This window comes from Ambystoma mexicanum, chromosome 6p (assembly GCF_040938575.1).
Source record: "Ambystoma mexicanum isolate Mex_15411 chromosome 6p, UKY_AmexF1_1, whole genome shotgun sequence".
Classification (NCBI taxonomy): Eukaryota; Metazoa; Chordata; class Amphibia; order Caudata; family Ambystomatidae; genus Ambystoma; species Ambystoma mexicanum.
In genome coordinates, this window is record NC_090935.1 from 1,298,936,437 (window position 1) to 1,299,080,615 (window position 144,179).

The window sequence follows — 144,179 nt, forward strand, 5'->3', positions numbered from 1 at the left end:
CAAAAATATTTTGGCGAATTTCAGGGGGCCAGGATGCGGATTAATGCCCTTTTCAGGCTTCAAATATTTTTGCGACATTCAGAGCTCTCTGACACTGTTTTCAGGTCACCAACATTTTCTGGACTTTATGGGGTCTAGGATGTAAACCCCTTTTTTGGTCCTCCAAAGTTATATCAAGATTATTGCAGAAATAAGATGCATTTTAAGGCGTTTTTGGGGCTGCCAACATTTTCTGAACTTTCAGGGGTGTAGGATGCATTTTTCGGGCCAAAAATGTTTTTGGGAATTTCAGGGGTTTAGGATGTGGGTTAATGCCCTTTTCAGGCTGCAAATGTTTTTGGGACATTCAGAGCTCTCTGACACAGTTTATGGCCTACCAACATTTTCTGGACTTTAGGGGGTCTAGGATGCCTGTAAACCCCTTTTTTGGTCCTCCAAAGTTATCAAGATTTTTACAGGAATAAGATGCATTTTAAGGCCTTTTTTGGGCTGCCAACATGTTCTGAACTTCAAGGATGTAGGATGCATTTTTCGGGCCAAAAATATTTTGGGGAATTTCAGGGGGCTAGGATGTGGGTTAATGCCCTTTTCAGGCTGCAAATATTTTTGGGACATTCAGAGCTCTCTGACACTGTTTTCGGGTCACCAACATTTTCTGGACTTTCAGGGGTCTAGGATGCCTGTAAACCCCTTTTTTGGGCCTCCAAAGTCTTCTACATTTTTGCAGGCCTAATATGTATTTTAAGGCCTGTTTTGTGCTGCCAACATTTTCTGAACTTCAGGGATGTAGGATGCATTTTTTGGGCCAAAAATATTTTGGGGTATTTCAGGGGGCCAGGATGCGGATTAATGCCCTTTTCAGGCTGCAAATATTTTTGCGACATTCAGAGCTCTCTGACACTGTTTTCAGGTCACCAACATTTTCTGGACTTTATGGGGTCTAGGATGTAAACCACTTTTTTGGGCCTCCAAAGTTATCAAGATTTTTGCAGGAATAAGATGCATTTTAAGGCCTTTTTGGGGCTGCCAACATTTTCTGAACTTTAAGGGGTGTAGGATTAATTTTTCGGGCCAAAAATGTTTTTGGGAATTTCAGGGGTTTAGGATGTGGGTTAATGCCCTTTTCAGGCTGCAAATGTTTTTGGGACATTCAGAGCTCTCTGACACAGTTTTTGGCCTACCAACATTTTCTGGACTTTAGGGGGTCTAGGATGCCTGTAAACCCCTTTTTTGGGCCTCCAAAGTTTTCTACATTTTTGGAAGCCTAATATGTATTTTAAGGCCTTTTTTGTGCTGCCAACATTTTCTGAATTTTCAGGGGTGTAGGATGAATTTTTTGTGGCCAAAATATTTTGGGAAATTTCAGGGGTCTAGCATGCGGGTTAATGCCCTTTTCGGATTGCAAATGTTTTTGGGACATTCAGAGCTCTCTCACACAGTTTTTGGGCCGCTAACATTTTCTGGACTTTAGGGGGTCTAGGATGCCTGTAACCCCCTTTTTTGGGCCTCCAAAGTCTTCTACTTTTTTGCAAGCCTAATATGTATTTTAAGGCTTGTTTTGTGCTGCCAACATTTTCTGAACTTCAAGGATGTAGGATGCATTTTTTGGGCCAAAAATATTTTGGCGGATTTCAGGGGGCCAGGATGCGGATTAATGCCCTTTTCAGGCTTCAAATATTTTTGCGACATTCAGAGCTCTCTGACACTGTTTTCAGGTCACCAACATTTTCTGGACTTTATGGGGTCTAGGATGTAAACCCCTTTTTTGGTCCTCCAAAGTTATATCAAGATTATTGCAGAAATAAGATGCATTTTAAGGCGTTTTTGGGGCTGCCAACATTTTCTGAACTTTCAGGGGTGTAGGATGCATTTTTCGGGCCAAAAATGTTTTTGGGAATTTCAGGGGTTTAGGATGTGGGTTAATGCCCTTTTCAGGCTGCAAATGTTTTTGGGACATTCAGAGCTCTCTGACACAGTTTTTGGCCTACCAACATTTTCTGGACTTTAGGGGGTCTAGGATGCCTGTAAACCCCTTTTTTGGTCCTCCGAAGTTATCAAGATTTTTACAGGAATAAGATGCATTTTAAGGCCTTTTTTGGGCTGCCAACATGTTCTGAACTTCAAGGATGTAGGATGCATTTTTCGGGCCAAAAATATTTTGGGGAATTTCAGGGGGCTAGGATGTGGGTTAATGCCCTTTTCAGGCTGCAAATATTTTTGGGACATTCAGAGCTCTCTGACACTGTTTTCGGGTCACCAACATTTTCTGGACTTTCAGGGGTCTAGGATGTCTGTAAACCCCTTTTTTGGGCCTCCAAAGTTATCAAGATTATTGCAGAAATAAGATGCATTTTAAGGCCTTTTTGGGGCTGCCAACATTTTCTGAACTTTCAGGGGTGTAGGATGCATTTTTCGGGCCAAAAATGTTTTTGGGAATTTCAGGGGTTTAGGATGTGGGTTAATGCCCTTTTCAGGCTGCAAACGTTTTTGGGACATTCAGAGCTCTCTGACACAGTTTTTGGCCTACCAACATTTTCTGGACTTTAGGGGGTCTAGGATTCCTGTAAACCCCTTTTTTGGGCCTCCAAAGTTTTCTACATTTTTGGAGGCCTAATATGTATTTTAAGGCCTTTTTTGTGCTGCCAATATTTTCTGAATTTTCAGGAGTGTAGGATGAATTTTTCGTGGCCAAAATATTTTGGGAAATTTCAGGGGTCTAGCATGCGGGTTAATGCCCTTTTCAGACTGCAAATGTTTTTGGGACATTCAGAGCTCTCGACACAGTTTTTGGGCCACCAACATTTTCTGGACTTTAGGGGGTCTAGGATGCCTGTAAACCCCTTTTTTGGGCCTCCAAAGTCTTCTACATTTTTGCAGGCCTAATATGTATTTTAAGGCCTGTTTTGTGCTGCCAACATTTTCTGAACTTCAGGGATGTAGGATGCATTTTTTGGGCCAAAAATATTTTGGGGAATTTCAGGGGGCCAGGATGCGGATTAATGCCCTTTTCAGGCTGCAAATATTTTTGCGACATTCAGAGCTCTCTGACACTGTTTTCAGGTCACCAACATTTTCTGGACTTTATGGGGTCTAGGATGCCTGTAAACCCCTTTTTTGGGCCTCCAAAGTCTTCTACATTTTTGCAGGCCTAATATGTATTTTAAGGCCTGTTTTGTGCTGCCAACATTTTCTGAACTTCAGGGATGTAGGATGCATTTTTTGGGCCAAAAATATTTTGGGGTATTTCAGGGGGCCAGGATGCGGATTAATGCCCTTTTCAGGCTGCAAATATTTTTGCGACATTCAGAGCTCTCTGACACTGTTTTCAGGTCACCAACATTTTCTGGACTTTATGGGGTCTAGGATGTAAACCACTTTTTTGGGCCTCCAAAGTTATCAAGATTTTTGCAGGAATAAGATGCATTTTAAGGCCTTTTTGGGGCTGCCAACATTTTCTGAACTTTAAGGGGTGTAGGATTCATTTTTCGGGCCAAAAATGTTTTTGGGAATTTCAGGGGTTTAGGATGTGGGTTAATGCCCTTTTCAGGCTGCAAATGTTTTTGGGACATTCAGAGCTCTCTGACACAGTTTTTGGCCTACCAACATTTTCTGGACTTTAGGGGGTCTAGGATGCCTGTAAACCCCTTTTTTGGGCCTCCAAAGTTTTCTACATTTTTGGAGGCCTAATATGTATTTTAAGGCCTTTTTTGTGCTGCCAACATTTTCTGAATTTTCAGGGGTGTAGGATGAATTTTTTGTGGCCAAAATATTTTGGGAAATTTCAGGGGTCTAGCATGCGGGTTAATGCCCTTTTCAGATTGCAAATGTTTTTGGGACATTCAGAGCTCTCTCACACAGTTTTTGGGCCGCTAACATTTTCTGGACTTTAGGGGGTCTAGGATGCCTGTAACCCCCTTTTTTGGGCCTCCAAAGTCTTCTACTTTTTTGCAAGCCTAATATGTATTTTAAGGCTTGTTTTGTGCTGCCAACATTTTCTGAACTTCAAGGATGTAGGATGCATTTTTTGGGCCAAAAATATTTTGGCGGATTTCAGGGGGCCAGGATGCGGATTAATGCCCTTTTCAGGCTTCAAATATTTTTGCGACATTCAGAGCTCTCTGACACTGTTTTCAGGTCACCAACATTTTCTGGACTTTATGGGGTCTAGGATGTAAACCCCTTTTTTGGTCCTCCAAAGTTATATCAAGATTATTGCAGAAATAAGATGCATTTTAAGGCGTTTTTGGGGCTGCCAACATTTTCTGAACTTTCAGGGGTGTAGGATGCATTTTTCGGGCCAAAAATGTTTTTGGGAATTTCAGGGGTTTAGGATGTGGGTTAATGCCCTTTTCAGGCTGCAAATGTTTTTGGGACATTCAGAGCTCTCTGACACAGTTTTTGGCCTACCAACATTTTCTGGACTTTAGGGGGTCTAGGATGCCTGTAAACCCCTTTTTTGGTCCTCCGAAGTTATCAAGATTTTTACAGGAATAAGATGCATTTTAAGGCCTTTTTTGGGCTGCCAACATGTTCTGAACTTCAAGGATGTAGGATGCATTTTTCGGGCCAAAAATATTTTGGGGAATTTCAGGGGGCTAGGATGTGGGTTAATGCCCTTTTCAGGCTGCAAATATTTTTGGGACATTCAGAGCTCTCTGACACTGTTTTCGGGTCACCAACATTTTCTGGACTTTCAGGGGTCTAGGATGTCTGTAAACCCCTTTTTTGGGCCTCCAAAGTTATCAAGATTATTGCAGAAATAAGATGCATTTTAAGGCCTTTTTGGGGCTGCCAACATTTTCTGAACTTTCAGGGGTGTAGGATGCATTTTTCGGGCCAAAAATGTTTTTGGGAATTTCAGGGGTTTAGGATGTGGGTTAATGCCCTTTTCAGGCTGCAAACGTTTTTGGGACATTCAGAGCTCTCTGACACAGTTTTTGGCCTACCAACATTTTCTGGACTTTAGGGGGTCTAGGATTCCTGTAAACCCCTTTTTTGGGCCTCCAAACTTTTCTACATTTTTGCAGGCCTAATATATATTTTAAGGCCTTTTTTGTGCTGCCAATATTTTCTGAATTTTCAGGAGTGTAGGATGAATTTTTCGTGGCCAAAATATTTTGGGAAATTTCAGGGGTCTAGCATGCGGGTTAATGCCCTTTTCAGACTGCAAATGTTTTTGGGACATTCAGAGCTCTCGACACAGTTTTTGGGCCACCAACATTTTCTGGACTTTAGGGGGTCTAGGATGCCTGTAAACCCCTTTTTTGGGCCTCCAAAGTCTTCTACATTTTTGCAGGCCTAATATGTATTTTAAGGCCTGTTTTGTGCTGCCAACATTTTCTGAACTTCAGGGATGTAGGATGCATTTTTTGGGCCAAAAATATTTTGGGGAATTTCAGGGGGCCAGGATGCGGATTAATGCCCTTTTCAGGCTGCAAATATTTTTGCGACATTCAGAGCTCTCTGACACTGTTTTCAGGTCACCAACATTTTCTGGACTTTATGGGGTCTAGGATGTAAACCCCTTTTTTGGGCCTCCAAAGTTATCAAGATTTTTGCAGGAATAAGATGCATTTTAAGGCCTTTTTGGGGCTGCCAACATTTTCTGAACTTTAAGGGGTGTAGGATTCATTTTTCGGGCCAAAAATGTTTTTGGGAATTTCAGGGGTTTAGGATGTGGGTTAATGCCATTTTCAGGCTGCAAATGTTTTTGGGACAGTCAGAGCTCTCTGACACAGTTTTTGGCCTACCAACATTTTCTGGACTTTAGGGGGTCTAGGATGCCTGTAAACCCCTTTTTTGGGCCTCCAAAGTTTTCTACATTTTTGGAGGCCTAATATGTATTTTAAGGCCTTTTTTGTGCTGCCAACATTTTCTGAATTTTCAGGGGTGTAGGATGAATTTTTTGTGGCCAAAATATTTTGGGGAATTTCAGGGGTCTAGCATGCGGGTTAATGCCCTTTTCAGACTGCAAATGTTTTTGGGACACTCAGAGCTCTCTCAAACAGTTTTTGGGCCGCCAACATTTTCTGGACTTTAGGGGTCTAGGATGCCTGTAAACCCCTTTTTTGGGCCTCCAAAGTTTTCTACATTTTTGCATGCCTAATATGTATTTTAAGGCCTGTTTTGTGCTGCCAACATTTTCTGAACTTCGGGGATGTAGGATGCATTTTTTGGCCCAAAAATATTTTGGGGAATTTGAGGGGGCCAGGATGCGGATTAATGCCCTTTTCAGGCTGCAAACATTTTTGGGACATTCAGAGCTCTCTGACACTGTTTTCGAGTCACCAACATTTTCTGTACTTTATGGGGTCTAGGATGTAAACCCCTTTTTTGGGCCTCCAAAGTTATCAAGATTTTTGCAGGAATAAGATGCATGTTAAGGCCTTTTTGGGGCTGCCAACATTTTCTGAACTTTCAGGGGTGTAGGATGCATTTTTCGGGCCAAAAATGTTTTTGTGAATTTCAGGGGTTTAGGATGTGGGTTAATGCCCTTTTCAGGCTGCAAACGTTTTTGGGACATTCAGAGCTCTCTGACACAGTTTTTGGCCTACCAACATTTTCTGGACTTTAGGGGGTCTAGGATGCCTGTAAACCCCTTTTTTGGGCCTCCAAAGTTTTAAACATTTTTGGAGGCCTAATATGTATTTTAAGGACTTTTTTGTGCTGCCAATATTTTCTGAATTTTCAGGGGTGTAGGATGAATTTTTCATGGCCAAAATATTTTGGGGAATTTCAGGGGGCCAGGATGCAGATTAATGCCCTTTTCAGGCTGCAAATATTTTTGGGACATTCAGAGCTCTCTGACACTGTTTTCAGGTCACCAACATTTTCTGGACTTTATGGGGTCTAGGATGTAAACCCCTTTTTTGGGCCTCCAAAGTTATCAAGATTTTTGCAGGAATAAGATGCATTTTAAGGCCTTTTTGGGGCTGCCAACATTTTCTGAACTTTCAGGGGTGTAGGATGCATTTTTCTGGCCAAAAATGTTTTTGGGAATTTCAGGGGTTTAGGATGTGGGTTAATGCCCTTTTCAGGCTGCAAACGTTTTTGGGACATTCAGAGCTCTCTGACAGTTTTTGGCCTACCAACATTTTCTGGACTTTAGGGGGTCTAGGATGCCTGTAAACCCCTTTTTTGGACCTCCAAAGTTTTCTACATTTTTGGAGGCCTAATATGTATTTTAAGGCCTTTTTTGTGCTGCCAATATTTTCTGAATTTTCAGGGGTGTAGGATGAATTTTTCGTGGCCAAAATATTTTGGGAAATTTCAGGGGTCTAGCATGCGGGTTAATGCCCTTTTCAGACTGCAAATGTTTTTGGGACATTCAGAGCTCTCGACACAGTTTTTGGGCCACCCACATTTTCTGGACTTTAGGGGGTCTAGGATGCCTGTAAACCCCTTTTTTGGGCCTCCAAAGTCTTCTACATTTTTGCAGGCCTAATATGTATTTTAAGGCCTGTTTTGTGCTGCCAACATTTTCTGAACTTCAGGGATGTAGGATGCATTTTTTGGGCCAAAAATATTTTGGGGAATTTCAGGGGGCCAGGATGCGGATTAATGCCCTTTTCAGGCTGCAAATATTTTTGCGACATTCAGAGCTCTCTGACACTGTTTTCAGGTCACCAACATTTTCTGGACTTTATGGGGTCTAGGATGTAAACCCCTTTTTTGGGCCTCCAAAGTTATCAAGATTTTTGCAGGAATAAGATGCATTTTAAGGCCTTTTTGGGGCTGCCAACATTTTCTGAACTTTAAGGGGTGTAGGATTCATTTTTCGGGCCAACAATGTTTTTGGGAATTTCAGGGGTTTAGGATGTGGGTTAATGCCCTTTTCAGGCTGCAAATGTTTTTGGGACATTCAGAGCTCTCTGACACAGTTTTTGGCCTACCAACATTTTCTGGACTCTAGGGGGTCTAGGATGCCTGTAAACCCCTTTTTTGGGCCTCCAAAGTTTTCTACATTTTTGGAGGCCTAATATGTATTTTAAGGCCTTTTTTGTGCTGCCAACATTTTCTGAATTTTCAGGGGTGTAGGATGAATTTTTTGTGGCCAAAATATTTTGGGGAATTTCAGGGGTCTAGCATGCGGGTTAATGCCCTTTTCAGACTGCAAATGTTTTTGGGACACTCAGAGCTCCCTCACACAGTTTTTGGGCCGCCAACATTTTCTGGACTTTAGGGGTCTAGGATGCCTGTAAACCCCTTTTTTGGGCCTCCAAAGTTTTCTTCATTTTTGCATGCCTAATATGTACTTTAAGGCCTGTTTTGTGCTGCCAACATTTTCTGAACTTCGGGGATGTAGGATGCATTTTTTGGGCCAAAAATATTTTGGGGAATTTGAGGGGGCCAGGATGCGGATTAATGCCCTTTTCAGGCTGCAAACATTTTTGGGACGTTCAGAGCTCTCTGACACTGTTTTCGAGTCACCAACATTTTCTGTACTTTATGGGGTCTAGGATGTAAACCCCTTTTTTGGGCCTCCAAAGTTATCAAGATTTTTGCAGGAATAAGATGCATGTTAAGGCCTTTTTGGGGCTGCCAACATTTTCTGAACTTTCAGGGGTGTAGGATGCATTTTTCGGGCCAAAAATGTTTTTGTGAATTTCAGGGGTTTAGGATGTGGGTTAATGCCCTTTTCAGGCTGCAAACGTTTTTGGGACATTCAGAGCTCTCTGACACAGTTTTTGGCCTACCAACATTTTCTGGACTTTAGGGGGTCTAGGATGCCTGTAAACCCCTTTTTTGGGCCTCCAAAGTTTTAAACATTTTTGGAGGCCTAATATGTATTTTAAGGCCTTTTTTGTGCTGCCAATATTTTCTGAATTTTCAGGGGTGTAGGATGAATTTTTCATGGCCAAAATATTTTGGGGAATTTCAGGGGGCCAGGATGCAGATTAATGCCCTTTTCAGGCTGCAAATATTTTTGGGACATTCAGAGCTCTCTGACACTGTTTTCAGGTCACCAACATTTTCTGGACTTTATGGGGTCTAGGATGTAAACCCCTTTTTTGGGCCTCCAAAGTTATCAAGATTTTTGCAGGAATAAGATGCATTTTAAGGCCTTTTTGGGGCTGCCAACATTTTCTGAACTTTCAGGGGTGTAGGATGCATTTTTCTGGCCAAAAATGTTTTTGGGAATTTCAGGGGTTTAGGATGTGGGTTAATGCCCTTTTCAGGCTGCAAACGTTTTTGGGACATTCAGAGCTCTCTGACAGTTTTTGGCCTACCAACATTTTCTGGACTTTAGGGGGTCTAGGATGCCTGTAAACCCCTTTTTTGGGCCTCCAAAGTCTTCTACATTTTTGCAGGCCTAATATGTATTTTAAGGCCTGTTTTGTGCTGCCAACATTTTCTGAACTTCAGGGATGTAGGATGCATTTTTTGGGCCAAAAATATTTTGGGGAATTTCAGGGGGCCAGGATGCGGATTAATGCCCTTTTCAGGCTGCAAATATTTTTGCGACATTCAGAGCTCTCTGACACTGTTTTCAGGTCACCAACATTTTCTGGACTTTATGGGGTCTAGGATGTAAACCCCTTTTTTGGGCCTCCAAAGTTATCAAGATTTTTACAGGAATAAGATGCATTTTAAGGCCTTTTTTGGGCTGCCAACATGTTCTGAACTTCAAGGATGTAGGATGCATTTTTCGGGCCAAAAATATTTTGGGGAATTTCAGGGGGCCAGGATGCGGATTAATGCCCTTTTCAGGCTGCAAATGTTTTTGGGACATTCAGAGCTCTCTGACACTGTTTTCGGGTCACCAACATTTTCTGGACTTTCAGGGGTCTAGGATGCCTGTAAACCCCTTTTTTGGGCCTCCAAAGTTTTCTACATTTTTGGAGGCCTAATATGTATTTTAAGGCCTTTTTTGTGCTGCCAATATTTTCTGAATTTTCAGGGGTGTAGGATGAATTTTTCGTGGCCAAAATATTTTGGGAAATTTCAGGGGTCTAGCATGCGGGTTAATGCCCTTTTCAGACTGCAAATGTTTTTGGGACATTCAGAGCTCTCTGACACAGTTTTTGGGCCACCAACATTTTCTGGACTTTAGGGGGTCTAGGATGCCTGTAAACCCCTTTTTGGGCCTCCAAAGTCTTCTACATTTTTGCAGGCCTAAGATATATTTCAAGGCCTGTTTTGTGCTGCCAACATTTTCTGAACTTCAGGGATGTAGGATGCATTTTTTGGGCCAAAAATATTTTGGGGAGTTTCAGGGGGCCAGGATGTGGATTAATGCCCTTTTCAGGCTGCAAATATTTTTGGGACATTCAGAGCTCTCTGACACTGTTTTCAGGTCACCAACATTTTCTGGACTTTATGGGGTCTAGGATGTAAACCCCTTTTTGGGCCTCCAAAGTTATCAAGATTTTTGCAGGAATAAGATGCATTTTAAGGCCTTTTTGGGGCTGCCAACATTTTCTGAACTTTAAGGGGTGTAGGATTCATTTTTCGGGCCAAAATTTTTTTGGGAATTTCAGGGGTTTAGGATGTGGGTTAATGCCCTTTTCAGGCTGCAAATGTTTTTGGGACATTCAGAGCTCTCTGACACAGTTTTTGGCCTACCAACATTTTCTGGACTTTAGGGGGTCTAGGAGGCCTGTAAACCCCTTTTTTGGGCCTCCAAAGTTTTCTACATTTTTGGAGGCCTAATATGTATTTTAAGGCCTTTTTTTGTGTTGCCAACATTTTCTGAATTTTCAGGGGTGTAGGATGAATTTTTCATGGCCAAAATATTTTGGGGAATTTCAGGGGTCTAGCATGTGGGTTAATGCCCTTTTCAGACTGCAAATGTTTTGGGACATTCAGAGCTCTCTGACACAGTTTTTGGCCTACCAACATTTTCTGGACTTTAGGGGGTCTAGGATGCCTGTAAACCCCTTTTTTGGGCCTCCAAAGTTTTCTACATTTTTGGAGGCCTAATATGTATTTTAAGGCCTTTTTTGTGCTGCCAATATTTTCTGAATTTTCAGGGGTGTAGGATGAATTTTTCGTGGCCAAAACATTTTGGGAAATTTCAGGGGTCTAGCATGCGGGTTAATGCCCTTTTCAGACTGCGAATGTTTTTGGGACATTCAGAGCTCTCTGACAAAGTTTATGGGCCACCAACATTTTCTGGACTTTATGGGGTCTAGGATGCCTGCAAACCCCTTTTTTGGGCCTCCAAAGTCTTCTACATTTTTGCAGGCCTAATATGTATTTTAAGGCCTGTTTTGTGCTGCCAACATTTTCTGAACTTCAGGGATGTAGGATGCATTTTTTGGGCCAAACATATTTTAGGGAATTTCAGGGGGCCAGGATGCGGATTAATGCCCTTTTCAGGCTGCAAATATTTTGGGGACATTCAGAGCTCTCTGACACTGTTTTCAGGGCACCAACATTTTCTGGACTTTATGGGGTCTAGGATGCATTTTTCGGGCCAAAAATGTTTTTGGGATTTTAAGGGGTCTAGGATGTGGGTTAATGCCCTTTTAAGGCTGCAAATGTTTTTGGGAAATTCAGAGCTCTCTGACACCGTTTTTGGGCACCAACATTTTCTGGACTTTAAGGGGTCTACGATGCCTGTAAACCCCTTAGTTGGGCCTCTAAAGTTTACTACATTTTTGTAGGCCTAAGAGGCATTTAAGGCCTTTTTTGGGCTGTCAAAATGTTCTGAACTTTCAGGGGTGTAGGATGCATTTTTCATGACCAAAATATTTTGGGGGAATTTCAGGGGTCTAGCATGCGGATTAATGCCCTTTTCAGACTGCAAATATTTTTGGGACATTCAGAGCTCTCTGATACAGTTATGGGCCACCAACATTTTCTGGACTTTAGGGGTCTAGGATGCCTGTAAACACCTTTTTTGGGCCTCCAAAGTTTTCTAAATTTTCACAGGCCTAATATCTATTTTAAGGCCTTTTTTGTGCTGCCAACATTTTCTGAACTTTCAGGGATGTAGGATGCATTTTTCAAACCAAAAGTTTTTGGGGAATTTAGGGGGTCTAGGATGCGGGTTAATGCCTTTTTCAGGCTGCAAATGTTTTTGGGACATTCAGAGCTCTCTGACACAGTTTTTGGGCCACCAACATTTTCTGGACTTAGGGGGTCTAGGATGCCTGTAAACCCCTTTTTTGGGCCTCCAAACTTTTCTACATTTTTGCAGGCCTAATATGTATTTTAAGGCCTGTTTTGTGCTGCCAACATTTTCTGAACTTCAGGGATGTAGGATGCATTTTTCAAACCAAAAGTTTTTGGGGAATTTAGGGGGTCTAGGATGCGGGTTAATGGCTTTTTCAGGCTGCAAATGTTTTTGGGACATTCAGAGCTCTCTGACACTGTTTTCAGGTCACCAACATTTTCTGGACTTTATGGGGTCTAGGATGTAAACCCCTTTTTGGGCCTCCAAAGTTATCAAGATTTTTGCAGGAATAAGATGCATTTTAAGGCCTTTTTGGGGCTGCCAACATTTTCTGAACTTTAAGGGGTGTAGGATTCATTTTTCGGGCCAAAAATTTTTTGGGAATTTCAGGGGTTTAGGATGTGGGTTAATGCCCTTTTCAGGCTGCAAATGTTTTTGGGACATTCAGAGCTCTCTGACACAGTTTTTGGCCTACCAACATTTTCTGGACTTTAGGGGGTCTAGGAGGCCTGTAAACCCCTTTTTTGGGCCTCCAAAGTTTTCTACATTTTTGGAGGCCTAATATGTATTTTAAGGCCTTTTTTTGTGTTGCCAACATTTTCTGAATTTTCAGGGGTGTAGGATGAATTTTTCATGGCCAAAATATTTTGGGGAATTTCAGGGGTCTAGCATGCGGGTTAATGCCCTTTTCAGACTGCGAATGTTTTTGGGACATTCAGAGCTCTCTGACAAAGTTTATGGGCCACCAACATTTTCTGGACTTTATGGGGTCTAGGATGCCTGCAAACCCCTTTTTTGGGCCTCCAAAGTCTTCTACATTTTTGCAGGCCTAATATGTATTTTAAGGCCTGTTTTGTGCTGCCAACATTTTCTGAACTTCAGGGATGTAGGATGCATTTTTTGGGCCAAACATATTTTAGGGAATTTCAGGGGGCCAGGATGCGGATTAATGCCCTTTTCAGGCTGCACATATTTTGGGGACATTCAGAGCTCTCTGACACTGTTTTCAGGGCACCAACATTTTCTGGACTTTATGGGGTCTAGGATGCATTTTTCGGGCCAAAAATGTTTTTGGGATTTTAAGGGGTCTAGGATGTGGGTTAATGCCCTTTTAAGGCTGCAAATGTTTTTGGGAAATTCAGAGCTCTCTGACACCGTTTTTGGGCACCAACATTTTCTGGACTTTAAGGGGTCTACGATGCCTGTAAACCCCTTAGTTGGGCCTCTAAAGTTTACTACATTTTTGTAGGCCTAAGAGGCATTTAAGGCCTTTTTTGGGCTGTCAAAATGTTCTGAACTTTCAGGGGTGTAGGATGCATTTTTCATGACCAAAATATTTTGGGGGAATTTCAGGGGTCTAGCATGCGGATTAATGCCCTTTTCAGACTGCAAATATTTTTGGGACATTCAGAGCTCTCTGATACAGTTATGGGCCACCAACATTTTCTGGACTTTAGGGGTCTAGGATGCCTGTAAACACCTTTTTTGGGCCTCCAAAGTTTTCTAAATTTTTACAGGCCTAATATCTATTTTAAGGCCTTTTTTGTGCTGCCAACATTTTCTGAACTTTCAGGGATGTAGGATGCATTTTTCAAACCAAAAGTTTTTGGGGAATTTAGGGGGTCTAGGATGCGGGTTAATGCCTTTTTCAGGCTGCAAATGTTTTTGGGACATTCAGAGCTCTCTGACACAGTTTTTGGGCCACCAACATTTTCTGGACTTAGGGGGTCTAGGATGCCTGTAAACCCCTTTTTTGGGCCTCCAAACTTTTCTACATTTTTGCAGGCCTAATATGTATTTTAAGGCCTGTTTTGTGCTGCCAACATTTTCTGAACTTCAGGGATGTAGGATGCATTTTTCAAACCAAAAGTTTTTGGGGAATTTAGGGGGTCTAGGATGCGGGTTAATGCCTTTTTCAGGCTGCAAATGTTTTTGGGACATTCAGAGCTCTCTGACACAGTTTTTGGGCCACCAACATTTTCTGGACTTAGGGGGTCTAGGATGCCTGTAAACCCCTTTTTTGGGCCTCCAAACTTTTCTACATTTTTGCAGGCCTAATATGTATTTTAAGGCCTGTTTTGTGCTGCCAACATTTTCTGAACTTCAGGGATGTAGGATGCATTTTTCATGACCAAAATATTTTGGGGGATTTCAGGGGTCTAGCATGCGGGTTAATGCCCTTTTCAGACTGCAAATGTTTTTGGGACATTCAGAGCTCTCTGACACAGTTTTTGGGCCACCAAAATTTTATGGACTTTCAGGGGTCTCGGATGCCTAAAAACCCCTTTTTTGGGCCTCCAAAGTTATCAATATTTTTGCAGAAATAAGATGCATTTTAAGGCATTTTTTTGGGCTGCCAACATGCTCTGAACTTCAAGGATGTAGGATGCATTTTTTGGGCCAAAAATATTTTGGGGAATTTCAGGAGGCTAGGATGTGGGTTAATGCCCTTTTCAGGCTGCAAATGTTTTTGGGACATTCAGAGCTCTCTGACACTGTTTTCGGTACACCAACATTTTCTGGCCTTTCAGGGGTCTCGGATGCCTAAAAACCCCTTTTTTGGGCCTCCAAAGTTATCAATATTTTTGCAGAAATAAGATGCATTTTATGGCCTTTTTTTGGGCTTCCAACATTTGCTGAACTTTCAGGGGTGTAGGATGCATTTTTCGGGTCATAAATGTTTTTAGTAATTTCATGGGTCTAGGATGCGGGTTAATGCCCTTTTCAGACTGCAAATGTTTTTGGGAAATTCAGAGCTCTCTGATACAGTTTGTGGGCCACCAACATTTTCTGGACTTTAGGGGGTCTAGGATGCCTGCAAACCCCTTTTTTGGGCCTCCAAAGTTTTAAAGATTATTGCAAGAATAAGATGCATTTTAAGGCATTTTTTGGGCTGCCAACATATTCTGAACTTTAAGGGGTGTAGGATGCATTTTTCGGGCCATAAATGTTTTTAGGAATTTCAGGGGTCTAGGATGCGGGTTAATGCCCTTTTCAGGCTGCAAACATTTTTGGGACATTCAGTGCTCTCTGACACAGTTTTTGGGCCACCAACATTTTCTGGACTTTAGGGGGTCTAGGATGCCTGTAAACCCCTTTTTTGGGCCTCCAAAGTTTTCAACATTTTTGCAGGCCTAAGAGGCATTTAAGGCCTTTTTTGGGCTGCCAACATTTTTTGAACTTTCAGGGATGTATAATGCATTTTTCAGGCCAAAAATGTTTTTGGGAATTTAAGGGGTCTAGGATGCGGGTTAATGCCCTTTTCTTGCTGCAAATGTTTTTGGGACATTCAGAGCTCTCTGACACTGTTTTCGGGTCACCAACATTTTCGGACTTTCAGGGGTCTAGGATGCCTGTAAACCCCTTTTTTGGGCCTCCAAAGTTTTCTACATGTTTGCAGGCCTAATATGTATTTTAAGGCCTGTTTTGTGCTGCCAACATTTTCTGAACTTCAGGGATGTAGGATGCATTTTTCGGGCCAAAAATATTTTGGGGAATTTCAGGGGGCTAGGATGCCGGTTAATGCCCTTTTCAGGCTGCAAATGTTTTTGGGACATTCAGAGCTCTCTGACACTGTTTTCGGGTCACCAACATTTTCTGGACTTTCAGGGGTCTAGGATGCCTGTAAACCCCTTTTTTGGGCCTCCAAAGTTATCAAGATTTTTGCAGGAATAAGATGCGTTTTAAGGCCTTTTTTTGGGCTGCCAACATTTTCTGAACTTTCAGGGGTGTAGGAGGCATTTTTTCGGGCCAAAAATGTTTTCAGGAATTTCAGGGGTTTAGGATGTGGGTTAATGCCCTTTTCAGGCTGCAAATGTTTTTCGGACATTCAGAGCTCTCTGACACCGTTTTTGGGCACCAACATTTTCTGGACTTTAGGGGGTCTACGATGCCTGTAAACCCCTTTTTTGGGCCTCCAAAGTCTTCTACATTTTTGCAGCACCAATATGGATTTTGAGGCCTGTTTTGTGCTGCCAACATTTTCTGAACTTCAGGGATGTAGGATGCATTTTTCATGACCAAAATATTTTGGGGGAATTTCAGGGGTCTAGCATGCGGGTTAATGCCCTTTTCAGACTGCAAATGTTTTGGGACATTCAGAGCTCTCTGACACAGTTTTTGGGCCACCAACATTTTCTGGACTTTAGGGGGTCTAGGATGCCTGTAAACCCCTTTTTTGGGCCTCCAAACTTTTCTACATTTTTGCAGCCCTAATATGGATTTTGAGGCCTGTTTTGTGCTGCCAAAATTTTCTGAACTTCAGGGATGTAGGATGCATTTTTCATGACCAAAATATTTTCGGGGAATTTCAGGGGTCTAGCATGCGGGTTAATGCCCTTTTCAGACTGCAAATGTTTTGAGACATTCAGAGCTCTCTGACACAGTTTTTGGGCCACCAACATTTTCTGGACTTTAGGGGGTCTAGGATGCCTGTAAACCCCTTTTTTGGGCCTCCAAAGTTATCAAGATTTTTACAGGAATAAGATGCATTTTAAGGCCTTTTTTGGGCTGCCAACATGTTCTGAACTTCAAGGATGTAGGATGCATTTTTCGGGCCAAAAATATTTTGGGGAATTTCAGGGGGCTAGGATGTGGGTTAATGCCCTTTTCAGGCTGCAAATATTTTTGGGACATTCAGAGCTCTCTGACACTGTTTTCGGGTCACCAACATTTTCTGGACTTTCAGGGGTCTAGGATGTCTGTAAACCCCTTTTTTGGGCCTCCAAAGTTATCAAGATTATTGCAGAAATAAGATGCATTTTAAGGCCTTTTTGGGGCTGCCAACATTTTCTGAACTTTCAGGGGTGTAGGATGCATTTTTCGGGCCAAAAATGTTTTTGGGAATTTCAGGGGTTTAGGATGTGGGTTAATGCCCTTTTCAGGCTGCAAACGTTTTTGGGACATTCAGAGCTCTCTGACACAGTTTTTGGCCTACCAACATTTTCTGGACTTTAGGGGGTCTAGGATTCCTGTAAACCCCTTTTTTGGGCCTCCAAACTTTTCTACATTTTTGCAGGCCTAATATATATTTTAAGGCCTTTTTTGTGCTGCCAATATTTTCTGAATTTTCAGGGGTGTAGGATGAATTTTTCGTCGCCAAAATATTTTGGGAAATTTCAGGGGTCTAGCATGCGGGTTAATGCCCTTTTCAGACTGCAAATGTTTTTGGGACATTCAGAGCTCTCGACACAGTTTTTGGGCCACCAACATTTTCTGGACTTTAGGGGGTCTAGGATGCCTGTAAACCCCTTTTTTGGGCCTCCAAAGTCTTCTACATTTTTGCAGGCCTAATATGTATTTTAAGGCCTGTTTTGTGCTGCCAACATTTTCTGAACTTCAGGGATGTAGGATGCATTTTCTGGGCCAAAAATATTTTGGGGAATTTCAGGGGGCCAGGATGCGGATTAATGCCCTTTTCAGGCTGCAAATATTTTTGCGACATTCAGAGCTCTCTGACACTGTTTTCAGGTCACCAACATTTTCTGGACTTTATGGGGTCTAGGATGTAAACCCCTTTTTTGGGCCTCCAAAGTTATCAAGATTTTTGCAGGAATAAGATGCATTTTAAGGCCTTTTTGGGGCTGCCAACATTTTCTGAACTTTAAGGGGTGTAGGATTCATTTTTCGGGCCAAAAATGTTTTTGGGAATTTCAGGGGTTTAGGATGTGGGTTAATGCCCTTTTCAGGCTGCAAATGTTTTTGGGACATTCAGAGCTCTCTGACACAGTTTTTGGCCTACCAACATTTTCTGGACTTTAGGGGGTCTAGGATGCCTGTAAACCCCTTTTTTGGGCCTCCAAAATTTTCTACATTTTTGGAGGCCTAATATGTATTTTAAGGCCTTTTTTGTGCTGCCAACATTTTCTGAATTTTCAGGGTTCTAGGATGAATTTTTTGTGGCCAAAATATTTTGGGAAATTTCAGGGGTCTAGCATGCGGGTTAATGCCCTTTTCAGATTGCAAATGTTTTTGGGACATTCAGAGCTCTCTGACACAGTTTTTGGCCACCAACATTTTCTGGACTTTAGGGGGTCCAGGATGCCTGTAAACCCCTTTTTTGGGCCTCCAAAGTCTTCTACATTTTTGCAGGACTAATATGTATTTTAAGGCCTGTTTTGTGCTGCCAACATTTTCTGAACTTCAGGGATGTAGGATGCATTTTTTGGGCCAAAAATATTTTGGGGAATTTCAGGGGGCCAGGATGCGGATTAATGCCCTTTTCAGGCTGCAAATATTTTTGCGACATTCAGAGCTCTCTGACACTGTTTTCAGGTCACCAACATTTTCTGGACTTTATGGGGTCTAGGATGTAAACCCCTTTTTTGGGCCTCCAAAGTTATCAAGATTTTTGCAGGAATAAGATGCATTTTAAGGCCTTTTTGGGGTTGCCAACATTTTCTAAACTTTAAGGGGTGTAGGATTCAATTTTCGGCCCAAAAATGTTTTTGGGAATTTCAGGGGTTTAGGATGTGGGTTAATGCCCTTTTCAGGCTGCAAATGTTTTTGGGACATTCAGAGCTCTCTGACACAGTTTTTGGCCTACCAACATTTTCTGGACTTTAGGGGGTCTAGGATGTCTGTAAACCCCTTTTTTGGGCCTCCAAAGTTTTCTACATTTTTGGAGGCCTAATATGTATTTTAAGGCCTTTTTTGTGCTGCCAACATTTTCTGAATTTTCAGGGGTGTAGGATGAATTTTTTGTGGCCAAAATATTTTGGGAAATTTCAGGGGTCTAGCATGCGGGCTAATGCCCTTTTCAGATTGCAAATGTTTTTGGGACATTCAGAGCTCTCTGACACAGTTTTTGGCCACCAACATTTTCTTGACTTTAGGGGGTCTAGGATGCCTGTAAACCCTTTTTGGGCCTCCAAAGTCTTCTACATTTTTGCAGGCCTAATATATATTTTAAGGCCTGTTTTGTGCTGCCAACATTTTCTGAACTTCAGGGATGTAGGATGCATTTTTTGGGCCAAAAATATTTTGGGGAATTTCAGGGGGCCAGGATGCGGATTAATGCCCTTTTCAGGCTGCAAACGTTTTTGGGACATTCAGAGCTCTCTGACACAGTTTTTGGCCTACCAACATTTTCTGGACTTTAGGGGGTCTAGGATGCCTGTAAACCCCTTTTTTGGGCCTCCAAAGTTTTCTACATTTTTGGAGGCCTAATATGTATTTTAAGGCCTTTTTTGTGCTGCCAATATTTTCTGAATTTTCATGGGTGTAGGATGAATTTTTCGTGGCCAAAATATTTTGGGAAATTTCAGGGGTCTAGCATGCGGGTTAATGCCCTTTTCAGACTGCAAATGTTTTTGGGACATACAGAGCTCTCGACACAGTTTTTGGGCCACCAACATTTTCTGAACTTTAGGGGGTCTAGGATGCCTGTAAACCCCTTTTTTGGGCCTCCAAAGTCTTCTACATTTTTGCAGGCCTAATATGTATTTTAAGGCCTGTTTTGTGCTGCCAACATTTTCTGAACTTCAGGGATGTAGGATGCATTTTTTGGGCCAAAAATATTTTGGGGAATTTCAGGGGGCCAGGATGCGGATTAATGCCCTTTTCAGGCTGCAAATATTTTTGCGACATTCAGAGCTCTCTGACACTGTTTTCAGGTCACCAACATTTTCTGGACTTTATGGGGTCTAGGATGTAAACCCCTTTTTTGGGCCTCCAAAGTTATCAAGATTTTTGCAGGAATAAGATGCATTTTAAGGCCTTTTTGGGGCTGCCAACATTTTCTGAACTTTCAGGGGTGTAGGATGCATTTTTCGGGCCAAAAATGTTTTTGGGAATTTCAGGGGTTTAGGATGTGGGTTAATGCCCTTTTAAGGCTGCAAACGTTTTTGGGACATTCAGAGCTCTCTGACACAGTTTTTGGCCTACCAACATTTTCTGGACTTTAGGGGGTCTAGGATGCCTGTAAACCCCTTTTTTGGGCCTCCAAAGTTTTCTACATTTTTGGAGGCCTAATATGTATTTTAAGGCCTTTTTTGTGCTGCCAATATTTTCTGAATTTTCAGGGGTGTAGGATGAATTTTTCGTGGCCAAAATATTTTGGGAAATTTCAGGGGTCTAGCATGCGGGTTAATGCCCTTTTCAGACTGCAAATGTTTTTGGGACATTCAGAGCTCTCTGACAGTTTTTGGGCCACCAACATTTTCTGGACTTTAGGGGGTCTAGGATGCCTGTAAACCCCTTTTTTGGGCCTCCAAAGTCTTCTACATTTTTGCAGGCCTAATATGTATTTTAAGGCCTTTTTTGTGCTGCCAACATTTTCTGAATTTTCAGGGGTGTAGGATGAATTTTTTGTGGCCAAAATATTTTGGGAAATTTCAGGGGTCTAGCATGCGGGTTAATGCCCTTTTCAGATTGCAAATGTTTTTGGGACATTCAGAGCTCTCTCACACAGTTTTTGGGCCGCTAACATTTTCTGGACTTTAGGGGGTCTAGGATGCCTGTAACCCCCTTTTTTGGGCCTCCAAAGTCTTCTACATTTTTGCAAGCCTAATATGTATTTTAAGGCTTGTTTTGTGCTGCCAACATTTTCTGAACTTCAGGGATGTAGGATGCATTTTTTGGGCCAAAAATATTTTGGGGAATTTCAGGGGGCCAGATTGCGGATTAATGCCCTTTTCAGGCTGTAAATATTTTTGCGACATTCAGAGCTCTGCCAACATTTTCTGAACTTCAGGGATGTAGGATGCATTTTTTGGGCCAAAAATATTTTGGCGAATTTCAGGGGGCCAGGATGCGGATTAATGCCCTTTTCAGGCTTCAAATATTTTTGCGACATTCAGAGCTCTCTGACACTGTTTTCAGGTCACCAACATTTTCTGGACTTTATGGGGTCTAGGATGTAAACCCCTTTTTTGGTCCTCCAAAGTTATATCAAGATTATTGCAGAAATAAGATGCATTTTAAGGCGTTTTTGGGGCTGCCAACATTTTCTGAACTTTCAGGGGTGTAGGATGCATTTTTCGGGCCAAAAATGTTTTTGGGAATTTCAGGGGTTTAGGATGTGGGTTAATGCCCTTTTCAGGCTGCAAATGTTTTTGGGACATTCAGAGCTCTCTGACACAGTTTTTGGCCTACCAACATTTTCTGGACTTTAGGGGGTCTAGGATGCCTGTAAACCCCTTTTTTGGTCCTCCAAAGTTATCAAGATTTTTACAGGAATAAGATGCATTTTAAGGCCTTTTTTGGGCTGCCAACATGTTCTGAACTTCAAGGATGTAGGATGCATTTTTCGGGCCAAAAATATTTTGGGGAATTTCAGGGGGCTAGGATGTGGGTTAATGCCCTTTTCAGGCTGCAAATATTTTTGGGACATTCAGAGCTCTCTGACACTGTTTTCGGGTCACCAACATTTTCTGGACTTTCAGGGGTCTAGGATGCCTGTAAACCCCTTTTTTGGGCCTCCAAAGTCTTCTACATTTTTGCAGGCCTAATATGTATTTTAAGGCCTGTTTTGTGCTGCCAACATTTTCTGAACTTCAGGGATGTAGGATGCATTTTTTGGGCCAAAAATATTTTGGGGTATTTCAGGGGGCCAGGATGCGGATTAATGCCCTTTTCAGGCTGCAAATATTTTTGCGACATTCAGAGCTCTCTGACACTGTTTTCAGGTCACCAACATTTTCTGGACTTTATGGGGTCTAGGATGTAAACCACTTTTTTGGGCCTCCAAAGTTATCAAGATTTTTGCAGGAATAAGATGCATTTTAAGGCCTTTTTGGGGCTGCCAACATTTTCTGAACTTTAAGGGGTGTAGGATTCATTTTTCGGGCCAAAAATGTTTTTGGGAATTTCAGGGGTTTAGGATGTGGGTTAATGCCCTTTTCAGGCTGCAAATGTTTTTGGGACATTCAGAGCTCTCTGACACAGTTTTTGGCCTACCAACATTTTCTGGACTTTAGGGGGTCTAGGATGCCTGTAAACCCCTTTTTTGGGCCTCCAAAGTTTTCTACATTTTTGGAGGCCTAATATGTATTTTAAGGCCTTTTTTGTGCTGCCAACATTTTCTGAATTTTCAGGGGTGTAGGATGAATTTTTTGTGGCCAAAATATTTTGGGAAATTTCAGGGGTCTAGCATGCGGGTTAATGCCCTTTTCAGATTGCAAATGTTTTTGGGACATTCAGAGCTCTCTCACACAGTTTTTGGGCCGCTAACATTTTCTGGACTTTAGGGGGTCTAGGATGCCTGTAACCCCCTTTTTTGGGCCTCCAAAGTCTTCTACTTTTTTGCAAGCCTAATATGTATTTTAAGGCTTGTTTTGTGCTGCCAACATTTTCTGAACTTCAAGGATGTAGGATGCATTTTTTGGGCCAAAAATATTTTGGCGGATTTCAGGGGGCCAGGATGCGGATTAATGCCCTTTTCAGGCTTCAAATATTTTTGCGACATTCAGAGCTCTCTGACACTGTTTTCAGGTCACCAACATTTTCTGGACTTTATGGGGTCTAGGATGTAAACCCCTTTTTTGGTCCTCCAAAGTTATATCAAGATTATTGCAGAAATAAGATGCATTTTAAGGCGTTTTTGGGGCTGCCAACATTTTCTGAACTTTCAGGGGTGTAGGATGCATTTTTCGGGCCAAAAATGTTTTTGGGAATTTCAGGGGTTTAGGATGTGGGTTAATGCCCTTTTCAGGCTGCAAATGTTTTTGGGACATTCAGAGCTCTCTGACACAGTTTTTGGCCTACCAACATTTTCTGGTCTTTAGGGGGTCTAGGATGCCTGTAAACCCCTTTTTTGGTCCTCCGAAGTTATCAAGATTTTTACAGGAATAAGATGCATTTTAAGGCCTTTTTTGGGCTGCCAACATGTTCTGAACTTCAAGGATGTAGGATGCATTTTTCGGGCCAAAAGTATTTTGGGGAATTTCAGGGGGCTAGGATGTGGGTTAATGCCCTTTTCAGGCTGCAAATATTTTTGGGACATTCAGAGCTCTCTGACACTGTTTTCGGGTCACCAACATTTTCTGGACTTTCAGGGGTCTAGGATGTCTGTAAACCCCTTTTTTGGGCCTCCAAAGTTATCAAGATTATTGCAGAAATAAGATGCATTTTAAGGCCTTTTTGGGGCTGCCAACATTTTCTGAACTTTCAGGGGTGTAGGATGCATTTTTCGGGCCAAAAATGTTTTTGGGAATTTCAGGGGTTTAGGATGTGGGTTAATGCCCTTTTCAGGCTGCAAACGTTTTTGGGACATTCAGAGCTCTCTGACACAGTTTTTGGGCCACCAACATTTTCTGGACTTTAGGGGGTCTAGGATGCCTGTAACCCCCTTTTTGGGCCTCCAAAGTCTTCTACATTTTTGGAGGCCTAATATGTATTTTAAGGCCTTTTTTGTGCTGCCAACATTTTCTGAATTTTCAGGGGTGTAGGATGAATTTTTCGTGGCCAAAATATTTTGGGGAATTTCAGGGGTCTAGCATGCAGGTTAATGCCCTTTTCAGACTGCAAATGTTTTTTGGACATTCAGAGCTCTCTCACACAGTTTTTGGGCCGCTAACATTTTCTGGACTTTAGGGGGTCTAGGATGCCTGTAAACCCCTTTTTTGGGCCTCCAAAGTCTTCTACATTTTTGCAGGCCTAATATGTATTTTAAGGCCTGTTTTGTGCTGCCAACATGTTCTGAACTTCAGGGATGTAGGATGCATTTTTTGGGCCAAAAATATTTTGGGGAATTTCAGGGGGCCAGGATGCGGATTAATGCCCTTTTCAGGCTGCAAATATTTTTGCGACATTCAGAGCTCTCTGACACTGTTTTCAGGTCACCAACATTTTCTGGACTTTATGGGGTCTAGGATGTAAACCCCTTTTTTGGGCCTCCAAAGTTATCAAGATTTTTACAGGAATAAGATGCATTTTAAGGCCTTTTTTGGGCTGCCAACATGTTCTGAACTTCAAGGATGTAGGATGCATTTTTCGGGCCAAAAATATTTTGGGGAATTTCAGGGGGCTAGGATGTGGGTTAATGCCCTTTTCAGGCTGCAAATGTTTTTGGGACATTCAGAGCTCTCTGACACTGTTTTCGGGTAACCAACATTTTCTGGACTTTCAGGGGTCTAGGATGTCTGTAAACCCCTTTTTTGGGCCTCCAAAGTTATCAAGATTATTGCAGAAATAAGATGCATTTTAAGGCCTTTTTGGGGCTGCCAACATTTTCTGAACTTTCAGGGGTGTAGGATGCATTTTTCGGGCCAAAAATGTTTTTGGGAATTTCAGGGGTTTAGGATGTGGGTTAATGCCCTTTTAAGGCTGCAAACGTTTTTGGGACATTCAGAGCTCTCTGACACAGTTTTTGGCCTACCAACATTTTCTGGACTTTAGGGGGTCTAGGATGCCTGTAAACCCCTTTTTTGGGCCTCCAAAGTTTTCTACATTTTTGGAGGCCTAATATGTATTTTAAGGCCTTTTTTGTGCTGCCAATATTTTCTGAATTTTCAGGGGTGTAGGATGAATTTTTCGTGGCCAAAATATTTTGGGAAATTTCAGGGGTCTAGCATGCGGGTTAATGCCCTTTTCAGACTGCAAATGTTTTTGGGACATTCAGAGCTCTCTGACAGTTTTTGGGCCACCAACATTTTCTGGACTTTAGGGGGTCTAGGATGCCTGTAAACCCCTTTTTTGGGCCTCCAAAGTCTTCTACATTTTTGCAGGCCTAATATGTATTTTAAGGCCTGTTTTGTGCTGCCAACATTTTCTGAACTTCAGGGATGTAGGATGCATTTTCTGGGCCAAAAATATTTTGGGGAATTTCAGGGGGCCAGGATGCGGATTAATGCCCTTTTCAGGCTGCAAATATTTTTGCGACATTCAGAGCTCTCTGACACTGTTTTCAGGTCACCAACATTTTCTGGACTTTATGGGGTCTAGGATGTAAACCCCTTTTTTGGGCCTCCAAAGTTATCAAGATTTTTGCAGGAATAAGATGCATTTTAAGGCCTTTTTGGGGCTGCCAACATTTTCTGAACTTTAAGGGGTGTAGGATTCATTTTTCGGGCCAAAAATGTTTTTGGGAATTTCAGGGGTTTAGGATGTGGGTTAATGCCCTTTTCAGGCTGCAAATGTTTTTGGGACATTCAGAGCTCTCTGACACAGTTTTTGGCCTACCAACATTTTCTGGACTTTAGGGGGTCTAGGATGCCTGTAAACCCCTTTTTTGGGCCTCCAAAATTTTCTACATTTTTGGAGGCCTAATATGTATTTTAAGGCCTTTTTTGTGCTGCCAACATTTTCTGAATTTTCAGGGTTCTAGGATGAATTTTTTGTGGCCAAAATATTTTGGGAAATTTCAGGGGTCTAGCATGCGGGTTAATGCCCTTTTCAGATTGCAAATGTTTTTGGGACATTCAGAGCTCTCTGACACAGTTTTTGGCCACCAACATTTTCTGGACTTTAGGGGGTCCAGGATGCCTGTAAACCCCTTTTTTGGGCCTCCAAAGTCTTCTACATTTTTGCAGGACTAATATGTATTTTAAGGCCTGTTTTGTGCTGCCAACATTTTCTGAACTTCAGGGATGTAGGATGCATTTTTTGGGCCAAAAATATTTTGGGGAATTTCAGGGGGCCAGGATGCGGATTAATGCCCTTTTCAGGCTGCAAATATTTTTGCGACATTCAGAGCTCTCTGACACTGTTTTCAGGTCACCAACATTTTCTGGACTTTATGGGGTCTAGGATGTAAACCCCTTTTTTGGGCCTCCAAAGTTATCAAGATTTTTGCAGGAATAAGATGCATTTTAAGGCCTTTTTGGGGTTGCCAACATTTTCTAAACTTTAAGGGGTGTAGGATTCAATTTTCGGCCCAAAAATGTTTTTGGGAATTTCAGGGGTTTAGGATGTGGGTTAATGCCCTTTTCAGGCTGCAAATGTTTTTGGGACATTCAGAGCTCTCTGACACAGTTTTTGGCCTACCAACATTTTCTGGACTTTAGGGGGTCTAGGATGTCTGTAAACCCCTTTTTTGGGCCTCCAAAGTTTTCTACATTTTTGGAGGCCTAATATGTATTTTAAGGCCTTTTTTGTGCTGCCAACATTTTCTGAATTTTCAGGGGTGTAGGATGAATTTTTTGTGGCCAAAATATTTTGGGAAATTTCAGGGGTCTAGCATGCGGGCTAATGCCCTTTTCAGATTGCAAATGTTTTTGGGACATTCAGAGCTCTCTGACACAGTTTTTGGCCACCAACATTTTCTTGACTTTAGGGGGTCTAGGATGCCTGTAAACCCTTTTTGGGCCTCCAAAGTCTTCTACATTTTTGCAGGCCTAATATATATTTTAAGGCCTGTTTTGTGCTGCCAACATTTTCTGAACTTCAGGGATGTAGGATGCATTTTTTGGGCCAAAAATATTTTGGGGAATTTCAGGGGGCCAGGATGCGGATTAATGCCCTTTTCAGGCTGCAAACGTTTTTGGGACATTCAGAGCTCTCTGACACAGTTTTTGGCCTACCAACATTTTCTGGACTTTAGGGGGTCTAGGATGCCTGTAAACCCCTTTTTTGGGCCTCCAAAGTTTTCTACATTTTTGGAGGCCTAATATGTATTTTAAGGCCTTTTTTGTGCTGCCAATATTTTCTGAATTTTCATGGGTGTAGGATGAATTTTTCGTGGCCAAAATATTTTGGGAAATTTCAGGGGTCTAGCATGCGGGTTAATGCCCTTTTCAGACTGCAAATGTTTTTGGGACATACAGAGCTCTCGACACAGTTTTTGGGCCACCAACATTTTCTGAACTTTAGGGGGTCTAGGATGCCTGTAAACCCCTTTTTTGGGCCTCCAAAGTCTTCTACATTTTTGCAGGCCTAATATGTATTTTAAGGCCTGTTTTGTGCTGCCAACATTTTCTGAACTTCAGGGATGTAGGATGCATTTTTTGGGCCAAAAATATTTTGGGGAATTTCAGGGGGCCAGGATGCGGATTAATGCCCTTTTCAGGCTGCAAATATTTTTGCGACATTCAGAGCTCTCTGACACTGTTTTCAGGTCACCAACATTTTCTGGACTTTATGGGGTCTAGGATGTAAACCCCTTTTTTGGGCCTCCAAAGTTATCAAGATTTTTGCAGGAATAAGATGCATTTTAAGGCCTTTTTGGGGCTGCCAACATTTTCTGAACTTTCAGGGGTGTAGGATGCATTTTTCGGGCCAAAAATGTTTTTGGGAATTTCAGGGGTTTAGGATGTGGGTTAATGCCCTTTTAAGGCTGCAAACGTTTTTGGGACATTCAGAGCTCTCTGACACAGTTTTTGGCCTACCAACATTTTCTGGACTTTAGGGGGTCTAGGATGCCTGTAAACCCCTTTTTTGGGCCTCCAAAGTTTTCTACATTTTTGGAGGCCTAATATGTATTTTAAGGCCTTTTTTGTGCTGCCAATATTTTCTGAATTTTCAGGGGTGTAGGATGAATTTTTCGTGGCCAAAATATTTTGGGAAATTTCAGGGGTCTAGCATGCGGGTTAATGCCCTTTTCAGACTGCAAATGTTTTTGGGACATTCAGAGCTCTCTGACAGTTTTTGGGCCACCAACATTTTCTGGACTTTAGGGGGTCTAGGATGCCTGTAAACCCCTTTTTTGGGCCTCCAAAGTCTTCTACATTTTTGCAGGCCTAATATGTATTTTAAGGCCTTTTTTGTGCTGCCAACATTTTCTGAATTTTCAGGGGTGTAGGATGAATTTTTTGTGGCCAAAATATTTTGGGAAATTTCAGGGGTCTAGCATGCGGGTTAATGCCCTTTTCAGATTGCAAATGTTTTTGGGACATTCAGAGCTCTCTCACACAGTTTTTGGGCCGCTAACATTTTCTGGACTTTAGGGGGTCTAGGATGCCTGTAACCCCCTTTTTTGGGCCTCCAAAGTCTTCTACATTTTTGCAAGCCTAATATGTATTTTAAGGCTTGTTTTGTGCTGCCAACATTTTCTGAACTTCAGGGATGTAGGATGCATTTTTTGGGCCAAAAATATTTTGGGGAATTTCAGGGGGCCAGATTGCGGATTAATGCCCTTTTCAGGCTGTAAATATTTTTGCGACATTCAGAGCTCTGCCAACATTTTCTGAACTTCAGGGATGTAGGATGCATTTTTTGGGCCAAAAATATTTTGGCGAATTTCAGGGGGCCAGGATGCGGATTAATGCCCTTTTCAGGCTTCAAATATTTTTGCGACATTCAGAGCTCTCTGACACTGTTTTCAGGTCACCAACATTTTCTGGACTTTATGGGGTCTAGGATGTAAACCCCTTTTTTGGTCCTCCAAAGTTATATCAAGATTATTGCAGAAATAAGATGCATTTTAAGGCGTTTTTGGGGCTGCCAACATTTTCTGAACTTTCAGGGGTGTAGGATGCATTTTTCGGGCCAAAAATGTTTTTGGGAATTTCAGGGGTTTAGGATGTGGGTTAATGCCCTTTTCAGGCTGCAAATGTTTTTGGGACATTCAGAGCTCTCTGACACAGTTTTTGGCCTACCAACATTTTCTGGACTTTAGGGGGTCTAGGATGCCTGTAAACCCCTTTTTTGGTCCTCCAAAGTTATCAAGATTTTTACAGGAATAAGATGCATTTTAAGGCCTTTTTTGGGCTGCCAACATGTTCTGAACTTCAAGGATGTAGGATGCATTTTTCGGGCCAAAAATATTTTGGGGAATTTCAGGGGGCTAGGATGTGGGTTAATGCCCTTTTCAGGCTGCAAATATTTTTGGGACATTCAGAGCTCTCTGACACTGTTTTCGGGTCACCAACATTTTCTGGACTTTCAGGGGTCTAGGATGCCTGTAAACCCCTTTTTTGGGCCTCCAAAGTCTTCTACATTTTTGCAGGCCTAATATGTATTTTAAGGCCTGTTTTGTGCTGCCAACATTTTCTGAACTTCAGGGATGTAGGATGCATTTTTTGGGCCAAAAATATTTTGGGGTATTTCAGGGGGCCAGGATGCGGATTAATGCCCTTTTCAGGCTGCAAATATTTTTGCGACATTCAGAGCTCTCTGACACTGTTTTCAGGTCACCAACATTTTCTGGACTTTATGGGGTCTAGGATGTAAACCACTTTTTTGGGCCTCCAAAGTTATCAAGATTTTTGCAGGAATAAGATGCATTTTAAGGCCTTTTTGGGGCTGCCAACATTTTCTGAACTTTAAGGGGTGTAGGATTCATTTTTCGGGCCAAAAATGTTTTTGGGAATTTCAGGGGTTTAGGATGTGGGTTAATGCCCTTTTCAGGCTGCAAATGTTTTTGGGACATTCAGAGCTCTCTGACACAGTTTTTGGCCTACCAACATTTTCTGGACTTTAGGGGGTCTAGGATGCCTGTAAACCCCTTTTTTGGGCCTCCAAAGTTTTCTACATTTTTGGAGGCCTAATATGTATTTTAAGGCCTTTTTTGTGCTGCCAACATTTTCTGAATTTTCAGGGGTGTAGGATGAATTTTTTGTGGCCAAAATATTTTGGGAAATTTCAGGGGTCTAGCATGCGGGTTAATGCCCTTTTCAGATTGCAAATGTTTTTGGGACATTCAGAGCTCTCTCACACAGTTTTTGGGCCGCTAACATTTTCTGGACTTTAGGGGGTCTAGGATGCCTGTAACCCCCTTTTTTGGGCCTCCAAAGTCTTCTACTTTTTTGCAAGCCTAATATGTATTTTAAGGCTTGTTTTGTGCTGCCAACATTTTCTGAACTTCAAGGATGTAGGATGCATTTTTTGGGCCAAAAATATTTTGGCGGATTTCAGGGGGCCAGGATGCGGATTAATGCCCTTTTCAGGCTTCAAATATTTTTGCGACATTCAGAGCTCTCTGACACTGTTTTCAGGTCACCAACATTTTCTGGACTTTATGGGGTCTAGGATGTAAACCCCTTTTTTGGTCCTCCAAAGTTATATCAAGATTATTGCAGAAATAAGATGCATTTTAAGGCGTTTTTGGGGCTGCCAACATTTTCTGAACTTTCAGGGGTGTAGGATGCATTTTTCGGGCCAAAAATGTTTTTGGGAATTTCAGGGGTTTAGGATGTGGGTTAATGCCCTTTTCAGGCTGCAAATGTTTTTGGGACATTCAGAGCTCTCTGACACAGTTTTTGGCCTACCAACATTTTCTGGTCTTTAGGGGGTCTAGGATGCCTGTAAACCCCTTTTTTGGTCCTCCGAAGTTATCAAGATTTTTACAGGAATAAGATGCATTTTAAGGCCTTTTTTGGGCTGCCAACATGTTCTGAACTTCAAGGATGTAGGATGCATTTTTCGGGCCAAAAGTATTTTGGGGAATTTCAGGGGGCTAGGATGTGGGTTAATGCCCTTTTCAGGCTGCAAATATTTTTGGGACATTCAGAGCTCTCTGACACTGTTTTCGGGTCACCAACATTTTCTGGACTTTCAGGGGTCTAGGATGTCTGTAAACCCCTTTTTTGGGCCTCCAAAGTTATCAAGATTATTGCAGAAATAAGATGCATTTTAAGGCCTTTTTGGGGCTGCCAACATTTTCTGAACTTTCAGGGGTGTAGGATGCATTTTTCGGGCCAAAAATGTTTTTGGGAATTTCAGGGGTTTAGGATGTGGGTTAATGCCCTTTTCAGGCTGCAAACGTTTTTGGGACATTCAGAGCTCTCTGACACAGTTTTTGGGCCACCAACATTTTCTGGACTTTAGGGGGTCTAGGATGCCTGTAACCCCCTTTTTGGGCCTCCAAAGTCTTCTACATTTTTGGAGGCCTAATATGTATTTTAAGGCCTTTTTTGTGCTGCCAACATTTTCTGAATTTTCAGGGGTGTAGGATGAATTTTTCGTGGCCAAAATATTTTGGGGAATTTCAGGGGTCTAGCATGCAGGTTAATGCCCTTTTCAGACTGCAAATGTTTTTTGGACATTCAGAGCTCTCTCACACAGTTTTTGGGCCGCTAACATTTTCTGGACTTTAGGGGGTCTAGGATGCCTGTAAACCCCTTTTTTGGGCCTCCAAAGTCTTCTACATTTTTGCAGGCCTAATATGTATTTTAAGGCCTGTTTTGTGCTGCCAACATGTTCTGAACTTCAGGGATGTAGGATGCATTTTTTGGGCCAAAAATATTTTGGGGAATTTCAGGGGGCCAGGATGCGGATTAATGCCCTTTTCAGGCTGCAAATATTTTTGCGACATTCAGAGCTCTCTGACACTGTTTTCAGGTCACCAACATTTTCTGGACTTTATGGGGTCTAGGATGTAAACCCCTTTTTTGGGCCTCCAAAGTTATCAAGATTTTTACAGGAATAAGATGCATTTTAAGGCCTTTTTTGGGCTGCCAACATGTTCTGAACTTCAAGGATGTAGGATGCATTTTTCGGGCCAAAAATATTTTGGGGAATTTCAGGGGGCTAGGATGTGGGTTAATGCCCTTTTCAGGCTGCAAATGTTTTTGGGACATTCAGAGCTCTCTGACACTGTTTTCGGGTAACCAACATTTTCTGGACTTTCAGGGGTCTAGGATGTCTGTAAACCCCTTTTTTGGGCCTCCAAAGTTATCAAGATTATTGCAGAAATAAGATGCATTTTAAGGCCTTTTTGGGGCTGCCAACATTTTCTGAACTTTCAGGGGTGTAGGATGCATTTTTCGGGCCAAAAATGTTTTTGGGAATTTCAGGGGTTTAGGATGTGGGTTAATGCCCTTTTAAGGCTGCAAACGTTTTTGGGACATTCAGAGCTCTCTGACACAGTTTTTGGCCTACCAACATTTTCTGGACTTTAGGGGGTCTAGGATGCCTGTAAACCCCTTTTTTGGGCCTCCAAAGTTTTCTACATTTTTGGAGGCCTAATATGTATTTTAAGGCCTTTTTTGTGCTGCCAATATTTTCTGAATTTTCAGGGGTGTAGGATGAATTTTTCGTGGCCAAAATATTTTGGGAAATTTCAGGGGTCTAGCATGCGGGTTAATGCCCTTTTCAGACTGCAAATGTTTTTGGGACATTCAGAGCTCTCTGACAGTTTTTGGGCCACCAACATTTTCTGGACTTTAGGGGGTCTAGGATGCCTGTAAACCCCTTTTTTGGGCCTCCAAAGTCTTCTACATTTTTGCAGGCCTAATATGTATTTTAAGGCCTGTTTTGTGCTGCCAACATTTTCTGAACTTCAGGGATGTAGGATGCATTTTCTGGGCCAAAAATATTTTGGGGAATTTCAGGGGGCCAGGATGCGGATTAATGCCCTTTTCAGGCTGCAAATATTTTTGCGACATTCAGAGCTCTCTGACACAGTTTTCAGGTCACCAACATTTTCTGGACTTTATGGGGTCTAGGATGTAAACCCCTTTTTTGGGCCTCCAAAGTTATCAAGATTTTTGCAGGAATAAGATGCATTTTAAGGCCTTTTTGGGGCTGCCAACATTTTCTGAACTTTAAGGGGTGTAGGATTCATTTTTCGGGCCAAAAATGTTTTTGGGAATTTCAGGGGTTTAGGATGTGGGTTAATGCCCTTTTCAGGCTGCAAATGTTTTTGGGACATTCAGAGCTCTCTGACACAGTTTTTGGCCCACCAACATTTTCTGGACTTTAGGGGGTCTAGGATGCCTGTAAACCCCTTTTTTGGGCCTCCAAAATTTTCTACATTTTTGGAGGCCTAATATGTATTTTAAGGCCTTTTTTGTGCTGCCAACATTTTCTGAATTTTCAGGGTTCTAGGATGAATTTTTTGTGGCCAAAATATTTTGGGAAATTTCAGGGGTCTAGCATGCGGGTTAATGCCCTTTTCAGATTGCAAATGTTTTTGGGACATTCAGAGCTCTCTGACACAGTTTTTGGCCACCAACATTTTCTGGACTTTAGGGGGTCCAGGATGCCTGTAAACCCCTTTTTTGGGCCTCCAAAGTCTTCTACATTTTTGCAGGACTAATATGTATTTTAAGGCCTGTTTTGTGCTGCCAACATTTTCTGAACTTCAGGGATGTAGGATGCATTTTTTGGGCCAAAAATATTTTGGGGAATTTCAGGGGGCCAGGATGCGGATTAATGCCCTTTTCAGGCTGCAAATATTTTTGCGACATTCAGAGCTCTCTGACACTGTTTTCAGGTCACCAACATTTTCTGGACTTTATGGGGTCTAGGATGTAAACCCCTTTTTTGGGCCTCCAAAGTTATCAAGATTTTTGCAGGAATAAGATGCATTTTAATGCCTTTTTGGGGTTGCCAACATTTTCTAAACTTTAAGGGGTGTAGGATTCAATTTTCGGCCCAAAAATGTTTTTGGGAATTTCAGGGGTTTAGGATGTGGGTTAATGCCCTTTTCAGGCTGCAAATGTTTTTGGGACATTCAGAGCTCTCTGACACAGTTTTTGGCCTACCAACATTTTCTGGACTTTAGGGGGTCTAGGATGTCTGTAAACCCCTTTTTTGGGCCTCCAAAGTTTTCTACATTTTTGGAGGCCTAATATGTATTTTAAGGCCTTTTTTGTGCTGCCAACATTTTCTGAATTTTCAGGGGTGTAGGATGAATTTTTTGTGGCCAAAATATTTTGGGAAATTTCAGGGGTCTAGCATGCGGGCTAATGCCCTTTTCAGATTGCAAATGTTTTTGGGACATTCAGAGCTCTCTGACACAGTTTTTGGCCACCAACATTTTCTTGACTTTAGGGGGTCTAGGATGCCTGTAAACCCTTTTTGGGCCTCCAAAGTCTTCTACATTTTTGCAGGCCTAATATATATTTTAAGGCCTGTTTTGTGCTGCCAACATTTTCTGAACTTCAGGGATGTAGGATGCATTTTTTGGGCCAAAAATATTTTGGGGAATTTCAGGGGGCCAGGATGCGGATTAATGCCCTTTTCAGGCTGCAAACGTTTTTGGGACATTCAGAGCTCTCTGACACAGTTTTTGGCCTACCAACATTTTCTGGACTTTAGGGGGTCTAGGATGCCTGTAAACCCCTTTTTTGGGCCTCCAAAGTTTTCTACATTTTTGGAGGCCTAATATGTATTTTAAGGCCTTTTTTGTGCTGCCAATATTTTCTGAATTTTCATGGGTGTAGGATGAATTTTTCGTGGCCAAAATATTTTGGGAAATTTCAGGGGTCTAGCATGCGGGTTAATGCCCTTTTCAGACTGCAAATGTTTTTGGGACATACAGAGCTCTCGACACAGTTTTTGGGCCACCAACATTTTCTGAACTTTAGGGGGTCTAGGATGCCTGTAAACCCCTTTTTTGGGCCTCCAAAGTCTTCTACATTTTTGCAGGCCTAATATGTATTTTAAGGCCTGTTTTGTGCTGCCAACATTTTCTGAACTTCAGGGATGTAGGATGCATTTTTTGGGCCAAAAATATTTTGGGGAATTTCAGGGGGCCAGGATGCGGATTAATGCCCTTTTCAGGCTGCAAATATTTTTGCGACATTCAGAGCTCTCTGACACTGTTTTCAGGTCACCAACATTTTCTGGACTTTATGGGGTCTAGGATGTAAACCCCTTTTTTGGGCCTCCAAAGTTATCAAGATTTTTGCAGGAATAAGATGCATTTTAAGGCCTTTTTGGGGCTGCCAACATTTTCTGAACTTTCAGGGGTGTAGGATGCATTTTTCGGGCCAAAAATGTTTTTGGGAATTTCAGGGGTTTAGGATGTGGGTTAATGCCCTTTTAAGGCTGCAAACGTTTTTGGGACATTCAGAGCTCTCTGACACAGTTTTTGGCCTACCAACATTTTCTGGACTTTAGGGGGTCTAGGATGCCTGTAAACCCCTTTTTTGGGCCTCCAAAGTTTTCTACATTTTTGGAGGCCTAATATGTATTTTAAGGCCTTTTTTGTGCTGCCAATATTTTCTGAATTTTCAGGGGTGTAGGATGAATTTTTCGTGGCCAAAATATTTTGGGAAATTTCAGGGGTCTAGCATGCGGGTTAATGCCCTTTTCAGACTGCAAATGTTTTTGGGACATTCAGAGCTCTCTGACAGTTTTTGGGCCACCAACATTTTCTGGACTTTAGGGGGTCTAGGATGCCTGTAAACCCCTTTTTTGGGCCTCCAAAGTCTTCTACATTTTTGCAGGCCTAATATGTATTTTAAGGCCTTTTTTGTGCTGCCAACATTTTCTGAATTTTCAGGGGTGTAGGATGAATTTTTTGTGGCCAAAATATTTTGGGAAATTTCAGGGGTCTAGCATGCGGGTTAATGCCCTTTTCAGATTGCAAATGTTTTTGGGACATTCAGAGCTCTCTCACACAGTTTTTGGGCCGCTAACATTTTCTGGACTTTAGGGGGTCTAGGATGCCTGTAACCCCCTTTTTTGGGCCTCCAAAGTCTTCTACATTTTTGCAAGCCTAATATGTATTTTAAGGCTTGTTTTGTGCTGCCAACATTTTCTGAACTTCAGGGATGTAGGATGCATTTTTTGGGCCAAAAATATTTTGGGGAATTTCAGGGGGCCAGATTGCGGATTAATGCCCTTTTCAGGCTGTAAATATTTTTGCGACATTCAGAGCTCTGCCAACATTTTCTGAACTTCAGGGATGTAGGATGCATTTTTTGGGCCAAAAATATTTTGGCGAATTTCAGGGGGCCAGGATGCGGATTAATGCCCTTTTCAGGCTTCAAATATTTTTGCGACATTCAGAGCTCTCTGACACTGTTTTCAGGTCACCAACATTTTCTGGACTTTATGGGGTCTAGGATGTAAACCCCTTTTTTGGTCCTCCAAAGTTATATCAAGATTATTGCAGAAATAAGATGCATTTTAAGGCGTTTTTGGGGCTGCCAACATTTTCTGAACTTTCAGGGGTGTAGGATGCATTTTTCGGGCCAAAAATGTTTTTGGGAATTTCAGGGGTTTAGGATGTGGGTTAATGCCCTTTTCAGGCTGCAAATGTTTTTGGGACATTCAGAGCTCTCTGACACAGTTTTTGGCCTACCAACATTTTCTGGACTTTAGGGGGTCTAGGATGCCTGTAAACCCCTTTTTTGGTCCTCCAAAGTTATCAAGATTTTTACAGGAATAAGATGCATTTTAAGGCCTTTTTTGGGCTGCCAACATGTTCTGAACTTCAAGGATGTAGGATGCATTTTTCGGGCCAAAAATATTTTGGGGAATTTCAGGGGGCTAGGATGTGGGTTAATGCCCTTTTCAGGCTGCAAATATTTTTGGGACATTCAGAGCTCTCTGACACTGTTTTCGGGTCACCAACATTTTCTGGACTTTCAGGGGTCTAGGATGCCTGTAAACCCCTTTTTTGGGCCTCCAAAGTCTTCTACATTTTTGCAGGCCTAATATGTATTTTAAGGCCTGTTTTGTGCTGCCAACATTTTCTGAACTTCAGGGATGTAGGATGCATTTTTTGGGCCAAAAATATTTTGGGGTATTTCAGGGGGCCAGGATGCGGATTAATGCCCTTTTCAGGCTGCAAATATTTTTGCGACATTCAGAGCTCTCTGACACTGTTTTCAGGTCACCAACATTTTCTGGACTTTATGGGGTCTAGGATGTAAACCACTTTTTTGGGCCTCCAAAGTTATCAAGATTTTTGCAGGAATAAGATGCATTTTAAGGCCTTTTTGGGGCTGCCAACATTTTCTGAACTTTAAGGGGTGTAGGATTCATTTTTCGGGCCAAAAATGTTTTTGGGAATTTCAGGGGTTTAGGATGTGGGTTAATGCCCTTTTCAGGCTGCAAATGTTTTTGGGACATTCAGAGCTCTCTGACACAGTTTTTGGCCTACCAACATTTTCTGGACTTTAGGGGGTCTAGGATGCCTGTAAACCCCTTTTTTGGGCCTCCAAAGTTTTCTACATTTTTGGAGGCCTAATATGTATTTTAAGGCCTTTTTTGTGCTGCCAACATTTTCTGAATTTTCAGGGGTGTAGGATGAATTTTTTGTGGCCAAAATATTTTGGGAAATTTCAGGGGTCTAGCATGCGGGTTAATGCCCTTTTCAGATTGCAAATGTTTTTGGGACATTCAGAGCTCTCTCACACAGTTTTTGGGCCGCTAACATTTTCTGGACTTTAGGGGGTCTAGGATGCCTGTAACCCCCTTTTTTGGGCCTCCAAAGTCTTCTACTTTTTTGCAAGCCTAATATGTATTTTAAGGCTTGTTTTGTGCTGCCAACATTTTCTGAACTTCAAGGATGTAGGATGCATTTTTTGGGCCAAAAATATTTTGGCGGATTTCAGGGGGCCAGGATGCGGATTAATGCCCTTTTCAGGCTTCAAATATTTTTGCGACATTCAGAGCTCTCTGACACTGTTTTCAGGTCACCAACATTTTCTGGACTTTATGGGGTCTAGGATGTAAACCCCTTTTTTGGTCCTCCAAAGTTATATCAAGATTATTGCAGAAATAAGATGCATTTTAAGGCGTTTTTGGGGCTGCCAACATTTTCTGAACTTTCAGGGGTGTAGGATGCATTTTTCGGGCCAAAAATGTTTTTGGGAATTTCAGGGGTTTAGGATGTGGGTTAATGCCCTTTTCAGGCTGCAAATGTTTTTGGGACATTCAGAGCTCTCTGACACAGTTTTTGGCCTACCAACATTTTCTGGACTTTAGGGGGTCTAGGATGCCTGTAAACCCCTTTTTTGGTCCTCCGAAGTTATCAAGATTTTTACAGGAATAAGATGCATTTTAAGGCCTTTTTTGGGCTGCCAACATGTTCTGAACTTCAAGGATGTAGGATGCATTTTTCGGGCCAAAAATATTTTGGGGAATTTCAGGGGGCTAGGATGTGGGTTAATGCCCTTTTCAGGCTGCAAATATTTTTGGGACATTCAGAGCTCTCTGACACTGTTTTCGGGTCACCAACATTTTCTGGACTTTCAGGGGTCTAGGATGTCTGTAAACCCCTTTTTTGGGCCTCCAAAGTTATCAAGATTATTGCAGAAATAAGATGCATTTTAAGGCCTTTTTGGGGCTGCCAACATTTTCTGAACTTTCAGGGGTGTAGGATGCATTTTTCGGGCCAAAAATGTTTTTGGGAATTTCAGGGGTTTAGGATGTGGGTTAATGCCCTTTTCAGGCTGCAAACGTTTTTGGGACATTCAGAGCTCTCTGACACAGTTTTTGGCCTACCAACATTTTCTGGACTTTAGGGGGTCTAGGATTCCTGTAAACCCCTTTTTTGGGCCTCCAAAGTTTTCTACATTTTTGGAGGCCTAATATGTATTTTAAGGCCTTTTTTGTGCTGCCAATATTTTCTGAATTTTCAGGAGTGTAGGATGAATTTTTCGTGGCCAAAATATTTTGGGAAATTTCAGGGGTCTAGCATGCGGGTTAATGCCCTTTTCAGACTGCAAATGTTTTTGGGACATTCAGAGCTCTCGACACAGTTTTTGGGCCACCAACATTTTCTGGACTTTAGGGGGTCTAGGATGCCTGTAAACCCCTTTTTTGGGCCTCCAAAGTCTTCTACATTTTTGCAGGCCTAATATGTATTTTAAGGCCTGTTTTGTGCTGCCAACATTTTCTGAACTTCAGGGATGTAGGATGCATTTTTTGGGCCAAAAATATTTTGGGGAATTTCAGGGGGCCAGGATGCGGATTAATGCCCTTTTCAGGCTGCAAATATTTTTGCGACATTCAGAGCTCTCTGACACTGTTTTCAGGTCACCAACATTTTCTGGACTTTATGGGGTCTAGGATGCCTGTAAACCCCTTTTTTGGGCCTCCAAAGTCTTCTACATTTTTGCAGGCCTAATATGTATTTTAAGGCCTGTTTTGTGCTGCCAACATTTTCTGAACTTCAGGGATGTAGGATGCATTTTTTGGGCCAAAAATATTTTGGGGTATTTCAGGGGGCCAGGATGCGGATTAATGCCCTTTTCAGGCTGCAAATATTTTTGCGACATTCAGAGCTCTCTGACACTGTTTTCAGGTCACCAACATTTTCTGGACTTTATGGGGTCTAGGATGTAAACCACTTTTTTGGGCCTCCAAAGTTATCAAGATTTTTGCAGGAATAAGATGCATTTTAAGGCCTTTTTGGGGCTGCCAACATTTTCTGAACTTTAAGGGGTGTAGGATTCATTTTTCGGGCCAAAAATGTTTTTGGGAATTTCAGGGGTTTAGGATGTGGGTTAATGCCCTTTTCAGGCTGCAAATGTTTTTGGGACATTCAGAGCTCTCTGACACAGTTTTTGGCCTACCAACATTTTCTGGACTTTAGGGGGTCTAGGATGCCTGTAAACCCCTTTTTTGGGCCTCCAAAGTTTTCTACATTTTTGGAGGCCTAATATGTATTTTAAGGCCTTTTTTGTGCTGCCAACATTTTCTGAATTTTCAGGGGTGTAGGATGAATTTTTTGTGGCCAAAATATTTTGGGAAATTTCAGGGGTCTAGCATGCGGGTTAATGCCCTTTTCAGATTGCAAATGTTTTTGGGACATTCAGAGCTCTCTCACACAGTTTTTGGGCCGCTAACATTTTCTGGACTTTAGGGGGTCTAGGATGCCTGTAACCCCCTTTTTTGGGCCTCCAAAGTCTTCTACTTTTTTGCAAGCCTAATATGTATTTTAAGGCTTGTTTTGTGCTGCCAACATTTTCTGAACTTCAAGGATGTAGGATGCATTTTTTGGGCCAAAAATATTTTGGCGGATTTCAGGGGGCCAGGATGCGGATTAATGCCCTTTTCAGGCTTCAAATATTTTTGCGACATTCAGAGCTCTCTGACACTGTTTTCAGGTCACCAACATTTTCTGGACTTTATGGGGTCTAGGATGTAAACCCCTTTTTTGGTCCTCCAAAGTTATATCAAGATTATTGCAGAAATAAGATGCATTTTAAGGCGTTTTTGGGGCTGCCAACATTTTCTGAACTTTCAGGGGTGTAGGATGCATTTTTCGGGCCAAAAATGTTTTTGGGAATTTCAGGGGTTTAGGATGTGGGTTAATGCCCTTTTCAGGCTGCAAATGTTTTTGGGACATTCAGAGCTCTCTGACACAGTTTTTGGCCTACCAACATTTTCTGGACTTTAGGGGGTCTAGGATGCCTGTAAACCCCTTTTTTGGTCCTCCGAAGTTATCAAGATTTTTACAGGAATAAGATGCATTTTAAGGCCTTTTTTGGGCTGCCAACATGTTCTGAACTTCAAGGATGTAGGATGCATTTTTCGGGCCAAAAATATTTTGGGGAATTTCAGGGGGCTAGGATGTGGGTTAATGCCCTTTTCAGGCTGCAAATATTTTTGGGACATTCAGAGCTCTCTGACACTGTTTTCGGGTCACCAACATTTTCTGGACTTTCAGGGGTCTAGGATGTCTGTAAACCCCTTTTTTGGGCCTCCAAAGTTATCAAGATTATTGCAGAAATAAGATGCATTTTAAGGCCTTTTTGGGGCTGCCAACATTTTCTGAACTTTCAGGGGTGTAGGATGCATTTTTCGGGCCAAAAATGTTTTTGGGAATTTCAGGGGTTTAGGATGTGGGTTAATGCCCTTTTCAGGCTGCAAACGTTTTTGGGACATTCAGAGCTCTCTGACACAGTTTTTGGCCTACCAACATTTTCTGGACTTTAGGGGGTCTAGGATTCCTGTAAACCCCTTTTTTGGGCCTCCAAACTTTTCTACATTTTTGCAGGCCTAATATATATTTTAAGGCCTTTTTTGTGCTGCCAATATTTTCTGAATTTTCAGGAGTGTAGGATGAATTTTTCGTGGCCAAAATATTTTGGGAAATTTCAGGGGTCTAGCATGCGGGTTAATGCCCTTTTCAGACTGCAAATGTTTTTGGGACATTCAGAGCTCTCGACACAGTTTTTGGGCCACCAACATTTTCTGGACTTTAGGGGGTCTAGGATGCCTGTAAACCCCTTTTTTGGGCCTCCAAAGTCTTCTACATTTTTGCAGGCCTAATATGTATTTTAAGGCCTGTTTTGTGCTGCCAACATTTTCTGAACTTCAGGGATGTAGGATGCATTTTTTGGGCCAAAAATATTTTGGGGAATTTCAGGGGGCCAGGATGCGGATTAATGCCCTTTTCAGGCTGCAAATATTTTTGCGACATTCAGAGCTCTCTGACACTGTTTTCAGGTCACCAACATTTTCTGGACTTTATGGGGTCTAGGATGTAAACCCCTTTTTTGGGCCTCCAAAGTTATCAAGATTTTTGCAGGAATAAGATGCATTTTAAGGCCTTTTTGGGGCTGCCAACATTTTCTGAACTTTAAGGGGTGTAGGATTCATTTTTCGGGCCAAAAATGTTTTTGGGAATTTCAGGGGTTTAGGATGTGGGTTAATGCCCTTTTCAGGCTGCAAATGTTTTTGGGACATTCAGAGCTCTCTGACACAGTTTTTGGCCTACCAACATTTTCTGGACTTTAGGGGGTCTAGGATGCCTGTAAACCCCTTTTTTGGGCCTCCAAAGTTTTCTACATTTTTGGAGGCCTAATATGTATTTTAAGGCCTTTTTTGTGCTGCCAACATTTTCTGAATTTTCAGGGGTGTAGGATGAATTTTTTGTGGCCAAAATATTTTGGGGAATTTCAGGGGTCTAGCATGCGGGTTAATGCCCTTTTCAGACTGCAAATGTTTTTGGGACACTCAGAGCTCTCTCAAACAGTTTTTGGGCCGCCAACATTTTCTGGACTTTAGGGGTCTAGGATGCCTGTAAACCCCTTTTTTGGGCCTCCAAAGTTTTCTACATTTTTGCATGCCTAATATGTATTTTAAGGCCTGTTTTGTGCTGCCAACATTTTCTGAACTTCGGGGATGTAGGATGCATTTTTTGGCCCAAAAATATTTTGGGGAATTTGAGGGGGCCAGGATGCGGATTAATGCCCTTTTCAGGCTGCAAACATTTTTGGGACATTCAGAGCTCTCTGACACTGTTTTCGAGTCACCAACATTTTCTGTACTTTATGGGGTCTAGGATGTAAACCCCTTTTTTGGGCCTCCAAAGTTATCAAGATTTTTGCAGGAATAAGATGCATGTTAAGGCCTTTTTGGGGCTGCCAACATTTTCTGAACTTTCAGGGGTGTAGGATGCATTTTTCGGGCCAAAAATGTTTTTGTGAATTTCAGGGGTTTAGGATGTGGGTTAATGCCCTTTTCAGGCTGCAAACGTTTTTGGGACATTCAGAGCTCTCTGACACAGTTTTTGGCCTACCAACATTTTCTGGACTTTAGGGGGTCTAGGATGCCTGTAAACCCCTTTTTTGGGCCTCCAAAGTTTTAAACATTTTTGGAGGCCTAATATGTATTTTAAGGACTTTTTTGTGCTGCCAATATTTTCTGAATTTTCAGGGGTGTAGGATGAATTTTTCATGGCCAAAATATTTTGGGGAATTTCAGGGGGCCAGGATGCAGATTAATGCCCTTTTCAGGCTGCAAATATTTTTGGGACATTCAGAGCTCTCTGACACTGTTTTCAGGTCACCAACATTTTCTGGACTTTATGGGGTCTAGGATGTAAACCCCTTTTTTGGGCCTCCAAAGTTATCAAGATTTTTGCAGGAATAAGATGCATTTTAAGGCCTTTTTGGGGCTGCCAACATTTTCTGAACTTTCAGGGGTGTAGGATGCATTTTTCTGGCCAAAAATGTTTTTGGGAATTTCAGGGGTTTAGGATGTGGGTTAATGCCCTTTTCAGGCTGCAAACGTTTTTGGGACATTCAGAGCTCTCTGACAGTTTTTGGCCTACCAACATTTTCTGGACTTTAGGGGGTCTAGGATGCCTGTAAACCCCTTTTTTGGACCTCCAAAGTTTTCTACATTTTTGGAGGCCTAATATGTATTTTAAGGCCTTTTTTGTGCTGCCAATATTTTCTGAATTTTCAGGGGTGTAGGATGAATTTTTCGTGGCCAAAATATTTTGGGAAATTTCAGGGGTCTAGCATGCGGGTTAATGCCCTTTTCAGACTGCAAATGTTTTTGGGACATTCAGAGCTCTCGACACAGTTTTTGGGCCACCAACATTTTCTGGACTTTAGGGGGTCTAGGATGCCTGTAAACCCCTTTTTTGGGCCTCCAAAGTCTTCTACATTTTTGCAGGCCTAATATGTATTTTAAGGCCTGTTTTGTGCTGCCAACATTTTCTGAACTTCAGGGATGTAGGATGCATTTTTTGGGCCAAAAATATTTTGGGGAATTTCAGGGGGCCAGGATGCGGATTAATGCCCTTTTCAGGCTGCAAATATTTTTGCGACATTCAGAGCTCTCTGACACTGTTTTCAGGTCACCAACATTTTCTGGACTTTATGGGGTCTAGGATGTAAACCCCTTTTTTGGGCCTCCAAAGTTATCAAGATTTTTACAGGAATAAGATGCATTTTAAGGCCTTTTTTGGGCTGCCAACATGTTCTGAACTTCAAGGATGTAGGATGCATTTTTCGGGCCAAAAATATTTTGGGGAATTTCAGGGGGCCAGGATGCGGATTAATGCCCTTTTCAGGCTGCAAATGTTTTTGGGACATTCAGAGCTCTCTGACACTGTTTTCGGGTCACCAACATTTTCTGGACTTTCAGGGGTCTAGGATGCCTGTAAACCCCTTTTTTGGGCCTCCAAAGTTTTCTACATTTTTGGAGGCCTAATATGTATTTTAAGGCCTTTTTTGTGCTGCCAACATTTTCTGAATTTTCAGGGGTGTAGGATGAATTTTTTGTGGCCAAAATATTTTGGGAAATTTCAGGGGTCTAGCATGCGGGCTAATGCCCTTTTCAGATTGCAAATGTTTTTGGGACATTCAGAGCTCTCTGACACAGTTTTTGGCCACCAACATTTTCTTGACTTTAGGGGGTCTAGGATGCCTGTAAACCCTTTTTGGGCCTCCAAAGTCTTCTACATTTTTGCAGGCCTAATATATATTTTAAGGCCTGTTTTGTGCTGCCAACATTTTCTGAACTTCAGGGATGTAGGATGCATTTTTTGGGCCAAAAATATTTTGGGGAATTTCAGGGGGCCAGGATGCGGATTAATGCCCTTTTCAGGCTGCAAACGTTTTTGGGACATTCAGAGCTCTCTGACACAGTTTTTGGCCTACCAACATTTTCTGGACTTTAGGGGGTCTAGGATGCCTGTAAACCCCTTTTTTGGGCCTCCAAAGTTTTCTACATTTTTGGAGGCCTAATATGTATTTTAAGGCCTTTTTTGTGCTGCCAATATTTTCTGAATTTTCATGGGTGTAGGATGAATTTTTCGTGGCCAAAATATTTTGGGAAATTTCAGGGGTCTAGCATGCGGGTTAATGCCCTTTTCAGACTGCAAATGTTTTTGGGACATACAGAGCTCTCGACACAGTTTTTGGGCCACCAACATTTTCTGAACTTTAGGGGGTCTAGGATGCCTGTAAACCCCTTTTTTGGGCCTCCAAAGTCTTCTACATTTTTGCAGGCCTAATATGTATTTTAAGGCCTGTTTTGTGCTGCCAACATTTTCTGAACTTCAGGGATGTAGGATGCATTTTTTGGGCCAAAAATATTTTGGGGAATTTCAGGGGGCCAGGATGCGGATTAATGCCCTTTTCAGGCTGCAAATATTTTTGCGACATTCAGAGCTCTCTGACACTGTTTTCAGGTCACCAACATTTTCTGGACTTTATGGGGTCTAGGATGTAAACCCCTTTTTTGGGCCTCCAAAGTTATCAAGATTTTTGCAGGATAAGATGCATTTTAAGGCCTTTTTGGGGCTGCCAACATTTTCTGAACTTTCAGGGGTGTAGGATGCATTTTTCGGGCCAAAAATGTTTTTGGGAATTTCAGGGGTTTAGGATGTGGGTTAATGCCCTTTTAAGGCTGCAAACGTTTTTGGGACATTCAGAGCTCTCTGACACAGTTTTTGGCCTACCAACATTTTCTGGACTTTAGGGGGTCTAGGATGCCTGTAAACCCCTTTTTTGGGCCTCCAAAGTTTTCTACATTTTTGGAGGCCTAATATGTATTTTAAGGCCTTTTTTGTGCTGCCAATATTTTCTGAATTTTCAGGGGTGTAGGATGAATTTTTCGTGGCCAAAATATTTTGGGAAATTTCAGGGGTCTAGCATGCGGGTTAATGCCCTTTTCAGACTGCAAATGTTTTTGGGACATTCAGAGCTCTCTGACAGTTTTTGGGCCACCAACATTTTCTGGACTTTAGGGGGTCTAGGATGCCTGTAAACCCCTTTTTTGGGCCTCCAAAGTCTTCTACATTTTTGCAGGCCTAATATGTATTTTAAGGCCTTTTTTGTGCTGCCAACATTTTCTGAATTTTCAGGGGTGTAGGATGAATTTTTTGTGGCCAAAATATTTTGGGAAATTTCAGGGGTCTAGCATGCGGGTTAATGCCCTTTTCAGATTGCAAATGTTTTTGGGACATTCAGAGCTCTCTCACACAGTTTTTGGGCCGCTAACATTTTCTGGACTTTAGGGGGTCTAGGATGCCTGTAACCCCCTTTTTTGGGCCTCCAAAGTCTTCTACATTTTTGCAAGCCTAATATGTATTTTAAGGCTTGTTTTGTGCTGCCAACATTTTCTGAACTTCAGGGATGTAGGATGCATTTTTTGGGCCAAAAATATTTTGGGGAATTTCAGGGGGCCAGATTGCGGATTAATGCCCTTTTCAGGCTGTAAATATTTTTGCGACATTCAGAGCTCTGCCAACATTTTCTGAACTTCAGGGATGTAGGATGCATTTTTTGGGCCAAAAATATTTTGGCGAATTTCAGGGGGCCAGGATGCGGATTAATGCCCTTTTCAGGCTTCAAATATTTTTGCGACATTCAGAGCTCTCTGACACTGTTTTCAGGTCACCAACATTTTCTGGACTTTATGGGGTCTAGGATGTAAACCCCTTTTTTGGTCCTCCAAAGTTATATCAAGATTATTGCAGAAATAAGATGCATTTTAAGGCGTTTTTGGGGCTGCCAACATTTTCTGAACTTTCAGGGGTGTAGGATGCATTTTTCGGGCCAAAAATGTTTTTGGGAATTTCAGGGGTTTAGGATGTGGGTTAATGCCCTTTTCAGGCTGCAAATGTTTTTGGGACATTCAGAGCTCTCTGACACAGTTTTTGGCCTACCAACATTTTCTGGACTTTAGGGGGTCTAGGATGCCTGTAAACCCCTTTTTTGGTCCTCCAAAGTTATCAAGATTTTTACAGGAATAAGATGCATTTTAAGGCCTTTTTTGGGCTGCCAACATGTTCTGAACTTCAAGGATGTAGGATGCATTTTTCGGGCCAAAAATATTTTGGGGAATTTCAGGGGGCTAGGATGTGGGTTAATGCCCTTTTCAGGCTGCAAATATTTTTGGGACATTCAGAGCTCTCTGACACTGTTTTCGGGTCACCAACATTTTCTGGACTTTCAGGGGTCTAGGATGCCTGTAAACCCCTTTTTTGGGCCTCCAAAGTCTTCTACATTTTTGCAGGCCTAATATGTATTTTAAGGCCTGTTTTGTGCTGCCAACATTTTCTGAACTTCAGGGATGTAGGATGCATTTTTTGGGCCAAAAATATTTTGGGGTATTTCAGGGGGCCAGGATGCGGATTAATGCCCTTTTCAGGCTGCAAATATTTTTGCGACATTCAGAGCTCTCTGACACTGTTTTCAGGTCACCAACATTTTCTGGACTTTATGGGGTCTAGGATGTAAACCACTTTTTTGGGCCTCCAAAGTTATCAAGATTTTTGCAGGAATAAGATGCATTTTAAGGCCTTTTTGGGGCTGCCAACATTTTCTGAACTTTAAGGGGTGTAGGATTCATTTTTCGGGCCAAAAATGTTTTTGGGAATTTCAGGGGTTTAGGATGTGGGTTAATGCCCTTTTCAGGCTGCAAATGTTTTTGGGACATTCAGAGCTCTCTGACACAGTTTTTGGCCTACCAACATTTTCTGGACTTTAGGGGGTCTAGGATGCCTGTAAACCCCTTTTTTGGGCCTCCAAAGTTTTCTACATTTTTGGAAGCCTAATATGTATTTTAAGGCCTTTTTTGTGCTGCCAACATTTTCTGAATTTTCAGGGGTGTAGGATGAATTTTTTGTGGCCAAAATATTTTGGGAAATTTCAGGGGTCTAGCATGCGGGTTAATGCCCTTTTCGGATTGCAAATGTTTTTGGGACATTCAGAGCTCTCTCACACAGTTTTTGGGCCGCTAACATTTTCTGGACTTTAGGGGGTCTAGGATGCCTGTAACCCCCTTTTTTGGGCCTCCAAAGTCTTCTACTTTTTTGCAAGCCTAATATGTATTTTAAGGCTTGTTTTGTGCTGCCAACATTTTCTGAACTTCAAGGATGTAGGATGCATTTTTTGGGCCAAAAATATTTTGGCGGATTTCAGGGGGCCAGGATGCGGATTAATGCCCTTTTCAGGCTTCAAATATTTTTGCGACATTCAGAGCTCTCTGACACTGTTTTCAGGTCACCAACATTTTCTGGACTTTATGGGGTCTAGGATGTAAACCCCTTTTTTGGTCCTCCAAAGTTATATCAAGATTATTGCAGAAATAAGATGCATTTTAAGGCGTTTTTGGGGCTGCCAACATTTTCTGAACTTTCAGGGGTGTAGGATGCATTTTTCGGGCCAAAAATGTTTTTGGGAATTTCAGGGGTTTAGGATGTGGGTTAATGCCCTTTTCAGGCTGCAAATGTTTTTGGGACATTCAGAGCTCTCTGACACAGTTTTTGGCCTACCAACATTTTCTGGACTTTAGGGGGTCTAGGATGCCTGTAAACCCCTTTTTTGGTCCTCCGAAGTTATCAAGATTTTTACAGGAATAAGATGCATTTTAAGGCCTTTTTTGGGCTGCCAACATGTTCTGAACTTCAAGGATGTAGGATGCATTTTTCGGGCCAAAAATATTTTGGGGAATTTCAGGGGGCTAGGATGTGGGTTAATGCCCTTTTCAGGCTGCAAATATTTTTGGGACATTCAGAGCTCTCTGACACTGTTTTCGGGTCACCAACATTTTCTGGACTTTCAGGGGTCTAGGATGTCTGTAAACCCCTTTTTTGGGCCTCCAAAGTTATCAAGATTATTGCAGAAATAAGATGCATTTTAAGGCCTTTTTGGGGCTGCCAACATTTTCTGAACTTTCAGGGGTGTAGGATGCATTTTTCGGGCCAAAAATGTTTTTGGGAATTTCAGGGGTTTAGGATGTGGGTTAATGCCCTTTTCAGGCTGCAAACGTTTTTGGGACATTCAGAGCTCTCTGACACAGTTTTTGGCCTACCAACATTTTCTGGACTTTAGGGGGTCTAGGATTCCTGTAAACCCCTTTTTTGGGCCTCCAAAGTTTTCTACATTTTTGGAGGCCTAATATGTATTTTAAGGCCTTTTTTGTGCTGCCAATATTTTCTGAATTTTCAGGAGTGTAGGATGAATTTTTCGTGGCCAAAATATTTTGGGAAATTTCAGGGGTCTAGCATGCGGGTTAATGCCCTTTTCAGACTGCAAATGTTTTTGGGACATTCAGAGCTCTCGACACAGTTTTTGGGCCACCAACATTTTCTGGACTTTAGGGGGTCTAGGATGCCTGTAAACCCCTTTTTTGGGCCTCCAAAGTCTTCTACATTTTTGCAGGCCTAATATGTATTTTAAGGCCTGTTTTGTGCTGCCAACATTTTCTGAACTTCAGGGATGTAGGATGCATTTTTTGGGCCAAAAATATTTTGGGGAATTTCAGGGGGCCAGGATGCGGATTAATGCCCTTTTCAGGCTGCAAATATTTTTGCGACATTCAGAGCTCTCTGACACTGTTTTCAGGTCACCAACATTTTCTGGACTTTATGGGGTCTAGGATGCCTGTAAACCCCTTTTTTGGGCCTCCAAAGTCTTCTACATTTTTGCAGGCCTAATATGTATTTTAAGGCCTGTTTTGTGCTGCCAACATTTTCTGAACTTCAGGGATGTAGGATGCATTTTTTGGGCCAAAAATATTTTGGGGTATTTCAGGGGGCCAGGATGCGGATTAATGCCCTTTTCAGGCTGCAAATATTTTTGCGACATTCAGAGCTCTCTGACACTGTTTTCAGGTCACCAACATTTTCTGGACTTTATGGGGTCTAGGATGTAAACCACTTTTTTGGGCCTCCAAAGTTATCAAGATTTTTGCAGGAATAAGATGCATTTTAAGGCCTTTTTGGGGCTGCCAACATTTTCTGAACTTTAAGGGGTGTAGGATTCATTTTTCGGGCCAAAAATGTTTTTGGGAATTTCAGGGGTTTAGGATGTGGGTTAATGCCCTTTTCAGGCTGCAAATGTTTTTGGGACATTCAGAGCTCTCTGACACAGTTTTTGGCCTACCAACATTTTCTGGACTTTAGGGGGTCTAGGATGCCTGTAAACCCCTTTTTTGGGCCTCCAAAGTTTTCTACATTTTTGGAGGCCTAATATGTATTTTAAGGCCTTTTTTGTGCTGCCAACATTTTCTGAATTTTCAGGGGTGTAGGATGAATTTTTTGTGGCCAAAATATTTTGGGAAATTTCAGGGGTCTAGCATGCGGGTTAATGCCCTTTTCAGATTGCAAATGTTTTTGGGACATTCAGAGCTCTCTCACACAGTTTTTGGGCCGCTAACATTTTCTGGACTTTAGGGGGTCTAGGATGCCTGTAACCCCCTTTTTTGGGCCTCCAAAGTCTTCTACTTTTTTGCAAGCCTAATATGTATTTTAAGGCTTGTTTTGTGCTGCCAACATTTTCTGAACTTCAAGGATGTAGGATGCATTTTTTGGGCCAAAAATATTTTGGCGGATTTCAGGGGGCCAGGATGCGGATTAATGCCCTTTTCAGGCTTCAAATATTTTTGCGACATTCAGAGCTCTCTGACACTGTTTTCAGGTCACCAACATTTTCTGGACTTTATGGGGTCTAGGATGTAAACCCCTTTTTTGGTCCTCCAAAGTTATATCAAGATTATTGCAGAAATAAGATGCATTTTAAGGCGTTTTTGGGGCTGCCAACATTTTCTGAACTTTCAGGGGTGTAGGATGCATTTTTCGGGCCAAAAATGTTTTTGGGAATTTCAGGGGTTTAGGATGTGGGTTAATGCCCTTTTCAGGCTGCAAATGTTTTTGGGACATTCAGAGCTCTCTGACACAGTTTTTGGCCTACCAACATTTTCTGGACTTTAGGGGGTCTAGGATGCCTGTAAACCCCTTTTTTGGTCCTCCGAAGTTATCAAGATTTTTACAGGAATAAGATGCATTTTAAGGCCTTTTTTGGGCTGCCAACATGTTCTGAACTTCAAGGATGTAGGATGCATTTTTCGGGCCAAAAATATTTTGGGGAATTTCAGGGGGCTAGGATGTGGGTTAATGCCCTTTTCAGGCTGCAAATATTTTTGGGACATTCAGAGCTCTCTGACACTGTTTTCGGGTCACCAACATTTTCTGGACTTTCAGGGGTCTAGGATGTCTGTAAACCCCTTTTTTGGGCCTCCAAAGTTATCAAGATTATTGCAGAAATAAGATGCATTTTAAGGCCTTTTTGGGGCTGCCAACATTTTCTGAACTTTCAGGGGTGTAGGATGCATTTTTCGGGCCAAAAATGTTTTTGGGAATTTCAGGGGTTTAGGATGTGGGTTAATGCCCTTTTCAGGCTGCAAACGTTTTTGGGACATTCAGAGCTCTCTGACACAGTTTTTGGCCTACCAACATTTTCTGGACTTTAGGGGGTCTAGGATTCCTGTAAACCCCTTTTTTGGGCCTCCAAACTTTTCTACATTTTTGCAGGCCTAATATATATTTTAAGGCCTTTTTTGTGCTGCCAATATTTTCTGAATTTTCAGGAGTGTAGGATGAATTTTTCGTGGCCAAAATATTTTGGGAAATTTCAGGGGTCTAGCATGCGGGTTAATGCCCTTTTCAGACTGCAAATGTTTTTGGGACATTCAGAGCTCTCGACACAGTTTTTGGGCCACCAACATTTTCTGGACTTTAGGGGGTCTAGGATGCCTGTAAACCCCTTTTTTGGGCCTCCAAAGTCTTCTACATTTTTGCAGGCCTAATATGTATTTTAAGGCCTGTTTTGTGCTGCCAACATTTTCTGAACTTCAGGGATGTAGGATGCATTTTTTGGGCCAAAAATATTTTGGGGAATTTCAGGGGGCCAGGATGCGGATTAATGCCCTTTTCAGGCTGCAAATATTTTTGCGACATTCAGAGCTCTCTGACACTGTTTTCGAGTCACCAACATTTTCTGTACTTTATGGGGTCTAGGATGTAAACCCCTTTTTTGGGCCTCCAAAGTTATCAAGATTTTTGCAGGAATAAGATGCATGTTAAGGCCTTTTTGGGGCTGCCAACATTTTCTGAACTTTCAGGGGTGTAGGATGCATTTTTCGGGCCAAAAATGTTTTTGTGAATTTCAGGGGTTTAGGATGTGGGTTAATGCCCTTTTCAGGCTGCAAACGTTTTTGGGACATTCAGAGCTCTCTGACACAGTTTTTGGCCTACCAACATTTTCTGGACTTTAGGGGGTCTAGGATGCCTGTAAACCCCTTTTTTGGGCCTCCAAAGTTTTAAACATTTTTGGAGGCCTAATATGTATTTTAAGGCCTTTTTTGTGCTGCCAATATTTTCTGAATTTTCAGGGGTGTAGGATGAATTTTTCATGGCCAAAATATTTTGGGGAATTTCAGGGGGCCAGGATGCAGATTAATGCCCTTTTCAGGCTGCAAATATTTTTGGGACATTCAGAGCTCTCTGACACTGTTTTCAGGTCACCAACATTTTCTGGACTTTATGGGGTCTAGGATGTAAACCCCTTTTTTGGGCCTCCAAAGTTATCAAGATTTTTGCAGGAATAAGATGCATTTTAAGGCCTTTTTGGGGCTGCCAACATTTTCTGAACTTTCAGGGGTGTAGGATGCATTTTTCTGGCCAAAAATGTTTTTGGGAATTTCAGGGGTTTAGGATGTGGGTTAATGCCCTTTTCAGGCTGCAAACGTTTTTGGGACATTCAGAGCTCTCTGACAGTTTTTGGCCTACCAACATTTTCTGGACTTTAGGGGGTCTAGGATGCCTGTAAACCCCTTTTTTGGGCCTCCAAAGTCTTCTACATTTTTGCAGGCCTAATATGTATTTTAAGGCCTGTTTTGTGCTGCCAACATTTTCTGAACTTCAGGGATGTAGGATGCATTTTTTGGGCCAAAAATATTTTGGGGAATTTCAGGGGGCCAGGATGCGGATTAATGCCCTTTTCAGGCTGCAAATATTTTTGCGACATTCAGAGCTCTCTGACACTGTTTTCAGGTCACCAACATTTTCTGGACTTTATGGGGTCTAGGATGTAAACCCCTTTTTTGGGCCTCCAAAGTTATCAAGATTTTTACAGGAATAAGATGCATTTTAAGGCCTTTTTTGGGCTGCCAACATGTTCTGAACTTCAAGGATGTAGGATGCATTTTTCGGGCCAAAAATATTTTGGGGAATTTCAGGGGGCCAGGATGCGGATTAATGCCCTTTTCAGGCTGCAAATGTTTTTGGGACATTCAGAGCTCTCTGACACTGTTTTCGGGTCACCAACATTTTCTGGACTTTCAGGGGTCTAGGATGCCTGTAAACCCCTTTTTTGGGCCTCCAAAGTTTTCTACATTTTTGGAGGCCTAATATGTATTTTAAGGCCTTTTTTGTGCTGCCAATATTTTCTGAATTTTCAGGGGTGTAGGATGAATTTTTCGTGGCCAAAATATTTTGGGAAATTTCAGGGGTCTAGCATGCGGGTTAATGCCCTTTTCAGACTGCAAATGTTTTTGGGACATTCAGAGCTCTCTGACACAGTTTTTGGGCCACCAACATTTTCTGGACTTTAGGGGGTCTAGGATGCCTGTAAACCCCTTTTTGGGCCTCCAAAGTCTTCTACATTTTTGCAGGCCTAAGATATATTTCAAGGCCTGTTTTGTGCTGCCAACATTTTCTGAACTTCAGGGATGTAGGATGCATTTTTTGGGCCAAAAATATTTTGGGGAGTTTCAGGGGGCCAGGATGTGGATTAATGCCCTTTTCAGGCTGCAAATATTTTTGGGACATTCAGAGCTCTCTGACACTGTTTTCAGGTCACCAACATTTTCTGGACTTTATGGGGTCTAGGATGTAAACCCCTTTTTGGGCCTCCAAAGTTATCAAGATTTTTGCAGGAATAAGATGCATTTTAAGGCCTTTTTGGGGCTGCCAACATTTTCTGAACTTTAAGGGGTGTAGGATTCATTTTTCGGGCCAAAATTTTTTTGGGAATTTCAGGGGTTTAGGATGTGGGTTAATGCCCTTTTCAGGCTGCAAATGTTTTTGGGACATTCAGAGCTCTCTGACACAGTTTTTGGCCTACCAACATTTTCTGGACTTTAGGGGGTCTAGGAGGCCTGTAAACCCCTTTTTTGGGCCTCCAAAGTTTTCTACATTTTTGGAGGCCTAATATGTATTTTAAGGCCTTTTTTTGTGTTGCCAACATTTTCTGAATTTTCAGGGGTGTAGGATGAATTTTTCATGGCCAAAATATTTTGGGGAATTTCAGGGGTCTAGCATGTGGGTTAATGCCCTTTTCAGACTGCAAATGTTTTGGGACATTCAGAGCTCTCTGACACAGTTTTTGGCCTACCAACATTTTCTGGACTTTAGGGGGTCTAGGATGCCTGTAAACCCCTTTTTTGGGCCTCCAAAGTTTTCTACATTTTTGGAGGCCTAATATGTATTTTAAGGCCTTTTTTGTGCTGCCAATATTTTCTGAATTTTCAGGGGTGTAGGATGAATTTTTCGTGGCCAAAACATTTTGGGAAATTTCAGGGGTCTAGCATGCGGGTTAATGCCCTTTTCAGACTGCGAATGTTTTTGGGACATTCAGAGCTCTCTGACAAAGTTTATGGGCCACCAACATTTTCTGGACTTTATGGGGTCTAGGATGCCTGCAAACCCCTTTTTTGGGCCTCCAAAGTCTTCTACATTTTTGCAGGCCTAATATGTATTTTAAGGCCTGTTTTGTGCTGCCAACATTTTCTGAACTTCAGGGATGTAGGATGCATTTTTTGGGCCAAACATATTTTAGGGAATTTCAGGGGGCCAGGATGCGGATTAATGCCCTTTTCAGGCTGCAAATATTTTGGGGACATTCAGAGCTCTCTGACACTGTTTTCAGGGCACCAACATTTTCTGGACTTTATGGGGTCTAGGATGCATTTTTCGGGCCAAAAATGTTTTTGGGATTTTAAGGGGTCTAGGATGTGGGTTAATGCCCTTTTAAGGCTGCAAATGTTTTTGGGAAATTCAGAGCTCTCTGACACCGTTTTTGGGCACCAACATTTTCTGGACTTTAAGGGGTCTACGATGCCTGTAAACCCCTTAGTTGGGCCTCTAAAGTTTACTACATTTTTGTAGGCCTAAGAGGCATTTAAGGCCTTTTTTGGGCTGTCAAAATGTTCTGAACTTTCAGGGGTGTAGGATGCATTTTTCATGACCAAAATATTTTGGGGGAATTTCAGGGGTCTAGCATGCGGATTAATGCCCTTTTCAGACTGCAAATATTTTTGGGACATTCAGAGCTCTCTGATACAGTTATGGGCCACCAACATTTTCTGGACTTTAGGGGTCTAGGATGCCTGTAAACACCTTTTTTGGGCCTCCAAAGTTTTCTAAATTTTCACAGGCCTAATATCTATTTTAAGGCCTTTTTTGTGCTGCCAACATTTTCTGAACTTTCAGGGATGTAGGATGCATTTTTCAAACCAAAAGTTTTTGGGGAATTTAGGGGGTCTAGGATGCGGGTTAATGCCTTTTTCAGGCTGCAAATGTTTTTGGGACATTCAGAGCTCTCTGACACAGTTTTTGGGCCACCAACATTTTCTGGACTTAGGGGGTCTAGGATGCCTGTAAACCCCTTTTTTGGGCCTCCAAACTTTTCTACATTTTTGCAGGCCTAATATGTATTTTAAGGCCTGTTTTGTGCTGCCAACATTTTCTGAACTTCAGGGATGTAGGATGCATTTTTCAAACCAAAAGTTTTTGGGGAATTTAGGGGGTCTAGGATGCGGGTTAATGGCTTTTTCAGGCTGCAAATGTTTTTGGGACATTCAGAGCTCTCTGACACTGTTTTCAGGTCACCAACATTTTCTGGACTTTATGGGGTCTAGGATGTAAACCCCTTTTTGGGCCTCCAAAGTTATCAAGATTTTTGCAGGAATAAGATGCATTTTAAGGCCTTTTTGGGGCTGCCAACATTTTCTGAACTTTAAGGGGTGTAGGATTCATTTTTCGGGCCAAAAATTTTTTGGGAATTTCAGGGGTTTAGGATGTGGGTTAATGCCCTTTTCAGGCTGCAAATGTTTTTGGGACATTCAGAGCTCTCTGACACAGTTTTTGGCCTACCAACATTTTCTGGACTTTAGGGGGTCTAGGAGGCCTGTAAACCCCTTTTTTGGGCCTCCAAAGTTTTCTACATTTTTGGAGGCCTAATATGTATTTTAAGGCCTTTTTTTGTGTTGCCAACATTTTCTGAATTTTCAGGGGTGTAGGATGAATTTTTCATGGCCAAAATATTTTGGGGAATTTCAGGGGTCTAGCATGCGGGTTAATGCCCTTTTCAGACTGCGAATGTTTTTGGGACATTCAGAGCTCTCTGACAAAGTTTATGGGCCACCAACATTTTCTGGACTTTATGGGGTCTAGGATGCCTGCAAACCCCTTTTTTGGGCCTCCAAAGTCTTCTACATTTTTGCAGGCCTAATATGTATTTTAAGGCCTGTTTTGTGCTGCCAACATTTTCTGAACTTCAGGGATGTAGGATGCATTTTTTGGGCCAAACATATTTTAGGGAATTTCAGGGGGCCAGGATGCGGATTAATGCCCTTTTCAGGCTGCAAATATTTTGGGGACATTCAGAGCTCTCTGACACTGTTTTCAGGGCACCAACATTTTCTGGACTTTATGGGGTCTAGGATGCATTTTTCGGGCCAAAAATGTTTTTGGGATTTTAAGGGGTCTAGGATGTGGGTTAATGCCCTTTTAAGGCTGCAAATGTTTTTGGGAAATTCAGAGCTCTCTGACACCGTTTTTGGGCACCAACATTTTCTGGACTTTAAGGGGTCTACGATGCCTGTAAACCCCTTAGTTGGGCCTCTAAAGTTTACTACATTTTTGTAGGCCTAAGAGGCATTTAAGGCCTTTTTTGGGCTGTCAAAATGTTCTGAACTTTCAGGGGTGTAGGATGCATTTTTCATGACCAAAATATTTTGGGGGAATTTCAGGGGTCTAGCATGCGGATTAATGCCCTTTTCAGACTGCAAATATTTTTGGGACATTCAGAGCTCTCTGATACAGTTATGGGCCACCAACATTTTCTGGACTTTAGGGGTCTAGGATGCCTGTAAACACCTTTTTTGGGCCTCCAAAGTTTTCTAAATTTTTACAGGCCTAATATCTATTTTAAGGCCTTTTTTGTGCTGCCAACATTTTCTGAACTTTCAGGGATGTAGGATGCATTTTTCAAACCAAAAGTTTTTGGGGAATTTAGGGGGTCTAGGATGCGGGTTAATGCCTTTTTCAGGCTGCAAATGTTTTTGGGACATTCAGAGCTCTCTGACACAGTTTTTGGGCCACCAACATTTTCTGGACTTAGGGGGTCTAGGATGCCTGTAAACCCCTTTTTTGGGCCTCCAAACTTTTCTACATTTTTGCAGGCCTAATATGTATTTTAAGGCCTGTTTTGTGCTGCCAACATTTTCTGAACTTCAGGGATGTAGGATGCATTTTTCAAACCAAAAGTTTTTGGGGAATTTAGGGGGTCTAGGATGCGGGTTAATGCCTTTTTCAGGCTGCAAATGTTTTTGGGACATTCAGAGCTCTCTGACACAGTTTTTGGGCCACCAACATTTTCTGGACTTAGGGGGTCTAGGATGCCTGTAAACCCCTTTTTTGGGCCTCCAAACTTTTCTACATTTTTGCAGGCCTAATATGTATTTTAAGGCCTGTTTTGTGCTGCCAACATTTTCTGAACTTCAGGGATGTAGGATGCATTTTTCATGACCAAAATATTTTGGGGGATTTCAGGGGTCTAGCATGCGGGTTAATGCCCTTTTCAGACTGCAAATGTTTTTGGGACATTCAGAGCTCTCTGACACAGTTTTTGGGCCACCAAAATTTTATGGACTTTCAGGGGTCTCGGATGCCTAAAAACCCCTTTTTTGGGCCTCCAAAGTTATCAATATTTTTGCAGAAATAAGATGCATTTTAAGGCATTTTTTTGGGCTGCCAACATGCTCTGAACTTCAAGGATGTAGGATGCATTTTTTGGGCCAAAAATATTTTGGGGAATTTCAGGAGGCTAGGATGTGGGTTAATGCCCTTTTCAGGCTGCAAATGTTTTTGGGACATTCAGAGCTCTCTGACACTGTTTTCGGTACACCAACATTTTCTGGCCTTTCAGGGGTCTCGGATGCCTAAAAACCCCTTTTTTGGGCCTCCAAAGTTATCAATATTTTTGCAGAAATAAGATGCATTTTATGGCCTTTTTTTGGGCTTCCAACATTTGCTGAACTTTCAGGGGTGTAGGATGCATTTTTCGGGTCATAAATGTTTTTAGTAATTTCATGGGTCTAGGATGCGGGTTAATGCCCTTTTCAGACTGCAAATGTTTTTGGGAAATTCAGAGCTCTCTGATACAGTTTGTGGGCCACCAACATTTTCTGGACTTTAGGGGGTCTAGGATGCCTGCAAACCCCTTTTTTGGGCCTCCAAAGTTTTAAAGATTATTGCAAGAATAAGATGCATTTTAAGGCATTTTTTGGGCTGCCAACATATTCTGAACTTTAAGGGGTGTAGGATGCATTTTTCGGGCCATAAATGTTTTTAGGAATTTCAGGGGTCTAGGATGCGGGTTAATGCCCTTTTCAGGCTGCAAACATTTTTGGGACATTCAGTGCTCTCTGACACAGTTTTTGGGCCACCAACATTTTCTGGACTTTAGGGGGTCTAGGATGCCTGTAAACCCCTTTTTTGGGCCTCCAAAGTTTTCAACATTTTTGCAGGCCTAAGAGGCATTTAAGGCCTTTTTTGGGCTGCCAACATTTTTTGAACTTTCAGGGATGTATAATGCATTTTTCAGGCCAAAAATGTTTTTGGGAATTTAAGGGGTCTAGGATGCGGGTTAATGCCCTTTTCTTGCTGCAAATGTTTTTGGGACATTCAGAGCTCTCTGACACTGTTTTCGGGTCACCAACATTTTCGGACTTTCAGGGGTCTAGGATGCCTGTAAACCCCTTTTTTGGGCCTCCAAAGTTTTCTACATGTTTGCAGGCCTAATATGTATTTTAAGGCCTGTTTTGTGCTGCCAACATTTTCTGAACTTCAGGGATGTAGGATGCATTTTTCGGGCCAAAAATATTTTGGGGAATTTCAGGGGGCTAGGATGCCGGTTAATGCCCTTTTCAGGCTGCAAATGTTTTTGGGACATTCAGAGCTCTCTGACACTGTTTTCGGGTCACCAACATTTTCTGGACTTTCAGGGGTCTAGGATGCCTGTAAACCCCTTTTTTGGGCCTCCAAAGTTATCAAGATTTTTGCAGGAATAAGATGCGTTTTAAGGCCTTTTTTTGGGCTGCCAACATTTTCTGAACTTTCAGGGGTGTAGGAGGCATTTTTTCGGGCCAAAAATGTTTTCAGGAATTTCAGGGGTTTAGGATGTGGGTTAATGCCCTTTTCAGGCTGCAAATGTTTTTCGGACATTCAGAGCTCTCTGACACCGTTTTTGGGCACCAACATTTTCTGGACTTTAGGGGGTCTACGATGCCTGTAAACCCCTTTTTTGGGCCTCCAAAGTCTTCTACATTTTTGCAGCACCAATATGGATTTTGAGGCCTGTTTTGTGCTGCCAACATTTTCTGAACTTCAGGGATGTAGGATGCATTTTTCATGACCAAAATATTTTGGGGGAATTTCAGGGGTCTAGCATGCGGGTTAATGCCCTTTTCAGACTGCAAATGTTTTGGGACATTCAGAGCTCTCTGACACAGTTTTTGGGCCACCAACATTTTCTGGACTTTAGGGGGTCTAGGATGCCTGTAAACCCCTTTTTTGGGCCTCCAAACTTTTCTACATTTTTGCAGCCCTAATATGGATTTTGAGGCCTGTTTTGTGCTGCCAAAATTTTCTGAACTTCAGGGATGTAGGATGCATTTTTCATGACCAAAATATTTTCGGGGAATTTCAGGGGTCTAGCATGCGGGTTAATGCCCTTTTCAGACTGCAAATGTTTTGAGACATTCAGAGCTCTCTGACACAGTTTTTGGGCCACCAACATTTTCTGGACTTTAGGGGGTCTAGGATGCCTGTAAACCCCTTTTTTGGGCCTCCAAAGTTATCAAGATTTTTACAGGAATAAGATGCATTTTAAGGCCTTTTTTGGGCTGCCAACATGTTCTGAACTTCAAGGATGTAGGATGCATTTTTCGGGCCAAAAATATTTTGGGGAATTTCAGGGGGCTAGGATGTGGGTTAATGCCCTTTTCAGGCTGCAAATATTTTTGGGACATTCAGAGCTCTCTGACACTGTTTTCGGGTCACCAACATTTTCTGGACTTTCAGGGGTCTAGGATGTCTGTAAACCCCTTTTTTGGGCCTCCAAAGTTATCAAGATTATTGCAGAAATAAGATGCATTTTAAGGCCTTTTTGGGGCTGCCAACATTTTCTGAACTTTCAGGGGTGTAGGATGCATTTTTCGGGCCAAAAATGTTTTTGGGAATTTCAGGGGTTTAGGATGTGGGTTAATGCCCTTTTCAGGCTGCAAACGTTTTTGGGACATTCAGAGCTCTCTGACACAGTTTTTGGCCTACCAACATTTTCTGGACTTTAGGGGGTCTAGGATTCCTGTAAACCCCTTTTTTGGGCCTCCAAACTTTTCTACATTTTTGCAGGCCTAATATATATTTTAAGGCCTTTTTTGTGCTGCCAATATTTTCTGAATTTTCAGGGGTGTAGGATGAATTTTTCGTCGCCAAAATATTTTGGGAAATTTCAGGGGTCTAGCATGCGGGTTAATGCCCTTTTCAGACTGCAAATGTTTTTGGGACATTCAGAGCTCTCGACACAGTTTTTGGGCCACCAACATTTTCTGGACTTTAGGGGGTCTAGGATGCCTGTAAACCCCTTTTTTGGGCCTCCAAAGTCTTCTACATTTTTGCAGGCCTAATATGTATTTTAAGGCCTGTTTTGTGCTGCCAACATTTTCTGAACTTCAGGGATGTAGGATGCATTTTTTGGGCCAAAAATATTTTGGGGAATTTCAGGGGGCCAGGATGCGGATTAATGCCCTTTTCAGGCTGCAAATATTTTTGCGACATTCAGAGCTCTCTGACACTGTTTTCAGGTCACCAACATTTTCTGGACTTTATGGGGTCTAGGATGTAAACCCCTTTTTTGGGCCTCCAAAGTTATCAAGATTTTTGCAGGAATAAGATGCATTTTAAGGCCTTTTTGGGGCTGCCAACATTTTCTGAACTTTAAGGGGTGTAGGATTCATTTTTCGGGCCAAAAATGTTTTTGGGAATTTCAGGGGTTTAGGATGTGGGTTAATGCCCTTTTCAGGCTGCAAATGTTTTTGGGACATTCAGAGCTCTCTGACACAGTTTTTGGCCTACCAACATTTTCTGGACTTTAGGGGGTCTAGGATGCCTGTAAACCCCTTTTTTGGGCCTCCAAAGTTTTCTACATTTTTGGAGGCCTAATATGTATTTTAAGGCCTTTTTTGTGCTGCCAACATTTTCTGAATTTTCAGGGGTGTAGGATGAATTTTTTGTGGCCAAAATATTTTGGGGAATTTCAGGGGTCTAGCATGCGGGTTAATGCCCTTTTCAGACTGCAAATGTTTTTGGGACACTCAGAGCTCTCTCAAACAGTTTTTGGGCCGCCAACATTTTCTGGACTTTAGGGGTCTAGGATGCCTGTAAACCCCTTTTTTGGGCCTCCAAAGTTTTCTACATTTTTGCATGCCTAATATGTATTTTAAGGCCTGTTTTGTGCTGCCAACATTTTCTGAACTTCGGGGATGTAGGATGCATTTTTTGGCCCAAAAATATTTTGGGGAATTTGAGGGGGCCAGGATGCGGATTAATGCCCTTTTCAGGCTGCAAACATTTTTGGGACATTCAGAGCTCTCTGACACTGTTTTCGAGTCACCAACATTTTCTGTACTTTATGGGGTCTAGGATGTAAACCCCTTTTTTGGGCCTCCAAAGTTATCAAGATTTTTGCAGGAATAAGATGCATGTTAAGGCCTTTTTGGGGCTGCCAACATTTTCTGAACTTTCAGGGGTGTAGGATGCATTTTTCGGGCCAAAAATGTTTTTGTGAATTTCAGGGGTTTAGGATGTGGGTTAATGCCCTTTTCAGGCTGCAAACGTTTTTTGGACATTCAGAGCTCTCTGACACAGTTTTTGGCCTACCAACATTTTCTGGACTTTAGGGGGTCTAGGATGCCTGTAAACCCCTTTTTTGGGCCTCCAAAGTTTTAAACATTTTTGGAGGCCTAATATGTATTTTAAGGACTTTTTTGTGCTGCCAATATTTTCTGAATTTTCAGGGGTGTAGGATGAATTTTTCATGGCCAAAATATTTTGGGGAATTTCAGGGGGCCAGGATGCAGATTAATGCCCTTTTCAGGCTGCAAATATTTTTGGGACATTCAGAGCTCTCTGACACTGTTTTCAGGTCACCAACATTTTCTGGACTTTATGGGGTCTAGGATGTAAACCCCTTTTTTGGGCCTCCAAAGTTATCAAGATTTTTGCAGGAATAAGATGCATTTTAAGGCCTTTTTGGGGCTGCCAACATTTTCTGAACTTTCAGGGGTGTAGGATGCATTTTTCTGGCCAAAAATGTTTTTGGGAATTTCAGGGGTTTAGGATGTGGGTTAATGCCCTTTTCAGGCTGCAAACGTTTTTGGGACATTCAGAGCTCTCTGACAGTTTTTGGCCTACCAACATTTTCTGGACTTTAGGGGGTCTAGGATGCCTGTAAACCCCTTTTTTGGACCTCCAAAGTTTTCTACATTTTTGGAGGCCTAATATGTATTTTAAGGCCTTTTTTGTGCTGCCAATATTTTCTGAATTTTCAGGGGTGTAGGATGAATTTTTCGTGGCCAAAATATTTTGGGAAATTTCAGGGGTCTAGCATGCGGGTTAATGCCCTTTTCAGACTGCAAATGTTTTTGGGACATTCAGAGCTCTCGACACAGTTTTTGGGCCACCAACATTTTCTGGACTTTAGGGGGTCTAGGATGCCTGTAAACCCCTTTTTTGGGCCTCCAAAGTCTTCTACATTTTTGCAGGCCTAATATGTATTTTAAGGCCTGTTTTGTGCTGCCAACATTTTCTGAACTTCAGGGATGTAGGATGCATTTTTTGGGCCAAAAATATTTTGGGGAATTTCAGGGGGCCAGGATGCGGATTAATGCCCTTTTCAGGCTGCAAATATTTTTGCGACATTCAGAGCTCTCTGACACTGTTTTCAGGTCACCAACATTTTCTGGACTTTATGGGGTCTAGGATGTAAACCCCTTTTTTGGGCCTCCAAAGTTATCAAGATTTTTGCAGGAATAAGATGCATTTTAAGGCCTTTTTGGGGCTGCCAACATTTTCTGAACTTTAAGAGGTGTAGGATTCATTTTTCGGGCCAACAATGTTTTTGGGAATTTCAGGGGTTTAGGATGTGGGTTAATGCCCTTTTCAGGCTGCAAATGTTTTTGGGACATTCAGAGCTCTCTGACACAGTTTTTGGCCTACCAACATTTTCTGGACTCTAGGGGGTCTAGGATGCCTGTAAACCCCTTTTTTGGGCCTCCAAAGTTTTCTACATTTTTGGAGGCCTAATATGTATTTTAAGGCCTTTTTTGTGCTGCCAACATTTTCTGAATTTTCAGGGGTGTAGGATGAATTTTTTGTGGCCAAAATATTTTGGGGAATTTCAGGGGTCTAGCATGCGGGTTAATGCCCTTTTCAGACTGCAAATGTTTTTGGGACACTCAGAGCTCCCTCACTCAGTTTTTGGGCCGCCAACATTTTCTGGACTTTAGGGGTCTAGGATGCCTGTAAACCCCTTTTTTGGGCCTCCAAAGTTTTCTTCATTTTTGCATGCCTAATATGTACTTTAAGGCCTGTTTTGTGCTGCCAACATTTTCTGAACTTCGGGGATGTAGGATGCATTTTTTGGGCCAAAAATATTTTGGGGAATTTGAGGGGGCCAGGATGCGGATTAATGCCCTTTTCAGGCTGCAAACATTTTTGGGACGTTCAGAGCTCTCTGACACTGTTTTCGAGTCACCAACATTTTCTGTACTTTATGGGGTCTAGGATGTAAACCCCTTTTTTGGGCCTCCAAAGTTATCAAGATTTTTGCAGGAATAAGATGCATGTTAAGGCCTTTTTGGGGCTGCCAACATTTTCTGAACTTTCAGGGGTGTAGGATGCATTTTTCGGGCCAAAAATGTTTTTGTGAATTTCAGGGGTTTAGGATGTGGGTTAATGCCCTTTTCAGGCTGCAAACGTTTTTGGGACATTCAGAGCTCTCTGACACAGTTTTTGGCCTACCAACATTTTCTGGACTTTAGGGGGTCTAGGATGCCTGTAAACCCCTTTTTTGGGCCTCCAAAGTTTTAAACATTTTTGGAGGCCTAATATGTATTTTAAGGCCTTTTTTGTGCTGCCAATATTTTCTGAATTTTCAGGGGTGTAGGATGAATTTTTCATGGCCAAAATATTTTGGGGAATTTCAGGGGGCCAGGATGCAGATTAATGCCCTTTTCAGGCTGCAAATATTTTTGGGACATTCAGAGCTCTCTGACACTGTTTTCAGGTCACCAACATTTTCTGGACTTTATGGGGTCTAGGATGTAAACCCCTTTTTTGGGCCTCCAAAGTTATCAAGATTTTTGCAGGAATAAGATGCATTTTAAGGCCTTTTTGGGGCTGCCAACATTTTCTGAACTTTCAGGGGTGTAGGATGCATTTTTCTGGCCAAAAATGTTTTTGGGAATTTCAGGGGTTTAGGATGTGGGTTAATGCCCTTTTCAGGCTGCAAACGTTTTTGGGACATTCAGAGCTCTCTGACAGTTTTTGGCCTACCAACATTTTCTGGACTTTAGGGGGTCTAGGATGCCTGTAAACCCCTTTTTTGGACCTCCAAAGTTTTCTACATTTTTGGAGGCCTAATATGTATTTTAAGGCCTTTTTTTGTGCTGCCAACATTTTCTGAATTTTCCGGGGTGTAGGATGAATTTTTCGTGGCCAAAATATTTTGGGGAATTTCAGGGGTCTAGCATGCGGGTTAATGCCCTTTTCAGACTGCAAATGTTTTTTGGACATTCAGAGCTTTCTCACACAGTTTTTGGGCCGCTAACATTTTCTGGACTTTAGGGGGTCTAGGATGCCTGTAAACCCCTTTTTTGGGCCTCCAAAGTCTTCTACATTTTTGCAGGCCTAATATGTATTTTAAGGCCTGTTTTGTGCTGCCAACATTTTCTGAACTTCAGGGATGTAGGATGCATTTTTTGGGCCAAAAATATTTTGGGGTATTTCAGGGGGCCAGGATGCGGATTAATGCCCTTTTCAGGCTGCAAATATTTTTGCGACATTCAGAGCTCTCTGACACTGATTTCAGGTCACCAACATTTTCTGGACTTTATGGGGTCTAGGATGTAAACCACTTTTTTGGGCCTCCAAAGTTATCAAGATTTTTGCAGGAATAAGATGCATTTTAAGGCCTTTTTGGGGCTGCCAACATTTTCTGAACTTTAAGGGGTGTAGGATTCATTTTTCGGGCCAAAAATGTTTTTGGGAATTTCAGGGGTTTAGGATGTGGGTTAATGCCCTTTTCAGGCTGCAAATGTTTTTGGGACATTCAGAGCTCTCTGACACAGTTTTTGGCCTACCAACATTTTCTGGACTTTAGGGGGTCTAGGATGCCTGTAAACCCCTTTTTTGGTCCTCCGAAGTTATCAAGATTTTTACAGGAATAAGATGCATTTTAAGGCCTTTTTTGGGCTGCCAACATGTTCTGAACTTCAAGGATGTAGGATGCATTTTTCGGGCCAAAAATATTTTGGGGAATTTCAGGGGGCTAGGATGTGGGTTAATGCCCTTTTCAGGCTGCAAATATTTTTGGGACATTCAGAGCTCTCTGACACTGTTTTCGGGTCACCAACATTTTCTGGACTTTCAGGGGTCTAGGATGTCTGTAAACCCCTTTTTTGGGCCTCCAAAGTTATCAAGATTATTGCAGAAATAAGATGCATTTTAAGGCCTTTTTGGGGCTGCCAACATTTTCTGAACTTTCAGGGGTGTAGGATGCATTTTTCGGGCCAAAAATGTTTTTGGGAATTTCAGGGGTTTAGGATGTGGGTTAATGCCCTTTTCAGGCTGCAAACGTTTTTGGGACATTCAGAGCTCTCTGACACAGTTTTTGGCCTACCAACATTTTCTGGACTTTAGGGGGTCTAGGATTCCTGTAAACCCCTTTTTTGGGCCTCCAAACTTTTCTACATTTTTGCAGGCCTAATATATATTTTAAGGCCTTTTTTGTGCTGCCAATATTTTCTGAATTTTCAGGAGTGTAGGATGAATTTTTCGTGGCCAAAATATTTTGGGAAATTTCAGGGGTCTAGCATGCGGGTTAATGCCCTTTTCAGACTGCAAATGTTTTTGGGACATTCAGAGCTCTCGACACAGTTTTTGGGCCACCAACATTTTCTGGACTTTAGGGGGTCTAGGATGCCTGTAAACCCCTTTTTTGGGCCTCCAAAGTCTTCTACATTTTTGCAGGCCTAATATGTATTTTAAGGCCTGTTTTGTGCTGCCAACATTTTCTGAACTTCAGGGATGTAGGATGCATTTTTTGGGCCAAAAATATTTTGGGGAATTTCAGGGGGCCAGGATGCGGATTAATGCCCTTTTCAGGCTGCAAATATTTTTGCGACATTCAGAGCTCTCTGACACTGTTTTCAGGTCACCAACATTTTCTGGACTTTATGGGGTCTAGGATGTAAACCCCTTTTTTGGGCCTCCAAAGTTATCAAGATTTTTGCAGGAATAAGATGCATTTTAAGGCCTTTTTGGGGCTGCCAACATTTTCTGAACTTTAAGGGGTGTAGGATTCATTTTTCGGGCCAAAAATGTTTTTGGGAATTTCAGGGGTTTAGGATGTGGGTTAATGCCATTTTCAGGCTGCAAATGTTTTTGGGACATTCAGAGCTCTCTGACACAGTTTTTGGCCTACCAACATTTTCTGGACTTTAGGGGGTCTAGGATGCCTGTAAACCCCTTTTTTGGGCCTCCAAAGTTTTCTACATTTTTGGAGGCCTAATATGTATTTTAAGGCCTTTTTTGTGCTGCCAACATTTTCTGAATTTTCAGGGGTGTAGGATGAATTTTTTGTGGCCAAAATATTTTGGGGAATTTCAGGGGTCTAGCATGCGGGTTAATGCCCTTTTCAGACTGCAAATGTTTTTGGGACACTCAGAGCTCTCTCAAACAGTTTTTGGGCCGCCAACATTTTCTGGACTTTAGGGGTCTAGGATGCCTGTAAACCCCTTTTTTGGGCCTCCAAAGTTTTCTACATTTTTGCATGCCTAATATGTATTTTAAGGCCTGTTTTGTGCTGCCAACATTTTCTGAACTTCGGGGATGTAGGATGCATTTTTTGGCCCAAAAATATTTTGGGGAATTTGAGGGGGCCAGGATGCGGATTAATGCCCTTTTCAGGCTGCAAACATTTTTGGGACATTCAGAGCTCTCTGACACTGTTTTCGAGTCACCAACATTTTCTGTACTTTATGGGGTCTAGGATGTAAACCCCTTTTTTGGGCCTCCAAAGTTATCAAGATTTTTGCAGGAATAAGATGCATGTTAAGGCCTTTTTGGGGCTGCCAACATTTTCTGAACTTTCAGGGGTGTAGGATGCATTTTTCGGGCCAAAAATGTTTTTGTGAATTTCAGGGGTTTAGGATGTGGGTTAATGCCCTTTTCAGGCTGCAAACGTTTTTGGGACATTCAGAGCTCTCTGACACAGTTTTTGGCCTACCAACATTTTCTGGACTTTAGGGGGTCTAGGATGCCTGTAAACCCCTTTTTTGGGCCTCCAAAGTTTTAAACATTTTTGGAGGCCTAATATGTATTTTAAGGACTTTTTTGTGCTGCCAATATTTTCTGAATTTTCAGGGGTGTAGGATGAATTTTTCATGGCCAAAATATTTTGGGGAATTTCAGGGGGCCAGGATGCAGATTAATGCCCTTTTCAGGCTGCAAATATTTTTGGGACATTCAGAGCTCTCTGACACTGTTTTCAGGTCACCAACATTTTCTGGACTTTATGGGGTCTAGGATGTAAACCCCTTTTTTGGGCCTCCAAAGTTATCAAGATTTTTGCAGGAATAAGATGCATTTTAAGGCCTTTTTGGGGCTGCCAACATTTTCTGAACTTTCAGGGGTGTAGGATGCATTTTTCTGGCCAAAAATGTTTTTGGGAATTTCAGGGGTTTAGGATGTGGGTTAATGCCCTTTTCAGGCTGCAAACGTTTTTGGGACATTCAGAGCTCTCTGACAGTTTTTGGCCTACCAACATTTTCTGGACTTTAGGGGGTCTAGGATGCCTGTAAACCCCTTTTTTGGACCTCCAAAGTTTTCTACATTTTTGGAGGCCTAATATGTATTTTAAGGCCTTTTTTGTGCTGCCAATATTTTCTGAATTTTCAGGGGTGTAGGATGAATTTTTCGTGGCCAAAATATTTTGGGAAATTTCAGGGGTCTAGCATGCGGGTTAATGCCCTTTTCAGACTGCAAATGTTTTTGGGACATTCAGAGCTCTCGACACAGTTTTTGGGCCACCCACATTTTCTGGACTTTAGGGGGTCTAGGATGCCTGTAAACCCCTTTTTTGGGCCTCCAAAGTCTTCTACATTTTTGCAGGCCTAATATGTATTTTAAGGCCTGTTTTGTGCTGCCAACATTTTCTGAACTTCAGGGATGTAGGATGCATTTTTTGGGCCAAAAATATTTTGGGGAATTTCAGGGGGCCAGGATGCGGATTAATGCCCTTTTCAGGCTGCAAATATTTTTGCGACATTCAGAGCTCTCTGACACTGTTTTCAGGTCACCAACATTTTCTGGACTTTATGGGGTCTAGGATGTAAACCCCTTTTTTGGGCCTCCAAAGTTATCAAGATTTTTGCAGGAATAAGATGCATTTTAAGGCCTTTTTGGGGCTGCCAACATTTTCTGAACTTTAAGGGGTGTAGGATTCATTTTTCGGGCCAACAATGTTTTTGGGAATTTCAGGGGTTTAGGATGTGGGTTAATGCCCTTTTCAGGCTGCAAATGTTTTTGGGACATTCAGAGCTCTCTGACACAGTTTTTGGCCTACCAACATTTTCTGGACTCTAGGGGGTCTAGGATGCCTGTAAACCCCTTTTTTGGGCCTCCAAAGTTTTCTACATTTTTGGAGGCCTAATATGTATTTTAAGGCCTTTTTTGTGCTGCCAACATTTTCTGAATTTTCAGGGGTGTAGGATGAATTTTTTGTGGCCAAAATATTTTGGGGAATTTCAGGGGTCTAGCATGCGGGTTAATGCCCTTTTCAGACTGCAAATGTTTTTGGGACACTCAGAGCTCCCTCACACAGTTTTTGGGCCGCCAACATTTTCTGGACTTTAGGGGTCTAGGATGCCTGTAAACCCCTTTTTTGGGCCTCCAAAGTTTTCTTCATTTTTGCATGCCTAATATGTACTTTAAGGCCTGTTTTGTGCTGCCAACATTTTCTGAACTTCGGGGATGTAGGATGCATTTTTTGGGCCAAAAATATTTTGGGGAATTTGAGGGGGCCAGGATGCGGATTAATGCCCTTTTCAGGCTGCAAACATTTTTGGGACGTTCAGAGCTCTCTGACACTGTTTTCGAGTCACCAACATTTTCTGTACTTTATGGGGTCTAGGATGTAAACCCCTTTTTTGGGCCTCCAAAGTTATCAAGATTTTTGCAGGAATAAGATGCATGTTAAGGCCTTTTTGGGGCTGCCAACATTTTCTGAACTTTCAGGGGTGTAGGATGCATTTTTCGGGCCAAAAATGTTTTTGTGAATTTCAGGGGTTTAGGATGTGGGTTAATGCCCTTTTCAGGCTGCAAACGTTTTTGGGACATTCAGAGCTCTCTGACACAGTTTTTGGCCTACCAACATTTTCTGGACTTTAGGGGGTCTAGGATGCCTGTAAACCCCTTTTTTGGGCCTCCAAAGTTTTAAACATTTTTGGAGGCCTAATATGTATTTTAAGGCCTTTTTTGTGCTGCCAATATTTTCTGAATTTTCAGGGGTGTAGGATGAATTTTTCATGGCCAAAATATTTTGGGGAATTTCAGGGGGCCAGGATGCAGATTAATGCCCTTTTCAGGCTGCAAATATTTTTGGGACATTCAGAGCTCTCTGACACTGTTTTCAGGTCACCAACATTTTCTGGACTTTATGGGGTCTAGGATGTAAACCCCTTTTTTGGGCCTCCAAAGTTATCAAGATTTTTGCAGGAATAAGATGCATTTTAAGGCCTTTTTGGGGCTGCCAACATTTTCTGAACTTTCAGGGGTGTAGGATGCATTTTTCTGGCCAAAAATGTTTTTGGGAATTTCAGGGGTTTAGGATGTGGGTTAATGCCCTTTTCAGGCTGCAAACGTTTTTGGGACATTCAGAGCTCTCTGACAGTTTTTGGCCTACCAACATTTTCTGGACTTTAGGGGGTCTAGGATGCCTGTAAACCCCTTTTTTGGGCCTCCAAAGTCTTCTACATTTTTGCAGGCCTAATATGTATTTTAAGGCCTGTTTTGTGCTGCCAACATTTTCTGAACTTCAGGGATGTAGGATGCATTTTTTGGGCCAAAAATATTTTGGGGAATTTCAGGGGGCCAGGATGCGGATTAATGCCCTTTTCAGGCTGCAAATATTTTTGCGACATTCAGAGCTCTCTGACACTGTTTTCAGGTCACCAACATTTTCTGGACTTTATGGGGTCTAGGATGTAAACCCCTTTTTTGGGCCTCCAAAGTTATCAAGATTTTTACAGGAATAAGATGCATTTTAAGGCCTTTTTTGGGCTGCCAACATGTTCTGAACTTCAAGGATGTAGGATGCATTTTTCGGGCCAAAAATATTTTGGGGAATTTCAGGGGGCCAGGATGCGGATTAATGCCCTTTTCAGGCTGCAAATGTTTTTGGGACATTCAGAGCTCTCTGACACTGTTTTCGGGTCACCAACATTTTCTGGACTTTCAGGGGTCTAGGATGCCTGTAAACCCCTTTTTTGGGCCTCCAAAGTTTTCTACATTTTTGGAGGCCTAATATGTATTTTAAGGCCTTTTTTGTGCTGCCAATATTTTCTGAATTTTCAGGGGTGTAGGATGAATTTTTCGTGGCCAAAATATTTTGGGAAATTTCAGGGGTCTAGCATGCGGGTTAATGCCCTTTTCAGACTGCAAATGTTTTTGGGACATTCAGAGCTCTCTGACACAGTTTTTGGGCCACCAACATTTTCTGGACTTTAGGGGGTCTAGGATGCCTGTAAACCCCTTTTTGGGCCTCCAAAGTCTTCTACATTTTTGCAGGCCTAAGATATATTTCAAGGCCTGTTTTGTGCTGCCAACATTTTCTGAACTTCAGGGATGTAGGATGCATTTTTTGGGCCAAAAATATTTTGGGGAGTTTCAGGGGGCCAGGATGTGGATTAATGCCCTTTTCAGGCTGCAAATATTTTTGGGACATTCAGAGCTCTCTGACACTGTTTTCAGGTCACCAACATTTTCTGGACTTTATGGGGTCTAGGATGTAAACCCCTTTTTGGGCCTCCAAAGTTATCAAGATTTTTGCAGGAATAAGATGCATTTTAAGGCCTTTTTGGGGCTGCCAACATTTTCTGAACTTTAAGGGGTGTAGGATTCATTTTTCGGGCCAAAATTTTTTTGGGAATTTCAGGGGTTTAGGATGTGGGTTAATGCCCTTTTCAGGCTGCAAATGTTTTTGGGACATTCAGAGCTCTCTGACACAGTTTTTGGCCTACCAACATTTTCTGGACTTTAGGGGGTCTAGGAGGCCTGTAAACCCCTTTTTTGGGCCTCCAAAGTTTTCTACATTTTTGGAGGCCTAATATGTATTTTAAGGCCTTTTTTTGTGTTGCCAACATTTTCTGAATTTTCAGGGGTGTAGGATGAATTTTTCATGGCCAAAATATTTTGGGGAATTTCAGGGGTCTAGCATGTGGGTTAATGCCCTTTTCAGACTGCAAATGTTTTGGGACATTCAGAGCTCTCTGACACAGTTTTTGGCCTACCAACATTTTCTGGACTTTAGGGGGTCTAGGATGCCTGTAAACCCCTTTTTTGGGCCTCCAAAGTTTTCTACATTTTTGGAGGCCTAATATGTATTTTAAGGCCTTTTTTGTGCTGCCAATATTTTCTGAATTTTCAGGGGTGTAGGATGAATTTTTCGTGGCCAAAACATTTTGGGAAATTTCAGGGGTCTAGCATGCGGGTTAATGCCCTTTTCAGACTGCGAATGTTTTTGGGACATTCAGAGCTCTCTGACAAAGTTTATGGGCCACCAACATTTTCTGGACTTTATGGGGTCTAGGATGCCTGCAAACCCCTTTTTTTGGCCTCCAAAGTCTTCTACATTTTTGCAGGCCTAATATGTATTTTAAGGCCTGTTTTGTGCTGCCAACATTTTCTGAACTTCAGGGATGTAGGATGCATTTTTTGGGCCAAACATATTTTAGGGAATTTCAGGGGGCCAGGATGCGGATTAATGCCCTTTTCAGGCTGCAAATATTTTGGGGACATTCAGAGCTCTCTGACACTGTTTTCAGGGCACCAACATTTTCTGGACTTTATGGGGTCTAGGATGCATTTTTCGGGCCAAAAATGTTTTTGGGATTTTAAGGGGTCTAGGATGTGGGTTAATGCCCTTTTAAGGCTGCAAATGTTTTTGGGAAATTCAGAGCTCTCTGACACCGTTTTTGGGCACCAACATTTTCTGGACTTTAAGGGGTCTACGATGCCTGTAAACCCCTTAGTTGGGCCTCTAAAGTTTACTACATTTTTGTAGGCCTAAGAGGCATTTAAGGCCTTTTTTGGGCTGTCAAAATGTTCTGAACTTTCAGGGGTGTAGGATGCATTTTTCATGACCAAAATATTTTGGGGGAATTTCAGGGGTCTAGCATGCGGATTAATGCCCTTTTCAGACTGCAAATATTTTTGGGACATTCAGAGCTCTCTGATACAGTTATGGGCCACCAACATTTTCTGGACTTTAGGGGTCTAGGATGCCTGTAAACACCTTTTTTGGGCCTCCAAAGTTTTCTAAATTTTCACAGGCCTAATATCTATTTTAAGGCCTTTTTTGTGCTGCCAACATTTTCTGAACTTTCAGGGATGTAGGATGCATTTTTCAAACCAAAAGTTTTTGGGGAATTTAGGGGGTCTAGGATGCGGGTTAATGCCTTTTTCAGGCTGCAAATGTTTTTGGGACATTCAGAGCTCTCTGACACAGTTTTTGGGCCACCAACATTTTCTGGACTTAGGGGGTCTAGGATGCCTGTAAACCCCTTTTTTGGGCCTCCAAACTTTTCTACATTTTTGCAGGCCTAATATGTATTTTAAGGCCTGTTTTGTGCTGCCAACATTTTCTGAACTTCAGGGATGTAGGATGCATTTTTCAAACCAAAAGTTTTTGGGGAATTTAGGGGGTCTAGGATGCGGGTTAATGGCTTTTTCAGGCTGCAAATGTTTTTGGGACATTCAGAGCTCTCTGACACTGTTTTCAGGTCACCAACATTTTCTGGACTTTATGGGGTCTAGGATGTAAACCCCTTTTTGGGCCTCCAAAGTTATCAAGATTTTTGCAGGAATAAGATGCATTTTAAGGCCTTTTTGGGGCTGCCAACATTTTCTGAACTTTAAGGGGTGTAGGATTCATTTTTCGGGCCAAAAATTTTTTGGGAATTTCAGGGGTTTAGGATGTGGGTTAATGCCCTTTTCAGGCTGCAAATGTTTTTGGGACATTCAGAGCTCTCTGACACAGTTTTTGGCCTACCAACATTTTCTGGACTTTAGGGGGTCTAGGAGGCCTGTAAACCCCTTTTTTGGGCCTCCAAAGTTTTCTACATTTTTGGAGGCCTAATATGTATTTTAAGGCCTTTTTTTGTGTTGCCAACATTTTCTGAATTTTCAGGGGTGTAGGATGAATTTTTCATGGCCAAAATATTTTGGGGAATTTCAGGGGTCTAGCATGCGGGTTAATGCCCTTTTCAGACTGCGAATGTTTTTGGGACATTCAGAGCTCTCTGACAAAGTTTATGGGCCACCAACATTTTCTGGACTTTATGGGGTCTAGGATGCCTGCAAACCCCTTTTTTGGGCCTCCAAAGTCTTCTACATTTTTGCAGGCCTAATATGTATTTTAAGGCCTGTTTTGTGCTGCCAACATTTTCTGAACTTCAGGGATGTAGGATGCATTTTTTGGGCCAAACATATTTTAGGGAATTTCAGGGGGCCAGGATGCGGATTAATGCCCTTTTCAGGCTGCAAATATTTTGGGGACATTCAGAGCTCTCTGACACTGTTTTCAGGGCACCAACATTTTCTGGACTTTATGGGGTCTAGGATGCATTTTTCGGGCCAAAAATGTTTTTGGGATTTTAAGGGGTCTAGGATGTGGGTTAATGCCCTTTTAAGGCTGCAAATGTTTTTGGGAAATTCAGAGCTCTCTGACACCGTTTTTGGGCACCAACATTTTCTGGACTTTAAGGGGTCTACGATGCCTGTAAACCCCTTAGTTGGGCCTCTAAAGTTTACTACATTTTTGTAGGCCTAAGAGGCATTTAAGGCCTTTTTTGGGCTGTCAAAATGTTCTGAACTTTCAGGGGTGTAGGATGCATTTTTCATGACCAAAATATTTTGGGGGAATTTCAGGGGTCTAGCATGCGGATTAATGCCCTTTTCAGACTGCAAATATTTTTGGGACATTCAGAGCTCTCTGATACAGTTATGGGCCACCAACATTTTCTGGACTTTAGGGGTCTAGGATGCCTGTAAACACCTTTTTTGGGCCTCCAAAGTTTTCTAAATTTTTACAGGCCTAATATCTATTTTAAGGCCTTTTTTGTGCTGCCAACATTTTCTGAACTTTCAGGGATGTAGGATGCATTTTTCAAACCAAAAGTTTTTGGGGAATTTAGGGGGTCTAGGATGCGGGTTAATGCCTTTTTCAGGCTGCAAATGTTTTTGGGACATTCAGAGCTCTCTGACACAGTTTTTGGGCCACCAACATTTTCTGGACTTAGGGGGTCTAGGATGCCTGTAAACCCCTTTTTTGGGCCTCCAAACTTTTCTACATTTTTGCAGGCCTAATATGTATTTTAAGGCCTGTTTTGTGCTGCCAACATTTTCTGAACTTCAGGGATGTAGGATGCATTTTTCAAACCAAAAGTTTTTGGGGAATTTAGGGGGTCTAGGATGCGGGTTAATGCCTTTTTCAGGCTGCAAATGTTTTTGGGACATTCAGAGCTCTCTGACACAGTTTTTGGGCCACCAACATTTTCTGGACTTAGGGGGTCTAGGATGCCTGTAAACCCCTTTTTTGGGCCTCCAAACTTTTCTACATTTTTGCAGGCCTAATATGTATTTTAAGGCCTGTTTTGTGCTGCCAACATTTTCTGAACTTCAGGGATGTAGGATGCATTTTTCATGACCAAAATATTTTGGGGGATTTCAGGGGTCTAGCATGCGGGTTAATGCCCTTTTCAGACTGCAAATGTTTTTGGGACATTCAGAGCTCTCTGACACAGTTTTTGGGCCACCAAAATTTTATGGACTTTCAGGGGTCTCGGATGCCTAAAAACCCCTTTTTTGGGCCTCCAAAGTTATCAATATTTTTGCAGAAATAAGATGCATTTTAAGGCATTTTTTTGGGCTGCCAACATGCTCTGAACTTCAAGGATGTAGGATGCATTTTTTGGGCCAAAAATATTTTGGGGAATTTCAGGAGGCTAGGATGTGGGTTAATGCCCTTTTCAGGCTGCAAATGTTTTTGGGACATTCAGAGCTCTCTGACACTGTTTTCGGTACACCAACATTTTCTGGCCTTTCAGGGGTCTCGGATGCCTAAAAACCCCTTTTTTGGGCCTCCAAAGTTATCAATATTTTTGCAGAAATAAGATGCATTTTATGGCCTTTTTTTGGGCTTCCAACATTTGCTGAACTTTCAGGGGTGTAGGATGCATTTTTCGGGTCATAAATGTTTTTAGTAATTTCATGGGTCTAGGATGCGGGTTAATGCCCTTTTCAGACTGCAAATGTTTTTGGGAAATTCAGAGCTCTCTGATACAGTTTGTGGGCCACCAACATTTTCTGGACTTTAGGGGGTCTAGGATGCCTGCAAACCCCTTTTTTGGGCCTCCAAAGTTTTAAAGATTATTGCAAGAATAAGATGCATTTTAAGGCATTTTTTGGGCTGCCAACATATTCTGAACTTTAAGGGGTGTAGGATGCATTTTTCGGGCCATAAATGTTTTTAGGAATTTCAGGGGTCTAGGATGCGGGTTAATGCCCTTTTCAGGCTGCAAACATTTTTGGGACATTCAGTGCTCTCTGACACAGTTTTTGGGCCACCAACATTTTCTGGACTTTAGGGGGTCTAGGATGCCTGTAAACCCCTTTTTTGGGCCTCCAAAGTTTTCAACATTTTTGCAGGCCTAAGAGGCATTTAAGGCCTTTTTTGGGCTGCCAACATTTTTTGAACTTTCAGGGATGTATAATGCATTTTTCAGGCCAAAAATGTTTTTGGGAATTTAAGGGGTCTAGGATGCGGGTTAATGCCCTTTTCTTGCTGCAAATGTTTTTGGGACATTCAGAGCTCTCTGACACTGTTTTCGGGTCACCAACATTTTCGGACTTTCAGGGGTCTAGGATGCCTGTAAACCCCTTTTTTGGGCCTCCAAAGTTTTCTACATGTTTGCAGGCCTAATATGTATTTTAAGGCCTGTTTTGTGCTGCCAACATTTTCTGAACTTCAGGGATGTAGGATGCATTTTTCGGGCCAAAAATATTTTGGGGAATTTCAGGGGGCTAGGATGCCGGTTAATGCCCTTTTCAGGCTGCAAATGTTTTTGGGACATTCAGAGCTCTCTGACACTGTTTTCGGGTCACCAACATTTTCTGGACTTTCAGGGGTCTAGGATGCCTGTAAACCCCTTTTTTGGGCCTCCAAAGTTATCAAGATTTTTGCAGGAATAAGATGCGTTTTAAGGCCTTTTTTTGGGCTGCCAACATTTTCTGAACTTTCAGGGGTGTAGGAGGCATTTTTTCGGGCCAAAAATGTTTTCAGGAATTTCAGGGGTTTAGGATGTGGGTTAATGCCCTTTTCAGGCTGCAAATGTTTTTCGGACATTCAGAGCTCTCTGACACCGTTTTTGGGCACCAACATTTTCTGGACTTTAGGGGGTCTACGATGCCTGTAAACCCCTTTTTTGGGCCTCCAAAGTCTTCTACATTTTTGCAGCACCAATATGGATTTTGAGGCCTGTTTTGTGCTGCCAACATTTTCTGAACTTCAGGGATGTAGGATGCATTTTTCATGACCAAAATATTTTGGGGGAATTTCAGGGGTCTAGCATGCGGGTTAATGCCCTTTTCAGACTGCAAATGTTTTGGGACATTCAGAGCTCTCTGACACAGTTTTTGGGCCACCAACATTTTCTGGACTTTAGGGGGTCTAGGATGCCTGTAAACCCCTTTTTTGGGCCTCCAAACTTTTCTACATTTTTGCAGCCCTAATATGGATTTTGAGGCCTGTTTTGTGCTGCCAAAATTTTCTGAACTTCAGGGATGTAGGATGCATTTTTCATGACCAAAATATTTTCGGGGAATTTCAGGGGTCTAGCATGCGGGTTAATGCCCTTTTCAGACTGCAAATGTTTTGAGACATTCAGAGCTCTCTGACACAGTTTTTGGGCCACCAACATTTTCTGGACTTTAGGGGGTCTAGGATGCCTGTAAACCCCTTTTTTGGGCCTCCAAAGTTATCAAGATTTTTACAGGAATAAGATGCATTTTAAGGCCTTTTTTGGGCTGCCAACATGTTCTGAACTTCAAGGATGTAGGATGCATTTTTCGGGCCAAAAATATTTTGGGGAATTTCAGGGGGCTAGGATGTGGGTTAATGCCCTTTTCAGGCTGCAAATATTTTTGGGACATTCAGAGCTCTCTGACACTGTTTTCGGGTCACCAACATTTTCTGGACTTTCAGGGGTCTAGGATGTCTGTAAACCCCTTTTTTGGGCCTCCAAAGTTATCAAGATTATTGCAGAAATAAGATGCATTTTAAGGCCTTTTTGGGGCTGCCAACATTTTCTGAACTTTCAGGGGTGTAGGATGCATTTTTCGGGCCAAAAATGTTTTTGGGAATTTCAGGGGTTTAGGATGTGGGTTAATGCCCTTTTCAGGCTGCAAACGTTTTTGGGACATTCAGAGCTCTCTGACACAGTTTTTGGCCTACCAACATTTTCTGGACTTTAGGGGGTCTAGGATTCCTGTAAACCCCTTTTTTGGGCCTCCAAACTTTTCTACATTTTTGCAGGCCTAATATATATTTTAAGGCCTTTTTTGTGCTGCCAATATTTTCTGAATTTTCAGGGGTGTAGGATGAATTTTTCGTCGCCAAAATATTTTGGGAAATTTCAGGGGTCTAGCATGCGGGTTAATGCCCTTTTCAGACTGCAAATGTTTTTGGGACATTCAGAGCTCTCGACACAGTTTTTGGGCCACCAACATTTTCTGGACTTTAGGGGGTCTAGGATGCCTGTAAACCCCTTTTTTGGGCCTCCAAAGTCTTCTACATTTTTGCAGGCCTAATATGTATTTTAAGGCCTGTTTTGTGCTGCCAACATTTTCTGAACTTCAGGGATGTAGGATGCATTTTTTGGGCCAAAAATATTTTGGGGAATTTCAGGGGGCCAGGATGCGGATTAATGCCCTTTTCAGGCTGCAAATATTTTTGCGACATTCAGAGCTCTCTGACACTGTTTTCAGGTCACCAACATTTTCTGGACTTTATGGGGTCTAGGATGTAAACCCCTTTTTTGGGCCTCCAAAGTTATCAAGATTTTTGCAGGAATAAGATGCATTTTAAGGCCTTTTTGGGGCTGCCAACATTTTCTGAACTTTAAGGGGTGTAGGATTCATTTTTCGGGCCAAAAATGTTTTTGGGAATTTCAGGGGTTTAGGATGTGGGTTAATGCCCTTTTCAGGCTGCAAATGTTTTTGGGACATTCAGAGCTCTCTGACACAGTTTTTGGCCTACCAACATTTTCTGGACTTTAGGGGGTCTAGGATGCCTGTAAACCCCTTTTTTGGGCCTCCAAAGTTTTCTACATTTTTGGAGGCCTAATATGTATTTTAAGGCCTTTTTTGTGCTGCCAACATTTTCTGAATTTTCAGGGGTGTAGGATGAATTTTTTGTGGCCAAAATATTTTGGGGAATTTCAGGGGTCTAGCATGCGGGTTAATGCCCTTTTCAGACTGCAAATGTTTTTGGGACACTCAGAGCTCTCTCAAACAGTTTTTGGGCCGCCAACATTTTCTGGACTTTAGGGGTCTAGGATGCCTGTAAACCCCTTTTTTGGGCCTCCAAAGTTTTCTACATTTTTGCATGCCTAATATGTATTTTAAGGCCTGTTTTGTGCTGCCAACATTTTCTGAACTTCGGGGATGTAGGATGCATTTTTTGGCCCAAAAATATTTTGGGGAATTTGAGGGGGCCAGGATGCGGATTAATGCCCTTTTCAGGCTGCAAACATTTTTGGGACATTCAGAGCTCTCTGACACTGTTTTCGAGTCACCAACATTTTCTGTACTTTATGGGGTCTAGGATGTAAACCCCTTTTTTGGGCCTCCAAAGTTATCAAGATTTTTGCAGGAATAAGATGCATGTTAAGGCCTTTTTGGGGCTGCCAACATTTTCTGAACTTTCAGGGGTGTAGGATGCATTTTTCGGGCCAAAAATGTTTTTGTGAATTTCAGGGGTTTAGGATGTGGGTTAATGCCCTTTTCAGGCTGCAAACGTTTTTGGGACATTCAGAGCTCTCTGACACAGTTTTTGGCCTACCAACATTTTCTGGACTTTAGGGGGTCTAGGATGCCTGTAAACCCCTTTTTTGGGCCTCCAAAGTTTTAAACATTTTTGGAGGCCTAATATGTATTTTAAGGACTTTTTTGTGCTGCCAATATTTTCTGAATTTTCAGGGGTGTAGGATGAATTTTTCATGGCCAAAATATTTTGGGGAATTTCAGGGGGCCAGGATGCAGATTAATGCCCTTTTCAGGCTGCAAATATTTTTGGGACATTCAGAGCTCTCTGACACTGTTTTCAGGTCACCAACATTTTCTGGACTTTATGGGGTCTAGGATGTAAACCCCTTTTTTGGGCCTCCAAAGTTATCAAGATTTTTGCAGGAATAAGATGCATTTTAAGGCCTTTTTGGGGCTGCCAACATTTTCTGAACTTTCAGGGGTGTAGGATGCATTTTTCTGGCCAAAAATGTTTTTGGGAATTTCAGGGGTTTAGGATGTGGGTTAATGCCCTTTTCAGGCTGCAAACGTTTTTGGGACATTCAGAGCTCTCTGACAGTTTTTGGCCTACCAACATTTTCTGGACTTTAGGGGGTCTAGGATGCCTGTAAACCCCTTTTTTGGACCTCCAAAGTTTTCTACATTTTTGGAGGCCTAATATGTATTTTAAGGCCTTTTTTGTGCTGCCAATATTTTCTGAATTTTCAGGGGTGTAGGATGAATTTTTCGTGGCCAAAATATTTTGGGAAATTTCAGGGGTCTAGCATGCGGGTTAATGCCCTTTTCAGACTGCAAATGTTTTTGGGACATTCAGAGCTCTCGACACAGTTTTTGGGCCACCAACATTTTCTGGACTTTAGGGGGTCTAGGATGCCTGTAAACCCCTTTTTTGGGCCTCCAAAGTCTTCTACATTTTTGCAGGCCTAATATGTATTTTAAGGCCTGTTTTGTGCTGCCAACATTTTCTGAACTTCAGGGATGTAGGATGCATTTTTTGGGCCAAAAATATTTTGGGGAATTTCAGGGGGCCAGGATGCGGATTAATGCCCTTTTCAGGCTGCAAATATTTTTGCGACATTCAGAGCTCTCTGACACTGTTTTCAGGTCACCAACATTTTCTGGACTTTATGGGGTCTAGGATGTAAACCCCTTTTTTGGGCCTCCAAAGTTATCAAGATTTTTGCAGGAATAAGATGCATTTTAAGGCCTTTTTGGGGCTGCCAACATTTTCTGAACTTTAAGAGGTGTAGGATTCATTTTTCGGGCCAACAATGTTTTTGGGAATTTCAGGGGTTTAGGATGTGGGTTAATGCCCTTTTCAGGCTGCAAATGTTTTTGGGACATTCAGAGCTCTCTGACACAGTTTTTGGCCTACCAACATTTTCTGGACTCTAGGGGGTCTAGGATGCCTGTAAACCCCTTTTTTGGGCCTCCAAAGTTTTCTACATTTTTGGAGGCCTAATATGTATTTTAAGGCCTTTTTTGTGCTGCCAACATTTTCTGAATTTTCAGGGGTGTAGGATGAATTTTTTGTGGCCAAAATATTTTGGGGAATTTCAGGGGTCTAGCATGCGGGTTAATGCCCTTTTCAGACTGCAAATGTTTTTGGGACACTCAGAGCTCCCTCACTCAGTTTTTGGGCCGCCAACATTTTCTGGACTTTAGGGGTCTAGGATGCCTGTAAACCCCTTTTTTGGGCCTCCAAAGTTTTCTTCATTTTTGCATGCCTAATATGTACTTTAAGGCCTGTTTTGTGCTGCCAACATTTTCTGAACTTCGGGGATGTAGGATGCATTTTTTGGGCCAAAAATATTTTGGGGAATTTGAGGGGGCCAGGATGCGGATTAATGCCCTTTTCAGGCTGCAAACATTTTTGGGACGTTCAGAGCTCTCTGACACTGTTTTCGAGTCACCAACATTTTCTGTACTTTATGGGGTCTAGGATGTAAACCCCTTTTTTGGGCCTCCAAAGTTATCAAGATTTTTGCAGGAATAAGATGCATGTTAAGGCCTTTTTGGGGCTGCCAACATTTTCTGAACTTTCAGGGGTGTAGGATGCATTTTTCGGGCCAAAAATGTTTTTGTGAATTTCAGGGGTTTAGGATGTGGGTTAATGCCCTTTTCAGGCTGCAAACGTTTTTGGGACATTCAGAGCTCTCTGACACAGTTTTTGGCCTACCAACATTTTCTGGACTTTAGGGGGTCTAGGATGCCTGTAAACCCCTTTTTTGGGCCTCCAAAGTTTTAAACATTTTTGGAGGCCTAATATGTATTTTAAGGCCTTTTTTGTGCTGCCAATATTTTCTGAATTTTCAGGGGTGTAGGATGAATTTTTCATGGCCAAAATATTTTGGGGAATTTCAGGGGGCCAGGATGCAGATTAATGCCCTTTTCAGGCTGCAAATATTTTTGGGACATTCAGAGCTCTCTGACACTGTTTTCGGGTCACCAACATTTTCTGGACTTTCAGGGGTCTAGGATGTCTGTAAACCCCTTTTTTGGGCCTCCAAAGTTATCAAGATTATTGCAGAAATAAGATGCATTTTAAGGCCTTTTTGGGGCTGCCAACATTTTCTGAACTTTCAGGGGTGTAGGATGCATTTTTCGGGCCAAAAATGTTTTTGGGAATTTCAGGGGTTTAGGATGTGGGTTAATGCCCTTTTCAGGCTGCAAACGTTTTTGGGACATTCAGAGCTCTCTGACACAGTTTTTGGCCTACCAACATTTTCTGGACTTTAGGGGGTCTAGGATTCCTGTAAACCCCTTTTTTGGGCCTCCAAAGTTTTCTACATTTTTGGAGGCCTAATATGTATTTTAAGGCCTTTTTTGTTCTGCCAATATTTTCTGAATTTTCAGGAGTGTAGGATGAATTTTTCGTGGCCAAAATATTTTGGGAAATTTCAGGGGTCTAGCATGCGGGTTAATGCCCTTTTCAGACTGCAAATGTTTTTGGGACATTCAGAGCTCTCGACACAGTTTTTGGGCCACCAACATTTTCTGGACTTTAGGGGGTCTAGGATGCCTGTAAACCCCTTTTTTGGGCCTCCAAAGTCTTCTACATTTTTGCAGGCCTAATATGTATTTTAAGGCCTGTTTTGTGCTGCCAACATTTTCTGAACTTCAGGGATGTAGGATGCATTTTTTGGGCCAAAAATATTTTGGGGAATTTCAGGGGGCCAGGATGCGGATTAATGCCCTTTTCAGGCTGCAAATATTTTTGCGACATTCAGAGCTCTCTGACACTGTTTTCAGGTCACCAACATTTTCTGGACTTTATGGGGTCTAGGATGCCTGTAAACCCCTTTTTTGGGCCTCCAAAGTCTTCTACATTTTTGCAGGCCTAATATGTATTTTAAGGCCTGTTTTGTGCTGCCAACATTTTCTGAACTTCAGGGATGTAGGATGCATTTTTTGGGCCAAAAATATTTTGGGGTATTTCAGGGGGCCAGGATGCGGATTAATGCCCTTTTCAGGCTGCAAATATTTTTGCGACATTCAGAGCTCTCTGACACTGTTTTCAGGTCACCAACATTTTCTGGACTTTATGGGGTCTAGGATGTAAACCACTTTTTTGGGCCTCCAAAGTTATCAAGATTTTTGCAGGAATAAGATGCATTTTAAGGCCTTTTTGGGGCTGCCAACATTTTCTGAACTTTAAGGGGTGTAGGATTCATTTTTCGGGCCAAAAATGTTTTTGGGAATTTCAGGGGTTTAGGATGTGGGTTAATGCCCTTTTCAGGCTGCAAATGTTTTTGGGACATTCAGAGCTCTCTGACACAGTTTTTGGCCTACCAACATTTTCTGGACTTTAGGGGGTCTAGGATGCCTGTAAACCCCTTTTTTGGGCCTCCAAAGTTTTCTACATTTTTGGAGGCCTAATATGTATTTTAAGGCCTTTTTTGTGCTGCCAACATTTTCTGAATTTTCAGGGGTGTAGGATGAATTTTTTGTGGCCAAAATATTTTGGGAAATTTCAGGGGTCTAGCATGCGGGTTAATGCCCTTTTCAGATTGCAAATGTTTTTGGGACATTCAGAGCTCTCTCACACAGTTTTTGGGCCGCTAACATTTTCTGGACTTTAGGGGGTCTAGGATGCCTGTAACCCCCTTTTTTGGGCCTCCAAAGTCTTCTACTTTTTTGCAAGCCTAATATGTATTTTAAGGCTTGTTTTGTGCTGCCAACATTTTCTGAACTTCAAGGATGTAGGATGCATTTTTTGGGCCAAAAATATTTTGGCGGATTTCAGGGGGCCAGGATGCGGATTAATGCCCTTTTCAGGCTTCAAATATTTTTGCGACACTCAGAGCTCTCTGACACTGTTTTCAGGTCACCAACATTTTCTGGACTTTATGGGGTCTAGGATGTAAACCCCTTTTTTGGTCCTCCAAAGTTATATCAAGATTATTGCAGAAATAAGATGCATTTTAAGGCGTTTTTGGGGCTGCCAACATTTTCTGAACTTTCAGGGGTGTAGGATGCATTTTTCGGGCCAAAAATGTTTTTGGGAATTTCAGGGGTTTAGGATGTGGGTTAATGCCCTTTTCAGGCTGCAAATGTTTTTGGGACATTCAGAGCTCTCTGACACAGTTTTTGGCCTACCAACATTTTCTGGACTTTAGGGGGTCTAGGATGCCTGTAAACCCCTTTTTTGGTCCTCCGAAGTTATCAAGATTTTTACAGGAATAAGATGCATTTTAAGGCCTTTTTTGGGCTGCCAACATGTTCTGAACTTCAAGGATGTAGGATGCATTTTTCGGGCCAAAAATATTTTGGGGAATTTCAGGGGGCTAGGATGTGGGTTAATGCCCTTTTCAGGCTGCAAATATTTTTGGGACATTCAGAGCTCTCTGACACTGTTTTCGGGTCACCAACATTTTCTGGACTTTCAGGGGTCTAGGATGTCTGTAAACCCCTTTTTTGGGCCTCCAAAGTTATCAAGATTATTGCAGAAATAAGATGCATTTTAAGGCCTTTTTGGGGCTGCCAACATTTTCTGAACTTTCAGGGGTGTAGGATGCATTTTTCGGGCCAAAAATGTTTTTGGGAATTTCAGGGGTTTAGGATGTGGGTTAATGCCCTTTTCAGGCTGCAAACGTTTTTGGGACATTCAGAGCTCTCTGACACAGTTTTTGGCCTACCAACATTTTCTGGACTTTAGGGGGTCTAGGATTCCTGTAAACCCCTTTTTTGGGCCTCCAAACTTTTCTACATTTTTGCAGGCCTAATATATATTTTAAGGCCTTTTTTGTGCTGCCAATATTTTCTGAATTTTCAGGAGTGTAGGATGAATTTTTCGTGGCCAAAATATTTTGGGAAATTTCAGGGGTCTAGCATGCGGGTTAATGCCCTTTTCAGACTGCAAATGTTTTTGGGACATTCAGAGCTCTCGACACAGTTTTTGGGCCACCAACATTTTCTGGACTTTAGGGGGTCTAGGATGCCTGTAAACCCCTTTTTTGGGCCTCCAAAGTCTTCTACATTTTTGCAGGCCTAATATGTATTTTAAGGCCTGTTTTGTGCTGCCAACATTTTCTGAACTTCAGGGATGTAGGATGCATTTTTTGGGCCAAAAATATTTTGGGGAATTTCAGGGGGCCAGGATGCGGATTAATGCCCTTTTCAGGCTGCAAATATTTTTGCGACATTCAGAGCTCTCTGACACTGTTTTCAGGTCACCAACATTTTCTGGACTTTATGGGGTCTAGGATGTAAACCCCTTTTTTGGGCCTCCAAAGTTATCAAGATTTTTGCAGGAATAAGATGCATTTTAAGGCCTTTTTGGGGCTGCCAACATTTTCTGAACTTTAAGGGGTGTAGGATTCATTTTTCGGGCCAAAAATGTTTTTGGGAATTTCAGGGGTTTAGGATGTGGGTTAATGCCATTTTCAGGCTGCAAATGTTTTTGGGACATTCAGAGCTCTCTGACACAGTTTTTGGCCTACCAACATTTTCTGGACTTTAGGGGGTCTAGGATGCCTGTAAACCCCTTTTTTGGGCCTCCAAAGTTTTCTACATTTTTGGAGGCCTAATATGTATTTTAAGGCCTTTTTTGTGCTGCCAACATTTTCTGAATTTTCAGGGGTGTAGGATGAATTTTTTGTGGCCAAAATATTTTGGGGAATTTCAGGGGTCTAGCATGCGGGTTAATGCCCTTTTCAGACTGCAAATGTTTTTGGGACACTCAGAGCTCTCTCAAACAGTTTTTGGGCCGCCAACATTTTCTGGACTTTAGGGGTCTAGGATGCCTGTAAACCCCTTTTTTGGGCCTCCAAAGTTTTCTACATTTTTGCATGCCTAATATGTATTTTAAGGCCTGTTTTGTGCTGCCAACATTTTCTGAACTTCGGGGATGTAGGATGCATTTTTTGGCCCAAAAATATTTTGGGGAATTTGAGGGGGCCAGGATGCGGATTAATGCCCTTTTCAGGCTGCAAACATTTTTGGGACATTCAGAGCTCTCTGACACTGTTTTCGAGTCACCAACATTTTCTGTACTTTATGGGGTCTAGGATGTAAACCCCTTTTTTGGGCCTCCAAAGTTATCAAGATTTTTGCAGGAATAAGATGCATGTTAAGGCCTTTTTGGGGCTGCCAACATTTTCTGAACTTTCAGGGGTGTAGGATGCATTTTTCGGGCCAAAAATGTTTTTGTGAATTTCAGGGGTTTAGGATGTGGGTTAATGCCCTTTTCAGGCTGCAAACGTTTTTGGGACATTCAGAGCTCTCTGACACAGTTTTTGGCCTACCAACATTTTCTGGACTTTAGGGGGTCTAGGATGCCTGTAAACCCCTTTTTTGGGCCTCCAAAGTTTTAAACATTTTTGGAGGCCTAATATGTATTTTAAGGACTTTTTTGTGCTGCCAATATTTTCTGAATTTTCAGGGGTGTAGGATGAATTTTTCATGGCCAAAATATTTTGGGGAATTTCAGGGGGCCAGGATGCAGATTAATGCCCTTTTCAGGCTGCAAATATTTTTGGGACATTCAGAGCTCTCTGACACTGTTTTCAGGTCACCAACATTTTCTGGACTTTATGGGGTCTAGGATGTAAACCCCTTTTTTGGGCCTCCAAAGTTATCAAGATTTTTGCAGGAATAAGATGCATTTTAAGGCCTTTTTGGGGCTGCCAACATTTTCTGAACTTTCAGGGGTGTAGGATGCATTTTTCTGGCCAAAAATGTTTTTGGGAATTTCAGGGGTTTAGGATGTGGGTTAATGCCCTTTTCAGGCTGCAAACGTTTTTGGGACATTCAGAGCTCTCTGACAGTTTTTGGCCTACCAACATTTTCTGGACTTTAGGGGGTCTAGGATGCCTGTAAACCCCTTTTTTGGACCTCCAAAGTTTTCTACATTTTTGGAGGCCTAATATGTATTTTAAGGCCTTTTTTGTGCTGCCAATATTTTCTGAATTTTCAGGGGTGTAGGATGAATTTTTCGTGGCCAAAATATTTTGGGAAATTTCAGGGGTCTAGCATGCGGGTTAATGCCCTTTTCAGACTGCAAATGTTTTTGGGACATTCAGAGCTCTCGACACAGTTTTTGGGCCACCCACATTTTCTGGACTTTAGGGGGTCTAGGATGCCTGTAAACCCCTTTTTTGGGCCTCCAAAGTCTTCTACATTTTTGCAGGCCTAATATGTATTTTAAGGCCTGTTTTGTGCTGCCAACATTTTCTGAACTTCAGGGATGTAGGATGCATTTTTTGGGCCAAAAATATTTTGGGGAATTTCAGGGGGCCAGGATGCGGATTAATGCCCTTTTCAGGCTGCAAATATTTTTGCGACATTCAGAGCTCTCTGACACTGTTTTCAGGTCACCAACATTTTCTGGACTTTATGGGGTCTAGGATGTAAACCCCTTTTTTGGGCCTCCAAAGTTATCAAGATTTTTGCAGGAATAAGATGCATTTTAAGGCCTTTTTGGGGCTGCCAACATTTTCTGAACTTTAAGGGGTGTAGGATTCATTTTTCGGGCCAACAATGTTTTTGGGAATTTCAGGGGTTTAGGATGTGGGTTAATGCCCTTTTCAGGCTGCAAATGTTTTTGGGACATTCAGAGCTCTCTGACACAGTTTTTGGCCTACCAACATTTTCTGGACTCTAGGGGGTCTAGGATGCCTGTAAACCCCTTTTTTGGGCCTCCAAAGTTTTCTACATTTTTGGAGGCCTAATATGTATTTTAAGGCCTTTTTTGTGCTGCCAACATTTTCTGAATTTTCAGGGGTGTAGGATGAATTTTTTGTGGCCAAAATATTTTGGGGAATTTCAGGGGTCTAGCATGCGGGTTAATGCCCTTTTCAGACTGCAAATGTTTTTGGGACACTCAGAGCTCCCTCACACAGTTTTTGGGCCGCCAACATTTTCTGGACTTTAGGGGTCTAGGATGCCTGTAAACCCCTTTTTTGGGCCTCCAAAGTTTTCTTCATTTTTGCATGCCTAATATGTACTTTAAGGCCTGTTTTGTGCTGCCAACATTTTCTGAACTTCGGGGATGTAGGATGCATTTTTTGGGCCAAAAATATTTTGGGGAATTTGAGGGGGCCAGGATGCGGATTAATGCCCTTTTCAGGCTGCAAACATTTTTGGGACGTTCAGAGCTCTCTGACACTGTTTTCGAGTCACCAACATTTTCTGTACTTTATGGGGTCTAGGATGTAAACCCCTTTTTTGGGCCTCCAAAGTTATCAAGATTTTTGCAGGAATAAGATGCATGTTAAGGCCTTTTTGGGGCTGCCAACATTTTCTGAACTTTCAGGGGTGTAGGATGCATTTTTCGGGCCAAAAATGTTTTTGTGAATTTCAGGGGTTTAGGATGTGGGTTAATGCCCTTTTCAGGCTGCAAACGTTTTTGGGACATTCAGAGCTCTCTGACACAGTTTTTGGCCTACCAACATTTTCTGGACTTTAGGGGGTCTAGGATGCCTGTAAACCCCTTTTTTGGGCCTCCAAAGTTTTAAACATTTTTGGAGGCCTAATATGTATTTTAAGGCCTTTTTTGTGCTGCCAATATTTTCTGAATTTTCAGGGGTGTAGGATGAATTTTTCATGGCCAAAATATTTTGGGGAATTTCAGGGGGCCAGGATGCAGATTAATGCCCTTTTCAGGCTGCAAATATTTTTGGGACATTCAGAGCTCTCTGACACTGTTTTCAGGTCACCAACATTTTCTGGACTTTATGGGGTCTAGGATGTAAACCCCTTTTTTGGGCCTCCAAAGTTATCAAGATTTTTGCAGGAATAAGATGCATTTTAAGGCCTTTTTGGGGCTGCCAACATTTTCTGAACTTTCAGGGGTGTAGGATGCATTTTTCTGGCCAAAAATGTTTTTGGGAATTTCAGGGGTTTAGGATGTGGGTTAATGCCCTTTTCAGGCTGCAAACGTTTTTGGGACATTCAGAGCTCTCTGACAGTTTTTGGCCTACCAACATTTTCTGGACTTTAGGGGGTCTAGGATGCCTGTAAACCCCTTTTTTGGGCCTCCAAAGTCTTCTACATTTTTGCAGGCCTAATATGTATTTTAAGGCCTGTTTTGTGCTGCCAACATTTTCTGAACTTCAGGGATGTAGGATGCATTTTTTGGGCCAAAAATATTTTGGGGAATTTCAGGGGGCCAGGATGCGGATTAATGCCCTTTTCAGGCTGCAAATATTTTTGCGACATTCAGAGCTCTCTGACACTGTTTTCAGGTCACCAACATTTTCTGGACTTTATGGGGTCTAGGATGTAAACCCCTTTTTTGGGCCTCCAAAGTTATCAAGATTTTTACAGGAATAAGATGCATTTTAAGGCCTTTTTTGGGCTGCCAACATGTTCTGAACTTCAAGGATGTAGGATGCATTTTTCGGGCCAAAAATATTTTGGGGAATTTCAGGGGGCCAGGATGCGGATTAATGCCCTTTTCAGGCTGCAAATGTTTTTGGGACATTCAGAGCTCTCTGACACTGTTTTCGGGTCACCAACATTTTCTGGACTTTCAGGGGTCTAGGATGCCTGTAAACCCCTTTTTTGGGCCTCCAAAGTTTTCTACATTTTTGGAGGCCTAATATGTATTTTAAGGCCTTTTTTGTGCTGCCAATATTTTCTGAATTTTCAGGGGTGTAGGATGAATTTTTCGTGGCCAAAATATTTTGGGAAATTTCAGGGGTCTAGCATGCGGGTTAATGCCCTTTTCAGACTGCAAATGTTTTTGGGACATTCAGAGCTCTCTGACACAGTTTTTGGGCCACCAACATTTTCTGGACTTTAGGGGGTCTAGGATGCCTGTAAACCCCTTTTTGGGCCTCCAAAGTCTTCTACATTTTTGCAGGCCTAAGATATATTTCAAGGCCTGTTTTGTGCTGCCAACATTTTCTGAACTTCAGGGATGTAGGATGCATTTTTTGGGCCAAAAATATTTTGGGGAGTTTCAGGGGGCCAGGATGTGGATTAATGCCCTTTTCAGGCTGCAAATATTTTTGGGACATTCAGAGCTCTCTGACACTGTTTTCAGGTCACCAACATTTTCTGGACTTTATGGGGTCTAGGATGTAAACCCCTTTTTGGGCCTCCAAAGTTATCAAGATTTTTGCAGGAATAAGATGCATTTTAAGGCCTTTTTGGGGCTGCCAACATTTTCTGAACTTTAAGGGGTGTAGGATTCATTTTTCGGGCCAAAATTTTTTTGGGAATTTCAGGGGTTTAGGATGTGGGTTAATGCCCTTTTCAGGCTGCAAATGTTTTTGGGACATTCAGAGCTCTCTGACACAGTTTTTGGCCTACCAACATTTTCTGGACTTTAGGGGGTCTAGGAGGCCTGTAAACCCCTTTTTTGGGCCTCCAAAGTTTTCTACATTTTTGGAGGCCTAATATGTATTTTAAGGCCTTTTTTTGTGTTGCCAACATTTTCTGAATTTTCAGGGGTGTAGGATGAATTTTTCATGGCCAAAATATTTTGGGGAATTTCAGGGGTCTAGCATGTGGGTTAATGCCCTTTTCAGACTGCAAATGTTTTGGGACATTCAGAGCTCTCTGACACAGTTTTTGGCCTACCAACATTTTCTGGACTTTAGGGGGTCTAGGATGCCTGTAAACCCCTTTTTTGGGCCTCCAAAGTTTTCTACATTTTTGGAGGCCTAATATGTATTTTAAGGCCTTTTTTGTGCTGCCAATATTTTCTGAATTTTCAGGGGTGTAGGATGAATTTTTCGTGGCCAAAACATTTTGGGAAATTTCAGGGGTCTAGCATGCGGGTTAATGCCCTTTTCAGACTGCGAATGTTTTTGGGACATTCAGAGCTCTCTGACAAAGTTTATGGGCCACCAACATTTTCTGGACTTTATGGGGTCTAGGATGCCTGCAAACCCCTTTTTTGGGCCTCCAAAGTCTTCTACATTTTTGCAGGCCTAATATGTATTTTAAGGCCTGTTTTGTGCTGCCAACATTTTCTGAACTTCAGGGATGTAGGATGCATTTTTTGGGCCAAACATATTTTAGGGAATTTCAGGGGGCCAGGATGCGGATTAATGCCCTTTTCAGGCTGCAAATATTTTGGGGACATTCAGAGCTCTCTGACACTGTTTTCAGGGCACCAACATTTTCTGGACTTTATGGGGTCTAGGATGCATTTTTCGGGCCAAAAATGTTTTTGGGATTTTAAGGGGTCTAGGATGTGGGTTAATGCCCTTTTAAGGCTGCAAATGTTTTTGGGAAATTCAGAGCTCTCTGACACCGTTTTTGGGCACCAACATTTTCTGGACTTTAAGGGGTCTACGATGCCTGTAAACCCCTTAGTTGGGCCTCTAAAGTTTACTACATTTTTGTAGGCCTAAGAGGCATTTAAGGCCTTTTTTGGGCTGTCAAAATGTTCTGAACTTTCAGGGGTGTAGGATGCATTTTTCATGACCAAAATATTTTGGGGGAATTTCAGGGGTCTAGCATGCGGATTAATGCCCTTTTCAGACTGCAAATATTTTTGGGACATTCAGAGCTCTCTGATACAGTTATGGGCCACCAACATTTTCTGGACTTTAGGGGTCTAGGATGCCTGTAAACACCTTTTTTGGGCCTCCAAAGTTTTCTAAATTTTCACAGGCCTAATATCTATTTTAAGGCCTTTTTTGTGCTGCCAACATTTTCTGAACTTTCAGGGATGTAGGATGCATTTTTCAAACCAAAAGTTTTTGGGGAATTTAGGGGGTCTAGGATGCGGGTTAATGCCTTTTTCAGGCTGCAAATGTTTTTGGGACATTCAGAGCTCTCTGACACAGTTTTTGGGCCACCAACATTTTCTGGACTTAGGGGGTCTAGGATGCCTGTAAACCCCTTTTTTGGGCCTCCAAACTTTTCTACATTTTTGCAGGCCTAATATGTATTTTAAGGCCTGTTTTGTGCTGCCAACATTTTCTGAACTTCAGGGATGTAGGATGCATTTTTCAAACCAAAAGTTTTTGGGGAATTTAGGGGGTCTAGGATGCGGGTTAATGGCTTTTTCAGGCTGCAAATGTTTTTGGGACATTCAGAGCTCTCTGACACTGTTTTCAGGTCACCAACATTTTCTGGACTTTATGGGGTCTAGGATGTAAACCCCTTTTTGGGCCTCCAAAGTTATCAAGATTTTTGCAGGAATAAGATGCATTTTAAGGCCTTTTTGGGGCTGCCAACATTTTCTGAACTTTAAGGGGTGTAGGATTCATTTTTCGGGCCAAAAATTTTTTGGGAATTTCAGGGGTTTAGGATGTGGGTTAATGCCCTTTTCAGGCTGCAAATGTTTTTGGGACATTCAGAGCTCTCTGACACAGTTTTTGGCCTACCAACATTTTCTGGACTTTAGGGGGTCTAGGAGGCCTGTAAACCCCTTTTTTGGGCCTCCAAAGTTTTCTACATTTTTGGAGGCCTAATATGTATTTTAAGGCCTTTTTTTGTGTTGCCAACATTTTCTGAATTTTCAGGGGTGTAGGATGAATTTTTCATGGCCAAAATATTTTGGGGAATTTCAGGGGTCTAGCATGCGGGTTAATGCCCTTTTCAGACTGCGAATGTTTTTGGGACATTCAGAGCTCTCTGACAAAGTTTATGGGCCACCAACATTTTCTGGACTTTATGGGGTCTAGGATGCCTGCAAACCCCTTTTTTGGGCCTCCAAAGTCTTCTACATTTTTGCAGGCCTAATATGTATTTTAAGGCCTGTTTTGTGCTGCCAACATTTTCTGAACTTCAGGGATGTAGGATGCATTTTTTGGGCCAAACATATTTTAGGGAATTTCAGGGGGCCAGGATGCGGATTAATGCCCTTTTCAGGCTGCAAATATTTTGGGGACATTCAGAGCTCTCTGACACTGTTTTCAGGGCACCAACATTTTCTGGACTTTATGGGGTCTAGGATGCATTTTTCGGGCCAAAAATGTTTTTGGGATTTTAAGGGGTCTAGGATGTGGGTTAATGCCCTTTTAAGGCTGCAAATGTTTTTGGGAAATTCAGAGCTCTCTGACACCGTTTTTGGGCACCAACATTTTCTGGACTTTAAGGGGTCTACGATGCCTGTAAACCCCTTAGTTGGGCCTCTAAAGTTTACTACATTTTTGTAGGCCTAAGAGGCATTTAAGGCCTTTTTTGGGCTGTCAAAATGTTCTGAACTTTCAGGGGTGTAGGATGCATTTTTCATGACCAAAATATTTTGGGGGAATTTCAGGGGTCTAGCATGCGGATTAATGCCCTTTTCAGACTGCAAATATTTTTGGGACATTCAGAGCTCTCTGATACAGTTATGGGCCACCAACATTTTCTGGACTTTAGGGGTCTAGGATGCCTGTAAACACCTTTTTTGGGCCTCCAAAGTTTTCTAAATTTTTACAGGCCTAATATCTATTTTAAGGCCTTTTTTGTGCTGCCAACATTTTCTGAACTTTCAGGGATGTAGGATGCATTTTTCAAACCAAAAGTTTTTGGGGAATTTAGGGGGTCTAGGATGCGGGTTAATGCCTTTTTCAGGCTGCAAATGTTTTTGGGACATTCAGAGCTCTCTGACACAGTTTTTGGGCCACCAACATTTTCTGGACTTAGGGGGTCTAGGATGCCTGTAAACCCCTTTTTTGGGCCTCCAAACTTTTCTACATTTTTGCAGGCCTAATATGTATTTTAAGGCCTGTTTTGTGCTGCCAACATTTTCTGAACTTCAGGGATGTAGGATGCATTTTTCAAACCAAAAGTTTTTGGGGAATTTAGGGGGTCTAGGATGCGGGTTAATGCCTTTTTCAGGCTGCAAATGTTTTTGGGACATTCAGAGCTCTCTGACACAGTTTTTGGGCCACCAACATTTTCTGGACTTAGGGGGTCTAGGATGCCTGTAAACCCCTTTTTTGGGCCTCCAAACTTTTCTACATTTTTGCAGGCCTAATATGTATTTTAAGGCCTGTTTTGTGCTGCCAACATTTTCTGAACTTCAGGGATGTAGGATGCATTTTTCATGACCAAAATATTTTGGGGGATTTCAGGGGTCTAGCATGCGGGTTAATGCCCTTTTCAGACTGCAAATGTTTTTGGGACATTCAGAGCTCTCTGACACAGTTTTTGGGCCACCAAAATTTTATGGACTTTCAGGGGTCTCGGATGCCTAAAAACCCCTTTTTTGGGCCTCCAAAGTTATCAATATTTTTGCAGAAATAAGATGCATTTTAAGGCATTTTTTTGGGCTGCCAACATGCTCTGAACTTCAAGGATGTAGGATGCATTTTTTGGGCCAAAAATATTTTGGGGAATTTCAGGAGGCTAGGATGTGGGTTAATGCCCTTTTCAGGCTGCAAATGTTTTTGGGACATTCAGAGCTCTCTGACACTGTTTTCGGTACACCAACATTTTCTGGCCTTTCAGGGGTCTCGGATGCCTAAAAACCCCTTTTTTGGGCCTCCAAAGTTATCAATATTTTTGCAGAAATAAGATGCATTTTATGGCCTTTTTTTGGGCTTCCAACATTTGCTGAACTTTCAGGGGTGTAGGATGCATTTTTCGGGTCATAAATGTTTTTAGTAATTTCATGGGTCTAGGATGCGGGTTAATGCCCTTTTCAGACTGCAAATGTTTTTGGGAAATTCAGAGCTCTCTGATACAGTTTGTGGGCCACCAACATTTTCTGGACTTTAGGGGGTCTAGGATGCCTGCAAACCCCTTTTTTGGGCCTCCAAAGTTTTAAAGATTATTGCAAGAATAAGATGCATTTTAAGGCATTTTTTGGGCTGCCAACATATTCTGAACTTTAAGGGGTGTAGGATGCATTTTTCGGGCCATAAATGTTTTTAGGAATTTCAGGGGTCTAGGATGCGGGTTAATGCCCTTTTCAGGCTGCAAACATTTTTGGGACATTCAGTGCTCTCTGACACAGTTTTTGGGCCACCAACATTTTCTGGACTTTAGGGGGTCTAGGATGCCTGTAAACCCCTTTTTTGGGCCTCCAAAGTTTTCAACATTTTTGCAGGCCTAAGAGGCATTTAAGGCCTTTTTTGGGCTGCCAACATTTTTTGAACTTTCAGGGATGTATAATGCATTTTTCAGGCCAAAAATGTTTTTGGGAATTTAAGGGGTCTAGGATGCGGGTTAATGCCCTTTTCTTGCTGCAAATGTTTTTGGGACATTCAGAGCTCTCTGACACTGTTTTCGGGTCACCAACATTTTCGGACTTTCAGGGGTCTAGGATGCCTGTAAACCCCTTTTTTGGGCCTCCAAAGTTTTCTACATGTTTGCAGGCCTAATATGTATTTTAAGGCCTGTTTTGTGCTGCCAACATTTTCTGAACTTCAGGGATGTAGGATGCATTTTTCGGGCCAAAAATATTTTGGGGAATTTCAGGGGGCTAGGATGCCGGTTAATGCCCTTTTCAGGCTGCAAATGTTTTTGGGACATTCAGAGCTCTCTGACACTGTTTTCGGGTCACCAACATTTTCTGGACTTTCAGGGGTCTAGGATGCCTGTAAACCCCTTTTTTGGGCCTCCAAAGTTATCAAGATTTTTGCAGGAATAAGATGCGTTTTAAGGCCTTTTTTTGGGCTGCCAACATTTTCTGAACTTTCAGGGGTGTAGGAGGCATTTTTTCGGGCCAAAAATGTTTTCAGGAATTTCAGGGGTTTAGGATGTGGGTTAATGCCCTTTTCAGGCTGCAAATGTTTTTCGGACATTCAGAGCTCTCTGACACCGTTTTTGGGCACCAACATTTTCTGGACTTTAGGGGGTCTACGATGCCTGTAAACCCCTTTTTTGGGCCTCCAAAGTCTTCTACATTTTTGCAGCACCAATATGGATTTTGAGGCCTGTTTTGTGCTGCCAACATTTTCTGAACTTCAGGGATGTAGGATGCATTTTTCATGACCAAAATATTTTGGGGGAATTTCAGGGGTCTAGCATGCGGGTTAATGCCCTTTTCAGACTGCAAATGTTTTGGGACATTCAGAGCTCTCTGACACAGTTTTTGGGCCACCAACATTTTCTGGACTTTAGGGGGTCTAGGATGCCTGTAAACCCCTTTTTTGGGCCTCCAAACTTTTCTACATTTTTGCAGCCCTAATATGGATTTTGAGGCCTGTTTTGTGCTGCCAAAATTTTCTGAACTTCAGGGATGTAGGATGCATTTTTCATGACCAAAATATTTTCGGGGAATTTCAGGGGTCTAGCATGCGGGTTAATGCCCTTTTCAGACTGCAAATGTTTTGAGACATTCAGAGCTCTCTGACACAGTTTTTGGGCCACCAACATTTTCTGGACTTTAGGGGGTCTAGGATGCCTGTAAACCCCTTTTTTGGGCCTCCAAAGTTATCAAGATTTTTACAGGAATAAGATGCATTTTAAGGCCTTTTTTGGGCTGCCAACATGTTCTGAACTTCAAGGATGTAGGATGCATTTTTCGGGCCAAAAATATTTTGGGGAATTTCAGGGGGCTAGGATGTGGGTTAATGCCCTTTTCAGGCTGCAAATATTTTTGGGACATTCAGAGCTCTCTGACACTGTTTTCGGGTCACCAACATTTTCTGGACTTTCAGGGGTCTAGGATGTCTGTAAACCCCTTTTTTGGGCCTCCAAAGTTATCAAGATTATTGCAGAAATAAGATGCATTTTAAGGCCTTTTTGGGGCTGCCAACATTTTCTGAACTTTCAGGGGTGTAGGATGCATTTTTCGGGCCAAAAATGTTTTTGGGAATTTCAGGGGTTTAGGATGTGGGTTAATGCCCTTTTCAGGCTGCAAACGTTTTTGGGACATTCAGAGCTCTCTGACACAGTTTTTGGCCTACCAACATTTTCTGGACTTTAGGGGGTCTAGGATTCCTGTAAACCCCTTTTTTGGGCCTCCAAACTTTTCTACATTTTTGCAGGCCTAATATATATTTTAAGGCCTTTTTTGTGCTGCCAATATTTTCTGAATTTTCAGGGGTGTAGGATGAATTTTTCGTCGCCAAAATATTTTGGGAAATTTCAGGGGTCTAGCATGCGGGTTAATGCCCTTTTCAGACTGCAAATGTTTTTGGGACATTCAGAGCTCTCGACACAGTTTTTGGGCCACCAACATTTTCTGGACTTTAGGGGGTCTAGGATGCCTGTAAACCCCTTTTTTGGGCCTCCAAAGTCTTCTACATTTTTGCAGGCCTAATATGTATTTTAAGGCCTGTTTTGTGCTGCCAACATTTTCTGAACTTCAGGGATGTAGGATGCATTTTTTGGGCCAAAAATATTTTGGGGAATTTCAGGGGGCCAGGATGCGGATTAATGCCCTTTTCAGGCTGCAAATATTTTTGCGACATTCAGAGCTCTCTGACACTGTTTTCAGGTCACCAACATTTTCTGGACTTTATGGGGTCTAGGATGTAAACCCCTTTTTTGGGCCTCCAAAGTTATCAAGATTTTTGCAGGAATAAGATGCATTTTAAGGCCTTTTTGGGGCTGCCAACATTTTCTGAACTTTAAGGGGTGTAGGATTCATTTTTCGGGCCAAAAATGTTTTTGGGAATTTCAGGGGTTTAGGATGTGGGTTAATGCCCTTTTCAGGCTGCAAATGTTTTTGGGACATTCAGAGCTCTCTGACACAGTTTTTGGCCTACCAACATTTTCTGGACTTTAGGGGGTCTAGGATGCCTGTAAACCCCTTTTTTGGGCCTCCAAAGTTTTCTACATTTTTGGAGGCCTAATATGTATTTTAAGGCCTTTTTTGTGCTGCCAACATTTTCTGAATTTTCAGGGGTGTAGGATGAATTTTTTGTGGCCAAAATATTTTGGGGAATTTCAGGGGTCTAGCATGCGGGTTAATGCCCTTTTCAGACTGCAAATGTTTTTGGGACACTCAGAGCTCTCTCAAACAGTTTTTGGGCCGCCAACATTTTCTGGACTTTAGGGGTCTAGGATGCCTGTAAACCCCTTTTTTGGGCCTCCAAAGTTTTCTACATTTTTGCATGCCTAATATGTATTTTAAGGCCTGTTTTGTGCTGCCAACATTTTCTGAACTTCGGGGATGTAGGATGCATTTTTTGGCCCAAAAATATTTTGGGGAATTTGAGGGGGCCAGGATGCGGATTAATGCCCTTTTCAGGCTGCAAACATTTTTGGGACATTCAGAGCTCTCTGACACTGTTTTCGAGTCACCAACATTTTCTGTACTTTATGGGGTCTAGGATGTAAACCCCTTTTTTGGGCCTCCAAAGTTATCAAGATTTTTGCAGGAATAAGATGCATGTTAAGGCCTTTTTGGGGCTGCCAACATTTTCTGAACTTTCAGGGGTGTAGGATGCATTTTTCGGGCCAAAAATGTTTTTGTGAATTTCAGGGGTTTAGGATGTGGGTTAATGCCCTTTTCAGGCTGCAAACGTTTTTGGGACATTCAGAGCTCTCTGACACAGTTTTTGGCCTACCAACATTTTCTGGACTTTAGGGGGTCTAGGATGCCTGTAAACCCCTTTTTTGGGCCTCCAAAGTTTTAAACATTTTTGGAGGCCTAATATGTATTTTAAGGACTTTTTTGTGCTGCCAATATTTTCTGAATTTTCAGGGGTGTAGGATGAATTTTTCATGGCCAAAATATTTTGGGGAATTTCAGGGGGCCAGGATGCAGATTAATGCCCTTTTCAGGCTGCAAATATTTTTGGGACATTCAGAGCTCTCTGACACTGTTTTCAGGTCACCAACATTTTCTGGACTTTATGGGGTCTAGGATGTAAACCCCTTTTTTGGGCCTCCAAAGTTATCAAGATTTTTGCAGGAATAAGATGCATTTTAAGGCCTTTTTGGGGCTGCCAACATTTTCTGAACTTTCAGGGGTGTAGGATGCATTTTTCTGGCCAAAAATGTTTTTGGGAATTTCAGGGGTTTAGGATGTGGGTTAATGCCCTTTTCAGGCTGCAAACGTTTTTGGGACATTCAGAGCTCTCTGACAGTTTTTGGCCTACCAACATTTTCTGGACTTTAGGGGGTCTAGGATGCCTGTAAACCCCTTTTTTGGACCTCCAAAGTTTTCTACATTTTTGGAGGCCTAATATGTATTTTAAGGCCTTTTTTGTGCTGCCAATATTTTCTGAATTTTCAGGGGTGTAGGATGAATTTTTCGTGGCCAAAATATTTTGGGAAATTTCAGGGGTCTAGCATGCGGGTTAATGCCCTTTTCAGACTGCAAATGTTTTTGGGACATTCAGAGCTCTCGACACAGTTTTTGGGCCACCCACATTTTCTGGACTTTAGGGGGTCTAGGATGCCTGTAAACCCCTTTTTTGGGCCTCCAAAGTCTTCTACATTTTTGCAGGCCTAATATGTATTTTAAGGCCTGTTTTGTGCTGCCAACATTTTCTGAACTTCAGGGATGTAGGATGCATTTTTTGGGCCAAAAATATTTTGGGGAATTTCAGGGGGCCAGGATGCGGATTAATGCCCTTTTCAGGCTGCAAATATTTTTGCGACATTCAGAGCTCTCTGACACTGTTTTCAGGTCACCAACATTTTCTGGACTTTATGGGGTCTAGGATGTAAACCCCTTTTTTGGGCCTCCAAAGTTATCAAGATTTTTGCAGGAATAAGATGCATTTTAAGGCCTTTTTGGGGCTGCCAACATTTTCTGAACTTTAAGGGGTGTAGGATTCATTTTTCGGGCCAACAATGTTTTTGGGAATTTCAGGGGTTTAGGATGTGGGTTAATGCCCTTTTCAGGCTGCAAATGTTTTTGGGACATTCAGAGCTCTCTGACACAGTTTTTGGCCTACCAACATTTTCTGGACTCTAGGGGGTCTAGGATGCCTGTAAACCCCTTTTTTGGGCCTCCAAAGTTTTCTACATTTTTGGAGGCCTAATATGTATTTTAAGGCCTTTTTTGTGCTGCCAACATTTTCTGAATTTTCAGGGGTGTAGGATGAATTTTTTGTGGCCAAAATATTTTGGGGAATTTCAGGGGTCTAGCATGCGGGTTAATGCCCTTTTCAGACTGCAAATGTTTTTGGGACACTCAGAGCTCCCTCACACAGTTTTTGGGCCGCCAACATTTTCTGGACTTTAGGGGTCTAGGATGCCTGTAAACCCCTTTTTTGGGCCTCCAAAGTTTTCTTCATTTTTGCATGCCTAATATGTACTTTAAGGCCTGTTTTGTGCTGCCAACATTTTCTGAACTTCGGGGATGTAGGATGCATTTTTTGGGCCAAAAATATTTTGGGGAATTTGAGGGGGCCAGGATGCGGATTAATGCCCTTTTCAGGCTGCAAACATTTTTGGGACGTTCAGAGCTCTCTGACACTGTTTTCGAGTCACCAACATTTTCTGTACTTTATGGGGTCTAGGATGTAAACCCCTTTTTTGGGCCTCCAAAGTTATCAAGATTTTTGCAGGAATAAGATGCATGTTAAGGCCTTTTTGGGGCTGCCAACATTTTCTGAACTTTCAGGGGTGTAGGATGCATTTTTCGGGCCAAAAATGTTTTTGTGAATTTCAGGGGTTTAGGATGTGGGTTAATGCCCTTTTCAGGCTGCAAACGTTTTTGGGACATTCAGAGCTCTCTGACACAGTTTTTGGCCTACCAACATTTTCTGGACTTTAGGGGGTCTAGGATGCCTGTAAACCCCTTTTTTGGGCCTCCAAAGTTTTAAACATTTTTGGAGGCCTAATATGTATTTTAAGGCCTTTTTTGTGCTGCCAATATTTTCTGAATTTTCAGGGGTGTAGGATGAATTTTTCATGGCCAAAATATTTTGGGGAATTTCAGGGGGCCAGGATGCAGATTAATGCCCTTTTCAGGCTGCAAATATTTTTGGGACATTCAGAGCTCTCTGACACTGTTTTCAGGTCACCAACATTTTCTGGACTTTATGGGGTCTAGGATGTAAACCCCTTTTTTGGGCCTCCAAAGTTATCAAGATTTTTGCAGGAATAAGATGCATTTTAAGGCCTTTTTGGGGCTGCCAACATTTTCTGAACTTTCAGGGGTGTAGGATGCATTTTTCTGGCCAAAAATGTTTTTGGGAATTTCAGGGGTTTAGGATGTGGGTTAATGCCCTTTTCAGGCTGCAAACGTTTTTGGGACATTCAGAGCTCTCTGACAGTTTTTGGCCTACCAACATTTTCTGGACTTTAGGGGGTCTAGGATGCCTGTAAACCCCTTTTTTGGGCCTCCAAAGTCTTCTACATTTTTGCAGGCCTAATATGTATTTTAAGGCCTGTTTTGTGCTGCCAACATTTTCTGAACTTCAGGGATGTAGGATGCATTTTTTGGGCCAAAAATATTTTGGGGAATTTCAGGGGGCCAGGATGCGGATTAATGCCCTTTTCAGGCTGCAAATATTTTTGCGACATTCAGAGCTCTCTGACACTGTTTTCAGGTCACCAACATTTTCTGGACTTTATGGGGTCTAGGATGTAAACCCCTTTTTTGGGCCTCCAAAGTTATCAAGATTTTTACAGGAATAAGATGCATTTTAAGGCCTTTTTTGGGCTGCCAACATGTTCTGAACTTCAAGGATGTAGGATGCATTTTTCGGGCCAAAAATATTTTGGGGAATTTCAGGGGGCCAGGATGCGGATTAATGCCCTTTTCAGGCTGCAAATGTTTTTGGGACATTCAGAGCTCTCTGACACTGTTTTCGGGTCACCAACATTTTCTGGACTTTCAGGGGTCTAGGATGCCTGTAAACCCCTTTTTTGGGCCTCCAAAGTTTTCTACATTTTTGGAGGCCTAATATGTATTTTAAGGCCTTTTTTGTGCTGCCAATATTTTCTGAATTTTCAGGGGTGTAGGATGAATTTTTCGTGGCCAAAATATTTTGGGAAATTTCAGGGGTCTAGCATGCGGGTTAATGCCCTTTTCAGACTGCAAATGTTTTTGGGACATTCAGAGCTCTCTGACACAGTTTTTGGGCCACCAACATTTTCTGGACTTTAGGGGGTCTAGGATGCCTGTAAACCCCTTTTTGGGCCTCCAAAGTCTTCTACATTTTTGCAGGCCTAAGATATATTTCAAGGCCTGTTTTGTGCTGCCAACATTTTCTGAACTTCAGGGATGTAGGATGCATTTTTTGGGCCAAAAATATTTTGGGGAGTTTCAGGGGGCCAGGATGTGGATTAATGCCCTTTTCAGGCTGCAAATATTTTTGGGACATTCAGAGCTCTCTGACACTGTTTTCAGGTCACCAACATTTTCTGGACTTTATGGGGTCTAGGATGTAAACCCCTTTTTGGGCCTCCAAAGTTATCAAGATTTTTGCAGGAATAAGATGCATTTTAAGGCCTTTTTGGGGCTGCCAACATTTTCTGAACTTTAAGGGGTGTAGGATTCATTTTTCGGGCCAAAATTTTTTTGGGAATTTCAGGGGTTTAGGATGTGGGTTAATGCCCTTTTCAGGCTGCAAATGTTTTTGGGACATTCAGAGCTCTCTGACACAGTTTTTGGCCTACCAACATTTTCTGGACTTTAGGGGGTCTAGGAGGCCTGTAAACCCCTTTTTTGGGCCTCCAAAGTTTTCTACATTTTTGGAGGCCTAATATGTATTTTAAGGCCTTTTTTTGTGTTGCCAACATTTTCTGAATTTTCAGGGGTGTAGGATGAATTTTTCATGGCCAAAATATTTTGGGGAATTTCAGGGGTCTAGCATGTGGGTTAATGCCCTTTTCAGACTGCAAATGTTTTGGGACATTCAGAGCTCTCTGACACAGTTTTTGGCCTACCAACATTTTCTGGACTTTAGGGGGTCTAGGATGCCTGTAAACCCCTTTTTTGGGCCTCCAAAGTTTTCTACATTTTTGGAGGCCTAATATGTATTTTAAGGCCTTTTTTGTGCTGCCAATATTTTCTGAATTTTCAGGGGTGTAGGATGAATTTTTCGTGGCCAAAACATTTTGGGAAATTTCAGGGGTCTAGCATGCGGGTTAATGCCCTTTTCAGACTGCGAATGTTTTTGGGACATTCAGAGCTCTCTGACAAAGTTTATGGGCCACCAACATTTTCTGGACTTTATGGGGTCTAGGATGCCTGCAAACCCCTTTTTTGGGCCTCCAAAGTCTTCTACATTTTTGCAGGCCTAATATGTATTTTAAGGCCTGTTTTGTGCTGCCAACATTTTCTGAACTTCAGGGATGTAGGATGCATTTTTTGGGCCAAACATATTTTAGGGAATTTCAGGGGGCCAGGATGCGGATTAATGCCCTTTTCAGGCTGCAAATATTTTGGGGACATTCAGAGCTCTCTGACACTGTTTTCAGGGCACCAACATTTTCTGGACTTTATGGGGTCTAGGATGCATTTTTCGGGCCAAAAATGTTTTTGGGATTTTAAGGGGTCTAGGATGTGGGTTAATGCCCTTTTAAGGCTGCAAATGTTTTTGGGAAATTCAGAGCTCTCTGACACCGTTTTTGGGCACCAACATTTTCTGGACTTTAAGGGGTCTACGATGCCTGTAAACCCCTTAGTTGGGCCTCTAAAGTTTACTACATTTTTGTAGGCCTAAGAGGCATTTAAGGCCTTTTTTGGGCTGTCAAAATGTTCTGAACTTTCAGGGGTGTAGGATGCATTTTTCATGACCAAAATATTTTGGGGGAATTTCAGGGGTCTAGCATGCGGATTAATGCCCTTTTCAGACTGCAAATATTTTTGGGACATTCAGAGCTCTCTGATACAGTTATGGGCCACCAACATTTTCTGGACTTTAGGGGTCTAGGATGCCTGTAAACACCTTTTTTGGGCCTCCAAAGTTTTCTAAATTTTCACAGGCCTAATATCTATTTTAAGGCCTTTTTTGTGCTGCCAACATTTTCTGAACTTTCAGGGATGTAGGATGCATTTTTCAAACCAAAAGTTTTTGGGGAATTTAGGGGGTCTAGGATGCGGGTTAATGCCTTTTTCAGGCTGCAAATGTTTTTGGGACATTCAGAGCTCTCTGACACAGTTTTTGGGCCACCAACATTTTCTGGACTTAGGGGGTCTAGGATGCCTGTAAACCCCTTTTTTGGGCCTCCAAACTTTTCTACATTTTTGCAGGCCTAATATGTATTTTAAGGCCTGTTTTGTGCTGCCAACATTTTCTGAACTTCAGGGATGTAGGATGCATTTTTCAAACCAAAAGTTTTTGGGGAATTTAGGGGGTCTAGGATGCGGGTTAATGGCTTTTTCAGGCTGCAAATGTTTTTGGGACATTCAGAGCTCTCTGACACTGTTTTCAGGTCACCAACATTTTCTGGACTTTATGGGGTCTAGGATGTAAACCCCTTTTTGGGCCTCCAAAGTTATCAAGATTTTTGCAGGAATAAGATGCATTTTAAGGCCTTTTTGGGGCTGCCAACATTTTCTGAACTTTAAGGGGTGTAGGATTCATTTTTCGGGCCAAAAATTTTTTGGGAATTTCAGGGGTTTAGGATGTGGGTTAATGCCCTTTTCAGGCTGCAAATGTTTTTGGGACATTCAGAGCTCTCTGACACAGTTTTTGGCCTACCAACATTTTCTGGACTTTAGGGGGTCTAGGAGGCCTGTAAACCCCTTTTTTGGGCCTCCAAAGTTTTCTACATTTTTGGAGGCCTAATATGTATTTTAAGGCCTTTTTTTGTGTTGCCAACATTTTCTGAATTTTCAGGGGTGTAGGATGAATTTTTCATGGCCAAAATATTTTGGGGAATTTCAGGGGTCTAGCATGCGGGTTAATGCCCTTTTCAGACTGCGAATGTTTTTGGGACATTCAGAGCTCTCTGACAAAGTTTATGGGCCACCAACATTTTCTGGACTTTATGGGGTCTAGGATGCCTGCAAACCCCTTTTTTGGGCCTCCAAAGTCTTCTACATTTTTGCAGGCCTAATATGTATTTTAAGGCCTGTTTTGTGCTGCCAACATTTTCTGAACTTCAGGGATGTAGGATGCATTTTTTGGGCCAAACATATTTTAGGGAATTTCAGGGGGCCAGGATGCGGATTAATGCCCTTTTCAGGCTGCAAATATTTTGGGGACATTCAGAGCTCTCTGACACTGTTTTCAGGGCACCAACATTTTCTGGACTTTATGGGGTCTAGGATGCATTTTTCGGGCCAAAAATGTTTTTGGGATTTTAAGGGGTCTAGGATGTGGGTTAATGCCCTTTTAAGGCTGCAAATGTTTTTGGGAAATTCAGAGCTCTCTGACACCGTTTTTGGGCACCAACATTTTCTGGACTTTAAGGGGTCTACGATGCCTGTAAACCCCTTAGTTGGGCCTCTAAAGTTTACTACATTTTTGTAGGCCTAAGAGGCATTTAAGGCCTTTTTTGGGCTGTCAAAATGTTCTGAACTTTCAGGGGTGTAGGATGCATTTTTCATGACCAAAATATTTTGGGGGAATTTCAGGGGTCTAGCATGCGGATTAATGCCCTTTTCAGACTGCAAATATTTTTGGGACATTCAGAGCTCTCTGATACAGTTATGGGCCACCAACATTTTCTGGACTTTAGGGGTCTAGGATGCCTGTAAACACCTTTTTTGGGCCTCCAAAGTTTTCTAAATTTTTACAGGCCTAATATCTATTTTAAGGCCTTTTTTGTGCTGCCAACATTTTCTGAACTTTCAGGGATGTAGGATGCATTTTTCAAACCAAAAGTTTTTGGGGAATTTAGGGGGTCTAGGATGCGGGTTAATGCCTTTTTCAGGCTGCAAATGTTTTTGGGACATTCAGAGCTCTCTGACACAGTTTTTGGGCCACCAACATTTTCTGGACTTAGGGGGTCTAGGATGCCTGTAAACCCCTTTTTTGGGCCTCCAAACTTTTCTACATTTTTGCAGGCCTAATATGTATTTTAAGGCCTGTTTTGTGCTGCCAACATTTTCTGAACTTCAGGGATGTAGGATGCATTTTTCAAACCAAAAGTTTTTGGGGAATTTAGGGGGTCTAGGATGCGGGTTAATGCCTTTTTCAGGCTGCAAATGTTTTTGGGACATTCAGAGCTCTCTGACACAGTTTTTGGGCCACCAACATTTTCTGGACTTAGGGGGTCTAGGATGCCTGTAAACCCCTTTTTTGGGCCTCCAAACTTTTCTACATTTTTGCAGGCCTAATATGTATTTTAAGGCCTGTTTTGTGCTGCCAACATTTTCTGAACTTCAGGGATGTAGGATGCATTTTTCATGACCAAAATATTTTGGGGGATTTCAGGGGTCTAGCATGCGGGTTAATGCCCTTTTCAGACTGCAAATGTTTTTGGGACATTCAGAGCTCTCTGACACAGTTTTTGGGCCACCAAAATTTTATGGACTTTCAGGGGTCTCGGATGCCTAAAAACCCCTTTTTTGGGCCTCCAAAGTTATCAATATTTTTGCAGAAATAAGATGCATTTTAAGGCATTTTTTTGGGCTGCCAACATGCTCTGAACTTCAAGGATGTAGGATGCATTTTTTGGGCCAAAAATATTTTGGGGAATTTCAGGAGGCTAGGATGTGGGTTAATGCCCTTTTCAGGCTGCAAATGTTTTTGGGACATTCAGAGCTCTCTGACACTGTTTTCGGTACACCAACATTTTCTGGCCTTTCAGGGGTCTCGGATGCCTAAAAACCCCTTTTTTGGGCCTCCAAAGTTATCAATATTTTTGCAGAAATAAGATGCATTTTATGGCCTTTTTTTGGGCTTCCAACATTTGCTGAACTTTCAGGGGTGTAGGATGCATTTTTCGGGTCATAAATGTTTTTAGTAATTTCATGGGTCTAGGATGCGGGTTAATGCCCTTTTCAGACTGCAAATGTTTTTGGGAAATTCAGAGCTCTCTGATACAGTTTGTGGGCCACCAACATTTTCTGGACTTTAGGGGGTCTAGGATGCCTGCAAACCCCTTTTTTGGGCCTCCAAAGTTTTAAAGATTATTGCAAGAATAAGATGCATTTTAAGGCATTTTTTGGGCTGCCAACATATTCTGAACTTTAAGGGGTGTAGGATGCATTTTTCGGGCCATAAATGTTTTTAGGAATTTCAGGGGTCTAGGATGCGGGTTAATGCCCTTTTCAGGCTGCAAACATTTTTGGGACATTCAGTGCTCTCTGACACAGTTTTTGGGCCACCAACATTTTCTGGACTTTAGGGGGTCTAGGATGCCTGTAAACCCCTTTTTTGGGCCTCCAAAGTTTTCAACATTTTTGCAGGCCTAAGAGGCATTTAAGGCCTTTTTTGGGCTGCCAACATTTTTTGAACTTTCAGGGATGTATAATGCATTTTTCAGGCCAAAAATGTTTTTGGGAATTTAAGGGGTCTAGGATGCGGGTTAATGCCCTTTTCTTGCTGCAAATGTTTTTGGGACATTCAGAGCTCTCTGACACTGTTTTCGGGTCACCAACATTTTCGGACTTTCAGGGGTCTAGGATGCCTGTAAACCCCTTTTTTGGGCCTCCAAAGTTTTCTACATGTTTGCAGGCCTAATATGTATTTTAAGGCCTGTTTTGTGCTGCCAACATTTTCTGAACTTCAGGGATGTAGGATGCATTTTTCGGGCCAAAAATATTTTGGGGAATTTCAGGGGGCTAGGATGCCGGTTAATGCCCTTTTCAGGCTGCAAATGTTTTTGGGACATTCAGAGCTCTCTGACACTGTTTTCGGGTCACCAACATTTTCTGGACTTTCAGGGGTCTAGGATGCCTGTAAACCCCTTTTTTGGGCCTCCAAAGTTATCAAGATTTTTGCAGGAATAAGATGCGTTTTAAGGCCTTTTTTTGGGCTGCCAACATTTTCTGAACTTTCAGGGGTGTAGGAGGCATTTTTTCGGGCCAAAAATGTTTTCAGGAATTTCAGGGGTTTAGGATGTGGGTTAATGCCCTTTTCAGGCTGCAAATGTTTTTCGGACATTCAGAGCTCTCTGACACCGTTTTTGGGCACCAACATTTTCTGGACTTTAGGGGGTCTACGATGCCTGTAAACCCCTTTTTTGGGCCTCCAAAGTCTTCTACATTTTTGCAGCACCAATATGGATTTTGAGGCCTGTTTTGTGCTGCCAACATTTTCTGAACTTCAGGGATGTAGGATGCATTTTTCATGACCAAAATATTTTGGGGGAATTTCAGGGGTCTAGCATGCGGGTTAATGCCCTTTTCAGACTGCAAATGTTTTGGGACATTCAGAGCTCTCTGACACAGTTTTTGGGCCACCAACATTTTCTGGACTTTAGGGGGTCTAGGATGCCTGTAAACCCCTTTTTTGGGCCTCCAAACTTTTCTACATTTTTGCAGCCCTAATATGGATTTTGAGGCCTGTTTTGTGCTGCCAAAATTTTCTGAACTTCAGGGATGTAGGATGCATTTTTCATGACCAAAATATTTTCGGGGAATTTCAGGGGTCTAGCATGCGGGTTAATGCCCTTTTCAGACTGCAAATGTTTTGAGACATTCAGAGCTCTCTGACACAGTTTTTGGGCCACCAACATTTTCTGGACTTTAGGGGGTCTAGGATGCCTGTAAACCCCTTTTTTGGGCCTCCAAAGTTATCAAGATTTTTACAGGAATAAGATGCATTTTAAGGCCTTTTTTGGGCTGCCAACATGTTCTGAACTTCAAGGATGTAGGATGCATTTTTCGGGCCAAAAATATTTTGGGGAATTTCAGGGGGCTAGGATGTGGGTTAATGCCCTTTTCAGGCTGCAAATATTTTTGGGACATTCAGAGCTCTCTGACACTGTTTTCGGGTCACCAACATTTTCTGGACTTTCAGGGGTCTAGGATGTCTGTAAACCCCTTTTTTGGGCCTCCAAAGTTATCAAGATTATTGCAGAAATAAGATGCATTTTAAGGCCTTTTTGGGGCTGCCAACATTTTCTGAACTTTCAGGGGTGTAGGATGCATTTTTCGGGCCAAAAATGTTTTTGGGAATTTCAGGGGTTTAGGATGTGGGTTAATGCCCTTTTCAGGCTGCAAACGTTTTTGGGACATTCAGAGCTCTCTGACACAGTTTTTGGCCTACCAACATTTTCTGGACTTTAGGGGGTCTAGGATTCCTGTAAACCCCTTTTTTGGGCCTCCAAACTTTTCTACATTTTTGCAGGCCTAATATATATTTTAAGGCCTTTTTTGTGCTGCCAATATTTTCTGAATTTTCAGGGGTGTAGGATGAATTTTTCGTCGCCAAAATATTTTGGGAAATTTCAGGGGTCTAGCATGCGGGTTAATGCCCTTTTCAGACTGCAAATGTTTTTGGGACATTCAGAGCTCTCGACACAGTTTTTGGGCCACCAACATTTTCTGGACTTTAGGGGGTCTAGGATGCCTGTAAACCCCTTTTTTGGGCCTCCAAAGTCTTCTACATTTTTGCAGGCCTAATATGTATTTTAAGGCCTGTTTTGTGCTGCCAACATTTTCTGAACTTCAGGGATGTAGGATGCATTTTTTGGGCCAAAAATATTTTGGGGAATTTCAGGGGGCCAGGATGCGGATTAATGCCCTTTTCAGGCTGCAAATATTTTTGCGACATTCAGAGCTCTCTGACACTGTTTTCAGGTCACCAACATTTTCTGGACTTTATGGGGTCTAGGATGTAAACCCCTTTTTTGGGCCTCCAAAGTTATCAAGATTTTTGCAGGAATAAGATGCATTTTAAGGCCTTTTTGGGGCTGCCAACATTTTCTGAACTTTAAGGGGTGTAGGATTCATTTTTCGGGCCAAAAATGTTTTTGGGAATTTCAGGGGTTTAGGATGTGGGTTAATGCCCTTTTCAGGCTGCAAATGTTTTTGGGACATTCAGAGCTCTCTGACACAGTTTTTGGCCTACCAACATTTTCTGGACTTTAGGGGGTCTAGGATGCCTGTAAACCCCTTTTTTGGGCCTCCAAAGTTTTCTACATTTTTGGAGGCCTAATATGTATTTTAAGGCCTTTTTTGTGCTGCCAACATTTTCTGAATTTTCAGGGGTGTAGGATGAATTTTTTGTGGCCAAAATATTTTGGGGAATTTCAGGGGTCTAGCATGCGGGTTAATGCCCTTTTCAGACTGCAAATGTTTTTGGGACACTCAGAGCTCTCTCAAACAGTTTTTGGGCCGCCAACATTTTCTGGACTTTAGGGGTCTAGGATGCCTGTAAACCCCTTTTTTGGGCCTCCAAAGTTTTCTACATTTTTGCATGCCTAATATGTATTTTAAGGCCTGTTTTGTGCTGCCAACATTTTCTGAACTTCGGGGATGTAGGATGCATTTTTTGGCCCAAAAATATTTTGGGGAATTTGAGGGGGCCAGGATGCGGATTAATGCCCTTTTCAGGCTGCAAACATTTTTGGGACATTCAGAGCTCTCTGACACTGTTTTCGAGTCACCAACATTTTCTGTACTTTATGGGGTCTAGGATGTAAACCCCTTTTTTGGGCCTCCAAAGTTATCAAGATTTTTGCAGGAATAAGATGCATGTTAAGGCCTTTTTGGGGCTGCCAACATTTTCTGAACTTTCAGGGGTGTAGGATGCATTTTTCGGGCCAAAAATGTTTTTGTGAATTTCAGGGGTTTAGGATGTGGGTTAATGCCCTTTTCAGGCTGCAAACGTTTTTTGGACATTCAGAGCTCTCTGACACAGTTTTTGGCCTACCAACATTTTCTGGACTTTAGGGGGTCTAGGATGCCTGTAAACCCCTTTTTTGGGCCTCCAAAGTTTTAAACATTTTTGGAGGCCTAATATGTATTTTAAGGACTTTTTTGTGCTGCCAATATTTTCTGAATTTTCAGGGGTGTAGGATGAATTTTTCATGGCCAAAATATTTTGGGGAATTTCAGGGGGCCAGGATGCAGATTAATGCCCTTTTCAGGCTGCAAATATTTTTGGGACATTCAGAGCTCTCTGACACTGTTTTCAGGTCACCAACATTTTCTGGACTTTATGGGGTCTAGGATGTAAACCCCTTTTTTGGGCCTCCAAAGTTATCAAGATTTTTGCAGGAATAAGATGCATTTTAAGGCCTTTTTGGGGCTGCCAACATTTTCTGAACTTTCAGGGGTGTAGGATGCATTTTTCTGGCCAAAAATGTTTTTGGGAATTTCAGGGGTTTAGGATGTGGGTTAATGCCCTTTTCAGGCTGCAAACGTTTTTGGGACATTCAGAGCTCTCTGACAGTTTTTGGCCTACCAACATTTTCTGGACTTTAGGGGGTCTAGGATGCCTGTAAACCCCTTTTTTGGACCTCCAAAGTTTTCTACATTTTTGGAGGCCTAATATGTATTTTAAGGCCTTTTTTGTGCTGCCAATATTTTCTGAATTTTCAGGGGTGTAGGATGAATTTTTCGTGGCCAAAATATTTTGGGAAATTTCAGGGGTCTAGCATGCGGGTTAATGCCCTTTTCAGACTGCAAATGTTTTTGGGACATTCAGAGCTCTCGACACAGTTTTTGGGCCACCAACATTTTCTGGACTTTAGGGGGTCTAGGATGCCTGTAAACCCCTTTTTTGGGCCTCCAAAGTCTTCTACATTTTTGCAGGCCTAATATGTATTTTAAGGCCTGTTTTGTGCTGCCAACATTTTCTGAACTTCAGGGATGTAGGATGCATTTTTTGGGCCAAAAATATTTTGGGGAATTTCAGGGGGCCAGGATGCGGATTAATGCCCTTTTCAGGCTGCAAATATTTTTGCGACATTCAGAGCTCTCTGACACTGTTTTCAGGTCACCAACATTTTCTGGACTTTATGGGGTCTAGGATGTAAACCCCTTTTTTGGGCCTCCAAAGTTATCAAGATTTTTGCAGGAATAAGATGCATTTTAAGGCCTTTTTGGGGCTGCCAACATTTTCTGAACTTTAAGAGGTGTAGGATTCATTTTTCGGGCCAACAATGTTTTTGGGAATTTCAGGGGTTTAGGATGTGGGTTAATGCCCTTTTCAGGCTGCAAATGTTTTTGGGACATTCAGAGCTCTCTGACACAGTTTTTGGCCTACCAACATTTTCTGGACTCTAGGGGGTCTAGGATGCCTGTAAACCCCTTTTTTGGGCCTCCAAAGTTTTCTACATTTTTGGAGGCCTAATATGTATTTTAAGGCCTTTTTTGTGCTGCCAACATTTTCTGAATTTTCAGGGGTGTAGGATGAATTTTTTGTGGCCAAAATATTTTGGGGAATTTCAGGGGTCTAGCATGCGGGTTAATGCCCTTTTCAGACTGCAAATGTTTTTGGGACACTCAGAGCTCCCTCACTCAGTTTTTGGGCCGCCAACATTTTCTGGACTTTAGGGGTCTAGGATGCCTGTAAACCCCTTTTTTGGGCCTCCAAAGTTTTCTTCATTTTTGCATGCCTAATATGTACTTTAAGGCCTGTTTTGTGCTGCCAACATTTTCTGAACTTCGGGGATGTAGGATGCATTTTTTGGGCCAAAAATATTTTGGGGAATTTGAGGGGGCCAGGATGCGGATTAATGCCCTTTTCAGGCTGCAAACATTTTTGGGACGTTCAGAGCTCTCTGACACTGTTTTCGAGTCACCAACATTTTCTGTACTTTATGGGGTCTAGGATGTAAACCCCTTTTTTGGGCCTCCAAAGTTATCAAGATTTTTGCAGGAATAAGATGCATGTTAAGGCCTTTTTGGGGCTGCCAACATTTTCTGAACTTTCAGGGGTGTAGGATGCATTTTTCGGGCCAAAAATGTTTTTGTGAATTTCAGGGGTTTAGGATGTGGGTTAATGCCCTTTTCAGGCTGCAAACGTTTTTGGGACATTCAGAGCTCTCTGACACAGTTTTTGGCCTACCAACATTTTCTGGACTTTAGGGGGTCTAGGATGCCTGTAAACCCCTTTTTTGGGCCTCCAAAGTTTTAAACATTTTTGGAGGCCTAATATGTATTTTAAGGCCTTTTTTGTGCTGCCAATATTTTCTGAATTTTCAGGGGTGTAGGATGAATTTTTCATGGCCAAAATATTTTGGGGAATTTCAGGGGGCCAGGATGCAGATTAATGCCCTTTTCAGGCTGCAAATATTTTTGGGACATTCAGAGCTCTCTGACACTGTTTTCAGGTCACCAACATTTTCTGGACTTTATGGGGTCTAGGATGTAAACCCCTTTTTTGGGCCTCCAAAGTTATCAAGATTTTTGCAGGAATAAGATGCATTTTAAGGCCTTTTTGGGGCTGCCAACATTTTCTGAACTTTCAGGGGTGTAGGATGCATTTTTCTGGCCAAAAATGTTTTTGGGAATTTCAGGGGTTTAGGATGTGGGTTAATGCCCTTTTCAGGCTGCAAACGTTTTTGGGACATTCAGAGCTCTCTGACAGTTTTTGGCCTACCAACATTTTCTGGACTTTAGGGGGTCTAGGATGCCTGTAAACCCCTTTTTTGGACCTCCAAAGTTTTCTACATTTTTGGAGGCCTAATATGTATTTTAAGGCCTTTTTTTGTGCTGCCAACATTTTCTGAATTTTCCGGGGTGTAGGATGAATTTTTCGTGGCCAAAATATTTTGGGGAATTTCAGGGGTCTAGCATGCGGGTTAATGCCCTTTTCAGACTGCAAATGTTTTTTGGACATTCAGAGCTTTCTCACACAGTTTTTGGGCCGCTAACATTTTCTGGACTTTAGGGGGTCTAGGATGCCTGTAAACCCCTTTTTTGGGCCTCCAAAGTCTTCTACATTTTTGCAGGCCTAATATGTATTTTAAGGCCTGTTTTGTGCTGCCAACATTTTCTGAACTTCAGGGATGTAGGATGCATTTTTTGGGCCAAAAATATTTTGGGGTATTTCAGGGGGCCAGGATGCGGATTAATGCCCTTTTCAGGCTGCAAATATTTTTGCGACATTCAGAGCTCTCTGACACTGATTTCAGGTCACCAACATTTTCTGGACTTTATGGGGTCTAGGATGTAAACCACTTTTTTGGGCCTCCAAAGTTATCAAGATTTTTGCAGGAATAAGATGCATTTTAAGGCCTTTTTGGGGCTGCCAACATTTTCTGAACTTTAAGGGGTGTAGGATTCATTTTTCGGGCCAAAAATGTTTTTGGGAATTTCAGGGGTTTAGGATGTGGGTTAATGCCCTTTTCAGGCTGCAAATGTTTTTGGGACATTCAGAGCTCTCTGACACAGTTTTTGGCCTACCAACATTTTCTGGACTTTAGGGGGTCTAGGATGCCTGTAAACCCCTTTTTTGGTCCTCCGAAGTTATCAAGATTTTTACAGGAATAAGATGCATTTTAAGGCCTTTTTTGGGCTGCCAACATGTTCTGAACTTCAAGGATGTAGGATGCATTTTTCGGGCCAAAAATATTTTGGGGAATTTCAGGGGGCTAGGATGTGGGTTAATGCCCTTTTCAGGCTGCAAATATTTTTGGGACATTCAGAGCTCTCTGACACTGTTTTCGGGTCACCAACATTTTCTGGACTTTCAGGGGTCTAGGATGTCTGTAAACCCCTTTTTTGGGCCTCCAAAGTTATCAAGATTATTGCAGAAATAAGATGCATTTTAAGGCCTTTTTGGGGCTGCCAACATTTTCTGAACTTTCAGGGGTGTAGGATGCATTTTTCGGGCCAAAAATGTTTTTGGGAATTTCAGGGGTTTAGGATGTGGGTTAATGCCCTTTTCAGGCTGCAAACGTTTTTGGGACATTCAGAGCTCTCTGACACAGTTTTTGGCCTACCAACATTTTCTGGACTTTAGGGGGTCTAGGATTCCTGTAAACCCCTTTTTTGGGCCTCCAAACTTTTCTACATTTTTGCAGGCCTAATATATATTTTAAGGCCTTTTTTGTGCTGCCAATATTTTCTGAATTTTCAGGAGTGTAGGATGAATTTTTCGTGGCCAAAATATTTTGGGAAATTTCAGGGGTCTAGCATGCGGGTTAATGCCCTTTTCAGACTGCAAATGTTTTTGGGACATTCAGAGCTCTCGACACAGTTTTTGGGCCACCAACATTTTCTGGACTTTAGGGGGTCTAGGATGCCTGTAAACCCCTTTTTTGGGCCTCCAAAGTCTTCTACATTTTTGCAGGCCTAATATGTATTTTAAGGCCTGTTTTGTGCTGCCAACATTTTCTGAACTTCAGGGATGTAGGATGCATTTTTTGGGCCAAAAATATTTTGGGGAATTTCAGGGGGCCAGGATGCGGATTAATGCCCTTTTCAGGCTGCAAATATTTTTGCGACATTCAGAGCTCTCTGACACTGTTTTCAGGTCACCAACATTTTCTGGACTTTATGGGGTCTAGGATGTAAACCCCTTTTTTGGGCCTCCAAAGTTATCAAGATTTTTGCAGGAATAAGATGCATTTTAAGGCCTTTTTGGGGCTGCCAACATTTTCTGAACTTTAAGGGGTGTAGGATTCATTTTTCGGGCCAAAAATGTTTTTGGGAATTTCAGGGGTTTAGGATGTGGGTTAATGCCATTTTCAGGCTGCAAATGTTTTTGGGACATTCAGAGCTCTCTGACACAGTTTTTGGCCTACCAACATTTTCTGGACTTTAGGGGGTCTAGGATGCCTGTAAACCCCTTTTTTGGGCCTCCAAAGTTTTCTACATTTTTGGAGGCCTAATATGTATTTTAAGGCCTTTTTTGTGCTGCCAACATTTTCTGAATTTTCAGGGGTGTAGGATGAATTTTTTGTGGCCAAAATATTTTGGGGAATTTCAGGGGTCTAGCATGCGGGTTAATGCCCTTTTCAGACTGCAAATGTTTTTGGGACACTCAGAGCTCTCTCAAACAGTTTTTGGGCCGCCAACATTTTCTGGACTTTAGGGGTCTAGGATGCCTGTAAACCCCTTTTTTGGGCCTCCAAAGTTTTCTACATTTTTGCATGCCTAATATGTATTTTAAGGCCTGTTTTGTGCTGCCAACATTTTCTGAACTTCGGGGATGTAGGATGCATTTTTTGGCCCAAAAATATTTTGGGGAATTTGAGGGGGCCAGGATGCGGATTAATGCCCTTTTCAGGCTGCAAACATTTTTGGGACATTCAGAGCTCTCTGACACTGTTTTCGAGTCACCAACATTTTCTGTACTTTATGGGGTCTAGGATGTAAACCCCTTTTTTGGGCCTCCAAAGTTATCAAGATTTTTGCAGGAATAAGATGCATGTTAAGGCCTTTTTGGGGCTGCCAACATTTTCTGAACTTTCAGGGGTGTAGGATGCATTTTTCGGGCCAAAAATGTTTTTGTGAATTTCAGGGGTTTAGGATGTGGGTTAATGCCCTTTTCAGGCTGCAAACGTTTTTGGGACATTCAGAGCTCTCTGACACAGTTTTTGGCCTACCAACATTTTCTGGACTTTAGGGGGTCTAGGATGCCTGTAAACCCCTTTTTTGGGCCTCCAAAGTTTTAAACATTTTTGGAGGCCTAATATGTATTTTAAGGACTTTTTTGTGCTGCCAATATTTTCTGAATTTTCAGGGGTGTAGGATGAATTTTTCATGGCCAAAATATTTTGGGGAATTTCAGGGGGCCAGGATGCAGATTAATGCCCTTTTCAGGCTGCAAATATTTTTGGGACATTCAGAGCTCTCTGACACTGTTTTCAGGTCACCAACATTTTCTGGACTTTATGGGGTCTAGGATGTAAACCCCTTTTTTGGGCCTCCAAAGTTATCAAGATTTTTGCAGGAATAAGATGCATTTTAAGGCCTTTTTGGGGCTGCCAACATTTTCTGAACTTTCAGGGGTGTAGGATGCATTTTTCTGGCCAAAAATGTTTTTGGGAATTTCAGGGGTTTAGGATGTGGGTTAATGCCCTTTTCAGGCTGCAAACGTTTTTGGGACATTCAGAGCTCTCTGACAGTTTTTGGCCTACCAACATTTTCTGGACTTTAGGGGGTCTAGGATGCCTGTAAACCCCTTTTTTGGACCTCCAAAGTTTTCTACATTTTTGGAGGCCTAATATGTATTTTAAGGCCTTTTTTGTGCTGCCAATATTTTCTGAATTTTCAGGGGTGTAGGATGAATTTTTCGTGGCCAAAATATTTTGGGAAATTTCAGGGGTCTAGCATGCGGGTTAATGCCCTTTTCAGACTGCAAATGTTTTTGGGACATTCAGAGCTCTCGACACAGTTTTTGGGCCACCCACATTTTCTGGACTTTAGGGGGTCTAGGATGCCTGTAAACCCCTTTTTTGGGCCTCCAAAGTCTTCTACATTTTTGCAGGCCTAATATGTATTTTAAGGCCTGTTTTGTGCTGCCAACATTTTCTGAACTTCAGGGATGTAGGATGCATTTTTTGGGCCAAAAATATTTTGGGGAATTTCAGGGGGCCAGGATGCGGATTAATGCCCTTTTCAGGCTGCAAATATTTTTGCGACATTCAGAGCTCTCTGACACTGTTTTCAGGTCACCAACATTTTCTGGACTTTATGGGGTCTAGGATGTAAACCCCTTTTTTGGGCCTCCAAAGTTATCAAGATTTTTGCAGGAATAAGATGCATTTTAAGGCCTTTTTGGGGCTGCCAACATTTTCTGAACTTTAAGGGGTGTAGGATTCATTTTTCGGGCCAACAATGTTTTTGGGAATTTCAGGGGTTTAGGATGTGGGTTAATGCCCTTTTCAGGCTGCAAATGTTTTTGGGACATTCAGAGCTCTCTGACACAGTTTTTGGCCTACCAACATTTTCTGGACTCTAGGGGGTCTAGGATGCCTGTAAACCCCTTTTTTGGGCCTCCAAAGTTTTCTACATTTTTGGAGGCCTAATATGTATTTTAAGGCCTTTTTTGTGCTGCCAACATTTTCTGAATTTTCAGGGGTGTAGGATGAATTTTTTGTGGCCAAAATATTTTGGGGAATTTCAGGGGTCTAGCATGCGGGTTAATGCCCTTTTCAGACTGCAAATGTTTTTGGGACACTCAGAGCTCCCTCACACAGTTTTTGGGCCGCCAACATTTTCTGGACTTTAGGGGTCTAGGATGCCTGTAAACCCCTTTTTTGGGCCTCCAAAGTTTTCTTCATTTTTGCATGCCTAATATGTACTTTAAGGCCTGTTTTGTGCTGCCAACATTTTCTGAACTTCGGGGATGTAGGATGCATTTTTTGGGCCAAAAATATTTTGGGGAATTTGAGGGGGCCAGGATGCGGATTAATGCCCTTTTCAGGCTGCAAACATTTTTGGGACGTTCAGAGCTCTCTGACACTGTTTTCGAGTCACCAACATTTTCTGTACTTTATGGGGTCTAGGATGTAAACCCCTTTTTTGGGCCTCCAAAGTTATCAAGATTTTTGCAGGAATAAGATGCATGTTAAGGCCTTTTTGGGGCTGCCAACATTTTCTGAACTTTCAGGGGTGTAGGATGCATTTTTCGGGCCAAAAATGTTTTTGTGAATTTCAGGGGTTTAGGATGTGGGTTAATGCCCTTTTCAGGCTGCAAACGTTTTTGGGACATTCAGAGCTCTCTGACACAGTTTTTGGCCTACCAACATTTTCTGGACTTTAGGGGGTCTAGGATGCCTGTAAACCCCTTTTTTGGGCCTCCAAAGTTTTAAACATTTTTGGAGGCCTAATATGTATTTTAAGGCCTTTTTTGTGCTGCCAATATTTTCTGAATTTTCAGGGGTGTAGGATGAATTTTTCATGGCCAAAATATTTTGGGGAATTTCAGGGGGCCAGGATGCAGATTAATGCCCTTTTCAGGCTGCAAATATTTTTGGGACATTCAGAGCTCTCTGACACTGTTTTCAGGTCACCAACATTTTCTGGACTTTATGGGGTCTAGGATGTAAACCCCTTTTTTGGGCCTCCAAAGTTATCAAGATTTTTGCAGGAATAAGATGCATTTTAAGGCCTTTTTGGGGCTGCCAACATTTTCTGAACTTTCAGGGGTGTAGGATGCATTTTTCTGGCCAAAAATGTTTTTGGGAATTTCAGGGGTTTAGGATGTGGGTTAATGCCCTTTTCAGGCTGCAAACGTTTTTGGGACATTCAGAGCTCTCTGACAGTTTTTGGCCTACCAACATTTTCTGGACTTTAGGGGGTCTAGGATGCCTGTAAACCCCTTTTTTGGGCCTCCAAAGTCTTCTACATTTTTGCAGGCCTAATATGTATTTTAAGGCCTGTTTTGTGCTGCCAACATTTTCTGAACTTCAGGGATGTAGGATGCATTTTTTGGGCCAAAAATATTTTGGGGAATTTCAGGGGGCCAGGATGCGGATTAATGCCCTTTTCAGGCTGCAAATATTTTTGCGACATTCAGAGCTCTCTGACACTGTTTTCAGGTCACCAACATTTTCTGGACTTTATGGGGTCTAGGATGTAAACCCCTTTTTTGGGCCTCCAAAGTTATCAAGATTTTTACAGGAATAAGATGCATTTTAAGGCCTTTTTTGGGCTGCCAACATGTTCTGAACTTCAAGGATGTAGGATGCATTTTTCGGGCCAAAAATATTTTGGGGAATTTCAGGGGGCCAGGATGCGGATTAATGCCCTTTTCAGGCTGCAAATGTTTTTGGGACATTCAGAGCTCTCTGACACTGTTTTCGGGTCACCAACATTTTCTGGACTTTCAGGGGTCTAGGATGCCTGTAAACCCCTTTTTTGGGCCTCCAAAGTTTTCTACATTTTTGGAGGCCTAATATGTATTTTAAGGCCTTTTTTGTGCTGCCAATATTTTCTGAATTTTCAGGGGTGTAGGATGAATTTTTCGTGGCCAAAATATTTTGGGAAATTTCAGGGGTCTAGCATGCGGGTTAATGCCCTTTTCAGACTGCAAATGTTTTTGGGACATTCAGAGCTCTCTGACACAGTTTTTGGGCCACCAACATTTTCTGGACTTTAGGGGGTCTAGGATGCCTGTAAACCCCTTTTTGGGCCTCCAAAGTCTTCTACATTTTTGCAGGCCTAAGATATATTTCAAGGCCTGTTTTGTGCTGCCAACATTTTCTGAACTTCAGGGATGTAGGATGCATTTTTTGGGCCAAAAATATTTTGGGGAGTTTCAGGGGGCCAGGATGTGGATTAATGCCCTTTTCAGGCTGCAAATATTTTTGGGACATTCAGAGCTCTCTGACACTGTTTTCAGGTCACCAACATTTTCTGGACTTTATGGGGTCTAGGATGTAAACCCCTTTTTGGGCCTCCAAAGTTATCAAGATTTTTGCAGGAATAAGATGCATTTTAAGGCCTTTTTGGGGCTGCCAACATTTTCTGAACTTTAAGGGGTGTAGGATTCATTTTTCGGGCCAAAATTTTTTTGGGAATTTCAGGGGTTTAGGATGTGGGTTAATGCCCTTTTCAGGCTGCAAATGTTTTTGGGACATTCAGAGCTCTCTGACACAGTTTTTGGCCTACCAACATTTTCTGGACTTTAGGGGGTCTAGGAGGCCTGTAAACCCCTTTTTTGGGCCTCCAAAGTTTTCTACATTTTTGGAGGCCTAATATGTATTTTAAGGCCTTTTTTTGTGTTGCCAACATTTTCTGAATTTTCAGGGGTGTAGGATGAATTTTTCATGGCCAAAATATTTTGGGGAATTTCAGGGGTCTAGCATGTGGGTTAATGCCCTTTTCAGACTGCAAATGTTTTGGGACATTCAGAGCTCTCTGACACAGTTTTTGGCCTACCAACATTTTCTGGACTTTAGGGGGTCTAGGATGCCTGTAAACCCCTTTTTTGGGCCTCCAAAGTTTTCTACATTTTTGGAGGCCTAATATGTATTTTAAGGCCTTTTTTGTGCTGCCAATATTTTCTGAATTTTCAGGGGTGTAGGATGAATTTTTCGTGGCCAAAACATTTTGGGAAATTTCAGGGGTCTAGCATGCGGGTTAATGCCCTTTTCAGACTGCGAATGTTTTTGGGACATTCAGAGCTCTCTGACAAAGTTTATGGGCCACCAACATTTTCTGGACTTTATGGGGTCTAGGATGCCTGCAAACCCCTTTTTTTGGCCTCCAAAGTCTTCTACATTTTTGCAGGCCTAATATGTATTTTAAGGCCTGTTTTGTGCTGCCAACATTTTCTGAACTTCAGGGATGTAGGATGCATTTTTTGGGCCAAACATATTTTAGGGAATTTCAGGGGGCCAGGATGCGGATTAATGCCCTTTTCAGGCTGCAAATATTTTGGGGACATTCAGAGCTCTCTGACACTGTTTTCAGGGCACCAACATTTTCTGGACTTTATGGGGTCTAGGATGCATTTTTCGGGCCAAAAATGTTTTTGGGATTTTAAGGGGTCTAGGATGTGGGTTAATGCCCTTTTAAGGCTGCAAATGTTTTTGGGAAATTCAGAGCTCTCTGACACCGTTTTTGGGCACCAACATTTTCTGGACTTTAAGGGGTCTACGATGCCTGTAAACCCCTTAGTTGGGCCTCTAAAGTTTACTACATTTTTGTAGGCCTAAGAGGCATTTAAGGCCTTTTTTGGGCTGTCAAAATGTTCTGAACTTTCAGGGGTGTAGGATGCATTTTTCATGACCAAAATATTTTGGGGGAATTTCAGGGGTCTAGCATGCGGATTAATGCCCTTTTCAGACTGCAAATATTTTTGGGACATTCAGAGCTCTCTGATACAGTTATGGGCCACCAACATTTTCTGGACTTTAGGGGTCTAGGATGCCTGTAAACACCTTTTTTGGGCCTCCAAAGTTTTCTAAATTTTCACAGGCCTAATATCTATTTTAAGGCCTTTTTTGTGCTGCCAACATTTTCTGAACTTTCAGGGATGTAGGATGCATTTTTCAAACCAAAAGTTTTTGGGGAATTTAGGGGGTCTAGGATGCGGGTTAATGCCTTTTTCAGGCTGCAAATGTTTTTGGGACATTCAGAGCTCTCTGACACAGTTTTTGGGCCACCAACATTTTCTGGACTTAGGGGGTCTAGGATGCCTGTAAACCCCTTTTTTGGGCCTCCAAACTTTTCTACATTTTTGCAGGCCTAATATGTATTTTAAGGCCTGTTTTGTGCTGCCAACATTTTCTGAACTTCAGGGATGTAGGATGCATTTTTCAAACCAAAAGTTTTTGGGGAATTTAGGGGGTCTAGGATGCGGGTTAATGGCTTTTTCAGGCTGCAAATGTTTTTGGGACATTCAGAGCTCTCTGACACTGTTTTCAGGTCACCAACATTTTCTGGACTTTATGGGGTCTAGGATGTAAACCCCTTTTTGGGCCTCCAAAGTTATCAAGATTTTTGCAGGAATAAGATGCATTTTAAGGCCTTTTTGGGGCTGCCAACATTTTCTGAACTTTAAGGGGTGTAGGATTCATTTTTCGGGCCAAAAATTTTTTGGGAATTTCAGGGGTTTAGGATGTGGGTTAATGCCCTTTTCAGGCTGCAAATGTTTTTGGGACATTCAGAGCTCTCTGACACAGTTTTTGGCCTACCAACATTTTCTGGACTTTAGGGGGTCTAGGAGGCCTGTAAACCCCTTTTTTGGGCCTCCAAAGTTTTCTACATTTTTGGAGGCCTAATATGTATTTTAAGGCCTTTTTTTGTGTTGCCAACATTTTCTGAATTTTCAGGGGTGTAGGATGAATTTTTCATGGCCAAAATATTTTGGGGAATTTCAGGGGTCTAGCATGCGGGTTAATGCCCTTTTCAGACTGCGAATGTTTTTGGGACATTCAGAGCTCTCTGACAAAGTTTATGGGCCACCAACATTTTCTGGACTTTATGGGGTCTAGGATGCCTGCAAACCCCTTTTTTGGGCCTCCAAAGTCTTCTACATTTTTGCAGGCCTAATATGTATTTTAAGGCCTGTTTTGTGCTGCCAACATTTTCTGAACTTCAGGGATGTAGGATGCATTTTTTGGGCCAAACATATTTTAGGGAATTTCAGGGGGCCAGGATGCGGATTAATGCCCTTTTCAGGCTGCAAATATTTTGGGGACATTCAGAGCTCTCTGACACTGTTTTCAGGGCACCAACATTTTCTGGACTTTATGGGGTCTAGGATGCATTTTTCGGGCCAAAAATGTTTTTGGGATTTTAAGGGGTCTAGGATGTGGGTTAATGCCCTTTTAAGGCTGCAAATGTTTTTGGGAAATTCAGAGCTCTCTGACACCGTTTTTGGGCACCAACATTTTCTGGACTTTAAGGGGTCTACGATGCCTGTAAACCCCTTAGTTGGGCCTCTAAAGTTTACTACATTTTTGTAGGCCTAAGAGGCATTTAAGGCCTTTTTTGGGCTGTCAAAATGTTCTGAACTTTCAGGGGTGTAGGATGCATTTTTCATGACCAAAATATTTTGGGGGAATTTCAGGGGTCTAGCATGCGGATTAATGCCCTTTTCAGACTGCAAATATTTTTGGGACATTCAGAGCTCTCTGATACAGTTATGGGCCACCAACATTTTCTGGACTTTAGGGGTCTAGGATGCCTGTAAACACCTTTTTTGGGCCTCCAAAGTTTTCTAAATTTTTACAGGCCTAATATCTATTTTAAGGCCTTTTTTGTGCTGCCAACATTTTCTGAACTTTCAGGGATGTAGGATGCATTTTTCAAACCAAAAGTTTTTGGGGAATTTAGGGGGTCTAGGATGCGGGTTAATGCCTTTTTCAGGCTGCAAATGTTTTTGGGACATTCAGAGCTCTCTGACACAGTTTTTGGGCCACCAACATTTTCTGGACTTAGGGGGTCTAGGATGCCTGTAAACCCCTTTTTTGGGCCTCCAAACTTTTCTACATTTTTGCAGGCCTAATATGTATTTTAAGGCCTGTTTTGTGCTGCCAACATTTTCTGAACTTCAGGGATGTAGGATGCATTTTTCAAACCAAAAGTTTTTGGGGAATTTAGGGGGTCTAGGATGCGGGTTAATGCCTTTTTCAGGCTGCAAATGTTTTTGGGACATTCAGAGCTCTCTGACACAGTTTTTGGGCCACCAACATTTTCTGGACTTAGGGGGTCTAGGATGCCTGTAAACCCCTTTTTTGGGCCTCCAAACTTTTCTACATTTTTGCAGGCCTAATATGTATTTTAAGGCCTGTTTTGTGCTGCCAACATTTTCTGAACTTCAGGGATGTAGGATGCATTTTTCATGACCAAAATATTTTGGGGGATTTCAGGGGTCTAGCATGCGGGTTAATGCCCTTTTCAGACTGCAAATGTTTTTGGGACATTCAGAGCTCTCTGACACAGTTTTTGGGCCACCAAAATTTTATGGACTTTCAGGGGTCTCGGATGCCTAAAAACCCCTTTTTTGGGCCTCCAAAGTTATCAATATTTTTGCAGAAATAAGATGCATTTTAAGGCATTTTTTTGGGCTGCCAACATGCTCTGAACTTCAAGGATGTAGGATGCATTTTTTGGGCCAAAAATATTTTGGGGAATTTCAGGAGGCTAGGATGTGGGTTAATGCCCTTTTCAGGCTGCAAATGTTTTTGGGACATTCAGAGCTCTCTGACACTGTTTTCGGTACACCAACATTTTCTGGCCTTTCAGGGGTCTCGGATGCCTAAAAACCCCTTTTTTGGGCCTCCAAAGTTATCAATATTTTTGCAGAAATAAGATGCATTTTATGGCCTTTTTTTGGGCTTCCAACATTTGCTGAACTTTCAGGGGTGTAGGATGCATTTTTCGGGTCATAAATGTTTTTAGTAATTTCATGGGTCTAGGATGCGGGTTAATGCCCTTTTCAGACTGCAAATGTTTTTGGGAAATTCAGAGCTCTCTGATACAGTTTGTGGGCCACCAACATTTTCTGGACTTTAGGGGGTCTAGGATGCCTGCAAACCCCTTTTTTGGGCCTCCAAAGTTTTAAAGATTATTGCAAGAATAAGATGCATTTTAAGGCATTTTTTGGGCTGCCAACATATTCTGAACTTTAAGGGGTGTAGGATGCATTTTTCGGGCCATAAATGTTTTTAGGAATTTCAGGGGTCTAGGATGCGGGTTAATGCCCTTTTCAGGCTGCAAACATTTTTGGGACATTCAGTGCTCTCTGACACAGTTTTTGGGCCACCAACATTTTCTGGACTTTAGGGGGTCTAGGATGCCTGTAAACCCCTTTTTTGGGCCTCCAAAGTTTTCAACATTTTTGCAGGCCTAAGAGGCATTTAAGGCCTTTTTTGGGCTGCCAACATTTTTTGAACTTTCAGGGATGTATAATGCATTTTTCAGGCCAAAAATGTTTTTGGGAATTTAAGGGGTCTAGGATGCGGGTTAATGCCCTTTTCTTGCTGCAAATGTTTTTGGGACATTCAGAGCTCTCTGACACTGTTTTCGGGTCACCAACATTTTCGGACTTTCAGGGGTCTAGGATGCCTGTAAACCCCTTTTTTGGGCCTCCAAAGTTTTCTACATGTTTGCAGGCCTAATATGTATTTTAAGGCCTGTTTTGTGCTGCCAACATTTTCTGAACTTCAGGGATGTAGGATGCATTTTTCGGGCCAAAAATATTTTGGGGAATTTCAGGGGGCTAGGATGCCGGTTAATGCCCTTTTCAGGCTGCAAATGTTTTTGGGACATTCAGAGCTCTCTGACACTGTTTTCGGGTCACCAACATTTTCTGGACTTTCAGGGGTCTAGGATGCCTGTAAACCCCTTTTTTGGGCCTCCAAAGTTATCAAGATTTTTGCAGGAATAAGATGCGTTTTAAGGCCTTTTTTTGGGCTGCCAACATTTTCTGAACTTTCAGGGGTGTAGGAGGCATTTTTTCGGGCCAAAAATGTTTTCAGGAATTTCAGGGGTTTAGGATGTGGGTTAATGCCCTTTTCAGGCTGCAAATGTTTTTCGGACATTCAGAGCTCTCTGACACCGTTTTTGGGCACCAACATTTTCTGGACTTTAGGGGGTCTACGATGCCTGTAAACCCCTTTTTTGGGCCTCCAAAGTCTTCTACATTTTTGCAGCACCAATATGGATTTTGAGGCCTGTTTTGTGCTGCCAACATTTTCTGAACTTCAGGGATGTAGGATGCATTTTTCATGACCAAAATATTTTGGGGGAATTTCAGGGGTCTAGCATGCGGGTTAATGCCCTTTTCAGACTGCAAATGTTTTGGGACATTCAGAGCTCTCTGACACAGTTTTTGGGCCACCAACATTTTCTGGACTTTAGGGGGTCTAGGATGCCTGTAAACCCCTTTTTTGGGCCTCCAAACTTTTCTACATTTTTGCAGCCCTAATATGGATTTTGAGGCCTGTTTTGTGCTGCCAAAATTTTCTGAACTTCAGGGATGTAGGATGCATTTTTCATGACCAAAATATTTTCGGGGAATTTCAGGGGTCTAGCATGCGGGTTAATGCCCTTTTCAGACTGCAAATGTTTTGAGACATTCAGAGCTCTCTGACACAGTTTTTGGGCCACCAACATTTTCTGGACTTTAGGGGGTCTAGGATGCCTGTAAACCCCTTTTTTGGGCCTCCAAAGTTATCAAGATTTTTACAGGAATAAGATGCATTTTAAGGCCTTTTTTGGGCTGCCAACATGTTCTGAACTTCAAGGATGTAGGATGCATTTTTCGGGCCAAAAATATTTTGGGGAATTTCAGGGGGCTAGGATGTGGGTTAATGCCCTTTTCAGGCTGCAAATATTTTTGGGACATTCAGAGCTCTCTGACACTGTTTTCGGGTCACCAACATTTTCTGGACTTTCAGGGGTCTAGGATGTCTGTAAACCCCTTTTTTGGGCCTCCAAAGTTATCAAGATTATTGCAGAAATAAGATGCATTTTAAGGCCTTTTTGGGGCTGCCAACATTTTCTGAACTTTCAGGGGTGTAGGATGCATTTTTCGGGCCAAAAATGTTTTTGGGAATTTCAGGGGTTTAGGATGTGGGTTAATGCCCTTTTCAGGCTGCAAACGTTTTTGGGACATTCAGAGCTCTCTGACACAGTTTTTGGCCTACCAACATTTTCTGGACTTTAGGGGGTCTAGGATTCCTGTAAACCCCTTTTTTGGGCCTCCAAACTTTTCTACATTTTTGCAGGCCTAATATATATTTTAAGGCCTTTTTTGTGCTGCCAATATTTTCTGAATTTTCAGGGGTGTAGGATGAATTTTTCGTCGCCAAAATATTTTGGGAAATTTCAGGGGTCTAGCATGCGGGTTAATGCCCTTTTCAGACTGCAAATGTTTTTGGGACATTCAGAGCTCTCGACACAGTTTTTGGGCCACCAACATTTTCTGGACTTTAGGGGGTCTAGGATGCCTGTAAACCCCTTTTTTGGGCCTCCAAAGTCTTCTACATTTTTGCAGGCCTAATATGTATTTTAAGGCCTGTTTTGTGCTGCCAACATTTTCTGAACTTCAGGGATGTAGGATGCATTTTTTGGGCCAAAAATATTTTGGGGAATTTCAGGGGGCCAGGATGCGGATTAATGCCCTTTTCAGGCTGCAAATATTTTTGCGACATTCAGAGCTCTCTGACACTGTTTTCAGGTCACCAACATTTTCTGGACTTTATGGGGTCTAGGATGTAAACCCCTTTTTTGGGCCTCCAAAGTTATCAAGATTTTTGCAGGAATAAGATGCATTTTAAGGCCTTTTTGGGGCTGCCAACATTTTCTGAACTTTAAGGGGTGTAGGATTCATTTTTCGGGCCAAAAATGTTTTTGGGAATTTCAGGGGTTTAGGATGTGGGTTAATGCCCTTTTCAGGCTGCAAATGTTTTTGGGACATTCAGAGCTCTCTGACACAGTTTTTGGCCTACCAACATTTTCTGGACTTTAGGGGGTCTAGGATGCCTGTAAACCCCTTTTTTGGGCCTCCAAAGTTTTCTACATTTTTGGAGGCCTAATATGTATTTTAAGGCCTTTTTTGTGCTGCCAACATTTTCTGAATTTTCAGGGGTGTAGGATGAATTTTTTGTGGCCAAAATATTTTGGGGAATTTCAGGGGTCTAGCATGCGGGTTAATGCCCTTTTCAGACTGCAAATGTTTTTGGGACACTCAGAGCTCTCTCAAACAGTTTTTGGGCCGCCAACATTTTCTGGACTTTAGGGGTCTAGGATGCCTGTAAACCCCTTTTTTGGGCCTCCAAAGTTTTCTACATTTTTGCATGCCTAATATGTATTTTAAGGCCTGTTTTGTGCTGCCAACATTTTCTGAACTTCGGGGATGTAGGATGCATTTTTTGGCCCAAAAATATTTTGGGGAATTTGAGGGGGCCAGGATGCGGATTAATGCCCTTTTCAGGCTGCAAACATTTTTGGGACATTCAGAGCTCTCTGACACTGTTTTCGAGTCACCAACATTTTCTGTACTTTATGGGGTCTAGGATGTAAACCCCTTTTTTGGGCCTCCAAAGTTATCAAGATTTTTGCAGGAATAAGATGCATGTTAAGGCCTTTTTGGGGCTGCCAACATTTTCTGAACTTTCAGGGGTGTAGGATGCATTTTTCGGGCCAAAAATGTTTTTGTGAATTTCAGGGGTTTAGGATGTGGGTTAATGCCCTTTTCAGGCTGCAAACGTTTTTGGGACATTCAGAGCTCTCTGACACAGTTTTTGGCCTACCAACATTTTCTGGACTTTAGGGGGTCTAGGATGCCTGTAAACCCCTTTTTTGGGCCTCCAAAGTTTTAAACATTTTTGGAGGCCTAATATGTATTTTAAGGACTTTTTTGTGCTGCCAATATTTTCTGAATTTTCAGGGGTGTAGGATGAATTTTTCATGGCCAAAATATTTTGGGGAATTTCAGGGGGCCAGGATGCAGATTAATGCCCTTTTCAGGCTGCAAATATTTTTGGGACATTCAGAGCTCTCTGACACTGTTTTCAGGTCACCAACATTTTCTGGACTTTATGGGGTCTAGGATGTAAACCCCTTTTTTGGGCCTCCAAAGTTATCAAGATTTTTGCAGGAATAAGATGCATTTTAAGGCCTTTTTGGGGCTGCCAACATTTTCTGAACTTTCAGGGGTGTAGGATGCATTTTTCTGGCCAAAAATGTTTTTGGGAATTTCAGGGGTTTAGGATGTGGGTTAATGCCCTTTTCAGGCTGCAAACGTTTTTGGGACATTCAGAGCTCTCTGACAGTTTTTGGCCTACCAACATTTTCTGGACTTTAGGGGGTCTAGGATGCCTGTAAACCCCTTTTTTGGACCTCCAAAGTTTTCTACATTTTTGGAGGCCTAATATGTATTTTAAGGCCTTTTTTGTGCTGCCAATATTTTCTGAATTTTCAGGGGTGTAGGATGAATTTTTCGTGGCCAAAATATTTTGGGAAATTTCAGGGGTCTAGCATGCGGGTTAATGCCCTTTTCAGACTGCAAATGTTTTTGGGACATTCAGAGCTCTCGACACAGTTTTTGGGCCACCAACATTTTCTGGACTTTAGGGGGTCTAGGATGCCTGTAAACCCCTTTTTTGGGCCTCCAAAGTCTTCTACATTTTTGCAGGCCTAATATGTATTTTAAGGCCTGTTTTGTGCTGCCAACATTTTCTGAACTTCAGGGATGTAGGATGCATTTTTTGGGCCAAAAATATTTTGGGGAATTTCAGGGGGCCAGGATGCGGATTAATGCCCTTTTCAGGCTGCAAATATTTTTGCGACATTCAGAGCTCTCTGACACTGTTTTCAGGTCACCAACATTTTCTGGACTTTATGGGGTCTAGGATGTAAACCCCTTTTTTGGGCCTCCAAAGTTATCAAGATTTTTGCAGGAATAAGATGCATTTTAAGGCCTTTTTGGGGCTGCCAACATTTTCTGAACTTTAAGAGGTGTAGGATTCATTTTTCGGGCCAACAATGTTTTTGGGAATTTCAGGGGTTTAGGATGTGGGTTAATGCCCTTTTCAGGCTGCAAATGTTTTTGGGACATTCAGAGCTCTCTGACACAGTTTTTGGCCTACCAACATTTTCTGGACTCTAGGGGGTCTAGGATGCCTGTAAACCCCTTTTTTGGGCCTCCAAAGTTTTCTACATTTTTGGAGGCCTAATATGTATTTTAAGGCCTTTTTTGTGCTGCCAACATTTTCTGAATTTTCAGGGGTGTAGGATGAATTTTTTGTGGCCAAAATATTTTGGGGAATTTCAGGGGTCTAGCATGCGGGTTAATGCCCTTTTCAGACTGCAAATGTTTTTGGGACACTCAGAGCTCCCTCACTCAGTTTTTGGGCCGCCAACATTTTCTGGACTTTAGGGGTCTAGGATGCCTGTAAACCCCTTTTTTGGGCCTCCAAAGTTTTCTTCATTTTTGCATGCCTAATATGTACTTTAAGGCCTGTTTTGTGCTGCCAACATTTTCTGAACTTCGGGGATGTAGGATGCATTTTTTGGGCCAAAAATATTTTGGGGAATTTGAGGGGGCCAGGATGCGGATTAATGCCCTTTTCAGGCTGCAAACATTTTTGGGACGTTCAGAGCTCTCTGACACTGTTTTCGAGTCACCAACATTTTCTGTACTTTATGGGGTCTAGGATGTAAACCCCTTTTTTGGGCCTCCAAAGTTATCAAGATTTTTGCAGGAATAAGATGCATGTTAAGGCCTTTTTGGGGCTGCCAACATTTTCTGAACTTTCAGGGGTGTAGGATGCATTTTTCGGGCCAAAAATGTTTTTGTGAATTTCAGGGGTTTAGGATGTGGGTTAATGCCCTTTTCAGGCTGCAAACGTTTTTGGGACATTCAGAGCTCTCTGACACAGTTTTTGGCCTACCAACATTTTCTGGACTTTAGGGGGTCTAGGATGCCTGTAAACCCCTTTTTTGGGCCTCCAAAGTTTTAAACATTTTTGGAGGCCTAATATGTATTTTAAGGCCTTTTTTGTGCTGCCAATATTTTCTGAATTTTCAGGGGTGTAGGATGAATTTTTCATGGCCAAAATATTTTGGGGAATTTCAGGGGGCCAGGATGCAGATTAATGCCCTTTTCAGGCTGCAAATATTTTTGGGACATTCAGAGCTCTCTGACACTGTTTTCAGGTCACCAACATTTTCTGGACTTTATGGGGTCTAGGATGTAAACCCCTTTTTTGGGCCTCCAAAGTTATCAAGATTTTTGCAGGAATAAGATGCATTTTAAGGCCTTTTTGGGGCTGCCAACATTTTCTGAACTTTCAGGGGTGTAGGATGCATTTTTCTGGCCAAAAATGTTTTTGGGAATTTCAGGGGTTTAGGATGTGGGTTAATGCCCTTTTCAGGCTGCAAACGTTTTTGGGACATTCAGAGCTCTCTGACAGTTTTTGGCCTACCAACATTTTCTGGACTTTAGGGGGTCTAGGATGCCTGTAAACCCCTTTTTTGGACCTCCAAAGTTTTCTACATTTTTGGAGGCCTAATATGTATTTTAAGGCCTTTTTTTGTGCTGCCAACATTTTCTGAATTTTCCGGGGTGTAGGATGAATTTTTCGTGGCCAAAATATTTTGGGGAATTTCAGGGGTCTAGCATGCGGGTTAATGCCCTTTTCAGACTGCAAATGTTTTTTGGACATTCAGAGCTTTCTCACACAGTTTTTGGGCCGCTAACATTTTCTGGACTTTAGGGGGTCTAGGATGCCTGTAAACCCCTTTTTTGGGCCTCCAAAGTCTTCTACATTTTTGCAGGCCTAATATGTATTTTAAGGCCTGTTTTGTGCTGCCAACATTTTCTGAACTTCAGGGATGTAGGATGCATTTTTTGGGCCAAAAATATTTTGGGGAATTTCAGGGGGCCAGGATGCGGATTAATGCCCTTTTCAGGCTGCAAATATTTTTGCGACATTCAGAGCTCTCTGACACTGTTTTCAGGTCACCAACATTTTCTGGACTTTATGGGGTCTAGGATGTAAACCCCTTTTTTGGGCCTCCAAAGTTATCAAGATTTTTACAGGAATAAGATGCATTTTAAGGCCTTTTTTGGGCTGCCAACATGTTCTGAACTTCAAGGATGTAGGATGCATTTTTCGGGCCAAAAATATTTTGGGGAATTTCAGGGGGCCAGGATGCGGATTAATGCCCTTTTCAGGCTGCAAATGTTTTTGGGACATTCAGAGCTCTCTGACACTGTTTTCGGGTCACCAACATTTTCTGGACTTTCAGGGGTCTAGGATGCCTGTAAACCCCTTTTTTGGGCCTCCAAAGTTTTCTACATTTTTGGAGGCCTAATATGTATTTTAAGGCCTTTTTTGTGCTGCCAATATTTTCTGAATTTTCAGGGGTGTAGGATGAATTTTTCGTGGCCAAAATATTTTGGGAAATTTCAGGGGTCTAGCATGCGGGTTAATGCCCTTTTCAGACTGCAAATGTTTTTGGGACATTCAGAGCTCTCTGACACAGTTTTTGGGCCACCAACATTTTCTGGACTTTAGGGGGTCTAGGATGCCTGTAAACCCCTTTTTGGGCCTCCAAAGTCTTCTACATTTTTGCAGGCCTAAGATATATTTCAAGGCCTGTTTTGTGCTGCCAACATTTTCTGAACTTCAGGGATGTAGGATGCATTTTTTGGGCCAAAAATATTTTGGGGAGTTTCAGGGGGCCAGGATGTGGATTAATGCCCTTTTCAGGCTGCAAATATTTTTGGGACATTCAGAGCTCTCTGACACTGTTTTCAGGTCACCAACATTTTCTGGACTTTATGGGGTCTAGGATGTAAACCCCTTTTTGGGCCTCCAAAGTTATCAAGATTATTGCAGAAATAAGATGCATTTTAAGGCCTTTTTGGGGCTGCCAACATTTTCTGAACTTTCAGGGGTGTAGGATGCATTTTTCGGGCCAAAAATGTTTTTGGGAATTTCAGGGGTTTAGGATGTGGGTTAATGCCCTTTTCAGGCTGCAAACGTTTTTGGGACATTCAGAGCTCTCTGACAGAGTTTTTGGCCTACCAACATTTTCTGGACTTTAGGGGGTCTAGGATGCCTGTAAACCCCTTTTTTGGGCCTCCAAAGTTTTCTACATTTTTGGAGGCCTAATATGTATTTTAAGGCCTTTTTTGTGCTGCCAATATTTTCTGAATTTTCAGGGGTGTAGGATGAATTTTTCGTGGCCAAAATATTTTGGGAAATTTCAGGGGTCTAGCATGCGGGTTAATGCCCTTTTCAGACTGCAAATGTTTTTGGGACATTCAGAGCTCTCTGACACAGTTTATGGGCCACCAACATTTTCTGGACTTTATGGGGTCTAGGATGCCTGCAAACCACTTTTTTGGGCCTCCAAAGTCTTCGACATTTTTGCAGGCCTGATATCTATTTTAAGGCCTTTTTTGTGCTGCCAACATTTTCTGAACTTTCAGGGATGTAGGATGCATTTTTCGGGCCAAAAATATTTTGGGGAATTTCAGGGGGCTAGGATGCGGGTAAATGCCCTTTTCAGGCTGCAAATGTTTTTGGGACATTCAGAGCTCTCTGACACTGTTTTCGGGTCACCAAAATTTTCTGGACTTTCAGGGGTCTAGGATGCCTGTAAACCCCTTTTCTGGGCCTCCAAAGTTATCAAGATTTTTGCAGAAATAAGATGCATTTTAAGGCCTTTTTTTTGGGCTTCCAACATTTGCTGAACTTTCAGGGGTGTAGGATGCATTTTTCGGGCCATAAATGTTTTTAGTAATTTCATGGGTCTATGATGCGGGTTAATGCCCTTTTCAGACTGCAAATGTTTTTGGGACATTCAGAGCTCTCTGATACAGTTATGGGCCAGGGCACCAACATTTTTTGGACTTTAGGGGGTCTGGGATGCCTGTAAACCCCTTTTTTGGGCCTCCAAAGTTTTCTACATTTTTGCAGGCCTGATATCTATTTTAAGGCCTTTTTTGTGCTGCCAAAATTTTCTGAACTTTCAGGGATGTAGGATGCATTTTTCAGGCCAAAACTGTTTTTGGGCACCAACATTTTCTGGACTTTAGGGGGTCTACAATGCCTGTAAACCCCTTTTTTGGGCCTCTAAAGTTTACTAAATTTTTTAGGCCTAAGAGGCATCTAAGGCCTTTTTTGGGCTGCCAACATTTTCTGAACTTTCAGGGGTGTAGGATGCATTTTTCGGGCCAAAAATGTTTTTGGGAATTTAAGGGGTCTAGGATGTGGGTTAATGCCCTTTTCAGGCTGCAAACGTTTTTGGGACATTCAGAGCTCTCTGACACAGTTTTTGGGCCACCAACATTTTCTGGCCTTTAGAGGGTCTAAGATGCCTGTAAACCCCTTTTTTGGGCCTCCAAAGTTTTCTACATTTTTGCAGGAATAAGATGCATTTTAAGGCCTTTTTTGGGCTTCCAACATTTGCTGAACTTTCAGGGGTGTAGGATGCATTTTTCAGGCCAAAAATGTTTTTGGGATTTTAAGGGGTCTAGGATGTGGGTTGATGCCCTTTTAAGGCTGCAAATGTTTTTGGGAAATTCAGAGCTCTCTGACACCCTTTTTGGGCACCAACATTTTCTGGACTGTAAGGGGTCTACGATGCCTGTAAACCCCTTAGTTGGGCCTCTAAAGTTTACTACATTTTTGTAGGCCTAAGAGGCATTTAAGGCCTTTTTTGTGCTGCCAAAATTTTCAGAACTTTCAGGGGTGTAGGATGCATTTTTCATGAGCAAAATATTTTGGGGGAATTTCAGGGGTCTAGCATGCGGATTAATGCCCTTTTCAGACTGCAAATGTTTTTGGGACATTCAGAGCTCTCTGATACAGTTATGGGCCACCAACATTTTCTGGACTTTAGGGGGTCTAGGATGCCTGTAAACCCCCTTTTTGGGCCTCCAAAGTTTTCTACATTTTTGCAGGCCTAATATCTATTTTAAGGCCTTTTTGTGCTGCCAACATTTTCTGAACTTTCAGGGAAGTAGGATGCATTTTTTGGGCCAAACATTTTTTGGGAATTTAAGGGGTCTAGGATGCGGGTTAATGCCTTTTTCATGCTGCAAATGTTTTTGGGACATTCAGAGCTCTCTGACACAGTTTGTGGGCCACCAACATTTTCTGGACTTTAGGCGGTCTACGATGCCTGTAAACCCCTTGTTTGGGCGTCTAAAGTTTACTACATTTTTGTGGGCCTAAGAGGCATTTAAGGCCTTTTTTGGGCTGCTAACGTTTTCTGAACGTTCAGGGATGTAGGATGCATTTTTCGGGCCAAAAATGTTTTTGGGAATTTCAGGGGTTTAGGATGTGGGTTAATGCCCTTTTCAGGCTGCAAACGTTTTTGGGACATTCAGAGCTCTCTGACACAGTTTGTGGGCCACCAACATTTTCTGGACTTTAGGGGGTCTAGGATGCCTGTAAACCCCTTTTTGGGCCTCCAAAGTCTTCTACATTTTTGGAGGCCTAATATGTATTTTAAGGCCTTTTTTGTGCTGCCAACATTTTCTGAATTTTCAGGGGTGTAGGATGAATTTTTTGTGGCCAAAATATTTTGGGGAATTTCAGGGGTCTAGCATGCGGGTTAATGCCCTTTTCAGACTGCAAATGTTTTTTGGACATTCAGAGCTCTCTCACACAGTTTTTGGGCCGCTAACATTTTCTGGACTTTAGGGGGTCTAGGATGCCTGTAAACCCCTTTTTTGGGCCTCCAAAGTCTTCTACATTTTTGCAGGCCTAATATGTATTTTAAGGCCTGTTTTGTGCTGCCAACATTTTCTGAACTTCAGGGATGTAGGATGCATTTTTTAGGCCAAAAATATTTTGGGGAATTTCAGGGGGCCAGGATGCGGATTAATGCCCTTTTCAGGCTGCAAATATTTTTGCGACATTCAGAGCTCTCTGACACTGTTTTCAGGTCACCAACATTTTCTGGACTTTATGGGGTCTAGGATGTAAACCCCTTTTTTGGGCCTCCAAAGTTATCAAGATTTTTACAGGAATAAGATGCATTTTAAGGCCTTTTTTGGGCTGCCAACATGTTCTGAACTTCAAGGATGTAGGATGCATTTTTCGGGCCAAAAATATTTTGGGGAATTTCAGGGGGCTAGGATGTGGGTTAATGCCCTTGTCAGGCTGCAAATGTTTTTGGGACATTCAGAGCTCTCTGACACTGTTTTCGGGTCACCAACATTTTCTGGACTTTCAGGGGTCTAGGATGTCTGTAAACCCCTTTTTTGGGCCTCCAAAGTTATCAAGATTATTGCGGAAATAAGATGCATTTTAAGGCCTTTTTGGGGCTGCCAACATTTTCTGAACTTTCAGGGGTGTAGGATGCATTTTTCGGGCCAAAAATGTTTTTGGGAATTTCAGGGGTTTAGGATGTGGGTTAATGCCCTTTTCAGGCTGCAAACGTTTTTGGGACATTCAGAGCTCTCTGACACAGTTTTTGGCCTACCAACATTTTCTGGACTTTAGGGGGTCTAGGATGCCTGTAAACCCCTTTTTTGGGCCTCCAAAGTTTTCTACATTTTTGGAGGCCTAATATGTATTTTAAGGCCGTTTTTGTGCTGCCAATATTTTCTGAATTTTCAGGGGTGTAGGATGAATTTTTCGTGGCCAAAATATTTTGGGAAATTTCAGGGGTCTAGCATGCGGGTTAATGCCCTTTTCAGACTGCAAATGTTTTTGGGACATTCAGAGCTCTCTGACACAGTTTTTGGGCCACCAACATTTTCTGGACTTTAGGGGGTCTAGGATGCCTGTAAACCCCTTTTTTGGGCCTCCAAAGTCTTCTACATTTTTGCAGGCCTAATATGTATTTTAAGGCCTGTTTTGTGCTGCCAACATTTTCTGAACTTCAGGGATGTAGGATGCATTTTCTGGGCCAAAAATATTATGGGGAATTTCAGGGGGCCAGGATGCGGATTAATGCCCTTTTCAGGCTGCAAATATTTTGGGGACATTCAGAGCTCTCTGACACTGTTTTCAGGGCACCAACATTTTCTGGACTTTATGGGGTCTAGGATGCATTTTTCGGGCCAAAAATGTTTTTGGGATTTTAAGGGGTCTAGGATGTGGGTTAATGCCCTTTTAAGGCTGCAAATGTTTTTGGGAAATTCAGAGCTCTCTGACACCGTTTTTGGGCACCAACATTTTCTGGACTTTAAGGGGTCTACGATGCCTGTAAACCCCTTAGTTGGGCCTCTAAAGTTTACTACATTTTTGTAGGCCTAAGAGGCATTTAAGGCCTTTTTTGGGCTGTCAAAATGTTCTGAACTTTCAGGGGTGTAGGATGCATTTTTCATGACCAAAATATTTTGGGGGAATTTCAGGGGTCTAGCATGCGGATTAATGCCCTTTTCAGACTGCAAATATTTTTGGGACATTCAGAGCTCTCTGATACAGTTATGGGCCACCAACATTTTCTGGACTTTAGGGGTCTAGGATGCCTGTAAACACCTTTTTTGGGCCTCCAAAGTTTTCTAAATTTTTACAGGCCTAATATCTATTTTAAGGCCTTTTTTGTGCTGCCAACATTTTCTGAACTTTCAGGGATGTAGGATGCATTTTTCAAACCAAAAGTTTTTGGGGAATTTAGGGGGTCTAGGATGCGGGTTAATGCCTTTTTCAGGCTGCAAATGTTTTTGGGACATTCAGAGCTCTCTGACACAGTTTTTGGGCCACCAACATTTTCTGGACTTAGGGGGTCTAGGATGCCTGTAAACCCCTTTTTTGGGCCTCCAAACTTTTCTACATTTTTGCAGGCCTAATATGTATTTTAAGGCCTGTTTTGTGCTGCCAACATTTTCTGAACTTCAGGGATGTAGGATGCATTTTTCAAACCAAAAGTTTTTGGGGAATTTAGGGGGTCTAGGATGCGGGTTAATGGCTTTTTCAGGCTGCAAATGTTTTTGGGACATTCAGAGCTCTCTGACACTGTTTTCAGGTCACCAACATTTTCTGGACTTTATGGGGTCTAGGATGTAAACCCCTTTTTGGGCCTCCAAAGTTATCAAGATTTTTGCAGGAATAAGATGCATTTTAAGGCCTTTTTGGGGCTGCCAACATTTTCTGAACTTTAAGGGGTGTAGGATTCATTTTTCGGGCCAAAAATTTTTTGGGAATTTCAGGGGTTTAGGATGTGGGTTAATGACCTTTTCAGGCTGCAAATGTTTTTGGGACATTCAGAGCTCTCTGACACAGTTTTTGGCCTACCAACATTTTCTGGACTTTAGGGGGTCTAGGAGGCCTGTAAACCCCTTTTTTGGGCCTCCAAAGTTTTCTACATTTTTGGAGGCCTAATATGTATTTTAAGGCCTTTTTTTGTGTTGCCAACATTTTCTGAATTTTCAGGGGTGTAGGATGAATTTTTCATGGCCAAAATATTTTGGGGAATTTCAGGGGTCTAGCATGCGGGTTAATGCCCTTTTCAGACTGCGAATGTTTTTGGGACATTCAGAGCTCTCTGACAAAGTTTATGGGCCACCAACATTTTCTGGACTTTATGGGGTCTAGGATGCCTGCAAACCCCTTTTTTGGGCCTCCAAAGTCTTCTACATTTTTGCAGGCCTAATATGTATTTTAAGGCCTGTTTTGTGCTGCCAACATTTTCTGAACTTCAGGGATGTAGGATGCATTTTTTGGGCCAAACATATTTTAGGGAATTTCAGGGGGCCAGGATGCGGATTAATGCCCTTTTCAGGCTGCAAATATTTTGGGGACATTCAGAGCTCTCTGACACTGTTTTCAGGGCACCAACATTTTCTGGACTTTATGGGGTCTAGGATGCATTTTTCGGGCCAAAAATGTTTTTGGGATTTTAAGGGGTCTAGGATGTGGGTTAATGCCCTTTTAAGGCTGCAAATGTTTTTGGGAAATTCAGAGCTCTCTGACACCGTTTTTGGGCACCAACATTTTCTGGACTTTAAGGGGTCTACGATGCCTGTAAACCCCTTAGTTGGGCCTCTAAAGTTTACTACATTTTTGTAGGCCTAAGAGGCATTTAAGGCCTTTTTTGGGCTGTCAAAATGTTCTGAACTTTCAGGGGTGTAGGATGCATTTTTCATGACCAAAATATTTTGGGGGAATTTCAGGGGTCTAGCATGCGGATTAATGCCCTTTTCAGACTGCAAATATTTTTGGGACATTCAGAGCTCTCTGATACAGTTATGGGCCACCAACATTTTCTGGACTTTAGGGGTCTAGGATGCCTGTAAACACCTTTTTTGGGCCTCCAAAGTTTTCTAAATTTTTACAGGCCTAATATCTATTTTAAGGCCTTTTTTGTGCTGCCAACATTTTCTGAACTTTCAGGGATGTAGGATGCATTTTTCAAACCAAAAGTTTTTGGGGAATTTAGGGGGTCTAGGATGCGGGTTAATGCCTTTTTCAGGCTGCAAATGTTTTTGGGACATTCAGAGCTCTCTGACACAGTTTTTGGGCCACCAACATTTTCTGGACTTAGGGGGTCTAGGATGCCTGTAAACCCCTTTTTTGGGCCTCCAAACTTTTCTACATTTTTGCAGGCCTAATATGTATTTTAAGGCCTGTTTTGTGCTGCCAACATTTTCTGAACTTCAGGGATGTAGGATGCATTTTTCAAACCAAAAGTTTTTGGGGAATTTAGGGGGTCTAGGATGCGGGTTAATGCCTTTTTCAGGCTGCAAATGTTTTTGGGACATTCAGAGCTCTCTGACACAGTTTTTGGGCCACCAACATTTTCTGGACTTAGGGGGTCTAGGATGCCTGTAAACCCCTTTTTTGGGCCTCCAAACTTTTCTACATTTTTGCAGGCCTAATATGTATTTTAAGGCCTGTTTTGTGCTGCCAACATTTTCTGAACTTCAGGGATGTAGGATGCATTTTTCATGACCAAAATATTTTGGGGGATTTCAGGGGTCTAGCATGCGGGTTAATGCCCTTTTCAGACTGCAAATGTTTTTGGGACATTCAGAGCTCTCTGACACAGTTTTTGGGCCACCAAAATTTTATGGACTTTCAGGGGTCTCGGATGCCTAAAAACCCCTTTTTTGGGCCTCCAAAGTTATCAATATTTTTGCAGAAATAAGATGCATTTTATGGCCTTTTTTTGGGCTTCCAACATTTGCTGAACTTTCAGGGGTGTAGGATGCATTTTTCGGGTCATAAATGTTTTTAGTAATTTCATGGGTCTAGGATGCGGGTTAATGCCCTTTTCAGACTGCAAATGTTTTTGGGAAATTCAGAGCTCTCTGATACAGTTTGTGGGCCACCAACATTTTCTGGACTTTAGGGGGTCTAGGATGCCTGCAAACCCCTTTTTTGGGCCTCCAAAGTTTTAAAGATTATTGCAAGAATAAGATGCATTTTAAGGCATTTTTTGGGCTGCCAACATATTCTGAACTTTAAGGGGTGTAGGATGCATTTTTCGGGCCATAAATGTTTTTAGGAATTTCAGGGGTCTAGGATGCGGGTTAATGCCCTTTTCTTGCTGCAAATGTTTTTGGGACATTCAGAGCTCTCTGACACAGTTTTTGGGCCACCAACATTTTCTGGACTTTAGGGGGTCTAGGATGCCTGTAAACCCCTTTTTTGGGCCTCCAAAGTTTTCAACATTTTTGCAGGCCTAAGAGGCATTTAAGGCCTTTTTTGGGCTGCCAACATTTTTTGAACTTTCAGGGATGTATAATGCATTTTTCAGGCCAAAAATGTTTTTGGGAATTTAAGGGGTCTAGGATGCGGGTTAATGCCCTTTTCTTGCTGCAAATGTTTTTGGGACATTCAGAGCTCTCTGACACTGTTTTCGGGTCACCAACATTTTCGGACTTTCAGGGGTCTAGGATGCCTGTAAACCCCTTTTTTGGGCCTCCAAAGTTTTCTACATGTTTGCAGGCCTAATATGTATTTTAAGGCCTGTTTTGTGCTGCCAACATTTTCTGAACTTCAGGGATGTAGGATGCATTTTTCGGGCCAAAAATATTTTGGGGAATTTCAGGGGGCTAGGATGCCGGTTAATGCCCTTTTCAGGCTGCAAATGTTTTTGGGACATTCAGAGCTCTCTGACACTGTTTTCGGGTCACCAACATTTTCTGGACTTTCAGGGGTCTAGGATGCCTGTAAACCCCTTTTTTGGGCCTCCAAAGTTATCAAGATTTTTGCAGGAATAAGATGCGTTTTAAGGCCTTTTTTTGGGCTGCCAACATTTTCTGAACTTTCAGGGGTGTAGGAGGCATTTTTTCGGGCCAAAAATGTTTTCAGGAATTTCAGGGGTTTAGGATGTGGGTTAATGCCCTTTTCAGGCTGCAAATGTTTTTCGGACATTCAGAGCTCTCTGACACCGTTTTTGGGCACCAACATTTTCTGGACTTTAGGGGGTCTACGATGCCTGTAAACCCCTTTTTTGGGCCTCCAAAGTCTTCTACATTTTTGCAGCACCAATATGGATTTTGAGGCCTGTTTTGTGCTGCCAACATTTTCTGAACTTCAGGGATGTAGGATGCATTTTTCATGACCAAAATATTTTGGGGGAATTTCAGGGGTCTAGCATGCGGGTTAATGCCCTTTTCAGACTGCAAATGTTTTGGGACATTCAGAGCTCTCTGACACAGTTTTTGGGCCACCAACATTTTCTGGACTTTAGGGGGTCTAGGATGCCTGTAAACCCCTTTTTTGGGCCTCCAAACTTTTCTACATTTTTGCAGCCCTAATATGGATTTTGAGGCCTGTTTTGTGCTGCCAAAATTTTCTGAACTTCAGGGATGTAGGATGCATTTTTCATGACCAAAATATTTTCGGGGAATTTCAGGGGTCTAGCATGCGGGTTAATGCCCTTTTCAGACTGCAAATGTTTTGAGACATTCAGAGCTCTCTGACACAGTTTTTGGGCCACCAACATTTTCTGGACTTTAGGGGGTCTAGGATGCCTGTAAACCCCTTTTTTGGGCCTCCAAAGTTATCAAGATTTTTACAGGAATAAGATGCATTTTAAGGCCTTTTTTGGGCTGCCAACATGTTCTGAACTTCAAGGATGTAGGATGCATTTTTCGGGCCAAAAATATTTTGGGGAATTTCAGGGGGCTAGGATGTGGGTTAATGCCCTTTTCAGGCTGCAAATGTTTTTGGGACATTCAGAGCTCTCTGACACTGTTTTCGGGTCACCAACATTTTCTGGAATTTCAGGGGTCTAGGATGTCTGTAAACCCCTTTTTTGGGCCTCCAAAGTTATCAAGATTATTGCAGAAATAAGATGCATTTTAAGGCCTTTTTGGGGCTGGCAACATTTTCTGAACTTTCAGGGGTGTAGGATGCATTTTTCGGGCCAAAAATGTTTTTGGGAATTTCAGGGGTTTAGGTTGTGGGTTAATGCCCTTTTCAGGCTGCAAACGTTTTTGGGACATTCAGAGCTCTCTGACACAGTTTTTGGCCTACCAACATTTTCTGGACTTTAGGGGGTCTAGGATACCTGTAAACCCCTTTTTTGGGCCTCCAAAGTTTTCTACATTTTTGGAGGCCTAATATGTATTTTAAGCCCTTTTTTGTGCTGCCAATATTTTCTGAATTTTCAGGGGTGTAGGATGAATTTTTCGTCGCCAAAATATTTTGGGAAATTTCAGGGGTCTAGCATGCGGGTTAACGCCCTTTTCAGACTGCAAATGTTTTTGGGACATTCAGAGCTCTCTGACACAGTTTTTGGCCACCAACATTTTCTGGACTTTAGGGGGTCTAGGATGCCTGTAAACCCCTTTTTGGGCCTCCAAAGTCTTCTACAGTTTTGCAGGCCTAATATATATTTTAAGGCCTGTTTTGTGCTGCCAACATTTTCTGAACTTCAGGGATGTAGGATGCATTTTTTGGGCCAAAAATATTTTGGGGAATTTCAGGGGGCCAGGATTCGGATTAATGCCCTTTTCAGGCTGCAAATATTTTTGCGACATTCAGAGCTCTCTGACACTGTTTTCAGGTCACCAACATTTTCTGGACTTTATGGGGTCTAGGATGTAAACCCCTTTTTGGGCCTCCAAACTTATCAAGATTTTTGCAGGAATAAGATGTATTTTAAGGCCTTTTTGGCGGCTGCCAACATTTTCTGAACTTTAAGGGGTGTAGGATTCATTTTTCGGGCCAAAATTTCTTTGGGAATTTCAGGGGTTTAGGATGTGGGTTAATGCCCTTTCCAGGCTGCAAATGTTTTGGGACATTCAGAGCTCTCTGACACCGTTTTTGGGCCGCCAACATTTTCTGGACTTTAGGGGGTCTAGGATACCTGTAAACCCCTTTTTTGGGCCTCCAAAGTTTTCTACATTTTTGCAGGCCTAATATGTATTTTAAGGCCTTTTTTTGTGCTGCCAACATTTTCTGAATTTTCAGGGGTGTAGGATGAATTTTTCGTGGCCAAAATATTTTGGGGAATTTCAGGGGGCCAGGATGCAGATTAATGCCCTTTTCAGGCTGCAAATATTTTTGGGACATTCAGAGCTCTCTGACACTGTTTTCAGGTCACCAACATTTTCTGGACATTATGGGGTCTAGGATGTAAATCCCTTTTTTGGGCCTCCAAAGTTATCAAGATTTTTGCAGAAATAAGATGCATTTTAAGGCCTTTTTGGGGCTGCCAACATTTTCTGAACTTTAAGGGGTGTAGGATTCATTTTTCGGGCCAAAAATGTTTTTGGGAATTTCAGGGGTTTAGGATGTGGGTTAATGCCCTTTTCAGGCTGCAAACGTTTTTGGGACATTCAGAGCTCTCAGACACAGTTTTTGGCCTAACAACATTTTCTGGACTTTAAGGGGTCTAGGATGCCTGTAAACCCCTTTTTTGGGCCTCCAAAGTTTTCTACATTTTTGGAGGCCTAATATGTATTTTAAGGCCTTTTTTTGTGCTGCCAACATTTTCTGAATATTCAGGGGTGTAGGATGAATTTTTCGTGGCCAAAATATTTTGGGGAATTTCAGGGGGCCAGGATGCGGGTTAATGCCCTTTTCAGACTGCAAATGTTTTTTGGACATTCAGAGCTCTCTCACACAGTTTTTGGGCCGCTAACATTTTCTGGACTTTAGGGGGTCTAGGATGCCTGTAAACCCCTTTTTTGGGCCTCCAAATTTTTCTACATTTTTGCAGGCCTAATATGTATTTTAAGGCCTGTTTTGTGCTGCCAACATTTTCTGAACTTCAGGGATGTAGGATGCATTTTTTGGGCCAAAAAAATATTTTGGGGAATTTCAGGGGGCCAGGATGCGGATTAATGCCCTTTTCAGGCTGCAAATATTTTTGCGACATTCAGAGCTCTCTGACAGTGTTTTCAGGTCAACAACATTTTCTGGACTTTATGGGGTCTAGGATGTAAACCCCTTTTTTGGGCCTCCAAAGTTATCAAGATATTTGCAGGAATAAGATGCATTTTAAGGCCTTTTTGGGGCTGCCAACATTTTCTGAACTTTAAGGGGTGTAGGATTCATTTTTCGGGCCAAAAATGTTTTTGGGAATTTCAGGGGTTTAGGATGTGGGTTAATGCCCTTTTCAGGCTGCAAATGTTTTTGGGACATTCAGAGCTCTCTGACACAGTTTTTGGCCTACCAACATTTTCTGAACTTTAGGGGGTCTAGGATGCCTGTAAACCCCTTTTTTGGGCCTCCAAAGTTTTCTACATTTTTGGAGGCCTAATATGTATTTTAAGGCCTTTTTTGTGCTGCCAACATTTTCTGAATTTTCAGGGGTGTAGGATGAATTTTTTGTGGCCAAAATATTTTGGGAAATTTCAGGGGTCTAGCATGCGGGTTAATGCCCTTTTCAGATTGCAAATGTTTTTCGGACATTCAGAGCTCTCTGACACAGTTTTTGGCCACCAACATTTTCTGGACCTTAGGGGGTCTAGGATGCCTGTAAAACCCTTTTTGGGCCTCCAAAGTCTTCTACATTTTTGCAGGCCTAATATATATTTTAAGGCCTGTTTTGTGCTGCCAACATTTTCTGAACTTCAGGGATGTAGGATGCATTTTTTGGGCCAAAAATATTTTGGGGAATTTCAGGGCGCCAGGATGCGGATTAATGCCCTTTTCAGGCTGCAAATATTTTTGCGACATTCAGAGCTCTCTGACACTGTTTTCAGGTCACCAACATTTTCTGGACTTTATGGGGTCTAGGATGTAAACCCCTTTTTGGGCCTCCAAAGTTAT